The sequence below is a fragment of the Hyaena hyaena genome, unplaced genomic scaffold (assembly GCF_003009895.1).
Source record: "Hyaena hyaena isolate Hyena2069 unplaced genomic scaffold, ASM300989v1 scaffold_327, whole genome shotgun sequence".
Taxonomy (NCBI): domain Eukaryota; kingdom Metazoa; phylum Chordata; class Mammalia; order Carnivora; family Hyaenidae; genus Hyaena; species Hyaena hyaena.
In genome coordinates, this window is record NW_024080962.1 from 1 (window position 1) to 144,179 (window position 144,179).

At 38.2% G+C, this 144,179-nt stretch overlaps 1 long non-coding RNA gene across 1 annotated transcript; it reads left to right on the forward strand.

The window, feature by feature from the left end:
* The first annotated feature begins 1,729 nt into the window (after nt 1–1,729).
* On the forward strand, nt 1,730–98,979 carry LOC120243095. Its single transcript, XR_005531214.1, has 3 exons — nt 1,730–1,781; nt 51,779–51,870; nt 98,877–98,979. It is a non-coding gene; the product is annotated as an uncharacterized LOC120243095 (long non-coding RNA).
* Nucleotides 98,980–144,179: the final 45,200 nt, after the last annotated feature.

The following is a 144,179-nucleotide window of genomic DNA, read 5'->3' on the forward strand; positions in this document are numbered from 1 at the left end:
CTGCCGGGTGCTCTGAGCCCAAGCCCGCTGGAGTGAGGAAAACCGGGTCCCTCTATGGCTCCTCACCCGAAACACGAACTCACAGGCTAATTTCCCAGTTTTTAGTTCCTTGCCTTCCCTCTTGAGTCCCAGCCCGCCAGGGGCGCGGACGCCCGGTGTCTGCGCGGCTCTTTCAGGGGCCCCAGCCGCCCGGGAGCTACAATGGCGGCAGGCGCGCCACCACTCTGAAGTCTAGCCTCCAGGAGCAGCACAAAGAAGCAGTTTGTTTGCTCAGCCCCCTCCAGGACCAGTTGGCGCGAGGGGACCTGGTGTGCAGGTATTTGGCAAGTACGGTCTTTCTATGCAGCGAGGGGAGGTTTTTCTGTTTCGGACTCTCTCCTTTTCCCCTCTCACTCCCCGTAGAGGGTAGAGGGGGATCGCCTCCCACCCTGGAGACTCCGATCCCGGCCCGATTTTATCTTCCCCGGTTCGCACTCACGTTAGAAGGCTCTCTCACTGGGTTCTGCGTCTTTTTTCTCCCAATCTCTCAGGTTTTGTAAGGTTTCCAATGGCTTCAGATCTTTTCTGTGTGATGTATGGGCGCGAGTGCAAGTACGGAGCTCCTTCCTTCTCCGCCATCTTGCCCTCCCTCCTACATTATCAGATTTCAAGCCTACTATAAATATAAAGAAGAATATGTGGTACCAGCATAAGAATAAAGAATAGATCAATGAAACAGAGTTTCCAGAAAGAGAGCCGCACTTACACAGCTTGCCTGGTTTTCTACAACGAAATCTAATGAAGGAAAGGGCTTTCGAAACAGACTTTGTGAGCAATTGGATGTGCGTTCAGAAAATTATGAAATAGTTTTCATTGTAAATTAAAATACACTACAGAATTTGTAGGACGCAACTAAATGAGCACGTATAGGGAAAAAGTAACACAGTAAAGGTTATATTAGAAAAAAAAAAAATGAACTCACCGAATCAGTGATCTAAGCTTCCATCTGAACGCCCTCCTGCAAGCCCGGTGTGCCACCTGCTGCCAAGAAGTTGAGGGCGGCCCTCCCGCCAGGGCAGAGGGCAGCCTTCAAGGGGCCCAGGGGTGGCGGTGGTGCAGCCAGCACCTGCCCAGGTGGCCAGGGCGGCGCGGGGCTCGGGGACCGCCTGGCCCATCACCTGCGGCAGGCGCGCTAAGGCCGTGGGCGCCCAGCCTCTCCGTTCGGAGCGCGACAACAAAGCCACACCCACTTAACGTGCCTGTGATGCCAAATACAGGCAAGTGCGTTCACCTGCGACCCTGGGAGCCTCCCTTCTCCCCGGTTCTCACCTTCTCACCGGGAGAGGCAGGCGCATCTGGTGGGGGGCGCGTCCGGCTCGCCACAGGCGCGGGCGTCTCCACCGCGAGCGCTCCATCCTTCCCGCCGAGGGGGAAGTCCACGCACAGGCCGTCTCGGGCTGAAGCGTCAAGTTCGGCGGCGTCAACAACGCCCTCCTCCCGAGGCTGCCTCCCTGAAGCCGACCCCGAAGGTGTTCCGAGGGGGGCCGAGTGGGAGGAGCCTGGGATGGCCGCGCGGGCGTCGGCGGCCGGAAGTCACGTGGCAGTCACGTGCTCCGCAGGCCCTCCTCCAACATCGCGAGACTAGCTGCGCGAGGCCTCAGCCCGGCTGCAGGGCTCACAGGCGCACGCGCTGGACCTGACCGTCATTCTGGAAGGATCTGGAACAGGCAGGCTGCTTCTCCCTGGAGGCCCGGCCTTCAGGAAATGCACGGGCTGCCGCCCGAGGTCGCCGGGAACTCCAGGTGAGCCTGAGCGGCGCGGGGGCCCTTTCTGAGCCCACCTGCAAGCGTTTTGCTTGAGGAACGAGTAACTCACTCAACGGAAGCTTTCGGTTGTCCCAGACAAATAGCTGGTGAAAATATAATGATTTCCTTTTTCTAATAGAAACGACAATCACTTTCAGAAACTGTTTCAAAGGCAACACTGTTCATCATGGGTATATTTAGCTCATGTACCCTATTATTAATAGAAGAAATTATAACCTGTTAAAGCAGAATTCTGAAAAGTTGATTCTTTTTTCGTACATATTTTCTTTTCTTTTTTTTCTCTAAAATTTATTTCTGAGAGAGAGAGAGAGAGACAGCGTGAGCAGGGGTCAGAGAGAGAGGGAGTCACAGAATCTGAAGCAGTTCCAGGCTCTGAGCTGTCAGCACAGAGCCTGACGCGGGGCTCGAACCCACAAACCGTGAGATCACGACCTGAGCTGAAGTCGGACACTTAACCGACTGAGTCACCCAGGTGCCCCTTCGTACATATTTTCTACAAGCTGTATAGACGTTTGTACTGGTTTGGTACTAGAAAAATATGTAATGTCCTTTTGCTAGAATATTTTTTTCCAAACGGAATGCTGAAGGGTTTTGCCTATGAGTTAATATGGAACATCGCAAGTACTTTTCCACAATAATAATTTTGTCTTTGATATGTAAAGTCTGTAATTTCGCTTTAGAGTTTGACTATTTCCATCTTTAATAGTTGGAGATTTCATTTGGAGCTGGGATTTATTTCATAGTTTGGAAATTTTATTTTCTTTTTCTGAGTAAATTTCTGTTTATAACTCTTTTTCCCTGACTACTCAAGTCCTAACAAATATGGTAAATGATGAACGTGGTAAATTATCACAAGCCAATAAGAAGACTAATTTTTATTCACAACCTAATCAGCTCTCTTATCAAATTATCAATCTATATTTTTTTTTCTTAAATTTTTTTTAAGGTTTTTTTTTTAATTTATTTCTAGAGAGAGAGAGAGAGCGTGAGCAGGGGAGGGTCAGAGAGAGAGGGAGACACAGACTCTGAAATAGGCTCCAGGCTCTGAGCTGGCAGTCAGCACAGAGCCCAACGCGGGGCTCGAACCCACGAACCGCGAGATCATGACCTAAGCGAAAGTCGGATGCTTAACCGACTAAGCCACCCAGGCGCCCCACAATCTATATTTTTTATAAGGTGTTATTCTAGGCACTTTACACTTGTTACCTGTTATTTTCAAACAGTTGTTACAATTCACTCATCCTAACTTAAAATTTAGAAACCAGGGCTCAGTGGACTTATTATTATTATTTTTTTGAAAGAGAGGGAGACAGAGTGCAAGAGTGCAAGTGCAGGCAGGGGAGAGGGGCAGAAAGAGAAAGAGACCCAGAATCGGAAGGAGGCTCCAGGCTCTGAGCTGTCAGCACAGAGCCCAACACGGGGCTTGAACTCACTAACCCTGAGATCATGACCTGAGCAGAAGTTGGACACTCAACTGAGGAGCCGACGGAGCCACCCAGGCACCCCTCAGGAGACTTAAACAAACAACTCAGTTTCTAACAGTTAAGTAGTCTTTGAATTGGGATTCAACCCAGTTCTGTCTGTACCTGAAGTACGTTGAAGGAATGGCTCTGAAAAAGCCAGGAAAGCAGCTACAGTCAGCCTCCCAAGACAAGCCTGAATTGAATTTACCCACCTGAGTACAGGTGGAGAAGCTGTAGGCATAGTTGACCTGTTCTCTGAGAGGATCCCATTAAGGGAAAGAGATGTTTCTCTGGAAAAGTTATGGAAGTTTCCTCGATCTGGGACCAACTTTATAAGTGGAAGTAGGAATATGAGAAAAGCATAATAGTGGTTCCCCATAGCGTTTCCAAATTACTCTCAAAAACCCTCTTAATTTGGACAATCTCTGTCACATAAAATAGAGAAATCATGCTTTAAGGCACTATTCATTTTAGGATTCAGGAAGGGTTCAATATTCCTGAATAATTAACCCATTTCTTTACTTAAAATTTGATGAGTAGACAGTTTCGTAAAGAGGGCAATTACAAGTGGTGTTCTGTGTTGGCACTCCTTAAATGGATGTATGGATGTGTGTAGTAACAAAGGAAAATTATCCAATGTCTTTACTCTTCCAAAGAGCAAAATATCTTATTAAGCTGCTTCCTGATATAATTTCGTAACTTCAGGGAATCCAGTTAAATTCTCAGACCCTTAGGGATCATTTAAAGCAATGTAATAATACATATATATATATATTTATATATAGTTATCAAATGTTTTTTTTCCTATGAGTAAAATGTATATTTGGTGTAATCTAAGAGGAGTATTTCCTTTTTCAGCTCCTGTAAGGATAAACATTCTGGGAGCGAGAGTTATCTTCCTGGGTCCATAACGTTTTCACTTTCAGGGATAGACAAGGGTAATAGTTGCTGCCTCTAGGAATGCCAAGGAGAATGCTGGCATCTTGATAACTCTCCTAGGGTTTTGGGGGAGACCAGGTCAGCTGTTCTGTACATTCTGACTGTTGAAGGTATTAGTAGACAAAGGTAGAGTTCATTTACATAATTGTTTAAAAAAAAGAGTTAAATGAAATCACTAACTTGGTGATGGCAATAATATAATCCAGGTTGTGAAATAAGGTAGAAGACGCAGAAACAAGATAAAATTAAGAAGATACCTGGAATTGAAAGTAGGCGAAAATGAGAACAAAGAAATAGGCATAGGAAGAAAGAATTTGAATGTGAAGAAAATGTTATTTGACTATAATGAAGAAAGGATTGAGTATGGAATAAAAGGAAAAGTTATAAAATCCTATGAACAAGAAAGAAAAATGCATGTGGAAACAGTATTTCTAAATAGACATGGAAAAATAATTTCTTAATGAGAGAGAAATGCCAATTTTGAGCTATAGTTCCCTGCGTTAGAATAGAGTATAAATTACGACATATTCTCTAATTCCAGAGTTAAGTGACATTACAGATATGAGCCTGTGGGTCATTAGGACATGTGTTTGCTACCCAAGCTGGTTTTCTTCCATTTCTCTCTTTTTCACTCCTCTGCTAGTTTCTTTTCCCAGAAAACAAACCACGTACATACACACACATGCACACACAAACTGAGTGGCGTTTACTATGATTCTTAAAGGTAAACCTGTAGGAGCCCAACAGTGACCACAAGAAAGAACGGTTGGGCGGAGCATGCCTGCATACAGGATGTTCTGCCAGGGGGGCTGCACACAATATCCAAGGTTAACGGTCCGCTCGCAAACGAGGGAACGTGCCTTCCTTGAAAATAGGGAGGAGGCTGGAGTTCTGGGCAGGCTTCTTAGTAGATATGCTGTGGTCACTGTTTCCCTTTGCTCCCCCCATCCTTGGAATGTGTTTGGCTAGAAGAATGTGTTTCTTAGATTTTGGTATGTGTCCAGCTACCGGGGTATAGAATTAAACCTCAGGAAGGCTCGGGGAGATTTTTCTCCATCTGGCCGGAGTTGTGTCTCTCTGTCTTTGTGTGTCTTATCTTTTTGTCATTTCGTTCGCTACATAAACCACTCCTTGGAGTTTCTTCATTATTGAGGATAATCAGTATTGAGAAAGACAGTAAAGTATTTTCCTAATTTGGAGGCTGAAAGTGGAAAAGCCAAAACAGAGTGGATATCTGCACAAATAATTTAAAAGCTTGACCTTGATAACACAAGCCATTGTGAGGTCTTCCAATATATTTTCGTGTTTCGGATTCTTTATAGTGTTTTATAACACTTGGGTATCAAGAAGGTAGAAATGCTGGGAATCCTTTGTTCTTTTTAATTCTAATTATAAATGTAAGTAATTAGGCAACCTGATTCCTACGTCAGCATCTTATTCTTTTGTTTACTGTGAGTTCTCCTACTGTCTTGGAAATCTCAGGAGTACCAAGGAGATCCAGTTTCTGAACCAAAAGCTAAAATCTTCTGCAGCCTCGCCTTGCCTGTGCTACCAGCTGGCCCAGCTGATGCCTTCTCTGGCTTCTTACTCTGGCGACAGCAATAATCTCTCTGCTCACGCCTTTCAGACATCTGCGCCGATGTGTGCACACAAACCTGTAGTTTAGAACACTTTCGCTTCCGTTGTCTTTACCTTTGACCTTCACATCATTCTTATGATGGGGACACCAGTGGTACCAGTCCCTAACATGGTTATTCTCCTTTTTGGAAATGAATGTGACAAGAAGGTGCCTGGGGAAGAAATGAGGCACTGAAATAAAGACAGCAGACATTTATTGAACACTCAGGAACACATACTTCGTGTAGTGTTTCTAATTAACATAAAAGCCTCGCAAAGTGATTGTCATCTCTACCTAAACACTTGCAGCTAGAATGAAAGAAAATGTTAGATTCAGTTGGGACATGTATCTAGTGACAAAAAGATTTGTTTCAAATATGTTTTCAATAAATTTTCTATCGTGGTATCATTGTTACCTGGTTTATTCTGGCCGTCTGTACGGTATCTCCACATCATGAATTTATAACCTTTTCTTTGTATTTAAACAAAGCAATTAACAGCCATGCCGAGAAAGATTTGATAACTGAAAATTCACAAAATTATCTTGGAGAAACTAAATATATTAAGTTTGAAAATCATGATGTGATGATTTCAAGTTTTTATGTAAGGCTTTGAGAAGTTCCATGGAACACCAATAATTTTAATAACTTTGTTTTGCTGAAAATTTAAAATCTGAGTTGAATATTTTGCCCGTTATCTAATCTTTTTAAAACTTTTAAACAGTTTTATTGAGATATAATTGGCAAATAAAATTGTAAGGTATTCAGTGTGATAATTTGATATGTGAATACATCATAAAAAGTTCCCCTGTGAATTAACTATCACATTCATCACTTTTCATACTTACTTGTGTGAGAGCATGTAAGTTCTACCTTTTTAGAGTTAGCATTTCTACTCTCTCATCAGTTATATATTGTTATTAATTATAATCATCATCTTATACTTTCAGTCCTCAGACCTTATTCATCTTATATCTGAAAGTTTTTACTCTTTTAAAAGGTGCATGTGTTACCAGGAGATTCAATCAGTGGGCTAAAGCACATCTGGGGACTAGATTACAAGTTAACAGAATTTACAATGTAGTTTTTTATTAATAGTATTAGTGGAAATGTGAGATATTTGAGTTTTTTTGGGTGCCTGTGAGTATATTAACTTCAAAAAAGTTATTTTACTTACTGGATCCCTTCATTATGCAACAAAAACACACATGTATTATATTTATTGAACCATTAAATAGGAGCCAGTATGCTATAAAAATCCATTGGTCAGCGAGGAACAAGACAGATAAAGGAGTGGGAAACAAACAAACAGCCCTAAGGAGATGAACCATCAGCTTCTACATCTGTTTGTCAAAGTGAATGGAGAAGCAGCATATTTTTTTTCACAGTTGCTGTTCGGTTTTCATCCATTATAATTTATGTGTGGTTGTATTCTTTAAAGGATGCTGATTAGGATTAAATGAAAATTTCATAACCACCTTCTTCAACAATACCACTAATAAATTCTAGGACTTGAAGTATGAAAATTGATTTCCTGTTCAGCACCGTGGACTCCTGACTACACCACCAGAGGATACAGTGGGCTATGAACATCTTCACCCTGACGGCAAGTGCGCAGGCCCTGGTGTATCAGCCTGAAAGGCTAAGTGAACACACAGGATGGACACAGACCTTTTAAGTGGAGAATCCTATTTGCTGTTTCATAGAGGTCATGTTTAAGGACAGTGTAGGGTAAACAGCATTAGCAAATAAAGGACATCCCAGTAATGCAGGCTCAGTGTTTTTGTTTGTTTGTTTGTTTTGTTTTGGGTTTTGGTTTTGGTTTTTTTGCTCGGTGTTTTCTGAGGGACCAAAATGTCTGAAATACAACTCAGTATTCCACAGATAGAATGTAAATAAAATTGTTTACCTCACTGTGAGCTATTTGAATTTGAGACTCCTTTCCTTCCTTCCTTCTTTCCTCTCTCCCTTCCGCCCACAATTCTCAGTCCCTCCCCCCCCCCACTCTCTTTTCTCCTCTCTCCCTCCTTCCCATCCCCAGGTGTGTGTGTGTGTGTGTGTGTGTGTGTGTGTGTGTGTGTTTGGCTAGGAAAAAATTTCCTTCCTAATGTCGTTTTATTATTTAAATAATAGAGAATTTAGGGTTTCTAATTCCTGTATGCGTCATGGAAGTTTGTAAAGAAAGTGTTGGGGAGAAAAAATAACGTTCACTCTAATTCTTCTAGGTTCTTGGCTAAGACACCCTCCCACCTCTAATACCAGACAAATTAGCAGGAGAAAAGAAACAACTTTAATTATGCATATTTGTTTATATAGGAGTCCCATAAAGGCATAAGACTCCAAAGATATCTAGAGAATTGAGACTACTGATGATATGTACCATCCTGAGCTAAGAAAAAGGATGGGGTTTGGGGTTTCTGAGGTTGGGGTGGGGGCTTGTTCAGTTATGCAGATAACCGAACTTAGGTTCAGTTTTTAACTTAGGTTACAAAATTTTCTCTGGTAGTTGTTCTCTTCCTGAATTGGACCCACCTTCATTGTTATGAAAGAGCTTCTCCTACGTTTGTACTCTCTCCAAATAAACAGCTCAAAATATTTTTGTGCCCCAAAGCGGTATTTTGGGGTGACATGCTCTGCTTCTCTTCTACTCTTCAAAAGTGTGTCCAAAAACGAATGATTACAGGAAGTTGTAAATGACCAGCGGCTGTGCTCTCACTAACTAAAGTATGCCACAGAAGTTGAACAAAGCACTAAACAAAGTTCTTTGTGTATTCTAGAAAGCACACACATGAACATACTCACGTACCCACAGAACCAGACACACACACGCACACATGCACACACACGCACACATGACAGTTAATTATTTATGAGTATTATCAGTAATTATTTATTATTTACACCACAGGTTTATATAACTTTTTAAAGTGTTTAGAGACTTGGGAAAGGAAAGGAATAAAGAAAGGGAGGGAAAGAGGGAGAGATTGAAAGAAGGAAGAAAGGAAGGAAATGTAAATAGATACTACCTAGATAGATATATAACCTGTATATAGAGAGATATTATCTATACCTCTATGTACATGTTATATAGACAACAGTATAAAGTTCAGATATGTGTGTGTATAGAACTCCTATATATCAAGTGGATATATATATAGACATATCCTGCAGAGTCATGGGAGATATTCCCAGGCTCGCTCTTGATGTTCTGTGGACCCGTAGAAGTGAGGAGACTGGCATGTGCCCCTTCTGCCTGGCCATGTGTGGCCGCTGTTCCTGTTTGTCTGCTACTCCACCCTTCCACTGAGACTTCAGACTTCTATTTTTAGATAGCTCCTCTGCCTCTAAAATGCACCAACAGGCTCTTTTTTTCTCACATCCACTCATCAGGACTTTGCCCAGAGAAGAGGGAAAAAAAGAAATAAGTCTGACTCTTCTGAACCCAATTTATCCTTCCCTGATGTTTCATATTCTCTGTGAAAACACTTATTCTAGGTGCCCTTACCATTGTGGATTTCAGAAATGTTTCTCCCAATAAAAGCATAATTTTAAGCTATTAAAGTGGATTTCTTAAATATTAGCTGATATGGTTTTTAAGGCCCATTTTGTAGGTCTAAAACCAAATTTTTGTGTTTTATAGTTTCAAGCCCTCTTTGATATTAAGGCTCAATTTAAGATTTAATTTTACTTGTGGTAGGTTCATAAGAGGAGAGGAGCCATTCAAAAGAGCATTAAAAATCAGTTAAATTTCAGGGCGCTTGGGTGGCTCAGTCAGTTTTGTGTCCTACTTCAGCTCTGGTCATGATCTCATGGTTTGTGGGTTCGGGCCCCACATTGGGTTCTGTGCTTACAGCTCAGAGCCTGGAGCCTGCTTCGGATTCTTTGTCTCCCTCTCTCTCTGACCCTCCCCTGCTCATGCTGCCTCTCTCTCTCTCTCAGAAATAAATTTTAAAAAAATAAAACATTTAAAAATTAAAAAAATAAACAGTTAAATTTCGAAATGTTACCAGCTTAAATATATTTGGTTAGTTTTCTTGAATAATGGCATACTTGCTGTCTCTCTGCTTTTGGTGAAAATGTTGCTCTCAATGAAACTGATGTTTTTTAGCAGAGTAAGGAAAAAAAAATATCTCCTTGGGCCATTGTTAGAATTTACTTTATCATTTTAAGGGCTATACTCAGATTTGATCCCAAGAATATTGAAGGTGTCCTGATGCTCCCTCTGGGTGAGGTCACTGAGATGCTCCTGCCTGCCCTACCCAAACAGAGGGCTTATGTGCAGGTTCTCTGAGTTTCCCCTCCAGAATGCTCACTCTGTGGACCCTAAGTAAGGAGCCTGAGGAAGCCAGATGCTGGAGGGAGTTGTGTCTGAATGAAATTAGCCTGAATCTAATTTGGCTTCACTCTGTGTATTAAGAATAGAAGCATTGCTAGTTGAACATGGAATGTCATGTTAGTTAACATACATGCGCACATAATGTGCAGTAAACAGGCTCACAGACTGATTAAAAATGAGAAGTACATACAGTAGAAATATAAGCTAAACTTTCTGTGGCCTACGATTTGCCTAGTATAGGAAGATGGCAGACTGAAATTGTAAGTGGACAGAGTTAATAGTGTATATAGATCTAAGGAATGCTTCATATTGAAAGAGAGCCCCGTAACTTACATTTTAGTTATAGACTTCTAGTTTAAAACCTTTTAAGGGAGTAGTCTGTTAGTAATTAAAACTCAGATGGCATAGGGGCACCTGGGTGGCTCCGTCAGTTAAGTGTCCAGCTCTTGATTTCAGCTTAGGTCCTGATCTTACGGTTTGTGAGTTCGAGCTCTGCTTCAGGCTCTGTGCTGGCAGGGCGGAGCTGGCTTGGGATTCTCTTTCCCCTTCTCTCTCTCTGCCCCTCCTCCGCTCATGAGATCTCTCCTCTCTCAAAATAAATAAATAAACTTTAAAACAAAACAAAGAACTCAAATGGCATATATTTGAATGAAAATAATCATTTCACATACGTGTGTATATTTTTATGCATTTGTATACATATATAGTCACAGTTGTTCTTTTGTTCCTCGTTATTATATTACTAGCTACCACTAATTAAGAGTCCATTATATGTTAAAGCTTCAATAATGTGTCTTTAATATAATATGCCTGTGAAGCCAAGATTATTATCCAGATTTTACAATTAGAAAGCTGAAACTAAAAAGGCTGAAGGATAGACAGTGTTAGTCCAAAAAGTGTCTGCATGGACTTAAACCTAGATTTGTTTAAAACCAGATTTTCTATATTTTTTTTCTTAATTCAGATTATTTGATTTGGTTTTGGCTTTTAAATTAAAATATAATGTTTATTCAACTGTTCTAATTATTGGATCCTTCTCTGTTTTTAAACAAAAGTTTAAAAATTACAATAGGAATATTCCCATAGTTCTAACATTTTGCTACCAAACAGGATGTTTCTAAAGTTTTGTTGGTTTACTGCATTCATGAGATGTACATCTACCTTATGTGTCTTTTTGTGTAATTGAATTATGTTGCCCATATACTTCGGTTGCTGAGAAAAATCAGACTTGACAGTTCATTATTTTTATAAATCTCTTATGAAAAGCAACATCAGTCCTAAATCATAATATATTGCATTATATAATTTTATATTCTACATATTATCATATAATCAATAAGTCTTAAGTAGGTATCATGGCTATTATCTTGTTAATAATCCCATGATATTATTATTTAAATACAGCTTCAAATAAGTAATATTCAATTAATTATAGAGGGAAATTAAAGAAAATAAGCATTTTGCTGAGTTTTATTTTGTTCTCTTTCAGTCTGATTTATTTCTTACATCTGCTTAATTTAAAATCTAAATTTTTTCAGAGCTTAAAACTTTGTTAAATCTATAGTTTTAGCAAAAGTTTTTTATGAGGTATTAAAATCCGGATGTTACCATATATTCAAGTTTGTGAATTTTTGGAGAATGATATTTACATTTCCACTTTATGAATTTGATAATAGAACAATAGTTTTTATAAGGGCTTCATTAAAACAAAACAAACTCCCCTCTTAGTTTCACGTATTTTAGTATTAATAATGATATGCCTTAAGTTGTTCATAATTCAATGTCTGTAAAATTGATAGGTGTAACAAGATGTGAATATAAGTTATTTATGTACAAACAAAGCATTTGTGTTTTTACAAAAGCTAATCTTTGAGGAATCACAAATGTCCATGTGATAAGAACAACTGAGTAGCATACCTGTGAAAGGGGGGAATGACTGTAAGCTTGATTTTGAAAGTACCAAATGTTGCCGACTAGAGTGAGAACATAATTACTGTGGAGTCAGTTTTCAATATGAAATTTCATGGACATTTAAATAAATTGCCCAATGGGTCAAATTTAACAACCGAATGATTTGCAGGGGGTTGGAAAAGACAATTATTTCTACTCTATTCCACTAAACAAAAATATATTTTGCATTTGCTCTGACTCCAGCTCTGTGCTAGATACAGAGAATACAAAAATAAGAAAGATTCATTTTCTAATTACAAGACAATTACAGCTACAGGAAGTCCTGGACTCAGTATAAGCCATTTTAAAAAATATACTCACACATAAATAATGTTTCACCAATTTTGGTTTATATATTATAAATTAAAATAAAATTATTTATTAATATTTCTGTGAAGGTGATCCAGTCTGATTATGCATTCCTCCCCAAAAATCACACTGGGTCCTCAATTATTTGGATTATTTTTTCATTGACATTCAGATTACTATTTAGATTTGTGGTGTGCAAACAATAATGATCTTTCTGCTTAATGTGACTATAGCAAGATCACCCTGCCCAAAGTAGAATATATATAAATACTGTTAAACAAATGAAACAAACACAGGATTGATATTATAAAATATTCCTCCTGAGCTCTTGGTAGAGTGAGACAAAGTGATTTCATTATGTAAATGGAAGGCAAATTAAAATTATCTCAGATAAATGTAATTACTGAGAGCCCTGGCTGGTATGAATGGTCTGATTGAATCTGACCACTTCACGTTTTTGTGAACCATAATTTAGCAGATCGGCACATGAATAGAAGAGAAAAATTAAATCAATTTATTAAAAATGAAAAATTCTGAAAGGGTTCACAACTGAAGTGATTTCACTAGTCAAAAAACATGTCTTCTGCCATTTGTGAAAGGTTTAATATATTGCAGAAGAGTGTCATTTGATTCAGGGTTTGATTGGCACTGAGTCATTTTGTCATTCACCCAGTGAATGTCAAAATTACAATCAGTCCTGAATGTTGGATTATAGACATTAGCAGGAACCCTCGATTCATCACCAACTCTCTTTTTACCCAAATGATGATCTCACTGCTTATGCAAATGTGGTTTGGTTGCAGCCTTGATTACTTCAGGCTCCATCCTTTGATCACCAAGTAATATGATAGCGTTGCCTCCCGATGTAAAGCCCCTCCTCCGCCCTGCAGTCACTCCTGATAATGTCCACATTCTTAGCATCTGTGAGCGCCTTTCTGCACTCCAGCCTCAAGCCTGGGTCTTCTGTGCCTGTCTCCGCAACAGCCATGCTGCTCCTGCAGTAGCTCAGCTCCCTCTTAACCCTGAGCTCAGTGTTTCATAGTTTATTTATCCTGAAAGCTCTTTTCTTAACTCTCCACCTGGATAACTCGTTCCTGTTCTTTGAGCTTCATCTTATCCTCTACTTCTTTGACGAGAAAGTGACTATATGCCTAGGCTGGAGAGTAGATGCAGCGGTCACCGTGTTGAACCCATAGCATTAAGCAAACCCCTAGCCTTTGGATTTTGTTTGTTCTTTCAGTAATGCGCTCATTCTTCCACAAATACTTATTAATCAACTACTACATGCCAGGCATTGTTCTAGGCATGAGGAATGCAAGAGACTTTGTAAGACAAAGTTCCTTCCTCATGAGGCTTACACTTTTGTAATTAATATGGAACATTGAGACATAAAGACAGAAGATCATTTTAGAAAATGATAAATACTTAGAGGAAAATCAATCATGGGTCAGGGATAAGGCCTCTTAGAGAAGTTTTTGTTTGATCTTGATCCTAAAAAATTAAGAAGAAAAGCTATGTCAGACTCAAGAGAAAGAACATTCTAGTCAGAGGAAACGCAGGGTCTGAGCTCTGAGATGGGGATGAGCTTGGCATATAGAAAGTCAGGTGCCCAGAAAAAAGTGCAAAAGTATTTGGGGTAATAAGAGCTGAGCATAGATGGCGGCCGAGCACTGTGGCATGTTGCGGGTCTTCGTTTGCAGGTTGGGTCTGATTTTGTATCATAAGGGAAACCACAGGAGGAGACGTAGCAGTGGGTCCTGGTCTTCTACAGGCTTCAGAGAAGGTGTACTGCTAGCAGTGATGTGTAGGAGGGGCAAGAGTGGAGGCAGAAATGAGTGCTTGACCTAAAGTTTAGTGATGAATGTCAGGATTCAAGATGTAATTTGATAAATGGAGTCCTGAAGGCATGTGATAACCCAGAGGTAGAAGGTGGAAGAGACATCAGTAAGTACTTACTGAAGTTAATTCTCTTATTTTAATAGTAAAGCAAAGAGAACAGTCCTAGATTACATCATGCATTCACAACCTCAACACTAGTCACATTTCACTCTGGATAATTCTTTTTGGTGGGGTTTGTCCAGTGCTTTGTAGATGGTTAGTAGCATCCTTGGCCTCAACCCATTACGTGCCAACAGCAACCCTAGATTTTAAGTCAACCATGTCTCCCCATGTCACTAAATGTCCCCAGGGGATAAAATCTTCCCTGGGAGGGTCACTGGATTTGATATATAAAATGAGACTTCATTTGTAACAGTGTTGCAAATACTACGGTATGCTTATCAAGGGAACTAAAAATATTTTCTGTTCTTTTTTTTTTTAATGTTTTTTTTATTTATTTCTAGGAGAGAGAGAGAGAGAGAGAGAGAGCGCGTGAGCAGGGGAGGGTCAGAGAGAGAGGGAGTCACAGACCGAAACAGGCTCCAGGCTCTGAGCTGGCAGTCAGAACAGAGCCCGACGCGGGGCTCGAACCCACGAACCGCGAGATCATGACCTGAGCGAAAGTCGGACGCTTAACCGACTAAGCCACCCAGACGCCCCTAAATATTTTCTGTTCTTAAAACCTTTGGGCGCCTGGGTGGCTCAGTCAGGTGACTTCGGCTCGGGTCATGATCTCACAGTTCATGGGTTCAAGCTCCACGTCTGGCTCTGTGCTGACAGCTCAGAGCCTGTAGCCTGCTTCAAATTCTGTCTCCCTCTCTGCCCCTCCTATACTCATACTCTATCTCTCCCTCAAAAAAAATTTTTTAAGTGAAAAAAATGAAAACTTTTGAGTAGAAGATAATGAACATATTTTCTGGATGACTGTCTTGCAGCTATTTTGTGAGGAATCTTTCCAGATATATCATTCATCAGTTAAAATATATTTTGATATTTAGAACAAGGAATCTGCAGTAGATGGCCTGATGGCAAATTCTACCATGTCATTCGCTAGCTGGGGTTAGTGATGATAATATTAGAATCCTTCTCCTGAGGATTATTTTACATGTAAAACCTGCAAAGCACTTAGAGTAGCTCTTGGCACATAGTATAAACATTAGTTATTGTTGCTGTTGTTACTGTAATTATTTCCTCAGAAAACTGGTGATTTATGGATGATTCCATAAAGACATTTTTTTCCTCCTCACAAAGAACCACAAATGTACTTTCTACAAAAATAATAGTATTATATGTGGTGATTGAAGTTACTGTGATTTATCTCAGAGTCCTTGTCAGGACCACATGACTCCTTATCGGGTGCTTATCTAGAGACTGTTCTGGATTTGTCTAAACTGGTCCTGGGACATTTCTGCCCATCAGCATCCCGTCTCCCTTCTCAGCATCGAGACTGTTCTAGGGCTGAGAGGGTGGGAAAGCAGTGGGCGGCGCTTTGGAAGCGATGGAGAGTGAGGATGCTTCAGACGTTAGAGGTGTGAAGGAGCTGAGGAGGAGCAGTGCTTAGTCTTTTAACTCCTGATGTACTTTTTTTTTAAGTTCATTTATTCATTTTGAGAGAAAGTGAGGGAGCACACATGTATGAGTGCAGCAGCGGCAGAGAGAGGGAATGAGCGAGAACCCAGAGGGCAGGCTCAGCACTGCCAACCTGGAGCCTGACACGGGGCTCCAACTCACAAACCGCAGGATCACGACGTGAGCCGAAACCAGCAGTTGGACTTGCAACCAGCTGAGCCACCAGACGCCCCTAACTCGTGATACGCTTTTCTTTGGTAGCAGCTATCACAGCATAAACGTGACGCGCACTATAACTAGACTGATTATCCTGGGTCATGTGGTTCAGTCTCAGAGCAAAGAATACACAGACCAGTAAGTGTAAGCAACTATGAAATAACTCAACTATTCTTTATATTCTTCCCATATGGTGAGTAGTCTACATAGGCCATGGCCATACTTAGCTTTCTCTCTTTTCTTTTTCATTTAAATCCCTTATACCTCATGGCTTATATCCACCATTCCCGAGATTTTTCCCCCGTCCAAAGCTTCCCAGGTCTTGTCTTTTATGACTACCTTCTCCTTTCAGCCTGCAACATAAAATTCAAAAGGACCAATATGGTAGGTAAGGGAGAAAACTGAGCAGGGAAGGCCACCCCAGTCTTTGATGGACAAATGACAAAAAAAGTGTGGGATGATAATGCATTGATTCATTTTATCTGACCCCAGCAGTATATGATTTTGCCACACTGTTTTCTTCTCTCCTAAAGCTATTCATGTGGTTTAGATATACTTCTTCTTGGTCAAATCAAGAATCAAATGGTACATTTCTTCACAATGACCCCCATAGTTTCTCTTCTTGTTCCATTTTCCTGGATAGACTTTACTGTCCTTCACTAGCCTCGGGTAAATTTGCATATGTCCATTCATTTCAGGTCACATTTTCAAATCCTCTATGAGTTCTGGGCTATACAGTGTTAAAAGAGGTTAAATTGCTAATATAAATATGCCTTAATTATGTTAATGTTTAATATAGCTAAACACATTTAATTAAACTATTTCTCCAACTGCTCTAAATACCTATCTTGTTGCCTTGCCCATGTGCTCATTTCTACATTCTTGCCATTGTACTTAATATGATCTTCCATCGATAAACGCTCCATGCTGTCCTTTCTATCTAACAAAATTTTGCTCATCAGTAAAGCCTCATTTCGTGTTTCCAATGAAGCCTTCCTGTTCTTTTAACTCACAATAATTCCTCTGTTCTAACAAATGAAGCATTCATGATTTATACTATACAAGATGTCACTTGACTAGAAATTATTTTGTGCTAATCACTAATTATTTCTACTTTATAAGCCTCATTTCCTTAATAAGATTGTGAGATCTTTAATCAATGGAGCTTGCTAGAGTAAAGCTAAAGAAGATTTATCTTAATCACCACAAATGATAAATGGAATGTCATTTTGATGTCTTTCTCAGGGAAGATATATTTATTCTTATTCTGTCCCTTGGTGCCTAGGACTTGAGTGAGTACATACAAGATATCTCCTAAATACATACTGACTTGATATGGAAAGTATATAAATAAATAAATTCTATTACATATATTTTTTATAAAATAAAAGGGAGAATGATAACCCTCACTAAAGATTGCATTTGCCTATAATATATGAAATGTATATGTGAGTTTTTAGATGGAAGAGCTAAACATAACTTTTTTAAAACATAGTTTCACTGATGCTAAAGTTTCCCCCTCCCACCCCCACCCCCCAGTCTAGGAAATAAAGTTGTGAGTTGCTCAGTGTAGAATTTAAGCAGTGGTTTTGAAACTTGAGCATGAATCAGAATTTCCTGAATGGCTTTTTAAACAAATTGCTGAGCCCATCCCCAGAGTTTCTCATTCAGTAGGCCTAGAGTGGGACTCAGTAATTTACATTTCTAACAAGTTTTCTGGTGATACAGATGCAACTGTTCCTAGAAACGTGATTTAAGAAGCAGTGTGTAAAAGTGTTCTTTCCCCTAAGGAAAAAAAAATGAGGATTATCACTGGGAAAATGTGGGACCCTGAGGCTTGGAACAGGAATATCTGTGTAGACTGGTTGAAAAAGAGATTCTTAAAAGTCTGCTATAGAAGCTCTTTAGTTCTGTGATCATAATTTGGCCTAAGAATTTACAGAATTTAGTTTACAGATGATTGTTTTTGTAAGAATTCCAGTGCAGTCAGAAAAATCCATCCCATGTCACATGGATTGGAGTGGCTTATACCAGCTTAGCAGAAGATGATGTGTGTGTCTCTTCCCAGCTCCATGTTCAGTGACACCACATTCATAGCTTGATAGTGACCATGGTGGGGATATTTTCACCGAGATTGGCCATGACTACAGACAAGAGTTTTTTTCAGAATCAGTTGTTAGACAGTTACCAGCCTGACATTAATCCCAAGCCCCCTTTTTTTAGTCAACATTATTGATAAGTTTCAGTGCAGAAGCCTCATGGTCCCCAAGATACTTGCTTGAGAAGGCACCTCATTAAAATTATGCACAGATGATTATTCCTATTTTCTATGACTATCTAGTATCCCATTTTCCATTGGCAAGCAACATAAGATGTGTTCATGCATGAGCCATGCATGAGCAGGCCAATTCTCAAATCCCGTTTTTGAGGGACCATTTCCTAGGGCCAGTTCTGATGAAACTTCTATATCAGTCAGTGTCTACTTAGAAAACAGGAATTCCAGCAGTTATTTTAACAGAGAATTTAATGTAAAGAATTGTTAGCTTGGTATACAGAAGTGTAAACTAGATAACAATTTGAAAAAAATACATTAGGATATCATGGCATACATTTTCTACTAGATATATATAGGAAGTATGTATTATCACAGGGAAAGGGAAATCAGGGAGAAAGTTAGAACTGTTAAAATTTAGAAGCTTGGAAAGTGAGCCCCACCAAACTGAAACTCAGACCTCAGAGTAGGGAGTTAATTCTGTTTGTAGCTTTAGGTCCTGAGAAGGGGACCTATATTTTGGAGCTAATGACTCAGGGGAGGGTCATGCTGGGTTGGCACTGTCATCTATGTCAGTACGTCTAAGAGGACATATACACAGTCTAAATCAGGGAAAAGCAGATAATACAACAAAAGTATTACAAAAACATAAAGATATATGTCTGGGACTTGATTCCAGGGTATTGGACAAAAGAGAATACAGTTTAACAATGAATCAGGCCAAAACGATTGATGTTCAGTGTATTTACTAGGAATTAGTAAGTTAGCATTAGTGAATGCATTTCAAAGTGTATATGTTTATATAACTTAAAACTTGGACTCAGAGATGGTCTGCCTTTAGAAAGGTTGAGAGGCAAAGATTCAGCTAGCACAATAGAGAGGAAGGAATGGAAAGGAATGGGCAATAGGAATATTAGAAACAATAATGCTGTTTCTTGACGTGCTTGAAAAACTGAACACTGTAATCAAAGAACAGACTTTGTATATGAATAGAGTTTAATCTTTTTCTTTGCAGATCCAATTCTCAGTGAATGATTCTAAAAGTATCAGCAAGTCCCAGTGCAGAATCAATGCAGAATTGGGCCCAAAGCCAGGATTTCTATTACCTAAAAGAGTATTTTTCTGTAAAAGTATAATGTTAGCAGTCAAGTTCCAGGACTTTATTTTTGTCAAAATTTATATTTTATAGTATTATACTCTAACAATGGAAAGCAGCCAAAAGTATAGATTGACACCCTAGGAATATATTATTGCACTAAACAAAAGAGTCATGTACCAGGGTGGTGAGGATGAATTCTCATAAAAATCTTATACATTCTCTACTAATTTTCCAAAGAGTACACCTGCCTCTTTGTATTCTGGGAGAAATTCTTGGACAACGACTGAGAAAGTGATTTTATTGGTATTAGCTAGTTTTAGTAAATCTTATGAAGATGAATATACGAAGTGAAAGTATAACCAAAAATATATAACCTGAGGCTACATTTATTAATAAGCATTGATTGTGTTTTCTTGGAGTCTTTCTCTGATACAGTATATTGAAATAAACTTTTTAGTCACATTTTAATATTTTATCAATAACCAGTATGATGAAACTTTGGACTGAAAAATTGTATCTGTAAAAAACCCTTATATTTTCCACTTAAGACTGTTTGCCTTACATATCTCAATAAAGTAGGGAATATATCTGCCTGGTTGTTGAAAATGGGCTGTAAAATTTAGGACCTATTTAAATCTCTTGAAATACTTACTGTTTCTGATGATGTAATTACCCTAAATTGACTTCCAGAGATGTGTTTTTTTGGATTAATTAACGTAAATATTAATAAAGCATTGCAATTATCCTAATTTTCACATAAGCAGTAAATGATAACTCAAGAGAGGAAAAGCAAAACCTCATAAATTACAAAAAATAGTACTTGAGCAGCAACTGAGTGAATAAACTGAGAATAAGAATTGAGGGAATCATTTTTCAGATCAAATCAAGCTATCAAGTTATTATAAATAATTTCAAAAGATGGATTTTGATGTCAGGTAGATCTAGGTCCAAATTTGGGCTCTTAACATTTGCCCATTATGGGACCTAGGTGTTTACTTAAACTTCCAATCTTCAAGCTTCGAAGTAAAATGGAAACAATACCTGACGTTCAGTGTGCCGCATGCCATATTCTTTACTGGGAATGTCTCTCTGTCCCTCATCACCACTCACCTGACATCTTGTAGCTCACAGTTTTAATATCACTTCTTCAGCAAAGTCTTACCTTATAAGTTGATTTATTCTTTATGGTTTTGACCACAATGGAAATTGATTAATGGTGATTATTGTTTAGTGCCTCTCCCCTTCATCAGTCTGTTTATGAGAGCAGAAGTCATTTCTGTATTGTTAATGGCATCTCCTCAGTAGATATTCAATATGCACTGTAGGATGGATGAATGGATATCATATAAAGCATCTGACACAGTAGATAAGCAATAAATGATAGTTAATGTATATCTATCATTTATATTTTATATAATTGCTATAATTGTGTAGTCTTTAATAAAAATCTGCTATGGCATTATTTTGTGCAGTGACCTTTTTTGTCCTATAGAGATAAGATACTATAGCATACAATTCAAAGGACAAATTTTATCTCTTCATTAGATGACTATATTGGCTCTTATTTACCTGAAGAGTTTTATAGATGTAAGACTTTTTAGAGTAGAAAGTTATCCTTTTGTACCTACTAGAAAAAATGCTGATACTCTCTTTAATTTTTACTCAGAGTTAAATACCTCTTTTAAAGCAATTCACCTTTGATTATAGGTACGAGCATCAAAATAAACTAAAACGTGTCTTTATAGGCTACACTATTTACAGGCTAGCAAATTTACTCCGGAGTTAGAGGGCACAGCCCAAAGGAGCCAGCAGCCAACATTCTTTCCTCCAAACTGGGCCTTTTCTCCCAGCTCCCTGGCCCCAGGCAGGCTATTATTAATTTATTTGTACCTATGAAAAGCCATCTGGCATCCACCTAGCCAGGCTAATATTTGCAAAAGGAGAGATAACTCTTCGTAAAAGATGGACTCCCTCATAATCCTTTATTCCTGTTCCACAAAGAACTCCTACAGAGGAAGTTCCACTGAAAGATTCAGTTCCCTCCATGGCAAAGCCAGGGTCTTACCACTAATAAAGACTGAGGAATAAGTGGTGTGAGCCTTTTAAAACCATTTAGGATCCTGACATAAACAGTGTTACCAAAGAGAAAGGAAGCCCATGTCAATTTCCAAGTGTTAATAGTTTTCTTCACAAAGGTCATAAAAATTGATTGTACAAAAATTTTAAAAATAGAAGCATAATGACAGTACCTCTGATAATCGTTGTCAGTAGTAGTTTTGGCACAGACCTGCCCAGGCCCCTTTGAGATGTGTGTGTGTATGTGTGTGTGTGTGTGCGTGTGCATGTGTGTGTGTGCGCACTTAAATTTATGAACTAGACATATAGATAAACTTTTAACTCTTTTCTACTTCATGTTTCTACAATAAACATATGACTGTAGCATAAGATTTTATGAACATCCTTTATGTTATATATTATTCTACAGTATAATTTTATTGACTGTAATATTTTATGGAAGCAAAATAACCCTATTGTTGGAAAATTTAAATATGAACCTTATTGTTCGACAGTGTATAGTTTTATTTCTTTACACATATGAAGCTCTAATATTATTTCATATGCATTTGCATACATGACTGATGATTTTATCAGGATATATTTCTTTTTTTTTTAATATTTTTATTTATTTCTAGGAGAGAGAGAGACAGCGTGAGCAGCGGAGGGTCAGAGAGAGAGGGAGTCACAGACTGAAGCAGGCTCCAGGCTCTGAGCTGGCAGTCAGCACAGAGCCCAACGCGGGGCTCGAACCCACGAACCGCGAGATCATGACCTAAGCGAAAGTCGGACGCTTAAGCGACTAAGCCACCCAGGCGCCCCTATCAGGATATATTTCTAAAAGTGCAACTTCATGGTAAAGCATATGCAAATCTCCAAGGATGTTGACTCATACCTCCAAGCCATTACCCAAAATTTTTGTACCAGTTTAAATTCACGTATGTATGTGTGTATGAAGGGATCTGTTTCCTGGCCCCTCGCAGACACTAATTACTTACTTAAACATAAATGTGGTGTGCTGTGTTGGTGCCAGAAAAGAATCTGATGCCCCATGGCTTTGTTCTTTCGAAAAGTGGCCTATTTAGGTAACAGTGCTGCATCTGCTCTCAGGCTGAGTTAATTTTCTGCAGCAACTGAAAGAGTTCTCAGACAACCCTCCATGGGCATCTTTTCCTTTATCTGAATTTGCCCATGGATGTGCATTTCTTTACTGGATAGCTAATGCATACTGGATGCTTACAATGCACTTTATACATATTTAATTTAATGTTTCAGTTACTTCATAGCATAGCTACTGTTATCCCCAATTTCTAAATGGGAAAACTGAGGTTAAATAAATGATAAGTTGCATGTTCTACAACTAGTAAGTGATTAAGCTGAAATTTGAACAAAGCTGGTCCAACCCAGAACATCTACTCTTCAGCATTATGTAAAGTGACCACAGAAAAGGGTGCTGATGAGTAGAAATTTACATTTCCGATGTGTGTATTTGTGTAAATAAAAAATACATGAGTTTATTTGACTAGTCAAGGACATATGCCATGCCCTTACTATCCAGACAAAAACAATAACCCAAATAATAGACTTGCCAGTTGGACTGAGATTAGGGAATATTCAGTGAGGACTTAATAAAATGAAGTGAGCTTGAACTCAGTCTTAAGCAATGACTGTGCCTACCAGGTGGATATGATGTGATCCAGAAATTGACAAAGGCCTTCCACGTGACGGAGCTGTTGGGCAGAAGCACAGAGGTGTGAAGCCGCATGATAAATGCACCGTAACCGCCTGGGGCGGGACACTGGCTTTGTGAGGAGTAGCTCTCCAGCTGTTCACATCACTTTTCTTCTGGTTGGAAAACATACCTTCTGCTTCCTGTGCCGGGATTTTAAAGTGTGGGACAGAGGTTTCCTCCAACATGTGTTACTTTCTGTATCAAAATTTCCTAGGGAGAGGTAGACGTCTAGTGTCTGTTAAATGAATGAATGAAAGAAGGGTTGCATCTCAGTACAGGGGCTGCCAGATTAAGTAAGGAAAAAAGAAAATGGGCAGTTAAGAAGGCTCTCCTTGTTTTGGTTTAGCAAGAGCTAAAGGGACATTGCAACTTTCTTTAAATGTTCTTGGGGTTCCTTATTATAAAAATGTCTTCTAAACGTGCTGACATTTTATTCAGTCATTTAGAGTGTTCATTAGTAGTATCGTGAATAATATAAATTTATTACAAAGTCCACTCTTGCAGTTAAATGCTGCCTGTCTGGAATTCAAAATAAAAATATTAATAAGACATCTTTTTTCTATGGCAACCATATTTTTTATATGCCTGGAGCTCAGGCTGAACTGATATGTGTTGAATTTATTGAAACATAAAACCTACAGTAACCAGTATTCATTTTGAACTTCTGAATTGTGAAATGTGAATGGTAGGGAAACACTCTCAATTTCATGCATTTAAGCCTACGGATAGACCAAATATACCAAAGTGAAGCAAATGATATCCTATATTTGCTCTAACTCCAGTGTGTGTCCAGTTTGTTGCTATAGTAATTGATTTTAATTTCATCATACTCAAAACTAACAGACTTTACAAAAATATTCCAATTACCTGGGGGTGCCTGGATGGCTCAGTCAGGTAAGCATCCATCTCTTGATTTCAGCTGAGTTCGTGATCTCATGGTTCATGGGTTCAAGTCCCGCATCAGGCTCTGTGCTGACAGCTCAGAGCCTGGAGCTTGTTTGGGATTCTGTGTTTCCCTCTCTCTCTGTCCCTCCTTCACTTGTGCTCTCTCTCTCTCAAAAATAAACATTTAAAATAATGTTTTAAAAATTCTAATTACTTGGAAAAAAGTGAATTACTTTCTACTGTCTTTCTTAGCAATCAATGGTAATAAAGACTGTGAAAGTGCCTTAGAGAATGTGTAATTATCTTTTTGAGATCCTTTGAGAACAATTGATAGAGGTTTATAAAAAAGTAAAGTTAATTAACTTGAGCTAAGGACTATACCTATATAATGAAATATAAATAAAATATTGTTAACATAGGTTGTTTGATATATGATAGGTAATTTATGCAAAATGAAGAAATAGGCAATAAAAAGTTTTTATTTTTTATTTTTTATAAATTTTAATTCCAGTATAGTTAAGATACAGTGTTATATTATTTTCAATTGTACAATATAGTGATTCAACAATCCCATACATCACCCAGTGCTCCTCAGGACAAGTGCCCTGCTTAATCGTCATCAGCTCCTTCCCCCATCCCCCCGCCCCCTCCCTTCTGGTAACCATCAGCTTGTTCTCTATAGTTAAGAGTCTGTTTCTTGGTTTCTCTCTCTCTCTCTCTTTTTCCTATACTCATTTGTTTTGTTTCTTAAATTCCATATATAAATGAAATCATGGTATTTGTCTTTCTCTGACTTATTTCGCTTAACATCATACTCTCTAGCTCCATCCATGTTGTTGCAAATGGCAAGATTTAATTTTTTATGGCTGAGTAATATTGCATTGTGTGTGTGTGTGTGTGTGTGTGTGTGTGCGCGTGTGTGCGCACATCTTTATCCATTCATCAGTGGGCATGTGGATTGCTTCGAGAGTTTGGCTATTGTGAATAATGCTGCTATAAACATAGAGGTGTATATATCCCTCTAAATTAGTGTTTTGGCACTTTTTTGTAGTGTTTGATAATTTTTAGGTTAACACCTAGTTATGTGACTACTGAATTATAGAGTAGTTTTATTTTTAATTTTTAGAGAAACCTCCATACTGTTTTCCACAGTGGCTGTACCAGTTTGCATTCCTGCCAACAGTGCGAGAGGGTTCTTTTATCTCCACATCCTCACCAACACTTGTTATTTCTTATGATTTTGATTTTAGCCTTTCTGACAGATTTGAGGTGGTATTTCATTGTAGTTTTGATTTGTATTTCCCTGATAATGAATAATATTGGGCATATTTTCATGTGTCTGTTGGCCATCTGGATGTCTTTATACAAATGTCTGTCCATGTCTTCTGCACATATTTAAATGGATTATTTGGTTTTGAGGGGTTGAATTGTATACGTTCTGCATATATTTTGAATACTAACACTTTATTGGCTATGTCTTTTTTTAATTTTTTTAATGTTTATATATTTTTGAGAGAGACACACACAGAGTACGAGCAGGGGTTTAGCAATTTTATTGATCTTTTGAAAGAACTAGCTCCTGGTTTCATTAACCTGTTCTAAAGTTGTGTTTTTTTCTTTTTGTTTTTGTTTTTTGTTTTTTAGTTTCTATAGCATTTATTTCTGTTCTAATCTTTATTATTTCCTTCCTCATGCTGGTTTTGAGGTTTTGTTTGTTGTTCTTTTTGCAACTCCTTTAGGTGTAAGATAGGTTGTTTATTTGTGATTTTTCTTGCTTCTTGAGGTAGGCCTATATTGCTATTATCTTCCCTCTTAACACCATTTTTACTGCATCCCAAAGGTTCTGGACTGTTGTGTTTTGGTTTTCATTTGTTTTCATATACCAAAACATTTTATAACCAGACTGTTACTTTATCTAACATCATTCCCTTAAAAGGTATGTCCTCTAGTTTGATCATTTCTCTTTATCTTCTCCTTAAATTATTTCTTCTTAGAAGTTGGCCAGACCTCCAGAGTAATCCATGGGAAGGCACACCATAGATCTCTGACTTTTCAGAGATGCTCAGGGAAAACAGAATCATTATGAATGCTATTTGCAAGTCTGAAATCACCATAGACTACAGTATAACTGTCCCTCTAGACATTTTATTGAATATTTCAACTCAGTCTTATCTTAGAGGAAAAACTCATCCTACTCTTCTTTAATCATTTTGAGGTCCTTAAACAAGAAATTTGGGAGTATTTTTAAATTACCCATTGTTACAGAATTATTTAATGAAATACTATGTAAGAAGAAAATGTCTCCGTGATACTGATGTGAATCAAGGGTATGTTTCAATTACCTGAGAAAGACATAGTATATTAGCATGCTTTTCTATGCCTTATATTATACATTATATTTTGTCATGTTATCTCTGATATTTTCATGAAGAATAGCCTAAGTGAAGGGTATTTCACCTTAAAAATCACCACTTATTCTAGACCATGTGATTTGAATTTGGATTTTATATCACCAAGGAGTAGATTATGTCTTAACATGAGCATGCAGCAATGAATCCAAGAAATAATGAGTATCTGTGCCCTTTAATATTGTCATCTAGAAGATTACAATGCATTTTAGCCTTGCTCAGCACTGGTCTTCACAGTGTTTTTGTACTTGATCAAGGCTCAGTACTAACCACTACTCTATGCCCTAAGTCCCATCTGATGACTTTGTGCATGCTGAACTGAGAAGTTAAATCTCCCTCACTCTGAGACATGTGAGAGACCACTCACAACTCTTATAGCAGAATGGTATAACTCCAAGTGGAATAATGCTTACAATTTCATGGAACCTTTTATATTTGCAAGGGTTTAACATCTAGCTAGAAGGCAAAAAGACTCAGGAGACAGCTCTTTTGATTATAACAAGGAGAATGAGCCAGAAAAGCTGCAGTATCACAAGTAATCATGTTGGAGTAACCAGTATCTGATTTTGCCTCCTGGCATAAACAACTAGTAAAACAATTGGACAGAATCTGTGAAACAGGAGATTTACACATAAACAACAGCTACTGCAGGATTGTGATCCCTGAGAAAATTAAAATAAACCAAGAAGCTTATAAGTCATTCTGAGGTTTTTCATGGAAACGCCTTCAGAATCAGAGTATAAGAGCAGATCATGTAGATTTTGCTGAATGGAAGAGATAGAAGTTGCATTTTGATGAGGCCATAGTAGCTGAAATTTAAAGACATAGTGTTGAGGAGAAGAGAGGTATGCAGAAAAAGAGCACCAGAAATCTGCAGAGAGTGCCACTTGAGTTTGCTGCTGAACATCAGTTTGTTCATGTATAGGATGAATACCTTGAAGCCAGGCAAAGATACACTCTGAGTTATAAGATAAGCCATTCCCAGATATCACCCAGCACTGTAAGATGTTTGAGTCACAACCCACCAGAGTGGAGGTGCCTCTCTGAACAGTCAGGGTATTCAGTAGAGAAATCTGGAGAATTACATCTCAGCAATACAGCTGATTTACACCTATAGTGAACCTAGTGTAGACTCACCTTAAACAGCTTTAAAAATAAGCCTCAAAATGATCAAGCTGTTCCACAAATAATTTCCCTATCAAGACAATTTTTTAACACTCCAAAAAAAATGCAACAAATAAAATGGCTAATACCAATTAAAATTTACTAGAATATGAAAAACAAGAAAACATCTTAGCCACAACCAGAAGAAAAATTAAACTATAGAAAGAACCAAATCTGACAGATATGATGGAATGAGTAGAGAAGGACTCTAAAGCAGCAGTTATAAACATAATTAATATTTTAAAGAAAATGTAAACCTAAAAACAAAAGAGAAAATTCATAAAAATGAACCAAAGACTATATCTAGACCAGAAATATATAGTATGTGAGTTGAAAAGTTCTTTATAAGTGTAAAACGTAATAAGATACTTGTAACAACACTCAGTAAACTTGAAGACATAGTGAAAATTAGATGATAAGTTAGCACAGAGGGAAAAAACTAAAACTTTAAAAATGCCTCAATAACTTGTAGGAATATATAAAGCAGTTTAATATATGTTTTTTAAATAAGTTTATTTATTTTGACAGAGAGAGCAGAGAAGAGGCAGAGAGAAAGGGAGAGAGAACCCCAACCAGGCCAACATGGGGCTCGATCTCATGGCCTAAGCTGACATCAAGAGCTGGTCCTTTAACTGACTGAACCACCCAGGTGTTTGTAACATATGTTTAATTTGAGTTTCCAAAATGGAGAAAAGCCACAAAACATTTGAAGAAATAATTGCTACTCCTGCTATCAGAGCTAGGAATTTTATTTTGTTGATTCTCTGGGTTTTATATATAAAGAATCATGTCATCAGTGGGCAAAGATAGTTTTATTCCTTCTTTCCCTATCCCCCTGTCTGAATACTTTGTTTTCCTGTCTTGCCTTATTATAATTATTTGGAATTCCAGTAAAATGTTGAATAGAAGTGGTGAGAGAGAACATTCTTATTTTGCCTATGAGCACAAGGGGAACATGTTCATTTCCTCATCATTAAGTGTGATGTTAGGTATAGCTTTTTGAGATACTGTTAATCAAACTGAGGAAGTTGCCCTGAAATGCTAGGTTTCTGAGACCTTTTATCGTGAAAGGATGTTCAACTTTATCATCTGTTTTCTTTATTGAATGATACAGTCATGTGATTGTCTTCAGCCTGTTGATAGGGAGGTTCCATTTATGGATTTTCAAATGCTGAATCAATCTCATAGCTGGAATAAGTCCCAATTGGTTGTAACATGTAGTTATTTTCATACATTGGTGGATACAATTTGCTAATGTTTTGTTGAAGCTTTTTGCATCTGTATTCATGACAGATACTGGTTTGCAGTTTTTCTTTCTTGTAATGTCCTTGTTAGCATTAGAGTAATACTGGATAGAATAAATTAGGATGTGTTCACTTTGCTTCTATTTTGGGGTTGAGATTGTAGAGAGTTGGTATCAATTCTTCTTAAAATATTTGGTAGAATTCACTACTAAAACTATCTGGGTTTAGTGCTTTCTGTTTCTGAAGATTTTAAATTAATGCTTCAATTTTTTTAAATGATACAAATCTATTTAGATGATCCATTTCTCCTTGTGTAAGCTTTGGTAGTTTGTGTTTTCCAAGCAGTTGGCCCATTTCATCCGAGTTATCAAATTTGTGGACATAGACTTCTTTACAGTATATCTTTATTATTCTTCTAATGTCCATGGGATTCATAGTGATAAGCCCTTTATATTTTTAGTACTGGTTATTTATATGTCCTTTTTTTCCCTTGGTAATTTAGATAGAGGCTTAATAATTTTGTGTGTGTGTTTTCAAAGAGCCAGCTTTGAGGCTCACTGATACATTTCTGTTGTTTTCCTATTTTCATTTTCATTGATTTCTGCTCTAATTTTTAACATGTCTTTTCTTCTTCTTGCTTTAGGCAAAAATTAATCTTCTTTCTCCAGCTTCCTAAAGCACAAATATAAATTATTGATTTTAGCACCTTCTTCTTTTCTAATAAGTTCAGTCAGTGCTATAAATTTCCCTCAAAGAACTGCTTTCAGTGCATCACACAAACTTTGACAAGTTGTATTCTCATTTAGTTCAAAATATTTTTAAATTTCTCTTGATAATTCTTTGACTTGTGTCTTAGGTATGTTGTTTAATTTCTAAATATTTAAGGCTATTCTAGCTGTCTTTCTGTTATTAGTTCCTGGTTTAATTCCATTGTGGTCTGAAACATATTTTGCATGACTTCTGTTTTTTAATATATGTAAGGTATTTTTATGGTCTAGAGTGAGGTCTGTCTTGATAACTGTTCCATGCAAGCTTGAGAAAAATGTTTATTCTGCTGTTGTTCAAGGTAGTAGTGTATAAATGTCAGTTAGATATAGTTGACTGATAGTGTTGTTCAAGTCAATTATATCCTTAAGTATTTCCCGTCTGTCTTATCTTTCCTGTCTGTACTGAAGATGAGGCACTGAAATCTGCAGCTGGAATGGTGGGATTGTCTGTCCAGCTGCACTGCTATCATTTTTTGACTCCAGCATGTTGACAATCTGATGTTGGGTACATATACGTTTAAGATTATTAGGCCTTCCTGGAGAATTGACATCTTAACATTATGTAGTAACACTCTTTATCTCTGAAAATCATTTTATTTTTGAAGTCTTATTTGTCTGAAATAAGACTTCAAATAATCGTTCTTCATATTCATGTTATCCCCGTATATCTTTTTCCATTTAGTTTTGCTTTGAAACTAATATATTTAAAGTAAGGTCCTTGTAGTCAACATATAGTTAGGTCTTATTTTTTATTATCCAACTCATCTTTTAATTGGTGTAGTAGAGTATTCACATTTAAAGGATTTCTTAAGGGGCACCTTGGTGGCTCAGTTGATTGAGCAGCTGAGTGTCCAACTTTGGCTCATTTGGCTCAGATAATGATCTCACGGTTTGTGGGTTTAAGCCCCACCTCGGGATCTGTGCTGACGGCTCAGAGCCTGGAGCCTGCTTCTGATTCTCTCTCTCTCTCTCTCTCTCTGTCTCTCTGCCCTCCACTGCTCACACTCTATCTCTCTCTCAAAAATAAATAATGAACATTAAAAAATAAATCCACTAATTTAATTAAGCAAAGGGTTTTTTAAGTAATTTAATACTTATCATGTTTGTAGCAATCTGATTAGTGTATATGTCCTTTGCTTCTCTTTTGTTCTTCGTTACCTTCTCTGATTTTAACTGAGCATTTTACATGATTGATTTTATCTCGTCTCAGCACCTCAGTCATATTTCTGTTAAAATGTTTAGTGGTTTCTCTAGAATTTGCAATCTATATTTACACTAATCTTAATGCATCACAAACAATACGAGGCCACTTTACGTACAGTTCAGGTAATTTACAAGAGAGTGTTCCCTATTCCATCATCGTGTCCTTTATTACAGAGCTGTCTTTTGTGTCATTTAGCTTGTTGCGATAATCAGCCAATACTCTGTTGCTGGTATCACTGTAAACAAACATCTTTTAGATGAATTGAGGATTAGAAAAATAAAAGATTTTATTTTACTTCATTTATTCCTTCTCTGATGCTCTTCCTTTGTTATAAAATGCGTTTCTAACCTACATCATTTTTCTTCTTCTTGGATATCTTCTTTTTTTTTCACTTCTTGTAAAACAGGTCTATTGGTTATCTCATTAGGAAGCTCCAGAGAGGTTTTAAGTTTAAAAAGCATAATATCTTTCCATGTTCATCTGGTCAAAAGTCACCCAGCTGGCAATGAATATACTTGGATATATATCCAGGTCCCGCTCTTTTCCAAAATGTATTCTCTTCCATGAGAAAGGCTTACTTATGTGCACCATACAATTTAAAAACCTAGTAATAACAGAGGTGGTGCATTTTGGAAGACTATTAGGACAATCACCATGCAGCTCCAACTTCTCTGTTAATATTATTTTGACTGCATTCAGCCCTCTTCCTCAATTCAGAGAAGGAGCAAACTTTGCAGGGTTTGAGCATAAAATAAAAAGTCCAAAACACAAACACCAGTGCATGGCTAACAAACACATTTCCCTCAAAGGTCTTTTTATGCAGCATTCACCCTTAGGGAAAGAATATTCCAGACTGTGTCTCCCTCACATTCTGCCTGCCATGTCAAACTTGGCAGTCTCCGTACGGTTTCAGTGTAACTCAGAGACATTTACACTTGCTCTGTTCCACATGGATTCAAGTGTTGAATGTTCTGAACGTTTTCAGACAGATGTTATCAGACTTTTTCTTGACACAGTTTCCTAAGTATATTTGCATAGAACAACCATTGCCACTGAAAATGAGGTGCAATCAACAAAAAAAAAGAAGTTATGTTTGTTGTTGGGATCTGGCAATATACCTGTACTGAGGAAGGGTTTTCCCTTTCCTGAAAATACTTCTGTTCCAACACCATTTTTGCATTTAATCTGTGTGTGTGTGTGTGTGTGTGTGTGTGTGTGTGTTGACATGGGTGACATAGGTTTGAACTGTGCAGATCCACTTATAAGTGGATTTTTTCAGTAAATACAGTACAGTACTGTAAATGTATTTTCTTATGATTTTCTTAACATTTTATTTTCTCTGGCTTATTTTCTTGTAAGAATACAGCATGTAATACGCATAGCACACAAAATATGTGTTCATCAACTGTTTATGTTATTGGTAAGGTTTCCTATCAACAGTAGGCTGTTAGTAGTTAAGTTTGGGGCAGTCAAAAGTTATATGTGGATTTTTTACTGCATTGTTTAAGGGTCAGTGTATATGTATTTCAGTTTATCAGATTAAATATATACACACATACATTTTCCCCTCTGTTACCATTCCCAGTTTTTCTCTAAATGGCATATTATCTCTTTCTTTATTCCTAACAAGGGAAGTGAGGTTAAGCTTCTACTTTTCTTTAGTATTTAAAAAGTCACAAGAGGCTATAACTCTCACTATAATAATAAAAAAATTTGTGGTTAGTTTTAGAAGGTCATTTTTAAAAATCATTAAAATCTGAAGATGCAAAGAATTTTAAAAGAACCAAACTTGAAAAAAAAGGAATAGTTCCTATAAACAGAGAAACTACTGGTTACTTTTATGCTTTGGGTAGAGTGGACACAGGATAAAGTTTTCTACAGACAAGGGACAATCCATAGGTAAGAAAAAACCACCCAAATTTCCAAGGGAGTGTGCAGGATGACAAGATAGATTTGATTTCAAAAATCCCCAGAAGAGATAGTCCATAGATCAGAAGAAACCACCCAGATTTCTAAAGGAGCATGTGAGATGGCAAGATAGATTCTATTTAAAAAATCCCCAGAAGCAAAATGCATCTTCAGCTATCAACCATTCACTCCCATAAGGGCTCCAAATATATGGAAACCTACTTGATGCTGAAGCCAAAACAAGAAATCAGGTAACAGTCTCCTCAGATGCCTAATGCTGGCCTCTGGTGAGTTGGGGAACTCACCAGCAGCCCAAAGCATTCAGAGATATTGAGACTTCACAGTCCTTAGACCCCAAGTCCTTCTGAAAAGTAGAGTCTTGATCTTACCCTGAAAACATTTGAAGCCAGGAGTGGATTAAATGAACGAAAGTCCCAACCCATATCAGATCCAGTTTGACATGAACTTAGATCAGTTCTTGCAGAGGAAGGGGTATTCTCTGTTCTGAAATTAAATATCATTGATTTTCCTGCCTGCTGTATTTTGTTAATGCAGAATTTTCAAAATGCAATAAGACATTACATCACATGCAGAACAAAATAAAACACAAATTCAGAAAACTGTGACAAAAAATGAAAGAAAAAAATTGTTACAAAGGATAGAGCCACACAGAACCAAGGATTTGTTTTAACAGAAAAGAACATTAAAAATGACTAAAGTATATTAAAGGACTTAAGAAAAATATTGTACTAACAGTATAAAATTAGTGGGACTTTCAGCAGAGAACTTATAGGAGAGAAAAAGACAGGATTTGAAATAAAAAATTTATTCAGTGGCTTAAAAGAATGAAAACACACACCCACACCCACACACACACACAATCAGTACACTTGATGACAAATTATCCCAAGAAGTTATAAAAACAGAAACAAAAAACAAAGAAACAAAAAATTTAATGACTACAAAAAATTAAAAAATATATAGCAGAACAATAGAGATTTGTGATACAATATCATATGATCTATCACACTTGAGATTTAAGGCCCAAAGGAAGAAGATTTAGAAAAGAGGGCAGAATTATCTAAAAATATAGTGGCCAAAAATCTTACAATTATAAGGATGTTAATATACATATCAAAAAGCTCAGCAAATCTAAGCAAAATAAATGAAAATTGTGTCTTAACAAACCAGAGTCAAACCGTTGAAAGCCAAGGCTAATGAGAAACTTTTAAAGAATTCACAGAAGCAGAATTTCTGAATATCAGAATGAGGAACTTGAAAATTCTCTCCTCACCAGGCAATAATTAAATTGGAAAGTAATTAAAACAAAAAAAATACAGTCAAGTAGCTCAACAGCAGATATGAGCCAGCAGAAGGAAAAATAAACACTAAACTTGAACATAGATAACTAGAGACTATCCACTCTGAAGAAAAGGAAGAAAAAAATCACAAAATAAACAGAGCTTAGAGACCAGTTGGAAACCAATAAGCATGCTAGTGGGACACAATTTGTGTCCCAGGAAGAGAAGAAAGAGAACAGGGCAGAAGAACTGTCTAAGGAATAATAGCTGAAAAATCCTTCAGTTTGAAGAAAAAAACATTAAACATACAAGACGTACAATATCTTATACCATACTCAAAAATGAACTCAAAATGGATTAAAGTCTTGAACCTAAGTCCTTTAACCAAAAACTCTTAGAGGAAAACATAAGTGGTAAGTTCCTTGACATAAGTCTTGGTGATGATTTTTTTAATCTGATATCAAAAGTAAGGGCAATAAGAGCAAAATTAAACAACTGGGGCTACATCAGACCAAAAAAATTCTTCACAGAAAAGGAAACCATCAACAAAATGAGATGTCAACCTACTGAATGAGAGAATATTTTTGCAATTCATAGATAAAGGGCTCAAATCCAAAATAAAGAACTCCTACAACTCAATAGCATAAAAACTTCAAACATTTTAACTAAAAATGGGCAGAATATGTGAACAGACACTTTTGTAAGTAAGATCTATAAGTGCCAACAGATACATGAAAAGATGCTCAACATTAATCATCACCAGGGAAATGCGAATCAAAACCACAGTGAGGTATCACCTCACATCTGTTAGAATGATCATCATCAAAAAGACTAGAAATATCAAGTGTTGGTGAAGATGTGGAGAAAAGGGAACTCTCGTGTGCTGTTGGTAGGAATGTAAATTGGTGCAGCCACTATGGAAAACAGTACAGAGGTTTCTCAAAAAGTTAAAAATAGAAATACCAAATGATCCAGCAGTTACACTTCTGGGTATTTATTTATCAGACAGAAACAAAAACACTAATTTGAAAAGCTATATTCACCTCCTCTCTTCCATGTGGAATATTTAAAAAAATGTATATACAAATATAAATATGAATAACTAAGCATATACAGAGAATAGATTGGTGGTTGCCAGAGTGAAGGAATGGGGGTGGGAGAAATAGGTGAACTGTTTTTTTGTTTTGTTTTGTTTAAATAAATTGAATGCAGAAGAATGAAACTAGATCATTTTCTCACACCATGCACAAAAATAAACTCAAAATGGATAAAGGACCTGAACGTCAGACAGAAAACTATCAACACCCTAGAGGAGAAAGCAGGAAACAACCTCCTTGACCTCCACCGCAGCAACTTCTTACTTGACACATCCCCAAAAGCAAGGGAATCAAGAGCAAAAATAAACTGTTGGGACCTCATCAAGATTAAAAGCTTCTGCACAGCCAAGGAAACAACCCACAGAACTAATAGGCAACCGACGGAATGGGAAAAGATAGTTGCAAATGACATATCAGATAAAGGGTTAATATCCAGAATCTATAAGGAACTCACCAAACTCCACACCCGAAAAACAAACAACCCAGTGAAGAAATGGGCAGAAGATATGAACAGACACTTCTCCAAAGAGGACATCCAGATGGCCAACAGACACATGAAACGATGCTCAGCATCCCTCCTCATCAGGGAAATACAAATCAAAACCACACTGAGATACCACCTCACGCCAGTCAGAGTGGCTAAAATGAGCAAATCAGAGAACTCTAGATGCTGGCGAGGATGTGGAGAAACGGGCACCCTCCTACACTGTTGGTGGGAATGTAAACTGGTACAGCCCCTCTGGAAAACAGTGTGGAGGTTCCTCAGGAAACTAACAATAGAACTCCCCTATGACCCAGCAATAGCACTGCTAAGAATTTACCCAAGGGATACAGAAATGCTGAGGCATAGGAGCACATGTACCCCAATGTTCATAACAGCACTCTCAACAATAGCCAAAACATGGAAAGAGCCTAAGTGTCCATCAACAGACGAATGGATCAAGAAGATGTGGTTTATCTATATGATGGAATACTACATGGCAATGAGAAAGAATGAAATCTGGCCATGTGTAGCAACATGGATGGACCTTGAGGGTGTTATGCTGAGCGAAATAAGTCAGGCAGAGAAGGACAAATATCATATGTTTGCACGTATAGGAGGATTAGGAGGAACTTAACTGAGGAACCAGGGGGAGAAGAAGGGGGGAAATGGTGGGGGAAAGGGAGAGAGACAAACCATGAGAGAGTCTTGAATGCTGACAAAAAACTGAGGACTGATGGATGTGGGGGGGGAGGGGAATTGGGCATGGAGGAGGGCACTCGTGGGGATGAGCACTGGGTGTTATGTGGACACTAATTTGACAATAAACTATTTGTAAAAAAATAAGTAAATAAATAAATTGAACTAAAAAATCCATAAAGGGGAGAAGAAGGAAGCTTGGAATTGATAAGTTTGTGATTTGATTGTGATAGTGTAATGGGTGTATACCTATCTCCAAAGGTATCAAGTTGTATACATTAAATATGTTCAGTGTTTTGTATGTAAAGAAAACAAATGAGCAAACAGAAGTAAATTTTATTCCTACATACTAACTTTTAAAAATAAGATTTTACTTAAAATTTTTTACAGCCACTTTGGAAGATGCTTTAGCAATTTTTGAAAAAAAATTCAACATATAATTTACTATATAATCCACAAACATATTTCTAATTATTTACCCAAATGAATTGAAAATTTCAGTTCACACAAAAGCCTGTACCCCATTATTTATATAACACCTTTATTTGTAGTCGGTAAAAAATGGAAACAACCAGTGTCCTTCAACAGATGAATGGATAAACAAACAGCAATAGAAAAGGTAAACTGTTGATGTATGTAACAGTATTTATTAATCTCAAATGCCTTTTGCTGAGTGAAAAAAGTCAGACCCAAAGGCTACATGTTATATGATTCCTTTTATATGACATTCTGGAAAAGACAAGATTATGGATATAGGAAACAGAATTGTGGAGAGGAAGTTGTTGACTAAGACAGGCTAAAGAGCATGGGAAAGAAAATAACCTACTTAACTTTGGAAAATAGTATTTTGACGGGGTTCTATGAGACTAAAGTTAAAAAGAAAACCTGTACAGAAACACTGTATTTTAGTTAGTATATCTGTTTCTTGCAAGGCTCTGTTAGTTTTAGAAGCTTTATGTGTTTGCCTACAAGAAGCAAATAAGTGAATATATAAAGCAGATAATAAGAGCCAGATTTCTTACTACCAGAGTAGTCAGAAATAAGGAAAGAAAAGAATCTACGAGGTTTAGATTTTAAAAGATTTAAATCAGAGGTATCAATATTAACTCATGACCATACACACACGTATATACATACAAATACATACACATGCACGTATATATGTATGCATATGTATGTGAGTGTCTATATGTGTACATATACATATATACATACATACGTGTATATGTGCACATGAAAATTGCTGTATTGGCATGTATTTCCTTGATTTTTTCACTGAGAGGACCTATGAGCAATCCCTGTTGAATGAATATATTATTGTCTAATCTTGGTTTCTAAGTGCAATTTTCTAGTAAAAGGAACCTGGACTCGTTGGAGACCTGGTTGATACCAGGACTGGGGCAAGGAAAATACAAGATAGGCCTGGAACATCTTGTGACGCCAAAAAGTAAAGAAGTACTTGAAGCACAAGAACAGGTCAAGAGTACATAGAAGCCAACTAGAAGGGCCCAACATTGGCCAAAGTTTGAACAACTGGTCAACAAAATAAGTAATGATAGTAATGGATTATAACCCATAGAATCAAATAAATATCCCTAAGTCCAAAGATGAATGTGGATAGATGGATGGAGGGATGGATGGATGGAAGAATAAATAACAGAGAAGGGACAGTTATTCTTTCCTAAAGAATTATAATTTATAGATTTAGAAGAAATGAGCAAAATACAAAATTATAAACAACGAGGGAAACACTACAGTAATAATTTTTATAGGCAAGATCCACAAATGCTGAAATCCATGGGTAAAGTTTTTATAGAGAAATAGGATATTAGCATTATATCCAAGATATTTATTAGTTATAAAGGGAAAAACAGTCATTTTATAGTGGAGAAACCCAGCAGACACCTCTTTGTTCAAGTGGTTAATGGTAGACAACTAGTAATAAGTCCACCAACATCGTGTACCAGACAGGGCGGACATCATTTATGTGGTTTTCTTGCCAAAATATAAAACCCTCAGTCTAATTATGAGAAAACCTCAGACAAATCTAAACTTGATAGAAGTCTAAAATTATTTGAAAATATAAAAGATCTTTTGGCCCTACCACAAAAAGTTATATAATAAATGAAAAGATAATAAAATGAAGAAAGCAATTTCCATGATAGAATTTATAATAAAATTACCATTTACATATGTATATATACACATATATATGTATGTGTGTATATGTATGTATATAGCTATGGTACATCCAAACAATGGAATATTATTCAGCACTAAAAAAAAAAAAAAAAGCTATCAAACCATGAAAAGACACGAAGGAAACTTACATGTGAATTACTAAGGGAAAGATGCCGATCTGGAAAAACTACACATTGTATAATTCCAACTATATCACATTGTGGGAAGGAAAACTGTGGAAACAGTAAAAAATAATAATAATAATTGTTGGTTGTCAGGCTGGGAGGAAGGGAGTGTGGAACAGACAGATCATAGAGGATATTTTAGGTAATGAAACTACTCTGTATGACACTACTTTAATGGATAAATATCAGTATACGTTTGTCCAGATCCATAGAATGTACAACAGCAAAAGTGAACCCTAATGTAGAATATGGATTTTGGGTGATAACGGTGTGTCAGTGCAGGTTCATCAGTTGCAACAAGTATATCACTCTGGTGGCGGATATTGATGCTGGGAGAGCCTATGGATATATGTGAAGTCTCTACTTCCTGCTCAGTTTTGTGAACCTAAAACTCCTCTAAAAAATAAGGTCTGTTACTAAAAGAAAAACAAATATATATATATATATATATACACACACACACACACATATATATATATATATATCCATGTGCCTGTAGGCATTTCTTTACAGAGTATACATATATATCATGTTTATATTAGTATATGCATATAAAAATGAAGTAACACTTATATTTCTGGTTGAGAGAGAGGGGTAGATAAAGGGATTGTACACTTTCTACTTTATGTATTTCCTATTTCTGTCATATTTCAGTTTCCATAATGAGGATATATTCCCTTTGAACAAAACAATAAAAGCATTCAAATTTTTTAAGAAAAGATTGTTTGAAAAATAGGTGCATGAAAGCCAAGTTTAAAAATTAAATTTACTTTATCCATCATCCATTAAATACATGATTGATCTCCTGAACCAATGCCCCAGACTACTTGCTGTATTCCAGTTTATAACTGTATTTGACTGGAAACATGAACAAATAAGGAAGGCATAAAATATTTAAAGCCCATGGAGCACTTAAGACCGTCAAAATGATCTATTTTGCACATACAGTCTTATGCTATGGCTTTTAGGTCAGAATGGCCCATTTATGTTAGCTGTAGCTTACAGTGCTTCTTTCTTATATACATTTAGTTATATCATAAGAGTAACAATAAACCTTGATACATATTAAAGTTCCCTTTACTTTCCATCCTTCAGGTCATGTGCAAATGATTTGTAGTGGTAGATTATGTTCTCTGCAGGAGTAATTTTTAAGTATTAAGAACACCTAGAAAATACATTTATAGTTTAAGGAAAAAAAATTACTTCACATTACCCCCCACCTCTAAGCCCATTTAATTCTTGCTGATGTTGTGTCTTGCTGTGCTGTCAGAATGAACTAAACTTGTGTTTATCCAAATGTCTAATGAGCCATAATAAGACTATTCATTTTCTGAGTGGGCCAGGGGTACAGTTCTCATCACTGTCACTGCAGGCCTTCCCTGCTAGGACTGCCACAGTCAGTAATGCAGTCACAGGACTTAGACTGAGTGCATCTGAAAAAGGAAATGTATGGGTATCAGAGTCTCTTAAAACAGGATCTCTAGGACATAAAAATACCATAATTTTAATTGCAGTGTTTATTGCATTTGGATTTCTGGTGAGTATTATGCCTATGTGTTATTTGCATGTGGTAATTATAACCTGCTTTGGGCATCTATGGTTTTAGTCCTTTACTCAGTTATCTCTCTCTCTCCTTCCTCCAATACGATTCGGCAGCTCTTAAAGAACATTACAATCTTTCAAATCAAAAACTAAAGCTTTGAAATATTAGAATAACATAGTACTGTGTACTCTAAAAATTTCATTTAATCTGTGAAGTCACTTTCTCAGTGAATCAAATTATTCAAAGTAATAAGAGTATTGAGGTCCTCAGTTTAAAGAAAATTCTTCTGTTTGTTTTTGAGCCAGTGATGGTACTGGTGGTCATTGAAAGCTTTAGACCATTCTCCCTATTTATGAAAGAGTGATATATGGATTGGGAGGGGCATAAGGAGAATGATGTGATAAAGATAAGTTGCCTGGATACCTTCATTAAGTCACCAGAAAGTGTGATTTTAGTTAGGGACAAACTTAATCTGCATCCCACAGCACCATACTCCTTCCCATTACTATGACCTACTTTACAAATGTCTACTGACTCACATTTAAAGCACTTTTTGTTTTGGGAACTGCTTAAGGATTTGAGTACCTTCTTGAAGTACCTACATTCCAAACCAGAAGTATTTGAAGTTAAGGATGAGAATTTATGCATATTTTTACTTTCATTTTTGGGTTTTACTTCCTCTGTCTTAAAGACTAGCAAAATGTTTTTTTTTTTTGAAAAAGGCCAGAAAGAGTAAATACTTTAGGTTTTGTAGCACTATATAGTTTTTGTCTCCACCACTCATATCTGCCGTTTGTAGCACAAAAGCAGCCATAGACAATACCTAAACAGATGGTTATGGTTATATTCCAACAAAGCTTTATTGACAGTAACTGGAAGTGGGCTGGATTTAGCCCATAGATTATGAGTTTGTATATTAATCCATTCCTGCTAAAGTACAGCTAAATCAAAATTGTGCCATTCAGAGCAAAAGTTATATTTTTATGGACACTCATGGAAAAAAATGAAAACTGAAGAAATCTATTGACAGACTACACACACAAACACACACACACACGTATATACACACACACACATTTTAAAGTCTTTGAAGTCATATAAAATTCAAACTGACTGATAATATTACTAGAACAATTAAGGTATTCATAAGTTTGACATTAGAAGTGCACACGTTAGAAATGATCTGGTCTGACATATGCATATTACATATAAGTAATTAGGGCTCAGAGAGATGGTGTGACCTGCCCAGAGCTACTAGATGCCAAGCTAAAATTTAAGAATTCTGTCCTCTGCTCCTGGTTCTCTTTATATATCATCATATTACCATTTAAATATTAAACTAATAGCTTTAACATATTACAATATACTTTCTGGTCTATAGGAAAATGTAAGTTATATTGGAAAGTGTGCACAAATGAACTAACAAAACCCTTTTGTGACCTAAGTAATTCTGGCACTTTCCCTTTCACACATCTTTTCTCCAAGGACATGAAAAATACAACTCTTTGAAGATTAAATATAATTATTGAAGAGAACTGTCATTGAAGGTTAAGTATAATGCTTAAGGAGTACAAATGACAATCCCAGTGCAAGCAAAGAATCTTGCCTTTTAGGTAATGATTGTGTCCAAAGGCAAAGATACTATGAAGAAAATTTAATCCTGTTGAATAAAGTAAAACCAACTTCATGACTATAGATAGATAGATAGATAGATATTATGACATATATATGTGTATAATATATATAATATTTATATATTTATTTATATTTATATATATTATGTACACACACATACACATGTATATATATGTCATAGTACATATATATATCATAGTAATGTGTGATTATAAAATAAGGAAAGGCCTGCTAAGGTGATAGAGGAGTTAGCAACAGTATTGGCTACATTCAGTTTGATCTTGAAACATAGGAGTCTAATTTCAGCAGCTGCTGGAATGCGAGGAGAGCAAAGGCTAACACTTGTCAGTTTAGATGAAAACCTCTCCAATGTGTGTGGAGTGTGCACCATTCGCCCTGCCCACATAGGCACCCTGGACTGTAGAAGAGGAGTTCTATTTTTTCTCTTATTTTCTGCCTCTGTCAGTGAACTCCATGAATTCTAAAGGGGAAATCAGTGTTCCAGATACAGCAAATGCTTACTAAGTGTTCCTTGATTTTTATATAAAATTTCCTGGGGGACTAGACCTAAGATAAAATGCTTAGCCCGTTTCTTTGCAATTACTAATATTATGGCCACAACAAGCTTCCCCGTCTTCAAGCTCTTCCTACAATGTGCCATTAACATTTTTCTCACTAAGAGAGGGGTCCTAGGTTCCCTTCCTTAGGATCTGAGCGGGCCTCTGACTATGGCAGAAATTACACCAGTAACTCCCAGGCTAGGTCATAAAACAAGAAAAAACAAGAAAAAATACAACTCTCCCCTCCTCCTATCCAGGGTCTACATTACAAAAGTCAAATCTCTGTCTCACCAGGCTGGTGGGGCCCTTTTCCTCCCGTTTTCCGTCTTCCTATACTGGGGTCTACGCAGCACTACCAGGCAGAGAGCAGAGTCAAGGCAGTCCTACCTCCTGTTTCCTTCTGTGCGGATCACAGTTCTGTGCTGCCTGCTGTCCAGTGCTGACAATAGCTGCTTCATGTATTAAGCAGAGTTTGATAGTTGTTCGGGGCAGGAAGGTAGGTCTGGCCCCAGTTCCTCTGTCACCCAAAATGGAGGCTTGCTTCTCTATCGTATATACACAAGATATGTTTATGTTGTATGCTGGTTAAAAAGCAGAGCTCGGTGCGTTGTTGGTGAACTTAGTAAGCTGTGTACTTAAGTTTGCATTTTTCTAGGAACTGACCAATCTCTACCTCTAATTAATATACCATTGCTTATCTCTGTCAGGATTTCATGCATATCAGGCTGAACTGGAAAAAACAAACAAACACACACTTCTGCAGCTCAGTTCCTTCTCACTATTGAGTGTAAAAGAGAAGAAAAATGAGTTCGAACTGACTCCCTCAGTTAGATGATTTCAGGCCAGGCCGGGTTTTTCCCTTCCAGGCATTATCTCATTGATTCAACAAATATGTATTACTTGCCATGCACCAGGGATTTGGCAGCGAAAATCAGCTTACATTCTTTTAGAGGCACCCAGATATTAAATAAATATGTGTTTGATTAAATATGTAAGCTGTAAGGCGACCGTAAGTACTATGGAGGCAATCACTAAGAGACTAGATTCTAAGGCTGACCATTCCAAAAAACCAGGAAGCAGAAGTTGCCAGGATTTTTGGTCCATTTTCTTTTTTGGTCCAAGCAGTCACAGGCCTGACCAGATTCAAGAGGAAAGAGGAATAGATTCTACCTCTCGCAGGGGAGTGGCCAGCCCACAGGCAGAAGAGCAGATGGATTAGCCACCATTGGAACACATTTGACCACAGTTTACATGCCTAGATCTGCAAATCAACCCTTGCCACATGGTAGTAGATATAATTGTGAATTATCTATCATAAGATTATCAAACAGTGAAAACAAAATTTGAAGAACTATCAGACTGTCATCATATTTGGAATACATGAGGATGTTTTAACATACCGATTTCATCATGTAAAGAGAATTTTTGGCTTTTAAAACATCTCTTAAATTATATTGTACCCATTTGGAAGATATTTAAGCAGATACAATGCAGTAGATTCAGAGTTAAATGAGCCACTACTACTCTGCAGCTTTTATTTTTTTAAATAAGTTTTTATTTATTTATTTTGAGACAGAGACAGCGCAGGTGGTGAGGGGCCGAGAGAGAGAGAATGAGAGAGAGAGAGAGAGAGAGAGAGAATCCCAAGCAGGCCCTGCACTGCACTGCCGGTGCAGAGGCTGACGTGGGGGCTCAGACTCACAAACGGGGAGATTGTGACCTGAACCAAAATCAAGAGTCTGATGTTTAACTGACAGCCCACAGGTGCCCCCAGTATTAATTTTTGATAATATTTTAGTTGAAGTCAATAGCATTAATATTCCAAGTTTATAATGATTTACTAAATTGCCACTATCCTTCTGTTAAATGATCATATTTATTTCATAATTCTCTGTCACAATATATAATTACAATAATTTAAACTCTCTATAAAGATGTAATTTAATAAATTATCCTGGCTATTTAAATGCATGCTAATCAGCAGCAGATTACTTAAGTAAAACAAGAAAATTAATGCAAGGAATAGAAAATAAACTTCTGGAGAAGGATAATTTCAGGGACTAATTACATCTCCAACAATAAATCTTAAGTGCATACTAATGTAAAGACCTATTTATTTGTATTCAGATTTTAGAGGTGGCCAGAATTGGTCCAATATGCAATTTTAATCCTATCATATTAATATTTGTTTTCTTATTCAATTGTTTATTCATTAATCCATTCATTCTTTCATACATTTGATGATTATTTAGTCTTGGTCATAATCCTGTTATGAGTAGTGTATTAAGATTCTCTGGAGAAACAGAAAAAATAAATTTATAGTATATATTATAAATATTGTTATGTAATATCATATATATTATAATACATAATCTGTCATATATAATATTGCATAATACCTTATAATGTATTATTATATAATTATTAATTATGTTATAAGTGTAATATGTAATATATTTTATAATTTGTAACATTTAATTCATAAATGTATATAAATTAATGTATATTCTATATTTTGTAATATAACATACAGCATATGTTATATGTGATGGTATATATCACTATATGTGATACGTACATAATTATGTGTTACATAGTTATATATTATATATAAAATATATAAATTAATTAAAATGAATTGGCTCATGCAGTTATGGAAAATGAGAAATCCATATTCAGGAGATCCAATGGTGTGAGCTTCAGTCCTAGTTCAAGTCCAAAGGCAAGAGGAAGTCCGTGTCCCAGCTGAAAGAGAGAGAGAAGCCTTCCTTACTCATCCTTTTAGCCTATCCAGGCCACCTATGGATTGGATGACGTCCACTCACATTAGGGAGCAATCTGTTTCACTCAGTCCACAGAATCAAATGTTAATCTCAGCAGAAACACCCTCACAGGCACACCCAGAAATACTGTTTAGCCAAATTTCTGGGCCCTCTATGGCCCAGTCAACTTGACACTAAAATTAACCACTACAAGCAGTTATTAGTAGAAAAGTCAGAGATTAACTGAAATCCTTTCCTGATCTTGAGATGCTTATTGGCTAGTTTCCAAAGAAGTTATTTACCAAAATAACAATAATTCAAAGTGAAAAGTAATATGACCATTTTTAAAACGTAAGTCAGGGCTCCTGGGTGGCTCAGTTGGTTAAGTGTCCGAATCTTGGTTTCAGCTCAGGTCATGATCTCATGGTTTCATGAATTTGAGCCCTGCTTCAGGCTCTGTGCTTACAGTGTGGAGCGTGCTTGGGATTCTCTCTCTCTCAGTCTTTCTCTGCCCCTCCCCTGCTCATGCTGTCTCTGTCTCTGTCAAAAATAAATAAATAAAAATCTTAAAAATAAATAAAAGATAAGTCAGATCATGTCACTTCACTACTTAAAATTTAACTGTGGCTTTCCAGTAGATTTACGTTAAAATCTCAATTCCAAACCTTGGCATAGACAACCTTCCATAGCTTTCTGACTGCACCACCTTTCCTGTGTCCACTACAGCCAGGGCAAAAGTATTTATTCTAAAAAGGGCCAAACACCCTCTTCTTGGGGCCTTTGCCTGTGCTTTTTTCTTCCCTCTGCCTGAAGGGCTTGTTCTTGCTTCACTGTTCCCAAGCCCCACACTGGTCAGGGATTGAGGCAGTACATATATGTGTGTGTGTGTGTGTGTGTGTGTGTGTGTGTGTGTGTGTGTGTGTGTACTGTGTATATACTGTGTGTGTATATACATATATACACACACATCTATATATCACAAATATACATCACAAAAAAATCACATTTTCATAGATATTGTATAATTGAGGCAGTTATGACCAAGAATTTCAAAGCAAATAAATCAGTCATGACAAAAATGTTTTGAAAGTGAAGCTCTATCCACTATAAATGCCTGTAATCATTTTAATATATGCTGAAATGCTACAAAGTTGCAACTCCTTGTTGAAACAATGTCTAAATTAAGTACATGATATAAAAATACAGTTTTTCTCTATAATAAATTTGATCCAGATTCCAACAGGAAGCTAAAATCAGTCTTTAAATATTAATTACCTGTTTTCATTGCTTTAAGTTTACAACAGGTTGGCAGAAATGATTTGGAATGTTCAGATCTCTGTCAAAAGCTGCTGATCGTGGCTTGTACTTAGGTATTTATTTTCAGTATCTTTCTTGGCATCAGTAAAAGATAGTGAAGATTTTCAAATGTTGTGTTTCTCCCATTGAGATGTGTTTTTAAAAATCAAAACTAACCCAACATTTTCCTTTTTATACTTACATAATTGATTTATTCAAAATCACAAATACAGTTAGTTAGTATTTGACTAAAGTATTGATCTACTAGTACCTAGTTATGTGACTTCAGAAAATTCTTATATTTGTACATTATTATACACTGACATTTTTCTTACCGTTTGAGATAGCTTCTAATTATGAAACTAATTGAATAAATACAGAATAGAAATGAAGATCATTAAAAAAAAAAAAAAAAGGGTCATATCCTAACGGGAAGAGGTGAGGGAGTTGGCTCAGACTTAGGGAAAAAGAGGTTTTTGATTAAGACCTTGCTTTTCTTGTTTAAACAGAGGGGCTGATTTAGACGGCAAGTAGGTCCTCTCTCGTGTGCCAGACCTAACTGGTTGGAAGAGTCCACTGCACTGGGGTGCGATGGTCTTGAGGCCATCTGTGGGCTCATGTGGGCAGAATGCCCCGACCTCTGGGTGAGGTCTGCCCAAGCTGAGGTCCTGGGAAGTCACAGGAGGTATGCATGCCATGCGTGGTCCATTTCTGGACAAGATTATGGTTGTCAGTAACTCTTTTAAGTATCCTCGCTGTTTTTGCATAACCTCTCCCTGTGCAGCAACAAACTCTTCGCAAATAAAGAAAAATGATCTGTTATGCATATTCATTGACATCATCGGTTTGAATTTTTTTGGCAAATGGATTCACCTCAGTTCCTTTGTGTGACGTCTTGGAAATTCGGAGCGTGGTTCCTGACCATTCAGCTGAGTGTCTGGTAGGCGAGAAGAGCCCTAATCGTGTAATTATACAAATAACCTTTTAATTGCTGTTGTGAGGGGTCCTATCCAGGAAAGCGTGGTGCTCAGTGAGGCATGCCCGGCCTGTGCTGCAAGTCTGCCGATGGCTGCTGCGCCTCAGTCCCCACATCGGAGGACTTGCTTCCTTGTGTGTGTTTGTACAGAGTGTTTACTCATTAACAGATTCCAAACCCCCATTATCTCGTCACACCTCTGTCTGAAATCCTGTGCAGTCCTGTTTTATTGACGGCATACCTCCTGGCAGAAGCAGTCTGTACACATGCCTTATTCTCAACTCAGGTGAAGAGGAAGCAGGAGGTGTCTTTAGCTGCACAGAAAATCAGAAATGAGCCAGAGATAAGATGCAAAGAAAATCAGAGCAGATCTGGCAAGAAACACGTGGCCGTTCCTGAAGATGTGCTGTGGAGTGGAACACTGATTCAGTTCAGGTGGAGTTGGCTGACGTGGGTTTCAAATTTTGGGGGGACTCAGTTTTTTCACCTAGAATATATCCTTATGGAGATTAAATGAAATAATGCTTAAAGATTTAACGATCTTGGCACCATAACAAAAGTTAGGTTCCTCCTCAACCTTAGGATGAATAAAATTGGAGATGAGATGGACCCATAGAGAGATAATATGAAGCTCTGGCTCAGAATAGTTAATTTTAGCTAAATGTCAGCTTGGTCAGGCCACAATACCCAGGTCATACCCATGTTTCTGTAAAGGTATTTTTTAAGATGAGATTAGCATTTAAAGTAGTAGACTTTTGAGTATAGCAGATTACTCTCCATATTGTGGGTGGGCCTCATCCAATCAGTTGACTGCCTGAATAGAAAAAGATTGACTCCACTAGAAGAAGGAATTCTGCCTCCAGATGCCCTTCAGATTCAGGCTGCAACGTCAGCTCTTGCCTGGATCTCGGTCCTGCTGGTCTACACTGCAGATTTTAGACTTGCTAGGCTTTACAACTGCATGATCCAATTCCTTAAAAATAAGTCTCTCATCTTTGTCTTTTTCTGTGTTTCTGTGTGTGTGTGTGTGTGTGTGTGTCTGTCTGTGTGTGTCTCTCTCTCCCAGGATGGAAATGGATGTAGATAAAAATCTCTTTGTTAGTTCTGTTTCTCTGGAGTACTCTAATACAGAAGGGATTCGAGAAAAACTTAAAGTGAATCGCTTCTAAGACCAGGGTGGTGTGCACAACCACTAAGTGGTGTGAGTACTTGATAGATAATGGATCGGGAAGATAGCTCTCCTGTATTCAAAGATAATTGTTTGCAGGTGCGCTGGTATCGTCATTTGCTTCATTACACAGGTTTAGTGAAAGCCTGGCTGTACAGGCCCTCATGTCCTAAACCATTAATCCTCATTCACAGGGAGCTGCTGACTAGAAACACTGCGTTAGCTTTTCCAGCACAGCACTGGAGAGTGATGGCTTTCCTTGTTGGTATTTGCAATGTAAGTCTCTCTTCAGGTTAAAAAAAAATCCCAGAATAAATCTTCGGGCAATTCATTTTTGAAACTGAATAAGAACCATTTGGGCAGCACACTCCATCTGGTGATAAACCTGCTAACTGCTGCCCTCTAATTCTTCTGTTGTTCCAATTAAATACCTTGCAGCCATTCAGAAAAATGAATTGTGTTGCCACATCTTCCTGTGGCCACAGCCACTAATTAGTTCCGAGCAGGTCTGAATATCAGGGAATTACAGGGAGGACCTCAAATTACATCCTCAAGTGCAGCAGGTTGCTTCAATGTTTTTTGCTCAGCATTTACAATTTCCACGCCATTTAGATTTGGAGTTTATTGATAGAAAAGGGAAAACTTTATGTTCCACATTCCTGATGGTGGCATCGTCATCATTCTTTCAGCTGAAGCAAACAGCTTTACAGAATCTGAAGAGGGACTTCGGCAAGGAAGGTCTATGCACAAAGCATGCTCTTAGTGTTACCGATGTCTTCCAAGGGGTCAAATCTGAAGAATGTACTGGAAAAGCTTTCTTATTTCCCTTTGACAGTAAAAGAAAGTTTATTATTTTTATATTTATACTGGCATTCCAGAGTTTCAACACTATTTGAACTTTGCAGGTAGATTTCTCTGATCATTTCCCCCCCCCCCCCCCACCCCAGCCTTCCTATGTATATACTACCAGACATTTAAATAGGACACTTCGGATTTTTTTCCAAATTATTTTCATCCTTTACAGCTGGACTCAATTTTTCTTTCTTTTCTGAGCCCTTTCTGGACTTGCCACTATTGTTTGTGTTCCCAGTGCCTTTGAAACCCTGTGCTATATAGCCTCTGTACTCATCACGTCTCAGTTTCAAACAAGCTTAGAGTTAATTCCGCAGTCAGCCTTATCAGCCTATTGAGAATAGAAATCGTATCTTGTTGTCTTCTCTTTGGAATATGCTGTTTTATTTTTCATAGATAAGTTAAACAATCCTATTGTTCTATAATCCATCTTTTCCTCTGGTGTCAGAAAAGCTTTTCTAAAAGGCAGTGTCTTTAAGCCCTATTTTCCCCCAAGTCCTTTAATAATATTTCCTTGGATTCTGCATCTGTCCATGGGTAGTTCAACTCAGTTGTCCCTAGAAACAAAAAGATGACAAATTGGGATTTAAAATGAAATCCTATTTCATATCTTTGTATTATTTAAATCTTTCCGAGGTGCGTTGGATTGTTGAGATACTAGCTCCAGGGTTCAGCCACCTTCTAGAGAAATGAGATGAGGGTGTCGTGGTCAGAGGGAGATTAGTGTCCGGAAGGGATGGAGAGCCAGCTATAGGGGACAGAGAGAGTCAGCAGGAACCGTCTTGGTCGAGGAGGGTCTCCTGCAATAGATAGAAGGAGGGTAACGGGAAACAAGGGGCTCGGCCACATAAGCCCCTCGTCAGGGTACCACGCACGCCAGAATTCAAGCCATGGCCGCAAAGTAGTTAGTGAATAATCTAAAAGAACGCTGCCTCCTACAAGGGGACTAATCTGTGATGTGGACCGACCCCAAAGCATCAAGGCCCCAGGAAACCACGGAGCCCGCCCAGGCATACAGATACGAAGGCTGGTTGCCAGCTGAGCAGATGGGATAAGTGCGTACGGGAGAGCGAGGTTGAAAATGGAGCACATGAAGCTTCCTCGTGCTGGATAGACGCGGGGAGGTAACGCCAGAGGCGGCCGTCCCGCTGCGGCTTGCCCTCCCGCCCCCGCGCCTGCCCGCGAACGCAGCGCTCCCTGTACCTTCAGGGCGCTGCCCGGGTCCCCGGCAGCCTTCCTGCTGACACCGACTCCCGAACGTCCGCCCGCCTGACTGCAGTTGGAGAAGCAGGACACCAGTACTGCTCTGCTCATCACTTCTCTTTTTACCTGGTTACTAGACTTGAGAAGTGCGGAAGTATTACGATAGGCTGAGAGCAATCCCACAGAAGTGTCACGGCGCTGAAGCCCCATTGCTGCCCTTCTCTCCGAGGCACGCAGTTCACCGTGTGTTTACGCGTGTGGTGCCCCCTAGAGTTGTACGATTGCCTGCATAAACTCAGGCTGATTTAAATAGAAAATGTCATGCTGGGGCGCCTGGGGGCTCAGTGGGCTAAGCGTCAGACTTCAGCTCAGGTCATGATCTCACGGTTCATGAGTTCGAGCCCCGCATTGGGCTGGGCTCACTGTGGTCAGCACGGAGTCTGCTTTGGATCCTCTGTCCCTACCTGTCTCTCTGCCCTTCCGCTGCTCATGCTCTCTCAAAAATAAATAAAACAAAAAGAGAAAGACAGAAAGAGAGAAGGAAAATGTCATGCTACAGAGCAGTGTATCTTATTAAAGAGTTGCATCAAGGTGTGGTGGAGACTAATAGCTGTATGGTTTATGCAGTCAAGTCATGATTCTGCCTTGTGTCTTCCCGGGGAGCTTGGGCAGACCACTGTGCCTTAATTCACTCAACTCTTAACAGCACATGCTCACAAGGCTTAAATGAGATGGAAGTAAAAGAAAATAAGTAAAGTGCTCAGAAGTGTTCCTGGCAGGTGAAAAGCACTCCATAAACATTCGTTATCCTTAACAGTGTAGTTTATAGTTATAAAATTGCCAGTTAGACTTTCACTAGCACCAACCAAAAGCAATTCGCTGCACTGTTCCTGGATCAAATGAAAGGCTTAAAGTTTTAGAACCAGTACAGTGATACGTATTTCATGTGACTCTTGGGCCACTGAGAAATAGATTTATGAAAACACAGGCAAATATCAAGAGAGTAACTTTTTCTTTCAGGTGGGATTTAAAACCGAGAAGTCTGCACATTTGAAGACTTATGCGGTAGAAGAAGTGAATGACTCCTGTGTTTTCACTGTTTGGACGTTGCTGTGAGTGTACACATTTGTATAGTAGGTGTGTGTGTCTCTAGCTGCTCTAAAAAATGCATGAAATGTGCCCTTCACCCATTTTTCTTTTCTTTTTGGTAATTTATATCTTACTTTCCTCTCTTTGTCCCTGTCTCCTTTCATTCTTTCATAAATAATATATAGCTCTTCTCTGCCATTCTAAAGGGGTCATGGGGACTTTAAACTGAATTGATACAGCTATAAAGGGAGAGACAACGGAAGACAGTGTAACTTTAGGACAGACAGCCGCGTGGTTGGACTGCAGAGCCGCGTGGTTGGACTGCAGATGCCGAAGTAGCTTTGATCGGGGGTGAGGTAGGAAAGGTCTGAGAACAGTCAGAGCAAAGTCGTACAGGTCTCCCGGGCAAAGGTGGGGAGACATGTCCCTGCGTAAGGTTGGGTCCAGAAACAGCTAGTTAAAATGTTAAGAGCATCAATCTTGTGGGGAAATACACAGAAGCTGAGTCCTGTAAGAGCATAGACTCCTTGCCAGGGCTGGAATGAGGGCAGGGATGTGTGGAGAGCTACACGCTCACCCACAACTGTGCACATATGTGTTCACACACGTGCACAAGCACACACCTATCTTTTTTTAAACTTAAAAATTTTTTTTTCCTGTTGAGAAAGAGAGAGGAGAGACAGAATGTGAGTGAAGGGCAGAGAGAGAGGGAGACACAGCATCAGAAGCAGGCTCCAGGCTCTGAGCTGTCGGTCAGCACAGAGCCCGACGTGAGGCTCTGTTTGTGGAAGTCGTTTTTCGAACGGGGTTGGTGTGGCTTATCCACACTTAGGTTAATCTCTGTGTGACCGGTTGCAAGGAGTAGTGCTAGGCAGGACGTTCATCTGTGTCTGTTCTAACACAGACAGGTGACTTGGTTTACAGCTGAGCTCGGCAGAAATCCTGAGAATTTGAGACCGATGTGCACAAGCCCCGCCTCCTCAGTGTTCTCTTAGCTCCGGGTGGAGTTCTCTCCTGGCACTGGTTCTTCCCTTTTACCCTCTCCCTCGTCTGTGTTTTGAGCCTCTGGTTTTTGTGCTCTCGGTGCTTTAGTGTTTGGGGCTTAGAAGCAGCACTATGTGTGAATAAGGAGTTAGGCTTCACACGCAGCCCCGCAGAAGGGCTCCTTGGAGCTGTGTCCTACGGGGCCCAGGGGTCACCCCAGAGAAGCAGAGAAGAACAGGGGGATTCAAGATGAATGAATGGAACGGAGGAGCTTGATGGAGAAACGCGGAGAAGAGCTGTGACAGCTGATAGAACTATATAGAGGAAGGAAATCACAAAACAAATTGAAGGTAGTCCATAAATCGGGGACTAAGAGAAACGGAATGTGAGAATAAGGGAAGGTGGATACCTTTCTAGTAAATCAGAAACTCAGCAACTACCAAGAAAAGGTATTAGCTTTGTTTGCCTAACATGAATCCAGTCTGGGGGCATGAACTAGCATTCATGAGTAAAAAAAACATTATTTTTTAAAATTTTAATGGAAAGGTCTAAAGAGGAAAACTATAAACTATTCCGGCACCCCAGCCCACGGAAGGGATATGAACACTGACAGGAAGAGGTAATTTAAAGAGAGAGTCTGTGTTTCATTGTAGTTTATGTGTAATATAAAATAGGACAAAAGATGGAGAATAATCTGGATTTTGTGAACATTAGATATTATTTGAGATTTTCCCCAGACCTATAAGAGACATTGCCACACAAGCATCCAGATTGGGGAAGGAATATCTCACAAAATATGTATACATTCTGCGTGCCTTTTGGGGGGAAAAACTATGCAAAAATGAAATTATGTTAGAGGTAGTAAGTGAAAAGGCAGTTTAAGACCAGTAATAAATGACAATAATGGGTGGGGGGAAGACCACAGAATAGACTTTTCTCCAAGGAAGATATAAAAATGGCCAACAAGCATATGAAAAGATTATCAACATCATGAGTCTTCAGGAAATTAAAAGCCACAATGAGACACTACTTCATACCCACCTGAAGAGCAGAATCCAGTATTCACATAATAGCAAATGTTGGCAAGGCTGTGGAGGAGTTTGAACCCTTGTCCATTGCTGGTGGAAAAAGAAAGTGGTGCACCCATTTAAGAAAATAGTTTGGCCATTTCTCAAAAGATGAAACACACAGTTATAATCTAATCAAACAATTCTACGAAGTCTATACACAAGAGCAATTAAAACCTGTTCACACAAAACCTTTTATAGAATCATTTCTAGCAGTGTTACTCATTTGATCCAAAATATGGAAACAACCCAAATTCCATCAACAACACTGGATAAAAAACTGATATATCCAGATAGTGGAATCATATTTGGCCATAAAAAAGACTGAAGAACTAATACTATGCTACAGATGAAACTTAAAAACATGCCAAGTGAAAAAAGCCAGTTACAAAACCTACATGCTATATTTTTCCATGCAAATCAAAGTCCAGATAGGAAAACACAGAGATGGAAAGCAGATAGTGGGTGCTGAAAGCTGAGAGGGGAAGTGGGGAGTTAGGAGTGGGAGCTAAAGTGGGGCACCTGGGTGGCTTAGTCGGTTAAGCGTCCGACTTTTGCTTAGGTCATGATCTCGCGGTTCATGGGTTCGAGCCCCACGTCGAGCTCTGTGCTGACTGCCAGCTCAGAGCCTGGAGCCTGTTTCAGTCTGTGACTCCCTCTCTCTCTGACCCTCCCCTGCTCACGCTGTCTCTCTCTCTCTCTCCTAGAAATAAATAAAAATATTTAAATATATATATATATCTAAAATAAATAAAAATATAAATAAATAATTTTTTTATAAATAAAAAATATTTTTAAAAAAGGAGTGGGAGCTAAAGAGTATGGGGCATTTTTTGAGGGGATGAAAATGTTCTAAAGTTGACTGTCACACTGGCTGCATCTATATCTGAATGAACTAAAAACCATTGACTTGAACACGTTAAATGAGTAAATTGTATGATATATAAATAATATCTCAACCAAACTGAAAATAGAGAAGTAAATAAATAAAAAGAAAAATTAGAGAATACATTAAGATGTTTGCAAAAATAGGCTAATAAAATTGTCATGTTTCTTTTCAACCGAAAATCAAAGGTGTAGATATCTCAATGACAGTATTTGTTTATAGATTATCAGAACAGATGCGCTGAAAGGAAAATATAACACCTAAAAATATCCAGGCCAGAATGGTTGTACTAGATAACTTTTCCAAACATTTAAAAAAGAGTTAACACAATTTTTACAACCTTAAGTAAAGGGGTGGGGGGAAAACATTATCCAGTTCATTTATAAGACCAGCATTAACCTGATCTCAAACAAGACAAAGACAGTTAAAAAAAAAAATTAACTAGACAGCAATATCGTTTATAAGACACAGAAATTGTCACCCAAATATCAGTAAGCTGAATCCAACAAGGTATAGAAAGAACTATACACCATGACCAACTGAGACTTATTCCAGGTAGGGCAGGCTAGTCCAACATTTGAGAATCAATCATATGAACAGGATAAAGGGGAAGAAACATGCAATCATATCACTTGACACAGAAGAAGCATTTAACAAAATTTAACCCATTCATGATTAAAAAAAAACAAAAAACAAAATAAAACTCTCAGCAAACTAGAAATAGATTGGAATTCGTACATCTTGATGAAGCATGTATACCAGAAATCTACAACTAAGTTCATATGAATATTTCCCCCTGAGATACAGAACATGTCTCAGTCAGCTCATGTTGCCATGACGAAATGCCATAGACTGGGTGGCTCAAACAACAGAAATTTGTTTTCTCATAGTTCTGGACCTTGGAAGTCTGTGGTCAGAGTCCCAGCATAGCTGGATTCTAGCGAGAGCTCCCTTCTTGGTTTCAGATGGCCGCCTTCTCATGTGTTCTTACATGTCTTAGTGCAGTGGCTTGAACTTCCAGTACTATATGGGGTACGAATCATGAGAGTGGAGGTCCTTCCCTTGTTCCACGATGGACTGACTTCTGGACTTCCCCCAATTCATATGTTGAAACCCCTACCCTCAATGAGATTGTATCTGGAGATGGGGTCTAACCCCATGATAAAGAAATATTTATTTGAAATATATGCATATATATGTATACACACACACATACACACACACATATTATTTATTTATTTATTTGAAAACTACTGGTATTCAGAATACATAAGAACCTTCCAAACTTGATAATAGAAAATCCCATGCAATCCAGTTATGAAATAGGCAAATGACACAAACGGATATTTCACTGAAGAAGACATACACCTATACTGAGACTAAGTAAGCATACTGAAAGTTTCTCAGTATAATTAGCCATAAGGAAAAAGCAAATTAAAACCACAGTGAAGTATCTCTGTACACCTATCAGAATGGCTAAAATAAAAGGTAGCGAACACTTAATGCTTACAAGGATGCAGATAATCTGGATCAGTTATGCATTGCTGGTAGGGATGTAAAACAGTATAGCCACCTCAAAAATGCTTGGCCCTTTCTTATAAAATGAATATGTAATTGTCATAGGACCTAGAATATGCAATCTTGGGCACTTATTTCACAGGAATGAAGCGTAAAAAATGTCTATATGAAAACCTGTGCTATGTTCATAGCAGCTGGTTGTTAATAGACCAAAACAGGAAAGAACCCTGATGTCCTTCAAAGGGTGTTTAACTATTGTGAAAGAAGCAATAATACATTGTAGCCAAGGAATTCTACCCTGCAGTAAAAAGGAGCTGCCCTCCCTGCATGTAAGGCATGGGAGAATTCTCTGGCTAGGAGGCCCTCTTTCTCTTGCACTGTGCTGGGCGTTCCCCGTTGAAAAGGAGTTGAAAACTCCTCTCTCGCCCTTTCTGTGTTCCAGCAGGGTGATATCATCTCTCATGTGGATTTCAGAGCTCTGATAAAGCGGTTTTCACCCATGAGGGGTTGTTAAATTGGTAACACGGTGGTGGTGGTGGGGAGGGTGGTGAATGAAGGTTGGGACCTCTTCTTCGACCTTCTGCTGTCTTGCTGACATTACTTCTCAGAAATGTTTTAAATAATTTATAGAAAATAAGGAAAACTAGGACATTAAAAACAGACCTTTTTTGTTTAGCAAACTATTTCCCCCTTTGCTGTACCCCACTCCTTCCTTTAGAGATAGGGTTGCATGCAGCATCATTTCTCTTCAGCATAAAGATATTCTTTAAGCATTTCTTACATGGCAAGTCTGTGGGCTGCCAATTAGCTCAGCGTTTGTCAATCTGAAAATGTCTGTACTTCACCTGCAAGTCTGAAGGATACTTTCATTAAATAAACGATTCCAGGAGGAGGGGAGTAAAGCCATCGCTAGTTCTGGGTTGGATCCTTTGTCTATGGAGTGTGTGCAGCCTAGGCTCCTCCTTATTGCTCTTTGTCATCACAAAGTGTGGTGACAAAAGCCCCAAAGAGAGGTATTGGTGATGGCAGCAGTGAGAACTCAAGAATTCACTCCATGGTTAGGTTCTTGTCATTTGTTTTTATGCGGGAGAAATAAAGATTAGGTGTGTAAAAAAGGCTCAAATGTTTGAAGACTTTTCATATGGGTCATTATTCAGTGAAAGTGGGGAAGCAAAACTCAGAGGACAGACAAAATACTACCTTATATCGTAAAAGTTATCCTGCGTGGATTATTAGGATGTATAGGAAAGATAACAGATAGGGGTCGGGGAGATCGGTTTATACTTTAGCTCTTAGCTTTTAGCATAAACTCAGGGAGAAGAAACCAAAACATAAGCTAGTGCAGTGATCATTGAAGAGCAAGAGAGGAAATGAGTTCAAAATAATTTTGGAGGATGATCTGACAAGACACAGTAACTAATCAGTTTTTAAGTATATGAGGATGTTTCTAGGTTAAATGACCAGGTACTTGCAGTGCATTCATTAATTTATGAAATATAAGTGGTGGGGCAATGTTGAGGGGTGGCATTAACTCCATATTCTAGGCTATTTAGTGAAAGCATTTGACTGCATTCGGGACACTCGCTAAGAAGAGATGTCAGAAATGGAGGTCAGATTAGATTTGAGGAATTTTGTTTGGTGTGTAACTGAACCTATACTCAAGGAGCATGTCACACAAGTAGAGAACAGAATAGAAACTAGAAAGAAGAAAGAGCTGAGGACAAAGTCCTAGGGACAACAACATTTAAAAGGCAAGATGAAGCAAATGAGGAGGCAGGTGGACAGTAGGCGAGAGTGAATGGTACAGTGGAGGTTATGGGCGGAGTTTCAGGAGATGGAGACAGTCAACAGGTTCCAGAGGAAAGCAGGCTCCTCTAAGTTGGCACCGTGCTCAGTGAGGCAGTAATGTGAGGAGGGCAACTCATTGTACTCCTGGCTCAAGGTGACAGTGTTTCTTAAACTACACTTAAAAAAACTTTTGCAGGGGCGCCTGGGTGGCTTAGTCGGTTAGGCGTCCGACTTTCGCTTGGGTCATGATCTCGCGGTTCGTGGGTTCGAGCCCCGCGTCGGGCTCTGTGCTGACTGCCAGCTCAGAGCCTGGAGCCTGTTTCAGTCTGTGACTCCCTCTCTCTCTGACCCTCTCCTGCTCACGCTGTCTCTCTCTCTCCTAGAAATAAATAAAACATTAAAAAAAAAAAAAAACTTTTGCAGATACTTCCAAAACCATGGCGCCCAGACAGTGTATTACATATTAGGAACAGGGTAGCAAGGAAAGTTGAAATGTTGTTCAAGTGAAACTCAGAAGCAAGTTTCACCTCTTGCATTATTAACCAGAATGAGGCATTTTGATCACTTTCATTTGATTTTTGACATGGAATCCTTGAGCTAAACCAATGAGAAGAAGCAACGTCCTTAGTATAGCTTGACAAACACACATAGAGAAACCGTCCTGTGCCACGTGAATGGAAAGGTGAGGAAGACGTTAATCTCCCCAGTGGTGCTGCTGCTGTGCTGTTACGGCTTCACACTGCCTTACGCCTCAGCAAATGGTGACTGGCAACAAGTTCATCTCCCCATCCTTTCTCTGAGAAAAGCCTGTGAACTGGAAGAGGAAAAGAATGTGAGAGATCATTTAGAAATCTTTTTTTTTAATGTTTTATTTATTTCTGAGAGAGAGAGAGAGAGAGAGAGACAGCATGAGCAGGGGAGGGGCAGAGAGAGAGGGAGACACAGAGTCTGAAACAGGCTCCAGGCTCTGAGCTGTCAGCACAGAACCCGACGCATAGGGCTCAATGCGGGGCTCAAACCCACGAACCGTGAGATCACGACCTGATCATGACCAAATTCGGGCGCTTAACCGACTGAGCCACCCAGGCACCCCTATGAGAGATCATTTAAACCAGGGTTGATAACAATTCCCAAACTTCCTTTGCTGCTGTTTACATCTCTGATGGTGAAATGTCATGGTCTTCTAGATGAGGCAAAATCCAATCATCTCATACAGGTCCGGACTGAAACTCAGGAGCACTAGTGTCTTTCATTTTCTCTTTCCTTCTATTGAACCATTAACCAGAATATCCCCATTCCCTAGCCCTGCCAGATAAGAAAATTCTCTGTTATTAATTATAATCAGAGCTTAACCATTAAAAATATCTTAAAAGGTAATAATTATCCTCATAACATGGAGGAGTCACCTGCATTGCAGACAAGCACTTGGCAGTGGGTGCTGTAATTAGGGAAGGGCTGTAGCATTTGATGAGCTTGAGCTTAGAGAGTGGGACTTCTGACACACCCATCTCGTTTCCAGGGTGACATAGAGTGTGCTAAGGAATTGAAAGAGCCTGTGCTGCTTATTCTTTTTTTTTTTTTTTTAACAGCACAAATTCAGAACTGGGATGGGGGTGGAGTTCAGTCCAGGGGATGAAGGACAGCAGTGGGTCCCTTAGGGAAGGCAAGGTAGGAAGGTGCTTCATAAAGGGCCCCACATTGAGACAGCATACCTGATGTCCAGTGGTTCTCTTAGTTTCTTTAAGAAACAGTTCCATAAGGTAAATTGGTCTTTAAAAAAACAAAAACAAAAACAAAAACAGATGATATGTACTTTTAGAGGTAAAACAGCATTTTTTGTTGTAATTAAAAATAATGTTGCAAATATGAAGAATCATGGTAAAATTTCCATGTGGCTTTGGTGGCTATGTCATGACTTTAATGCTCTCCTGCTGGACTCATTCACTTTTTCCCAGGAAGATGGGATGTCTGCATTTTCAAATGTGATGACAAACAGCTAGGTATACAACTCACTAATTCACAACAAGCCAGGAAGGTACGGCATGTCCTAAAGTTATTGGTGTGTGTCACTCTCAAACTTCTTCCCATGTGTCTTGTAAGCCAGTCACATTCTCTTGATAAAAGTTGCACTTACCGCATGCAGAGTTCACTTAATGTGTACACAGTTCTTTTCCACCAGCCACAGACTACCCGTGGGACTAGAGTTGGGGAGTAAACCCGGAGAATGACAATAGTAATTAAAAAAAACACACACCAGTAACAGTAAATCTCTTGACAAGGTCTTAGTCATATTAATAAATGTGAGAAATTCACTCTTGTAACATAAGATTTCTAGGAAAACAACCAGATCACTGCAAGATGTATTGGTCCATTTCATTGAATGCGATGTTTTTTTGATAAGTTTTATTTTTATGACTAAGCATTACATCTTTAAATTGGAACTTTATAAAACGTAAAGCATTTTACCTGGAAGTGATACAATGATGTTATTCTTTGGCAATAACCTATCCGTGTGTAAGTCCACCCCCTCCAGAGCCCATAGACAGCATCTCTAATCCAGAGGCCTCATTGTGTACATTTTTCCCTTCTGTTTGTTAAAACACAGAGCGCATCTTCAGCATCTATGGTGCAGAGCACACACTTTGTTAAATGCTGTAAGAAGATATCATATATTGAACAGCTTCTACACAACAGACATTTATTTCTCATGGTTCTGGAGGCTGGAAGTCCGCCATGAGGGTGCCAGCCTCGTCAGAGGAGGGCCCCTTCGAGACACAGACTTCTCATTCTGCCCCCCTGTGGCAGAGGGAGTTAGAGAGCTCCATGGGCTCTTTTTCATAAGAGCATTTACCCCATACATGCGGGCTGCACCCTCACGATCCATCCCTTCCCAAAGGCCCCACCTTCCAACACTGTCACATTGGCTGTTAGAATTGCAACATATAAACTTGAGGAGTGGGAGACACAAACATACAGACTGTAGCAGGGGATGATTAATAACATAAACATCCTACAAAGTGCCTGTGCCTGGCACACGCTAAGGGCTAAATTGTAGCTATTATAGTTATCCCTTTCATGTATGATGTTACCCATTTCCGCTCTTTTGGGTTTTCAGACATGCTTATCTGAGGCTGAAATTAGTATGGCTATCTATGTGTAGACATTCATTTAAAAGTATATTTTAAAATATTTTGAATATTGGGGCACCTGGGTAGCTCAGTTGGTTAAGCATCCAACCTCGGCTCAGATCATGATCTCACGGTTTGTGGGTTCAAGCCCCACATTGAGCTCTGTGCTGACAGCTCAGAGCCTGGAGCTGCTTCCGATTCTGTGTCTCCCTCTCTCTCTGACCCTCCCCTGCTCACGCTGTCTCCCTCTCTCTCTCTCTCTCTCTCTCAAAAATAAATAGAAATCATTAAAAAACTTTTTAAAACTATTTTGAATATTGAAAGCCTTTAGATTTCAGAAACATGTCAACACCATCTCTTCTCTATTACATTGGGAGAGATTTGAGCAGGAGCAGTGAGCTAAACCAAAACTCTCATGGTCTATAATGGCTTTTGTAACTGTAGGCACACTTTGCCCTGTTTTCATTGTCTGGAAAATAGAGACTAAAAAATCGAAACCACACTGCAGATGGATTATAAGGAATGGCAAGTAGGAAAAATAATAACGAAGCAGTAAGTTTTCTTTACAGTGTTGCAAGGTGGTATCACATTTTAATAATGTTCTTTTCACAAAATAAATAGCAAAAAGCAATCAAGAAACTTAAGGGCATAATTCACCTAATTTAAAATTGGCCAGAAAGTATGGTCTGAGACAAACTGCAGATTGAAGCTTTAGCATTGCCGCTTTGTGCATATTGCCTGGTGCCTTTGTGGTAGGAGTCCCCTGCCTAAGAAATGTGGTGAGAAATCTCCCTCCCTCATTCCCTCCTTCCCTCACTCGTTCACTCCCTCTCCCCCTCAAGTCTTCCCTCCCTCCCTCCCTGTAAGGGAAGGCAGGCTGGCTGTGTGCACTTGCGTGACATTCCTCAGGACCCTGTAACATGAGACCACCCAATCAGAACGTGTGTCTGCATGTTACCATGGATGGGAGACAAAGAAGTCCCATTTATAAAAGGCTACACCTCACTGCAGTGGGGGCTCAGATTCTCTGGTATGGAACCCACCAAGCCTGGGCCTGCACAGATACAGCTGCTTCCTGGAGAAAGGCCTAGGTGTCCGGTCCCTCTATGCGAATCCTGCTACACCTTGAATGAATAGTTGTTGGGGTTATTACTGAGGATGATGAGATTACACACAAGGCGCAGCTAGCTGAAATGTAACGTGGGGATTTCTGCAGAGCTGCAGTTAAGCTTGGAAGGGGTGTGGGTCTCTTAGAATGCCAGAGGCCTGCCTCACCCCCCGACAGCCGGATGCCCTGGAACTGCCCCCCTAGGTGTCTCTGCAGTCCTTGGGGAACCCCATTCCCTATACATCGTATGCAAAGTTTAGCAAAACAGTAGGACACATAGACCCTTGCTGCGTGTCTCTGATTTGATTGCTCTCTTGTGACTGTTCACCTTTAAGTCCTGCGCCCTTGTTTTTACAGGCCTGAAATGCGGTGTGCCCTCCAGACACAGCAAGCCAGCTCAGATCTGTGACAGGCCTGCCACTGCAGTGAGAGGAAGAGTGAGGCACCCGGGTCTTTGCTATAAATCTATTGACCTGATCCCTGACCATGTTGACTTCATCATTATTTATCGCTTGTATCTTTCATTACTTTTCAGTTACCATCTACTATTAGTAAAGCATATTGTAAATAATAGAAGGAAGGGAACCTCACGTCCCCTTTTCTCACAAACAATCCACTTCAAATCTGAATGCTTTGCTTTTGTATCTTTTTAGCAGGGTACATTGTGGGCTTACTTTAACTGTGATATATTAATGACAGTATTACAAATGCCATTCAAAATCACACTCTAGGGGCACTGGGTGGCTTAGTCGGTTAAGCGTCCATCTCTTGGTTTGGGCCCAGGTTGTTACTTCCACCTGAGACTGAGCCCCACGTGGGACTTTGCTCTGGGCCTGGAGCCTGCTTAAGAAAGATTCTCTTGGGGCGCCTGGGTTGTTCAGTTGGTTAAGCTCGGACTTCAGCTCAGGTCATGATCTCAGTCTATGGGCTGAGCCCTGCATCAGGCTCTGTGCTGACATTTCAGAGCCTGGAGCCTGCTTTGCATTCTGTGTCTCCCTCTGTTTCTGCCCCTTCCCCACTAGCACTCTGTCTCTCTCTCTCAAAAAAGAATAAACATTTAAATATTTTATAATTTAAAAAAGTTCTCTGTCTCTGCCCCTCCCCAGCTCACCTGCATGTGTGCACATGCTCTCTCTGTCTCTCTGTCTCTCTCTCTCTCTTTGTCTCTCTCTCTCTCAAAGCAAACAAACAAAAGCACACCCTCTAACTTAGATGGTAGAATTTTACTCAATTTATATAACTTGTGAAAAATGAACTCATTTTCAAATTGCGATGTGTATGAGGATAATCATGTATGTTCAATCCGTGTAGAACCTAAGTAATTTTCGGGGCATACTATTTTCCATACCTAAAATCCTTCATAAAAATGTAGTTTTGATTTAATTCAAGTCTGATTTATAAAGACTAATGCAGTATGCTTAGCTTATATAAAGGCAAATGCTTGGGGGGAAAAACAAACTTTTGTCTTCATGTAGTAAACACTGGGTTTTGTGACTCTTAAGCATCTATACTCCTGTCTCGTGTTAAAGCATCCCTGTTGCCATATTCTTTTTGAGGAATTACTTTTTATAAAGACAAAGAAAATAATGCAACGTGGTGGTAACATCAATTGAAATGGCCTGCGTCTCTGAGCCTAGGCGTGAACATGTGCCCTAAAGCAAACCAATTGGATGTGGTCTCCTGTGATTTTGAGGCATGAATAAAATAATGCCAGTGTGGGGAGAGAAAGCAATTGGAGCCAATTTGTCTGTCAGAACACAGGGTAGGTAATTCTGTTGACTCCATTGTGTCGCTAAGGACCAGAATCTGTCTTTTATTTCCATGTTCACAGAGTATAGACTTATCTTGTTCATCTGCCTCCTGTGTGGTCTCAGGATGGCTGCTTGTCTCCCAGTTTCGTAGGACAAGGTGGTTTGGTGGCCGGCAGTTTGGTCAGAGGGACAGCTCGCCTCTGGAGCGGTAGAGCCCGCTGAGCATGGTCATGCGGCCAAACAAACAAATACGTGCCAACTATCATTAGATGGCTAGAGGTTTGCAGTTATTTTGATTGGTTATTTCATAAATCTGTGAAAATGTCTCAAATATAATAGTCTACTAATGGTGAAGTGGTATTTTAGCAACAGAGAATACTCTCAGTGACTTCATTGGTCGCAATTTTGGAGGGTAGAGAAAAACATCTTATTTCCATCACCCAGAAATCCCTTACTGTATCTTATTTTACATTTCTCTCCATACAGAATCCCCTCCAGCGATAACGGCTACAGCTACAATTGTTCACTTGATGCTGTACTGGGATTTTGCTTTGTCACTCTCAGTGCCCACTTATGTCTAAGATCAGGGTGTCTTCATTAAATGTTTGTTGAATTCATAATTAAAAATAGCATAAATGAGGAAAGGCAAATTGCTAGGGTACAAGCACTAGAGAAGGGTTATTATAAACAACAGCGATGACATGGACCTGATTCCTGCAAAAGAAAAGGAAATGTATAGTTGAGCTTTAGAAAAATGAGGGACAGCAGAATATGAGCTGCACATTAAAAGTCCACTGTCTTAAAAAAAAATACTACTGTCTTGAGATTCATAAGACTTGGCTCTGAGAGTTATGAGGATCACTCAGGCGCATATTCTTGACAGTGAACAATAAACATCTTTTGTTGTATTTTTTTTATATGTTATAAAGTTCATTCGGACAACACTATCCTTGGTAAGAGCACAAAAGTAGAAACTGTTTCTGCTCTTGGTGCAATCTCTGAGGACGTATATTAGATTTATAGACTTGTAAAACTAAAAGGACCAACATTTGTCTTTCATTCTAACTTGTTCATTTTAAATGAAAAGATGAAAGTGTGGAGAGGTTCAAGAAACCCATACTAGTTCAATAGTATCTAATAATCACTGATTTTGTGTTGTCTTAAATCATTTAGTTACACACATTATCTTATCAATGCTCTCAGCAGTTCTGAGAAAGAAGCCGCAACTTTCAGCTAACTAAAATTCAGCAAGGTCAAGTAACTTGTCCAAGGTCACACTGCTCTGTTTCTGTTGAGTCCCCTGGTGGGTTGTGCTGAGAGCTCAGAGCCTGGAGCCTGTTTCACATACTGTGTGTGTCCTCTATCTGTGCCTTCACCCCCTTGCACTCTGTCTCTCTCAAAAATAAACATTAACAAAATTTTAAAAAAATAAAAATTTATCATGTCTCATTAATTTAACAGCTTTTAATAGTATGCTTAGTGTTTACAAATGTCAAAATAAGTGGAAAGGGAGAAAATCATGAAACTGTAGCTGCTCAAGTAGCTATGTTAGGCTAGATCACTAATTGCATTCTAATCAGGGTGAAAAATAGCTGATGTTTCTGTAGCATAACCAGGCTGGTGGGGGGAAGGGAATGTCAGGATTAAGTACTCCTGTGATACCCTTTTCTGTTTCTATCTACATAATGTTGAGAGCACAGGGTATAAAAGTATGGCCTGGGTGTCCCTATGAGGTGATAAGAGACTGATAAGGTCCTACGAAACCAACCAGAACTGCATGGCAAAGGGTGTCATTCGCTGTCATCTTACCCACTGATTCTGGTTCATACATAAAATGTCTGCAGTGAGTTCAGCAGGAAGCCTCCCCATAGTTCTATGTTCAAAGCTAGGATTATTCATTAATTCATTTGTGCAGGCATTCATTCAATTTGTTACTATCCTTGAGCTCCCCTGTGATTGGTAGTTGCAGTTATGGGAAAGAAATATGGGAAATGTTCTGAAAGACTATCAGAGATGTGCTTTCAAAGAAACAGAGTTGAAATATGTTGGGTAATATAATTAGAGTACATTAGTCTAACTTTAGTTCCTCCTCTTTCTAGAGATAGAAGCTTCCTTTCTCTACAGTTTTATGTAATTACTTTCTTAGCCAGAAATGTTTTATTTTTGTTCAGTGGTCTCTAATTTGCCAGCCTCTTTCCCAGGACAGCATTTCCGACCACTCCAATAACTACATTGGAATGGCTGTGCTCTGCTTAATGGGCATGAGTTTTAAACAATAATGTCATTTCTGAACACTTAATGAGATTCACAATTAAGAAGGCATTGAAGTTCAATATCTTATTTTAAAAAAAGATTTTCATAATCATGATGTAGCCATCTAAGTTAGTAATGCAAGTAGTCTTTTTCTTCTAATTTAAGAATTAAAGACATGGATGTATTCCTATTTCTTCCTGACCTTGAAATAATTCCAAATGTGAAAAGTTGTTTGACCACCATCACAGAAAACTATTATGTATGTGTGTGTATTTATGCATCTGTAGATATCTATGTCAAATATTATAGTATAACAAACATGATACAGATGAACTATATACGTAGGTAGAGTAAAATATAATCTAAATCTAGATTAAACTATATCTTTATAGTGTATCAAACCAGGATATATGTATATTATAATAACATATACTGTGTACAAATATATATATTACTAATAAATATATGATTGTATATTATATGATAATATGTTATATATACTATATTTATTGTATAATAAATGTATTAGTGATAACTATATAATAATATGTATACTATATATACATATATAGTGGTTTGTGTGATAGTTCTCTAATAGCCATTTCACATATTGAATTATGTCAATCATAAGATATTATATCTGTATCAACTATATATAGTATTTATATCTATATTATATAGATATGTATGTACTATAGTACATATAGATATTAATGTATATCATTATTTTTTATTCTTAAGATACAATTTGAGAAGAAAAAATCACAATTTTTAAAGAATGAACCAACACATAGAACTTCTGTTTTCGGTGTAGATTAGATTAGTAACAGTGAAAGGCATGTTATATTTCTTTTCTGTTTGGGAAATAGAACTGAAACAATCTTTTCACATTTATTCTCACTGGAATGCGTGGTACTTGGGCAGTTACCACGAGTATACTGTGAATTTTCTTCTCAAGCAGCTCGCAGAGATTGCAGAGCTCTGTCTGCTGTCCTTCAAGAAGCCAGATTAGCATAGACTCTTTCTGTGGGGAAAAAAATCCTCTGTACTCATCCTAAATTTAATTCCTACCTACAAGACCCTGAGAAGATCCCGACTTGTTTTCAGTGGAGAATCCTGCCTCCAGGAATTGTCTTCCTATGATAAAAGACATATTCTAATTTGTAAAGGATCCTAAATATCTAGTCCAGGCCAAATACTATTCTTATCAAAATATCCGAGAGATAAATTCGAATTTGAGCTTAAGTCTGGCTGTCTTCAGTCAAGGACTCAGAAATTTACTCTGATGTTTTTGGACTTCTGTTTTCTTCAGATTCTCATCCAACTCAGGCTTATTATCTATGAAAGGCTTAGTATTAACCCCGGTAGCACTTTTGACAGGCACTGCTTAAAGTGTTTGATTGTATGATTAACATTATAAATGGCTAATACTTTTTACTTGGTACAGTCAATTCAAATTGTCCATTGTTGCTTGGTTTCTTTTATTTAGTTTTTGGAATCATGCCAGAAACTTACTGAGCTATTAAGAAATATGTATTGGTGATGATTGTAACTCCCATCACTATAAAGGAATAGGCCACCATTAGGCTTTTGGATCCAACTGAATGAGAGTAACATTAAGACCGGGTCATTTTTAGGATACTACTGCATGAAATGCATGTCATAATGTAGGATCGCTGGGTTTTGCCAAAGAAATATGGTGAGTTATAATCCTTTTTCTTGAGTATTGTAATGTTCCTTAAAAAGTATTTTACTTCTGCATCCTGTAGTTTCTGCCCTCATCTAATTCAACATCATTTTACTTATTTTTTAACATCATTTGAAACACAGTTTTCTCTTATTTCACTCTTGCCCCCACAGATTCCTCCAGTGAAATATAAACTTTACAGATTGTTATCCCCAATTGCTCTGCCATTGCTGCCTATTCCAAACTAACTCTGTTTCTCTCTCTCTCTCCCACACACACACACACACACACACACACAAAGCACAAGAACTTTTTTACTTCTCTATATTCCTTCTTCTAAATCTCTTATTTAGTTTTCATAGTCAATCTATTCTTCATCAATCATGTTCAGTTCCTTCTACATAAAAAAACAACCTCGAAACTTCAGTGGCTTACAACAATAAGCATTGGTTTCTGCCTCCTAAGTTAGTGAGTTGGCAGGAACTGAACTTCAGGCTCCAGTCACTGGAGTGGATCATTTCCACATGTCTCTCACCATGGCCCTGAGATTATCAGGCTAGCTAGCATCTTTTTCTCATAAAATGGCAAAATTACAAGAAACCCAGCCCCACTATATAAGGTCATTTCAAGCCTCTGCTTGTGTCACAACTGCAATCAACACATTGCCTGTTTAGGTTCCCTTGTCAAACCTTACTGATACCAAAAGACATCAAAACAAACAAAAAAGGCAACAGAATAAGAAACAAGGAACAATAGATCTACAAAGCAATCAGAAAATGATTAACGAAATGGCAACGGTAAGTCCTAACCTACCACTAATTATTTTAATGTAAACAGATTAAATTTCCCCAATTAAAAGACATTAGAATGGCAGAATGGATTTACAAAACAAAACAAATGAACAAAAAACCAAGTTCTAACAATATGCTGCCTATAAGAGACTCACTTTAGCCTTAGGGACACATGTAGACTGAGAGGGAAGGGATGGAAAATAAATAGTTCAAGCAAATGGTAAATGGTAGGGGAAAAAAACAGGGATAATTATACTTTTGTCAGACAAGATAGTCTTTAAACTAAAAATGGTAAAAATAAAGAAGGTCGTTATATAATGATAAAGGAGTTAATACTCAAGAAGATATAACAATTACAAATATTTGTGCACTCAATATCAGAGCACCTAAATGAATAAACAAAAACTAATAGAGCTAAAAAGAGAAATAAACTATAATACAATAATAGCTGGGGACTTTAATACCACAACTTCCAGCAATAAATAGATCATCCTGACAGAATCAGTAAAGAAACAATGGATTCAAACAATACTGAGACAAAATGGACCCTAACAGGCATATACAGAATGTTTTATCCATCAAAAGAATACACATTCTTCTCAAGCACGCTTCTAACATTTTCTATAAGAGAGCAAATGTTAGACTCTGAAAGAAGTCTTAGCAAATTGAAGAAGATTGAAATCATACCAAGAATATACTCTGCCTACAATGGCAAGAAACTAGAAATCAATAATGAGAGAAAAAAATGGAAAATTCACAAACACCTAAAAGTTAAACAGTACTCTTCCAAACAACCAATGGTCCAAGAAGAAATTAAAGAACAAAGAACAATTTCTTGAGACGAATGAAAATGAACTTCCAGAACTAATGTGATGCAGCAAAAGCAGTTCTTTTTTTTTTTTTTTAATGTTTTACTTATTTCTGAGAGAGAGTGAGAGACAGTGTGAGCAGGGGAGGGTCAGAGAGAGAGGGAGACAACAGACTCCGAAACAGGCTCTAGGCTCTGAGCTGGCAGTCAGCACAGAGCCCAATCCAGGGCTCAAACCCACAACCCGGGAGATCATGACCTGAGCCGAAGTCGGACGCTCAACTGATTGAGTCACCCAGGCACCCCGCAAAAGCAGTTCTTAAGGGGGAGGTTCGTAGCAATAAACACCTATATTAAGAATCAAGAAAGACCTGAAATAAACAACCTAACACTACACCTTTAGTAACTAGAAAAAAAGATTATGCCTAAAGTTAGCAGAAGAAAGGAAATAATAAAGATTAGAGCAGAAATAACGACATAGAGACCAGGAAAATAATAGAAAAGATTAGCCAAACTAAGACTTGTCTTTGAAAAGACAAAATTGACAAACTATTAGCTAGACTAAACAAAGGGAAGAGAGAAAGCACTCATATCAACAAATTATAAATGTAAAAAGAAACATTACAAATAACAGATATTCAAAGGATCATAAGAGGCTACTATAAATATCTATATTACTTAACCCAGAAAAATGGGGAAATTCTTAGAAATATACAGTGTACCAAGACTGATCAACAAGCAATAGGAAATCTAGGGGCACCAGGGTGGCTCAGTTGGTTAAGCATCCAACTTCAGCTCAGGTGATGATCCCATGGTTCTTGGGTTTGAGTGCGGCATTAGGCTCTGTGCTGACAGCTAAGAGCCTGGAGCGTGCTTTGGATTCTTTGTCTCCTCTCTCTCTCTCTACCCTTCCCCTGTTGACACTCTGTTTTTCTCAAATACTTTTTTTTAAAGAAGAAGATAGGAAATCTGGAGAAACCAATTACTAGTAAGGAGGTTGAATCAGTATAAAAAATCCTCCGATGAAGAAAAGCCCAGGATCAGATGACTTCACTAGTGAGTTTTATCAAATATTTAAAGAATTAACACCACAAAACGCTTAGCAAGATGGCAGAGAAGTAGGGAGCTTCGTACCTGCACTCGCGCCCAGGCATCACACGGAAAATATCTGAAGCCATAGGAAACCTTACAAAACCTGAGAGATTGGGAGAAAAAGGACGCAGATTCCACTGAGAAAGCCTTCTAACGGCTACCTCAAGAAACAAGCCAGAGCACACAAGGTGGAGAGTCCCAAATATCACTACGAATAGGAAAATAAAATAACCAAAGTCCCAACAAGAGAGACCAAGAGATACCATTCAAAAAACACTCTCTGAAAGGATAGGCCCTGGACAGTCAAAGAGTCTTCTTGGATACTGCAGCGCTCATAGGTGCAGAGAGCATAACAGGTCTTTAAAACCAACAAGAGCCGGAAAGCTAACTAATATGATGAAACGAAAGAGCTCTCCTCCAAAGAAACTCCAAGAAGAAATGACAGCTAGTGAACTGCTCAAAACAGATATCAGCAGCATCACTGAAAAAGATTTTAGAATAATAATGGTAAAATTAATAGCTGGGCTTGAAAAAAACATAGGGGACATCAAAGAAACTATGGCTACAGACAGAATGGAAAATAAAAATAGGCATGAAGAACTTAAAAATGCAATAAATGAGATGCATAATAAATTAGAGGCCTCTAATGCACGGATTGAAGAGGCAGAAAGGAGAATAAGTGATTTAGAAGACACCATTACAGAAAAACAAGAAGCTGACAAAAAAAGAGACAAACTGATCCAGGAACAGGAAAGAAGAATTCGAGAGCTCAGCGATACGGTCAAACGCAACAATATCCGTATCATAGGAATCCCAGAAGAGGAAGAGAGAGGGAAAGGTGCTGAAGGAGTCCTGGAACAAATTAGAGCAGAGAACTTCCCCAGAAGTAAATATTGAAATACAAGAGGCTCAGAGGACCCCCCTCAGACGTAACTTGAATCGATCTTCTGCACGGCATATCATAATAAAAATGGCAAAATATAAGGACAAAGAGAAAATTTTGAAAGCAGCTAGGGAGAAAACGGCCCTAACATACAAAGGGAAACCTATCAGAGTGGTGACAGACCTATCTACTGAAACTTGGCAGGCCAGAAAGGAATGGCAGGAGATCTTCAATGTGATGAACAGTAAAAATATGCAGCCAAGAATCCTCTATCCAGCAAGCCTGTCATTCAAAATAGAAGGAGAGATAAAAACCTTTCCAAATAAACAGAAATTGAAAGAATTTGTCACCACGAAGCCAGCCCTACAAGAAATCCTGAGGGGGATGCTCTGAAGGAAAGGTTGCAAGGAACAAAGATACCAGAGACACCACCACAAACATGAACCCTACAAAAGATACAAAGACTCTAAACCCACATATTTCAATAATAACACTGAATGTAAATGGGCTGAATGCTCCAATCAAAAGACATAGGGTAGCAGAATGGATTAAAAAACAAAATCCATCAATATGCTGTCTACAAGAAACTCATTTTAGACGGGAAGATACCTTCAGATTAAAAGTAAGGGGATGGAGAAATATATATCATGCTACAGGAAATCAAAAGAAAGCCGGAGTAGCGATACTTATATCAGACAAACTGGACTTTAAATTAAAGACAATCACAAGAGATGAAGAAGGGCACTACATAATAATTACAGGGTCCATCCATCAGGAAGAACTAACAATCATAAATGTCTACGCACCGAATATGGGAGCACCTAAATATCTAAAACAATTAATCACAAACAGAAACAAGCTTATAGATAAGAATGTGCTAATAGCAGGGGACTTTAATACTCCGCTTACAGCAATGGATAGGTCAACCAGACAGAAAATCACTAAAGAAATAATGGACTTGAAAGACACATTGGACCAGATGGATCTGACGGATATATTTAGAACTTTACATCCTGAGGCCAGGGAATTTACTTTCTTCTCAAGTGCGCATGGCACATTCTCCAAGATAGATCACATACTGGGACATAAAGCAGCCCTCAATAAATATAAAAGAATAGAGATCATACCATGCACACTGTCAGATCACAATGCTTTGAAACTTGAAATCAATTACAGGAAGAAGTCTGGAAAACCGCCAAAAACATGGAGGTTAAAGAACACCCTTCTAAAGAATGAATGGGCCAATCAGGCAATTAGAGAGGAAATTAAAAAATATATGGAAACAAATGAAAATGAAAACACAACAATTCAAAATCTATGGGATGCGGCCAAGGCAGTCCTAAGAGGAAAGTACATTGCTCTCCAGGCCTATTTCAAGAGATTAGAAAAAGCACAAGTCCAAAATCTAACAGCTCACCTAAAGGAGCTAGAGGCAGAGCAACAAGAACGCCCTAAACCCAGTAGAAGAAGAGAAATAGTAAAAATTAGAGCAGAAATAAACAACATAGAGACCAAAGAAACAATTGAACAGATCAATGAAACCAAGAGTTGGTTTTTTGAAAAAGTAAACAAAATTGACAAACCTCTAGCCAGGCTTATCAAAAAGAAAAGAGAGAGCACCCAAATAGACAAAATTATGAATGAAAATGGACTTATTACAACCAACCCCTCAGAAATACAAGCAATTATCAGGGAATACTATGAAAAATTATATGCCAACAAATTGGACAACTTAGAAGAAATGGACAAATTCCTAAACACACACTCACTACCAAAATTCACACGGGAAGAAATAGAAAACCTGAACAGACCCATAACGAGTGAAGAAATCGAATCAGTGATCAAAAATCTCCCAACAAATAAGAGCCCTGGACCTGATGGTTTCCCTGGGGAATTCTACCAGACATTTAAAACAGAATTAATCCCAATTCTTCTCAAGCTATTCCAAAAAATAGAAGTCGAAGGAAAACTCCCGGACTCATTTTATGAAGCCAGCATCACTCTGATTCCCAAGCCAGACAGAGATCCAACAAAAAAAGAGAACTATAGGCCAATATCCTTGATGAATACGGATGCAAAAATTCTCAACAAGATCCTTGCAAATCGAATCCAGCAGCATATCAAAAGAATCATCCACCAAGATCAAGTGGGATTCATTCCTGGGTTACAGGGCTGGTTCAACATTCGCAAATCAATCAATGTGATCCATCATATCAATAAAAGAAAAGATAAAAACCATATGATCCTGTCAATAGATGCAGAAAAAGCATTTGACAAAATACAGCATCCCTTCTTAATAAAGACTCTCGAGAAAGTTGGGATAGAAGGAACCTACTTAAACATCATCAAAGCCATCTATGAGAAGCCTTCAGCTAACATCATCCTCAACGGGGAAAAACTGAGAGCTTTCCCCCTGAGATCAGGAACACGACAGGGATGTCCACTCTCACCACTGTTGTTTAACATAGTGCTGGAAGTCCTAGCATCAGCCATCAGACAACAAAAGGAAATCAAAGGCATCAGAATTGGCAAAGAGGAAGTCAAACTTTCACTCTTCGCAGATGACATGATACTCTACATAGAAAACCCGACAGACTCCACCAGAAGCCTACTAGAACTGATCCAAGAATTCAGCCAAGTTGCAGGGTACAAAATCAACGTACAGAAATCGGTTGCATTTTTATACACCAATAATGAAGCAACAGAAAGAGAAATCAAGAAACTGATCCCATTCACAATTGCACAAAAAACCATAAAATACCTCGGAATAAACCTAACCAAGGATACAAGAGATCTGTATGATGAAAACTATAGAAAACTTATGAAGGAAATTGAAGAAGACACAAAGAAATGGAAAAACATTCCATGCTCATGGATAGGAAGAATAAATATAGTTAAGATGTCATTACTACCTAAAGCACTCTACACATTCAATGCAATTCCAATCAAAATTGCACCAGCATACTTCTCAAAACTAGAACAAACTATCCAAAAATTTGTATGGAACCACAAAAGACCCCGAATAGCCAAAGTAATACTGAAAAATAAAACCAAAACGGGAGGTATCACCATCCCAGACTTCAGCCTCTACTACAAAGCTGTCATCCTCAAGACAGTATGGTATTGGCACAAAAACAGACACATAGACCAATGGAACAGAATTGAGAACTCAGAAGTGGACCCAAAAGTATACAGCCAACTGATCTTTGACAAAGCAGGAAAGAATATCCAATGGAAAAAAGACAGCCTTTTTAACAGATGGTGTTGGGAGAACTGGACAGCAACATGCAGAAGAATGAAACTAGATCATTTTCTCACACCATGCACAAAAATCAACTCAAAATGGATAAAGGACCTGAACGTGAGACAGGAAACTATCAACACCCTAGAGGAGAAAGCAGGAAACAACCTCCTTGACCTCCACCGCAGCAACTTCTTACTTGACACATCCCCAAAAGCAAGGGAATCAAGAGCAAAAATAAACTGTTGGGACCTCATCAAGATTAAAAGCTTCTGCACAGCCAAGGAAACAACCCAGAAAATTAATAGGCAACCAACGGAATGGGAAAAGATAGTTGCAAATGACATATCAGATAAAGGGTTAATATCCAGAATCTATAAGGAACTCACCAAACTCCACGCCCGAAAAACAAACAACCCAGTGAAGAAATGGGCAGAAGACATGAACAGACACTTCTCCAAAGAGGACATCCAGATGGCCAACAGACACATGAAACGATGCTCAGCATCCCTCCTCATCAGGGAAATACAAATCAAAACCACACTGAGATACCACCTCACGCCAGTCAGAGTGGCTAAAATGAGCAAATCAGAGAACTCTAGATGCTGGCGAGGATGTGGAGAAACGGGCACCCTCCTACACTGTTGGTGGGAATGTAAACTGGTACAGCCCCTCTGGAAAACAGTGTGGAGGTTCCTCAGGAAACTAACAATAGAACTCCCTTATGACCCAGCAATAGCACTGCTAGGAATTTACCCAAGGGATACAGAAATGCTGAGGCATAGGAGCACATGTACCCCAATGTTCATAGCAGCACTCTCCACAATAGCTAAAACATGGAAAGAGCCTAAGTGTCCATCAACAGATGAATGGATCAAGAAGATGTGGTTTATCTATACCATGGAATACTACATGGCAATGAGAAAGAATGAAATCTGGCCATGTGTAGCAACATGGATGGACCTTGAGGGGGTTATGCTGAGCGAAATAAGTCAGGCAGAGAAGGACAAATATCATATGTTTGCACGTATAGGAGGATTAGGAGGAACTTAATGGAGGAACAAGGGGGAGAAGAAGGGGGGAAATGGTGGGGGAAAGGGAGAGAGGCAAACCATGAGAGACTCTTGAATGCTGACAAAAACTGAGAACTGATGGATGTAGGGGGGAGGGGGGATAGGCATGGAGGAGGGCACTCGTGGGGATGAGCACTGGGTGTTATGTGGAAACTAATTTGACAATAAACTATTTGTAAAAAAAAAAAATAAAGAAAGAATTAACACCACTCCTTTTCAAACACTTTCAAAAAAAGGAGGGCACTTATTTTATGACACTAGTATTATCTTGATACCAAAATCAGAAAAGAATATTATTAGAAAACTATAGGCCATTATCCCTGATGAATCTAGATGCAGAAGTTCAACAATGCATTAAAAATATCATTCGACATGATCCCACCAAGTGGGATTTATATTTGGGATACAAGGATGGTTCAACATGTGCAAATCAATCAATGTGATTTACATTAAGAAAATGAAAACAAGAATCATTTGACCATCTCAATAGATGCAGAAACAGCACTTGACAAAAGTTAATATACATTCATAATGAAAACTCTTAGTACATTAGGCAAAGAAGGAACATATCTCAACATAATAAATGCCATATAAAGCAAGCCCACAGCTGCATCATACTCCATGGTGAAAGCTTTTGCTCTCAGATCAGGAACAAGAAGAGGCTGCCCACTGTTACCACTCCTATTCAGCATGGTACTGAATGTCGTAGCTAGTGAAATCAGGCAAGAAAAAGAAGTAAAAGGTGTCAAAATTAGAGAGGAGAAAGTAAAATTAATTCTATTTGCAGACATGATTTTATATATAGAAAATCCTAAAGATTCAACCGGAAAACTCTTATATCTTATTGCTGGATTCAGTAAACCTTCAGGATACAAAATGATGGCAGAAATTTTGAAAAAAAAATTCTATTTAGAATAGCATCCAAACGATAAAATATTTAGTAATAAAGTGAAAGATCTCTGTGCTGAAAACTACAAAACACTGATTAAAGAAATCATAGAAGATACAAATAAATGGGAATGGATCCTGTGTTCATGGACTGGAATAATGGCTAGTGTTAATATGTCGGTTACCAAAGGCCATCTATGAGTCAATGCAATCTCTATCAAAATTCCAATGGAATTTTTTTACAGAAGTAAAAAACAAACAAACAAACAAACAAAAAAAAAGAACAAAGAAAGCACTCCTAATATTTAGCTGAAACGTTGAAAGACCCTGAGTACCCAAAGAAATACTTAGAGGGAAAAGAAGAACAAAGCAGAAGGTACCCCACTTTCTGGTTTCAAGCTATACCATAAAGCTATAATCCTCAGAATAGAATGGTGCTGGCGTAACAGTACACGAACAGAACAATGGAACATAAGCAAGAGCCCAGGAAAAAATCCAAACAAGGTTTGGGAGAAAGGAACCAACAATACCCAGCAGAGAAAAGACAATCTCTTCAATAAATGGTGCTGAGATCATCGGATATTCACATGTAAAAGAATGAAGGTGGACCCATATTTTATACCACTCACACAAACTCAGAATGAATTAAAGACCTAAATGTAAGAGCTGAAATCATAAAACTCCCAGAAGAGAACAGAAACAAATTTTCTTGACATGGGTCTTGATAATGACTTTTTGGATATGACACATATGTACATAAATTACAAACAAAATAAAAATGAACAAGCGGGACTGTATGGAACTAAAACTCTAAACAGCAAAAGAGACCATCAACAACGTGGGAAGACAACTTACAGAATCGGCATTTGCAAACCACATATGTGCTAAGGGGTTAATATCTACCACCTATAAAGAACCCTTACAACTCTTTCTTTTTACTGTAGAACACCAAATAACCCTGCTAAAAAATGGACAAAGGACATGACTAGACATTTCTCCAAAGAAGATATTAAAAATGCCAACGGGTAAAAAAAAAAATTTAAAAAAAAAAAGGGGGGCGCCTGGGTGGCTTAGTCGGCTAAGCATCCGACTTTCGCTTAGGTCATGATCTCGCGGTTCGTGGGTTCGAGCCCCGCGTCGGGCTCTGTGCTGACTGCCAGCTCAGAGCCTGGAGCCTATTTCAGAGTCTGTGACTCCCTCTCTCTCTGACCCTCCCCTGCTCACTCTGTCTCTCTCTCTCTCTCTCCTAAAAATAAATTAAAAAAAAAATTTAAAAAAAAATGCCAACGGGCCAAATGAAAGGTGCTGAATTTCATATTAGGGAAATGCAATTGAAACTACAATGAGGTATCACCTCAGGCCTCTTAAATGTCCATCATCAAAAAGCAAAAGATAACAAGTGTTGACGAGGATGTGGAGAAAAGGGAATGCTTGTGCACTTCTGGTGGCATGTAGATTGGCACAGCCATTATGAAAAAACAGTAAGAAGGATTCTCAAAAAAATTAAAACTAGAACTACCAAATGATCCAGCAATTCCACTGCTGGAAATATATCCAAAGGTAACAGAAAACATCAAGTAGAAGATACATCTGCACCCCCATGTTCATAGCAGCATTATTTACAATAGTCAAGCCATGGAAACAACCTAAGTGTCCATTGCTGGATGAATGGGTAGAGAAGTTGTGAGGTAGGTATATATATGTGTAGTACATCTATATACACACACAAACATATATATACAGGTGTGTGTGTGTATAATGAAATACTATTCAGCAATGAAGTAAACAAGGAAATCCTACTGTTTGTGACAACATGCTCAGGCCTTGAAGGCGTTATGCTAAGTGAAATAAGACAGAAAGACAAATCCCAAATACTGCATGATCTCATTTAGACGTGGACTCTAAAAACAACTCATAGAAAAAGAGATCAGACATGTGGTTACCAGAGGTGGAGGGTGGGGGCAGGGGGAATTGGGGAAAGGCCGTAAATACTAGAGATGCAACGTACAGCATGATGAATATAGCAAACAGTGCCATTTGGTATATAGGAAAGCTGTTAGGAGAGTAAATCCTAAGAGTTCTTATCACAAGGGGAATTATTTTTCCTTTTTTTTAATTGTATCTAACATAAACATCTTGCGTTAATAATTTCACAATAGATGTAAGTCAAGCCATAATACCATATGCCTACAACTTATACAGTGTGTATGCCAAATCTCGAGCTGAAAAAAAAATGTTGAATACACTTAACACATACTAGAGTGGCTAAACTTTGTAAATCCTAAATATACCAAGTCTGGTGAGGGTTCAGAGTAAATGGAGGTCTCTTCTACTGCTGGTGGGATCACACAGTTCAGTCACTTTGGGGAACAGTTTGCATTTTCTTGTGAAGTGAAACACATACCATAAGAAACAGCGTTCCCATTCCTAAGAATCCTTTGCTTTTATCTAGGATGCAAAAGCAGTTTTGTTCCTTTGGGACTTCCCTTTGGGGATGCCATGTTTATTTTGCTATCTTTTATTTGTTTTTCAATCCCTCCCCCAGTTACTAACTTTCTGTTCACTCGTGTCTTTTTCTGTTCTCATTTCTCATGGTTTCAAAGCTGCTTTTTGCAAAGTTTTGCATTGTAGCTCTTCTTTCAGAGTGAAACTATCTTCTACTCTTCGTATGTCTGCTCATCATGCAAACATGCATGTAAATGCTCCAGTGCTCTGGTGTGCCCTGCCTGCCATCAACTAAACCAAAACCCTGTGATCCTTACAGATACTCTTCTTATGTCATGGTCCTTAATTGTTTTTTGATCACTTTATTTATTTATTTATTTATTTCATATTTATAATTTATATTATATACATTTATGATCACTTATTTGAAAGGTGGAATATCAAGATTTCTCTGGCAAATGTAAGCTGCTGGTTTCTACTTCTGGAGGTCTAAATAAGCTCTGTGAAGTGTGTGCATAATACAGTCAGCTGTTTGAGGAAACGTCTGTAATATTTTCTCATGGTATAGATATGCTAAACGGTGAGTCATGTCTGAGATACCTTGCTTTTCACAGCAGATGCATTTTATATGCTAGAAAAAATTATTAGATATGATGTTTAAGTTAAAGAGGGTTAATGTTCCTGTTTGAGGAATTCGTTGTTTAGTTACCACGTAGCTCAGCCTGCAGCCTGCCACGTGAAGGGTCGTTTAGTTAGTGCACAGGGTAATGTAGCTTCCCTCACTTCCTCTTTTCTTTCTGTCTCTCCGTTTTTATTTTATGTCTTTTTCACCACTGCCTTCGTACACTTCAGTAAGTCTTCATCATAGTGACTAAAAAAGGAAAACAAAAACCAAATAATCCACAATGAAAAAGCTCCATGATGTACTTCTTTTCCATCTCAGCCTTCTCTATGACTTCTCTTTCTTCACCTGCCTTTTAGGTGTAACTTTCTCAAGGTTACATCCTCATCTTCTCTCACATACTCTCCCTAGTGAAACTCTGGCCATCGCCATCTCAACATTCACCTCCCTTCAGAGAACTACAACTCAGTATTTCCAGTCTGCTTCTCTTACACAACACGCCTACATTTGGAACCCCTTGCGGGACAGGGATGTTATAATTAGCCCTAAATTCAACGTGTTCAAAATGAAAGTGGACAATGTGTAAGAGTATACAGAACACAGCCTTCGGACTCAGACAAATCTGGCCTAAAATTTTGCCTTGACTGCTTATTCTCTTGTGTGCCTATGGAGAAGACACTTAAATGGTAAATACAGCTATAATTTTGGGAAAGCACTCTACGGACTTACTATGAGGATTAAATATCTAATTCACTGCCTGAGATATGGTGGCACTCAATATCTCGGAGATATTCTGTGTTATTGTCCTCTGTTTAGTGTCTCTCTCTTTTACTGGAACTCTATATCCATTAGTAACATTATTGCAACCCTACTGCAATTACTTCTTGCTCTATCTTCATATCCCATCATTGGTCAAGTCATATGGACCACATTTTGTTTTCATTTTTTCCTACATCTGTACTTACCTTTCTCTGCATTGGTTATTATCCACAACTCACATTACTGCCAAATTTTCCAATGGCTTCTTCTGCTTTCAGTCTTTTTTGCTCCAAATCATCCTTTATACTTTTATTTACATTATTTTCCTAAGGAACAGCAATAATGCCTTTATATTTCCCTCAGATTGCTTCAGTGGATCATAATTGCCTGAAGTATAATGACCGAACATCTTAAATTAGCGTTCATAGTCCTCAGTCTGATTTTTAGTTATCTGTTTTGTTTCATTTCCTACTACTCTTTATGAACTCTCTGCTCTAGCCAGATTGGATAAGTAACTGACCTCCAGAAAAAGCTCAATAAAGCATGCTCAGTGCATTTCCACCCCCATGAAAGGTCTCTCTTCCCTTAATAAATTCCAGTTAGATGCAACTGCTTCTTCCTCAGGGTTCATGTAACATGTTGCTTGTATCTCTGTTAAATGTTTTATTTTACCTTTCTCTCTTATACCGTTGTTAGGCATGTGAGTACCTTTCTTCAGTTTAAGCTGAGTTCATTGGAAGCAAAAATGACAATACAGTAAAGCCAGTAAAATAGAAATGAAAGTAGAAATCATGACTGAGAAAAAGAACTACATGAACACATTACCCGATATGATTGCTGTGATTATTGCCAAACATTGTTCTGAACTACATTTTTTAAATTGAAGTGTAATTAGCATACAATATTATATTAACTTCAGGTATACAACATATTGATTCACCAATTCTGTATATTACCCAGTGTTTGCCACAATAAATATTATCACCATATAATATTATTACAATATCATTAACAATATTTTCTATGCTAGAAACCATAAAAATCCTAGAAGAAAACATAGGCAGTAATCTCTTTGACATGGACCTTAGCAACATTTTTCTAGATAAGTCTTCTCAACCAAGGGAAACTAAATAAACAAACAAAAATAAACTCTTGGGACTACATCCAAATAAAAAGCTCTGAACTTCTAGCTGAATAAAATTCAGTCATTCATTTTACAAATATATTTTGATATTTTGAATGCCTTCCCCAAGTCTTGCATTGTGCTAGATCCTTGAGATACAAATGCACCATGGCAAGTTATAGATCTCACATTTTCTAAGAGAAAGAAACACCATTCTTTATAAAAAAGCAAAATATACTAATATTTGAGAGAGAATTCTCATTTGGGACCTTATGAAGGGGTCATGGAAGAAAAAATAACAGGAGCCTCAGTAATACTCTTTACAAAAATATGGAAGCAGCAATCCATATGACTGTTCAAAAAGCTATTTGTGAGGCACCTGGGTGGCTCAGTCGGTTAAGTGTCTGACTTCAGCTCAGGTCATGGTCTTATGGTTCGTGGGTTCGAGCCCTGCATTGGGCTCTGTGCTGACGGCTCAGAGCCTGGAGCCTGCTTCGAATTCTGTGTCTCCATCTCTCTCTCACCCTCCCCTGCTAGCGTGCTCTCTCTCTCTCAATCTCTCTCTCAAAAATAAACATTAAAAAAATTTTTTAAAGCAATTTGTATCACTATATTAAGTGCAATATTCAGAAGCATCCATGTCTAGTTCCATACTATTTTTATTAAATGTAGCCAAATTATTGGCAAGAGCATCCCTGACACATTAGTCAAATTGAGTCTATGCACTTAGTTGACATTTTGTACTAAGTAATCCTTAACTGACAACCCTTATTCCAAGGCATTCTCCAGTGTATTGTGTGGATTAGTGGCAATAACTACTAATTAACTATTCAAATACCCAAACCCTATGAAAAGTCTGCACCCACACCTCTTGAAACAAATATGTCTTTAATTCATAAGTAATTGTCAGTGTATCTTTAATTTAGAACATGTGCATTTTTCTCTGACTTTTAATGTTGGTCTTTGGAATCAGAACAGAGTAAGCTGGTATTTTCTGACAGGTTTCTCCCCTGAATGTCTGCCCAGATTCTGTTTCCTCTTCAGGGATTATCTTCAGTACCTTGTCCCCTTTCTCTCCCTAGTTTTCTGCATTTCCTCACCTAATGTATAACAGAAAATGGGTTGAAACTATCTATTCTATTTCTACTGCCAACAGTGGTTAGCTCTTGAACAACTGATATTCATTCTTATGCTAAGATGTGTTTAGTTTTGAATAGGCTACTTATGTAATCTGCTGTTAATTTTGCACTCTGTGAATGATTTTCCATTGTTTGCCAAAGCATATGAGTGATTAGGAGATAACTACTAGTGAGTCTACTGGCTTCACTTGACAAAATTTTAACAATCTTGGATAATGTAGATAAATATCCAGACACATGAAGATTTTTGATTTGAATCTTGAATGTGAACAAAGCATAACATGCTTCTTCTAGACAATGTGCTACTTGCTGGGACATATTTCAAATCCACATGGGCACTGCCTCAGCAACTGTTCAGTTCTGTGCACACAGCAAGAATTCAGTAAATGCCGAATATGTAAATAATAGAAGTATTTTCCACTCTTCCATAGTCACCTTTGTGTTCTTGCCAAGTCACATGGAACCTGAAATCAGGTAGAAATAACTGACCTGATGGTTAGATAACGTTCATCACTGCAGTCATACATGCCACCTTTGGAGCTAATGCACATACTAAGACATTCTTTATTGTTCTAAAGAATACAACAAACCAGAACTTTTTTCTGAATGCTGTATCAGGGTTGGCACCCTTGTTAGGAATATTAGAATTATACTCCTCCAGGTGAGAACAGTAAGCCTTCCAATGGATTTCTTTTTTGTTTGCTTTTTGGTAGAAGAGGGGTTGTCCACTAATTAGATAAAGGGCACAATATTAATGAAATTTTTCTTCCCTTAGCTACCTCTTGTTTACAGTTATGTCTACAGTTAAAACAAATAGTCTACAGATTAAAAGCTTGCTGGAATTTTCAAAAGGCGTGATGCCTGTATTAGGCTGCCCATTGCAAGTGTCAGAAAGGCTATAACTTGCAAGACCACGAAAGAGATGGGAGGTAGGGTGGTGGTAAGAGTAAAGAGATCCTTCTGTCTCATGTATTGTGGCCAGAAAATGCCAACGCCCAGCTCCGTGGCACAAAAAGCACTAAAAAGACATCTTGACATAGACAAGACTAGCTAAGTTGAGAAAAAATAGCTCAGTTACTGATTTGTTAATCAGGCTGACTAAAGGAAAGTGACAAGTCATTACTTCCAGGGAATGATTGCTCACATGTCCTACTCCCTAAGAAGCTTCTCTTCAAAGAAGTCCTATGGTATTAAAGAACGTACAGTTGAGTCAGGAGCCCTAAATTCCGATTCTGACTCTACCAATTATGGGGTGATTTTAGGCAAGTCATTTTATTTCATTTTTTGACAAAATAGGAATCCTCTCTGCCCTTCCAACTCAACTCTGTTTTTGTTCTTTTTGTTGTTGTTGTTGTTGTTTTTAAATTTCCTATTTTAAAGAGTAAGGGAGCAAGGTGTGGAGAGGGATGAAAAGAGGAAGAGAGAGAGAGACAGAGAGAGAGAGAGGAAGAGAGAGAGAGGGAGAGGAGAGAGAGAATCCCAAACAGACTCCACGCTGGTCATGGAGCCTGACTTGGGGCCCAGTCCCATTGCCCTGGGATCATGACTTGAGCTGCAATCAGAATTACTTGCTCAACTGACTGAGCCACCCAGGTACCCCCAACTGAACTCTTAATAGCTTTTTTTTCTGCCCTTGGTTTTCTCTGCCAACATCTCATAAAAGAAATCCACCCTTTGCCTCAGTCTTTCCAGGTCAGGTTTTCAGCATCATGTTTATTCAATTTAGCTTCTTCCCTAATGCCAGCTTGCTTTGGGCACCATTTTCTATCTTTCCCACCTCTTACCTCTATCCCTGAAGAGGTTCCTTTTGCTCTACATGTTCAAATTCCAACAACTCCTAAAGGGGCCGTGACACCTGAAGTACCAGCCAATGATGTTCCCCACGTGCCTTGTTTGGGACATGGCCAGTTAGAGATGCCTGTTAACTGGAGAAGCCCAGTTAGATGTATTTGGAGGACCCATTGAGGATATTTTGGGATGTGCTTATTAAATTCTGTAGCATTATACAAAACTGAGCTTCTGACCCTGATTCAGGGATGCACACTAATGTGGCTCCTTTACTCTCTTCTCATTCAGGCCTTTAATAGCTTATATATACATATGATACATAGATATCATATATACCAAAATACATATGTCATATATCACATATCATATCATATATATAATTGATATATAATGCATATAAAATTAATATATTTTAATATACAATATGTAATATTTGCATTGCATATTTTCTATCCTTTTACTTTCAACTTACCTAGCCTGTAGAATTTGAAGTGAGTTTCTTGTAAGCAGTGCAGATAGGTTGTGGTTTTGTTTTGTTTTGTTTTGTTTTATTTACTCTGTCTAAGTCTCTTTATGGGTGTATATGTATCATTGTTATTTAAGGTAATTATTGATATGTTCAAACTTAAGTCTGCCATTTCATTATATGTTCTGTTATGTTCCTCTACTTCTTATTCCTCGGTTTCCTTTTTCTAATCTTCCTATAGATTACTTGAAAATTTTTAGAATTCCATCTTCGTTTGTTTATTTATTTATTTTTAATGTTTGTTTATTTTTGAGAGAGAAAGACAGAGAGCAAGTGGGGGAGGGGCAGAGAGAGGGAGTCACAGAATCTGAAGCAAATTCCAGTCTCTGAACTGTCAGCACAGAGCCTGATGCAGGGCTAGAACTCACAAACTACGAGATCATAACCTGAGCCGAAGTCGGACACTTAACCTACTGAGCCATGGTCTTGGTTTATTTATAATATTTTGAGTATACTTTTGCATAGCTTTTATATTGGTTGAACTGAATATTGTGATATGTATATGTAACTTATCATATTCTACTAATATCACTATTTTACCACTTGTACTGGAATGTGGAAACCTTACTTCCACTTAGGTCCCTTTACCATCCTCACACTTAAATATCTTTGAGAAGAGGTGGCAGGAAATTTATTTGAACAAATAATAGCTGAAAGCTTCTCTAACCTGGGGAAGGAAACAGATATCTAGATACAAGAGTCACAAAAGTCCCCAAACAAAATCAACCAAAAAAAGTCCATACCTGAGGGTGCCTGGGTGGCTCAGTTGTTGAACGACTGACTTCGACTCAGGTCATGATCTCACACTTCATGAGTTTGAGCCCACATCAGTCTCTCTGCCATCGGTGCAGAGCCCACTTCAGATCCTCTGTTTCTATCACTCTCCACCCCTTCTCTGTTCATTCTCTCTCTCTTTCAAAAAAAAAAATTAAAAAAGAGGTCCACACCATGACACATAGTAATGAAAAATGACAAAAAGTAGTGATAAAGAAAAATTTGAAAAGAAGCCAAGAAAAGAAGACAGATACATAAAAGGTAAACTCCATAAGGCTATCAGCTGATTTTTCCATGAAAAACTTTGCAAGCCAGAAGGGAGAGGCATGATATATTCAAAGTACTGAAAGGGAAAAATCTACAGCCAAGAATATTCTATCTACCAAGGCTATCATTAAGAATAGCAGAGATAAAGAGTTGCTCTGACAAACCAAAAATTAAGGACTTTGTGACCACTAAAGTAGCCCTACAAGAAATATTAAAGAGGACTCTTTGAGTGGAATGGAAAGACCATAAGTGAGATTATGAAAAGTAGGAAACACAAAAGCAGTAAAAATAAGTATTCTTGAAAAAATCAAGGAATTCATAAAATGAAAGGCGTAAAATATGACACGATATACTTAAAAAGTGGGGGGATAGGAGTAGAGAATGGACTTAAGTGAACTTAATTTAATGAACTTAAGTGACCATCAATTTAATATAGACCGGTGTATGCATAAGATGTTATATACAAACCTCTTGGTCACCACAAATCAAAACCCAGTAACAGATAATGCAGATAACAAAGGAAGAGGAATCCCAGTATATCACTAAAGAAAACCAAACCATGAAAGAAAGAAAAAAGCCAGAGAAAAACTACAAAGTAAACAACCACAAAACAAGTAACAAGGTTGCAACAAATACATATCTACAAATAAGTACTTTGAATGTAAAGGAATTAAATGCTCCAGTTAAAGACCTAGAGTGACAAAGTGGACAGAAAGACAAGACCCATCTACATCCTGCTACAGGCAACTCACTTCAGATCTGCAGTTTGAAAGTAAGGAAAAGGAGAAACGCTTATCATGCAGATGAATATAAAAAGAAACCTGGAGTAGTACCACTTATATCAGAACAAATAGACTTTAAAACAGACATTGTAGAAAGAGACAAAGAAGGGCACTATGTAACAATAATAAAGGAGACAATCCAACAAGAAGATAAAATGTTTGTAGATATTTATGGGCCCAACATGAAAGTACTCAAATACATAAAACAGTTAATAACAAACATAAAAGAACCAATTGATAGTAATACAGTAATAATAGAGGACTTTAACACCTCACTTACATCAATGGACAGATCATCCAAAGAGAAAATCAATGAAGAAACTGACTTAATGACACACTGGACCAGATGGACTTAACAATTATGTTCAGAACATTGCATCCTAATGCAGTAGAATACACATTCTTTTCAAGTGCACATGGAACATTCTGCAGAATAAATCACATATTAGCCCACGAAACAAGCCTCAACAAATTCAAGATCAAAGTCATATCATGCATAGTTTCTGACCACAGTGGTTTGAAACTAGAAATACATCACAAGAAAAAAATATGAAAAGACCACAAATACAAGGAGGTTAAATAACATGCTACTAAACAATGAATGGGTCAGTGGTTTGAAACTAGAAATCCATCACAAGACAAAAATATGAAAAGACCACAAATACAAGGAAGTTAAATAACATGCTACTAACAATGAATGGGTCAAGCAGGAAATCACAGAAGAAATGTAAAAAGTACATGGAAACAAAAATGTAAACACAGTGGTCCAAAACCTTTGAGATGAAGCAAAAGCTGGTCTGGAGTGAACTTTATAGCAATATGAGCCTACCTTAAGAAGCAAGAAAAATCTCAAACCTAACCTTACACCTAAAAGATCTAGGCAAAGAACAACAAACAAAACCTAAAGCCAGCAGAAAGAAAGTAATAATAAAGATTAGATGAGAAATAAATGATACAGAATCTACAAAAACAAACAAACAAACAAACAAACAAAGCCGATAGAACAGATCAGTGAAACCAGGAACTGGTTCTTTCAGAAGATCAACAAAATTGATATACCTCTAGCCAAGCTCATAAAAAGATGAAAGAATCAAATAAACAAAATCACATTTCAAAGAGGGAAAATAATAACCAACTACACAGAAATACAAACAATTGTAAGAGAATATTATGAGAATCTGTATGTCAGTAAATTAGACAACTTAGAATAAATAGATTCCCAGAAACCTATAGCATACCAGAACTGAAGGAAAGAGGAATAGAAAAATTAGAACAGACAGATTACCAGCAAGGAGATTGAATCAGTAATAATAAAAAACAAACAAACAAACAAACAAACAAAGTCCAGGACCAGATGACTTCACGGTCACAGAATTCACCAAATCTTTAAAGAAGCCTTAACACCCATTCTTCTCAAACTATTCCAAAAAATAGACGAAAACTTCCAAATTTACTGTATGAAATTAGCATCATCTTGATACCAAAAACAGATATAAAGACACTAAAAGGGAGAAAGAGAGAGAAGTACAGGCCAATATCTCTGAAAAACATAGATGCAAAAATCCTCAACAAAAAACTAGCAAATAAAATCTAATAATACATTGAAAAAAATCTCTCACTGCAGCCAAGTGGGATTTAGTTCCAAGATGCAAGCATGGTTCAGTATTCACAAATCAATGTGATGCATCACATCAATAAGAGAAAGGATAAGAACTATATGATCATTTCAGTAGATACGGAAAAAGCATTTGACAAAGGACAACATCCATTCATGAAAAAAGCCCTCAATAGAATAGGTTTAGAGGGGCTATACCTCAACTTAATAAAAGCCACATATGAAAAACCCACAGTGAACGTCATTCTCACTGAGGAAAAACTGAGAGCTTTCCCTCTATTGTCAGGAACAAGACAAAGATGTCCACTGTTACCCCTTATATTCAACATAGTACTGGAAGACCTAGCCACAGCAATCAGACAACAAAAAGAAATAAAAGCCATCCAAATTGGTAAGGAAGAAGTAAAACCGTCACCTTTTGAAGATGATATTATACTATATAGAGAAAACCCAAAAGACTCCACCAAAAACCTGTTAGAACTATATAAATAAGTTCAGTACAGCTGTAGGATACAAAGTCAATGTGCAGAAATCTGTTGTGTTTCTATACATTAATAAAGAAGCAACAGAAATGGAAATTAAGAAAACAGTTCCATGATAGCTGCACCAAAAATAATTACGGTACCAAGGAATAACCCCCCAAAAAGGTGAAAGAATAGTAAACTGAAAACTATAAAACATTGATAAAAGAAATTGAAGATGACACAAAAACACCTTTCATGCCCATGGATTGGAAGAAAAATACTGTTAAAATGGCCATACTACCCAAAGCAATCTACAGATTTAATGCCATACCTACCAAAGTACCAAGAAAATTTTTCAAAGCACTAGTATATGGAGCCACAAAAGACCTTGAATAGAGAAAGCAGTTTTGAAAAACAAATACAAAGCTGGAGGTATCATAGTTCCAGACTTCAAGTTGTCATACAAAGTTATAGTAATTCAAAACAATATGGTAATGGCACAAAAGTAAACAGATCGATGGAATAGAATAGAAAACCCAGAAATAAACCCACAAGTGTGTGATTATTTTAATGTCAACAAAGCAGGAAAGAATATCTAATGGGAAAAAGACAGTCTCTTCAATAAATGGTATTAGGAAAACTACTGGACCACTTTTTTACACCATACACAAAAATAAACTCAAAATGGATTAAACACCTGAAACCATAAAAATCCTAAAAGAGGACACAAGCAGTAGTGTGTTTGGCATCAGCCATAGCAACATTTTTCTAGATATGTTTCCTGAGGCAAGGGAAATAAAACCAAAAATAAACTATTGGGACTATATCACAATAAAAAGCTTCTTTACAGAGAAGGAAACATTCAACAAAACTTAAAGACAGCTATGGAAAGGGAGAAGATATTTGCAAACGATGTACCTGATAAAGGGTTAGTATCCAAATTATTTAAAGAACTTATATAATTCAACCCCCTAAAAACAAATAGTCCAATTAAAAATGTGCAGTAGACATGAACAGTCATTTCTCCAAAGAAGATATCCAGATGTCCAAAACACGTTCAACATCGCTCATCATCAGGCAAATACAAATCAAACTACAATGAGATATCACCTCATACCTGCCAGAATGGCTAAAATAAAAACCACTAGAAAAGACAAGTGATGGTGAGGATGTGGAGAAAAAGGGACCCTCTTGCACTGTAGGTGGGGATGCAAATTGGCTAAGCCACTCTGGGAAACAGTCTGAAGTTTCCTCAGAAAGTTAAAAATAGATCAACCTTACAATCTAGTAATCATAAACTGGGTACTTATCCAAAAAACACAAAAACACAAATTCAGAAGGATCCATGCACCCCTGTGTTTATAGCAGCATCATTTATAATAGCCAAACTATGGAAGCAGCCCAAGTTTCCATTGATAGATGCATGGATAAAGAAGATGTGGTGTGTGTATATGTATGTATATTCATACAATCAGTAGAATATTATTCAGGCATAAAGAATAGAATCTTGCCATTTGCAACAATGTGGATGGAGTTATATGGTATAATGCTAAGTGAAATAAGCCAGAGAAAGACAAATACCATATGATTTCACTCATGGAATTTAAGAAACAAAACAAATGAGTAAAGGAAAAAAAGAGAGAGGGGCAATCCAAGAAACAAACTCTTAACTATAGAGAACAAACTGATAGTTACCAGAGAGGAGGTGGTGGGGAGAATGGGTGAAATAGATGATGGGAATCAGAAAGTACACTTGTCCTGAGGAGCACTGGGTGATGTATGGATTGTTGAATCGCTATGCTGTACACCGGAAACTAATATAAGTCTGTACACTGGAATCAAAATTTTAACAACATAAAAAATAGATAGTTGAAAGAGGCTATTTATTGTTTAATTGTACCTTTTAATCTTCTCAGTCTCATCCATCATTCTGAAATTCCACCATTACAGGTGTTAAGATGTTGTGTCTGAAAACCACAGGAAAAAAAAAGACACTTTTTAGTAATACTATGGACTTAGATACTAAATTGCACGAGTATGCCAGAGTTGTTTCCACTGCAAAATCTGCTTCACTTTGCAGTGAACAGCCAGTCTTCATTATTGTTATATTATTAGTTCAGTCCTAATTTTTACATTTGAGCTGCTGTTTCCGTTTTAAATGTGGCTCCCGTCTCGAGTCGGTTTCGGTAATGTCATGTTTAAGTTCAGGTGAATTCTTGTTTGTAACCTTATCCTAACTCTTTTTCTCATCAGAAAAAAACTACTATCATGTTCATTTTCACTTTCTCTGAACACAGAGTATATTACAATTTTTCAGATATGAGTAAATGTTTAAAAACTTGTGCCAGCAAGGTGTGGAAGGCATCACTATGGAAACGATTAACGCAGTGCTGGCTCCAACTGACATCAAGAAAGCCATTATGGAAACATACAAACTGTTAAATGAAACTGATTTGGATAGCATATCCTCCTTCCAAGGCAATTAATGGGGGAAATAACTTTTCTTATCAAAGCATTGGTGCACATGGACGAAAGTATCGCTGTTTAGCCTTGTAGAACTAGTATAATGCATTATGATAAATAGAAGCATAATACCTCCCTAAGAGAAAAAGTCTAATTTATTGCAACCAATTGTAATGCAGATTTCTTAAACACTTCTGCAAAATTACATTCTGTCGCATCAGCTAATATAGCATCAAACTTACCAGAGGGAGGAAACAAGGATATTTACGAAAATGGATTCTCTTTAGTGCACTTGTGGCTAGAAGACATAGTGTACTTTCCTTTGAATTTCTCTATTTTGTGTTTTTAAGACACTGTCTTTTCTCTATTAGAATGTAATGTAACCAAGGGGCACTTGGGTAGCTTAGCAGTTTAAGCATTGGAATTCGGCTCAGGTCTTCAGCTCACAGTTTGTGAGTTTGAGCCCCACATCGGGCTCTGTGCTGACAGCTCAGAGCCTGGAGCCGGCTTCAGAGTCTGTGTCTCCCCCTCTCTCTGCCCCTCCCATGATCATGTTCTGCCTCTCTCTGTCTCTCAATGATAAATAAATGTTAAAAAATTCTTTTTATAAATAAATAAATAAGTAAATAAAAGAAACCATCAAAAACCCTAGTAGAGAAAACAAGCAACAACCTGTTTGACCTCAGCCAGAGCAAGTTTTTGCTGGACGGGTCTCTGAAGGCAAGGGTAATAAAACCAAAAATGAACTACTGAGACCTCATTAAGATAAAAAGCTTCTGCACAGCAAAGGAAACAGCCAACAAAACTAAAAGGCAATCTATGGAATGGGAGAAGATATTTGCAAGTGACATATCAGATAAAGGGTTAGTATCCAGAATCTGTAAAGAACTTACCAAGCTCAACACCTGAAAAACGAATAATCCATTGAAGAAATGGGCAGAAGACATGAATAGACACTTTTCTAAAGAGGACATCCAGATGGCCAACAGACACATGAATAGATGCTCAACATCACTTATCAACAGGGACATACAAATCAAAACCACATTGAGATACCACCTCACACTTGTCAGAGTGGCTCTGGAAACTACAGATGTTGGCGAGGATGTGGAGAAACAGGAACCCGCTTGCACTGTTGGGGGTTTGCAGACTGGTGCAGCCACTCTGGGAAACACTGTGGAGGTTCCTCAAAAAATTAGAAAGAACTATACTATGACCCAGTAATAACACTACTGGAATTTATTCAAAGGTTACAGGAGTGCTGATGCATAGGGGCACATGTACCCCAATGTTTATAGTAGTGCTTTCAACAATAGCCAAATTATGGAAAGAGCCCAAATGCCCATCAACTGATGAATAGACAAAGAAGTTGTGGTTTATACATACAAAGAAGTACTACTTGGAAATGAGAAAGAGTGAAGTCTTATCATTTGCTACAACGTGGATGGAACTGGAGGGTATTATTTATTATGTTAAGTGAAATAAGTCAGTCAGAGAAAGACAAATATGTTTTCACTCATATGTGGAACTTGAGAAACTTAACGGAAGACCATGGGGGAAGGGAAAGGGAAACATAGTTTCAAGCAGAGAGGGAGGCAAACATAGGAGACTCTTAAATCAGAGAACAAACTGAAGGTTGATGGGGGGAAGAGGGGTAGCAAGAATATGGGTGATGGGCATTGAGGAGGGTACTTGTTGAGATGAGCACTGGGTGTTGTATGTAAGCAGTAAATCACAGAAATCTACCCCAAAAACCAGGAGCACACTGTATACACTGTATGTTAGCTAACTTGACAATAAGTTATATTAAAAATAAATAAATAAATAAAATTTATAAATAAATAAAAGAATGTAGCTAAAGGTGCACATATTTGGCTCCAAAGATTTCTCAAACAATTTATTTGTACAGTGAGGGTAGAGCCAGTCTTTTCAATTAAGCAAATAACTTCCATTCCATTTTGTTTCATAGATCTACCTGTATTCACAGATTAAATTGTTTTAAGTAGTATGTGTATTAAAATGCGAGCTCTTGGAGAGCGAATATCTGTGTATCTTACATGCCTCGGCACCAAGTAGAGACTTAATAAATTTTTGATTAATTAAAGTGCTTAGTATTGATTAACTGGTCATTTTAATCCATTTTGAAAATAACTTAAGGATGATTTTTATTTGTGCATAAATAATTTTATTGAGTAAGGGAAGGTAAAATAGAAATAGGAGATTTGGTAGCATTAGTGATTATCGTTTGTACTTCTCTTACTCTAGCATATTAATTAATTGTATTTTTTGCTGCTCTCTGCTAATTTCTTATGACCAATGCTACCAACCCTTCTTCTCTGAGATCTTCTTCTTTGGTGTGAAATATCGAACACTTCTGAGCCCTGTGGCCCCAGAAAGTGAAAATTGTTAAGAGATCTCTCTACCCCTTTATGTTCTTGGAAAGAACCACCCTTTTTTATTCAGAGATAAAACCCATCTGCACCCCACAGTGTGATTCCCATAATTGCCCATCCTTCTGCACAATGGCCTTGTTTACTTGCTTTCATAGACCTCATCGTTTCTCCTTCTTTGAGACATTCTGCGTTAATGAATATTTTTCCTACTGCAACAGCCTGAATAAAATCATCCCTTAATTATGCAGTCCATCTTTCACATTAGAGATGCCTTGGAATTGAAATACATGATTAAGATAAAATAAACAAGATAAGTCAAACAAAAACAATAAATACCTCATTAAGCAATAGAATTCTATTTTAAACTGTACACACACATATGATGAAAGTATTTAACAGCAGATCCTAGAGACAGTAGTAAAATTCAACAAGTTACTGGGTTAAAATAGTCTCAATAATAGATTATTTAATTTCAGGTGTTTTAGAGAGTTCATTATAAAACTGTGGACAAATATGAGTTTATAGTCATTTCAATAATAATCAACTGTTTAAATACAGAGAAATAGCAGTCCAACTGTACTTTAAAGTACTTCGGGTACTGTATTCGTTTCCTATTGCTGCTATAACAAATTATCATGAAATTAATAGCTGAAATGCACAAATCTGTCTAATAGTTCTGGACATTTGGAGTCCATGCGGTGCCTGAGTGGCTTAGTCACTTAAGTGTCCAACTCTTGGTTTCAGCTTACATCTGATCTGGCAGATTGTGAAATTGAGCGCCACATAGGGCTCCATGCTGACAGCATGAAGCCTGCTTGGGATTCTCTGTCTCTTCCTCTCTGCCTTTTTTAAAGAGTCCAAAAGTGTCTCATTGCACTAAACAAGAAGTCAGTAGGGGTGCGTTCCTTCTGGAGGCCCTAAGTGTAATCTGTTCTCTTGCATTTTCCATCTCCAGAGGACACCCACGTCCCTTGACTGATGGCCTCCTTCCACCATTTTCAAAGCTGGCAATAGTGAGTTGAGTCCTCATCACATCACATCACTCTGACCTCTTCCATTTTCCTCCTCCATTTCAGAGGAGTCTTGTAATTACCCTGGACCCAACTGTGTAATCAAACATAATACCCCCATCTTAAGACCAGCTGATTACCAATCTTATTTCCTCTTTGTCATATAACATATTCATAGGTTATGGGAATCAGCACTGGAACATCTTCAGGCAGCCGTTAATCTGCCTACCACAGATAATATATTCATCTTTACCCTAAGTGGAAGTACCTTGAGTTTTCCTGGCACAAACAGTTCTAGGAAAATACTACTGTAGATGCGGTTTCTCTACTCTTGTCTGAGACCTTTTTCCTTCCTTTACCCAGACTTGTTCCTGCTCCACCTAGGCCTTGGACCTAATTTGCCCCATTATCCTTCTGCACAAACCTGTTCTCGGAAAGGATCTGTGCATTCAGCCCTAGTACGGGTGTGTGCAGCAGTGGCCTAATGCACGACAGATCTTCTCTCCCTGGATTTTTATAGTTCAACAGATGGTAACATGTCTACTTTTAGAGATAAATGTGTGGATGTGGGAAGTATTATGCTGGTGGAGGTACTTTAAAGAGCTTTGGACTCTTTAGACTAAAGCTTACTAGCTTTAGACTGTGCTATGTACAAAGCCAGCCGTGTAGATGAGATCGCTAGGGCTGTGCTCTTGTTAAACTTCTACCAGAAAAGAGAGTTTTCAGTTTGGGACCTTAGAGCATAAGTAAATGACTGCTCTAATCCCTTACCTTAACCTAGTCCCAGAATCTCCACGTGGCAGAGAAAATGAAACAAAACAAAAATCCTTTAAACATGCATTGCCCATGAAGTCATTACTTCTCATATAGGTCTTCTTTATTTTTTTGCATCTTAAATCAACCCATATTTATTACTTCACAGTTTATTTTATTTTATTTATAGTGTAGTTAACATATTTATTAGTTTCAGATGTACAGTATAGTAATTCAACAATCCCATGTATTACTCAGTGCTCATCAAGGTAAATGTACTTACTTTTAATCCCCTTTATATATTTCACCCATTTCGCCACCCACTTCTCCTTAGGTCATCTAGAAAGAAGATAAAATTATTAATGCTAGTAATAAAAGAGAGGATGTTACTGCAGATCATAATATCCAAAGAAGAAAGAAATCTTACAAACCAAATTTTATTCTACTAAATTGAACAACGTAAGTGAAATAAACATATTTTAGAATGATACAAAATATCAAAGTTCACTGATAAGGAAATAGAAAAACATGAAAAATTAAATATCTTCTAAATAATTAATTCATAATTATAAATCTCCTCATAAATGTTTATAAACCAGAGAGATTTCTTGGTGAATATTCCCAAGAAAGAAGAAGCAATACTAATTACATTAAAACCTTTCCAAAAGTTAGAAAAGCTCTCTCCTACTCATTTTAGGATGGCAACATTACCCTGATACCAAAGCATTGAGATCGTACAAGAAAACTATAGATTGTATTTTTCAATAACATAAATGCAAAATTCCACGAATTTAATGACTTAAAATGAAATATTAGCCAATCATGTCTATTATTATAGATGATAATTATTCATAGACTTTTGCAACAAATGGTGCTAGGATAAGTGAATATACACACAAAATAATAAAATTGAAACTTTATCTCATAACACATACAAAAAATAACTTAAAATGAGTTAAATGCCTAAATAAAATAGATAAAACTATAACATTCTGAGGAGAAAGCACAGGGCTAAATCTGAATAACCTCAGATTTGGTAACAGAGCCTTAGCAATGACATGAAAGAAAGAACAACTAAAAGAAAAAACATAGATAAATTAGACTTCATCATAATTTAAAATTTTATGCTTCAAAGGATACTATCAAGAAACTGAAAAGCCAATGAACAGTATAGTAGAAAATACCTCAGATCACATATCTGATGAGGTATTTGTATCCTGAATATATAAAGGACTCTTACTGCTAATGAAAATTTAAATTACAGTGAGATATGACATCACGACCATTAGAATAGCTATAATTTTTTTTAAAAGACAAATTTTGTCGATAATGTAGAGAAATTAGAATCGTCATAAATTGTTGGCAGTATATAAAATGGTGCAACCACCTGGAAAAACAGTTCAACAGTTTTTCAAATTTCAAAAATAGACTTAAATATGACCCAGCAATTCCATTCCTGGTAATGTACTCAGGAGCAATGAAAATATCTGCCCCTACAAACCTGTAGGCATAAATATTTATGGCTACATCATTCACTATATGGCCAAAAGTTGGGACAATCCAAATACCCACCAAGTGATTAACAGATAAACAAAATATGGTGTATTCATACAGTGGAGCATTATCTGATTACATGGATGAATCCTGAAGTCATGATGCCTGGTAAAAGAAGCTGGTCACAACACATGTTTTGCGATTAATTTCTATGAACTATTCAGATTAGGCAGATATACATAGAAAGACTGGTGGTTGGCTTAGGTGTGGGGAGGATTTGAGGAGGGGGTGGGTAATAGCTAAAGGGTATAAGGTTTCTTTCTGAAGTGTTAAAAATGTGGTAAAATTGTGGCAATGGTTATAAAACTCTGAATATACTAAAAAATCATTGGACTATATACTAAATAGATGAATTGTATGATACATGAATTATATTTCAATAAAGTTGGTGACTGCATACTTTCCCAGTGTGAGGGTGCAGCTCATAATCAGCTTGCATTATAGAGCTGCCTAGGGTCCTGCGTGGAGCCCAGAAGAGCCGGTGGGTACCTTCCGCCCCCTCTCCCTCTGGCTCACTCCAACAAGAAGGTCAAGTGTCCAGATTCTCCCTGGAAGGAACTTGTCCACACATCTAGCATTCCAATCCCCTGAGCCATCTGAGCAACTGCCACCTAAATCATCTAGCTCTGGGCACATGTGTCCCACAGTATACGAAACAAAGAGGCAATTATATTTGGGTGCAAAAGCACTCCCAGCAATTATACCCTTTGGCTCAGCCCAGAGTAAGTATGCAAAAATACCAAGCTCTAGATTTATCCCTGGTAGGGATAGACTGTAGATTTAACGTCCTGACAATCCCAGCGGCCGCCTGAGGAGTGGGCTTCCAGTTAGCCTGCATTGGGCAGCCAGAGGGACAGAAAACTAGTAATCCTTCAGAAGCCCAACAGGAGAGCATGCTGAAACCAGAATACACCTCCCAAATATTTTGTTGTAAGAAAAATCCAGACATAGAATTCACACTATGTGATTCCATTTATGTGAAACTCAAGAACAGGCAAAACTAATTAACTTAAGGCAGAGAAATCATTGTTCATGGGGAATGGGGATTAATGGGAAGCCAATATAGAAGTGAAACTGATTAGGAGAAATAATTTGGAAGGCACATCATGGTCCCAAGGAGTTACGATAGTAGCATTAGGCCTTGTCATATGCATATATGAAAGAAGTATTTATTTAAATATTGGTAGGAGATAAGGCAACTGCTACTCCTTGAGCCAATTTTTTTTTTTTTTGCTTACACAACACAGTGCCTTATGATCTCATCGTTCATACTAGCTCCTTTTTTTTAAGTTTATTTATTGATTTACTTAGAGAGAGAGTGAGAGAGCATGAGCAGGGGAGGGGCAGAGAGAGGTGGAGAGAGAGAATCTCAAGCAGGCCCTGCGCTGCCAACACAGGGCTCGAACTTATGAGCCCAGAGATCATGACCTGAGCCAAGATCAAGAGTCAGATGCTTAACTGACCATGCCACCCACCTACCCCCACAGTACTTACTGCTTTAACTAACTCTGTAAAACTTGGTAAAGTGGTTCAGTGGGAAAGGAATAGCTAACTCGCTAATACAGAATAGCTAAATAACTCACTACTATCCACTGTTCTCCAACAGAGATCTGCATGGGGAAAGACTTGTTTGTGCAGAGAAAAAGAATAGCAGTGCCCACGCCATAGGAGTGCCCCAAGTGGAACACACTGGAGTCCCCAAGACACCGCAGAAGAGATCCTACACTTTCTACAGGTAATAAAGTGTCCAATTCCTTATTGTTATGTTTGACTGCTAACTGCTTTTATACCTCACTCTTCTCCTTTTCTCTTGCACACTACATCTGGGAAAGTTGATAAGAAAGTTCAAGTATTCCTTCCTTAAGCACCTATGGGGCAATCATACTACATAAGTCCCTGCCTACCCATAGGGAAAAATATTCACACCAGCTCCATCCACTGACCAAAATAAAAACTCCTGCTCTCTCAAGCCATTTTTGGACCAGCTTGGGAAGCCTGCCTTGCTCTCCTCCTTATATAAGCAGTCAGGCTTTTCATGCCTTCGTGTGTGTGTGTGTGTGTGTGTGTGTGTGTGTGAGAGAGAGAGAGAGAGAGAGAGAGACTGACAGATAGACATCATTAGTTTTGACATCCAAACCAAATCTAGGGAGGTGATACATCCTAATTCTGCAGAGCACCACAGCATTATGTACTCTCAAGGACATTGGGGCTCTAAACATTGGAAGAGGAGAAGGAATTAAGTATCAATAAGAAGTCTTCCTGTTTGACACTTTGCGTAAGTTTAGCTGTATTTACGGAGGTGGAGTGGAATGAAACCAGATGTAGAGATCTTCAACTGGATACCAGTAGCACTAAATGAAAGGCTGAGACTATATCAGACGCTTTAGATGGGAAGATTAAGTAGAAATCTGTCCAGCTTATTTTATGGTACATGAAGTATTACAGTAACTTCAGGGAATTTTTCATGTGTAGCTTTGATAATCAAGAATGATGATAGAGTTAAAGGTCTATTTCAGTCTTTTAAGTTCATGGATTTTTTGTGTGTGTGAACTTGGTATAACCTACCCAGATAAAGACCAGGCATTTACACTAGCAATACTGAAAACTCACTAAGCTTTATCAGTGTCTTTGCATATATATGCAAAATAGAAATACTTGGGGCAAAAAGTAGAATTACCAGACTGCATTCATCCGAATAAAATTCAAGTCCGTTTACCACTGAATGATTTAGGGTGATTAAGAATTGATATTATATTAAAAAAAAGAATTGATGTTATATTAAGGATATATTTGTTTTAAAAAGACAAACATGGTATTTTCTTGATTTACAAATATTCCCCACTGACATCTCCATGGTTTTTCATTATGATTTATGCTGCCACTTGGTCTAATTATGAATTAATGATTAGATTCATTTAAAGATTAATTTGATAAAGTGAACATTCGTTCATGAAGAGAAATTGTCAGTGATAACTAACTCTGTACTGATGATCAGAAAACAGGAATGTAAGTAAAATAACGCTTGCCTACAGTTGACCATTAACTTTATCCCACTGATATTAACAACTTTTTTTTTTAATTTTTTTAATGTTTTATTTATTTCTAGGAGAGAGAGAGACAGCGTGAGCAGGGGAGGGTCAGAGAGAGAGGGAGTCACAGACTGAAACAGGCTCCAGGCTCTGAGCTGGCAGTCAGCACAGAGCCCGACGCGGGGCTCGAACCCACAAACCGCGAGATCATGACCTAAGCGAAAGTCGGACGCTTAACTGACTAAGCCACCCAGGCGCCCCTGATATTAACAACTTTTAATAGCATTCTTTAATTAACCACGGTCCTATACTTACGTAGTTATCCAAAACTTTTCTTTCAAGTTTGTTTTCTTTGCAAAGGTTTTAATCAGAACAACTGTGATCTTAAACCCCTTTACATTCAAACTCTTCATTTTTAAGAGCACTCTGTCCAATTCATTTGAAGTGTAGTCTGCTTACAACTGAGTGCATCTTGACATTTGAGAATTAATATAGGCCTCAAGAGAAAGTGCAATTTACTCATTTTCATGGCTGTTCTTATTTACTGACGTATATGGTCATATTAAAGATGTATTAATTGCACTTCAATATTAACCCTGACGGAAGAGTCTATGAATAAGAGCTGATACCACCCTTTTACAGTGTTGGTGGGAATGTAAACTGGTACAGCTCCTCTGGAAAACAGTATGGAGGTTCCTCAAAAAATTAACAATAGAACTCCCCTAGGACCCAGCAATAGCACTGCTAGGAATTTGCCCAAGGGATACAGGAGTGCTGATGCCTAGGGGCACATGGACCCCAATGTTCATAGCAGCACTCTCAACAATAGCTAAAACATGGAAAGAGCCTAAGTGTCCATCAACGGACAAATGGATCAAGAAGATGTGGTTTATCTATACAATGGAATACTCCATGGCAATGAGAAACAATGAAATCTGGCCATGTGTAGCAATGTGGATGGAACTCAAGGGTGTTATGCTGAGTGAAATAAGTCAGGCAGAGAAAGATACCATATGTTTTCACTCATGTGAAATAGGAGGAACTTAACCTAAGTTCTCCCTCTCCCTCCTAAGGAGAGGAAGAGAGGCAAACCATAAGAGACTTAAATCCTGAGAACAAACAGGATTGATGGGGGCTGGGGGAGAGGGGTGAATGGGGGATGGGCATGGAGGAGGGCACTTGTTGGGATGAGCACTGGGTGTTATATGGAAACCACCTTGACAATAAACTATATTTTAAAAAAGAAAAAAAGAAAAAGTAAAGAAAAAGAGCCCACACACAATTATGTACCTATTTGTCCCCTTATCCTTTTTAAAGGTTCCTTTTGGAAGGTTGGAAGAGAAATCATCCAATAAAGGATAAATAAACCCAAATGCACTTTTTAAAGTTTTATTAATTAATTAATTCTGAGAGAGAGAGAAAGAACATGAGCAGGGGGAGGGCAGAGAGAGGGGGAGGCAGAGAATCCCAAGCAGGCTCCGTACTGTGAGCTCAGAACCCAACACAGGGCTCCATCTCAGGAACCATAAGATCATGACCTAAACAGAAATCAAGAGTGGATGCTTAACCTACTGAGCCACCCAGGCACACCCAAATGCATTTTTTAAATTCACCAATGTGGTGCTCCTGGGTGGCTCAGTCTGTTAAGCATCCAACCTTGGCTCACGTCATGATCCCAGTTCGTGGGTTTCAGCCCCGCGTTAGGCTCTATGCTGACAGCTCAGAGCCTGGGGTCTGCTTCTGTGTCTCTCTCTCTCTCTGCCCTACCCAGCTCACACTGTCTCTTTCAAAAATAAACAAACATCTAAAAAATAAATAAAACCACCAACAACTTTATCATTCCTGCCAGGAACCATCAGCTGTACTCAGATGAGCTTTAATGGAGATTTGTGTACCAGAATCCTGCCCCAGAACCTCCTAACTAGAGCTCATTACACTTTTTTTTTTCAAATGCTTACTCAGAGAAGCATACTTAATAGTGAACTTAACCTTTCAAAAACTGAAATTACAAAGCAATTGAATAGGAGGGGGTAGAAAAGGGTGCAGAAGAGAGGCAGTTTCATCACTGGAGGAAAAGGCATCATCAGAAGGAGCCCTGTCTCTGGTAACCCTGTGAAGGCGTCCCGCTGGCGAGCATCTGTCTCGTTTTGGACACTGGTTCCTGGTCTCCTTGAGGCTGCGAGAGACTCCGGAATTAGTCTCCGTTATTTACGTCAGAAGTTGTTAAAAGTTCTCCCATAGCTGTTTGGCATATAATTCATTGCAAAAGTTTATTGTCTCATTTATTTGTTCAGCCCATAATCTTCTCTATTAATAATTTAACCTTGTTTATCATTCAGCTTAACCTGAATGAATAGCCAGTTTCATGATCCTTCAGGTAAATCGATCTTTTGTAAGGTCGGTCCCCTACATTTACTCTGTACCATCGTACGTGGCAGATGACTTGTGTATGCAGCACAACACTCCTGTCAGAATACCAGAGCAGTTAACCCCTCGCCTGCCAGCTGCAGTTCCACACCATCCGCTTTGCAACTGGAAAGAAGAGTGCCTGGAAACAAACTGGTAGTGATGTTATGTATCATAGATACAATCTTGAATTTGGAGATTCAAGCTTTCACGATAAAAGCCTTAATAATAGAAGTAAAATACATCTTAAAGCTGATGAGTATGTCACAATTAATAGATCAGCGTATGAGATTAAAAATTATAGAGCAGTCAGGGGCGCCTGAGTGGCTCAGTTGGTTGGGCATCTGACTTCAGCTCAGGCCAAGATCTCACAGCTCATGGGTTCGAGCACAGCGTCGGGCTCTGAGCTGACAGCCCAGAGTCTGGAGCCTGCTTCTGATTCTGTGTACCCCTCTCTCTCTGCCCCTCCCCCACTTATGCCCTGTCTCTCAAAAAGGAATTTTTTTTTTATCTTAAATAAATAAATAATAAAGATTATAGAGCCATCAAATGAGTACCATTTGTGCTACATGGGAACGGAAAACTTTAACTTCAAAGAGCATTGTTGATGACCCACAAGTTACTACATAATGATTTCTGATTGAAGGAGTTCTCTACATTTCAAAGAGTCAGATGATAACTGCCAATCATCTGTGTCTCCTTTCTACATAGAAATCTGGCCCATTGTCCTGAAAGAATATGATTCTTTACAATCTTCTTACCTGATTGCAGTGTTTCTTATATTCGCCAGGGCTGCAGACATAGACTCACCAAGTCACATGGGAGAGTCTGACACACGTTACTTCACTTTCATGACACTGACACATAAAAAGATGATGGATAATTATTTTGTAGATGCTCCCTCAATTGAGGTTTTGCTGATTTGTTTTTTCTGATTACTTACTTTTAGTTTATTCTTTAACAGGAATATCTCAAAAATGCTATGAAATATTTTGTATTCTATCAGGTGTCACACATTTTCTCTGTGCACCCTTACTGGTGATGTTCACCTTGATTACTTTGTTGAGGTGCTTGCTGTCTGTCAGAATTTAGTGTAAAGTTACTTCCTTTATTTGTATTTAATAAGTCTTTTGTAGCGAGAAAGTTTTATGTGTTGGTTTGGCTAGGCTGTAATACCTAGTTATCTAATCAAATGTATTTAATCAAGGTATTTTGTAGAAGTAGTTAACGTCTGTAATCAGTTGACTTTAGTGAAAGGAGATTGCCCGAGATAAGGAGGGTGGAACTCATTCAGTCAGTAGAAAGGCCTTAAGGGCAAAAGCTGAGAAAGAGTGTTTGCCTCAAACCTGCAGGCTCCTGCCTGAGTGCTCAGCCTGGTGGCCTGCCCTGTATGATTTGGACTTGCGAGCCCCCAAAATTGCATGAGCCAATTCTTTGAAATAAATTTTTTAATATAGCACAGTAATTATTATTACTTAATTATTAAGTGAAATATATATTTTGTCAGTCTGTATGATCTATATATAATCCTTTTGCTTCTGTTTCTCTGAGAAACCTTGACTGATCTGACTGATAGGGATTTGGGGACTGGGAGTCGTTTAGGAGGAACAGGATCTTAAGGGTGAGATTTCTGAGTTGATTCTGTGGATGTCCTTTGAGATTATGAAATGTCCTATTCCTTATCTAAATGCCAATTCATCCGTTTCTTTAGTATGGGCTCATGATTTCCTGATTTATTCAGTGGTTTACAGTCTATGCTTTCTAGTAACTTTATTGAAATTTAATTCTCAGAGTATAAAATCTACACATTTAAAGTATAGAATTCAATGATTTTTAGTATATTCAGAAGGTGGGGCAATCATCACCACAGTTAATTTTTTAATACTTTCCCCACCCAAAAACGAAGACAACACACTTCATCTTTTATCCCCCAAACTGCTCATCTCATCCAGGCTTGGCAACCATTGATCTAGTCTCTATAGCCTATTCTAGACATTCCATATAAATGGAAAACTACAATATGTAGTCTTTTGTGAATGGCTTATTTCACTTAGCATAATATTTTCAAGATTCCTCATGTTGTGCTATGTATCAGTACATCATTCCTCTGTATAGTCAAATAACATGCCATTGTGTAGAAAACCACGTTTTGCTTTTCCATTCATCATCGATGGAAATTTAGATTGTTTTCATCTTTTGGCTGCTACTATAGAAGACCACTAAAATCATTTGTATACAAGTTTCTTTGTGGATATGCTTTTGATTCTCTTAGATATATACCTATGAGTAGAATTCGTGGGTGAAATAGTAACTGTGTGCTTAGCTTTTTGAGGAACTACCAGACTGTTTTCCAAAGTGGCTCCATCATTGTACATTCCATCAGCAATGTGTGGGGGGTTCACTTTCTTCACATGCCTGCCAACATTTGCTTTTTTTCTTTTCTTGCTTGATGATAGTCATCCTAGTGGAAGTGACATGGTGTCTCATCGTGGTTTTGATTTGCGTTTCCCTAATGACTAATAATGTTGAGCATCTTTTATGTGCTTGTTGGCCCTTTATGTATTTTCTTTGGAGAACTATTTATTCACATTCCTTGTTTATTTAATTAGTTGTTATTTGTCTTTTTTATTGCTAAGTTTGAAGAGTTCTTTATGAACTCTACATACAAGTCCCTCATCAGATACATGACTTGCAAATATCTTCTCCCATTATGTGGGTTGTCTTTCTTTTTTGTAATGGTATCCATGTAAACACAAATGTGTTTCATTTTATGAAGTCACATGTATCTGCTTTCCTTTTGTTGCTTGTGCTTTTCATGTCATATCTAAGAATCCATTGCCCAATCCAAGGTCACAAAGATTTACTCCTATGCTTTCCTCTTCGAAGATTTTGTGGATTACTGATTTTAGCTATTGCATTGGGTCTTTGTTTATATATGGGATGAGATAAGGGTTCAACTTCATGCTTGCTCATGTAGAACACCAGTTTTCACAGTACCATTTATGGGAAAGTCTATTCTACATCCACTGAATTGAACTGTGATGTCATGGAAAACTGAAAATGTTGGAGGCTAAATAATCACTACCTCAAATAAACCAATCCCTAAGCTAGCAAAACTGATATAATCAACTTTTTTGGAATCCTGCAATGTAAACAAAAGCTCACAGCAATGAAGCGAGTGCGGAATGAAGGAAAAAATACTGTAAATTTCATTATGAGAACATCATAGGTATTTGCTTACCTCCCTGTGGCCCTTCGCTCTCCAGCTCAGTAGTGGCCGTCTGGACGGTGGCCCATGTTACTGAGAAGACTTTCTGGGGCCAAGGGGACAATATAAACGGTGTTTTCAAAAACCTGGTTGTAAATTTTGGCATGTCTGATAGTTCCCTGATGGACTGGCCCAGAGGCTCAACTTTCTTTTGACCGCTGTAGGGCTGGAGCACCTTTCTGGCAGTGGTAATCTTTGTCAAAAACAGGTAAAGATGTGTGCTGTCTGCCTCTAGCTGGAGCAAACAATGCTAAATGGGGGCAAGTACTGACAGATTCAAAAGCTTGAGACGGAGGCTTAGGAGGAAAATTCTTGGGGAAATAAGGGCTATAAAGAGTTACTATGTATGTCAGTGAAGCCAGAGTGCAGTTCTCAGGGCCAGAGGCATGCTTAGAACGTGCCCGAGAGGTTGACAGGCCTGTACCTTTGCCCATCTGTGGGCTCCTTGGTTGGCGTTCTGCATTAGTCTGAAAGGCAATGCCACCTGTTCTCTGATCAGATCATTGAAGGTGTGGCCCTGTGGGGAAGCATGGGAATGCCACCAGGCCAGCGCAACTGGGAATGCTGGCCTCCGGCCTGGGTGTGGGCTGGCCCACCGTGACGAGGTGCGGAAATGGAGGGCGACTATTTAGAAACTCTTACAGCAAATCCACAGAGTAATTCTATGTCTGTGGAATGTAATAAAATATTTGGTAGTATTTCAGTACTGTTCATTTCATTTTTCTGGTAAATTCTTTTTATTGTCTTTTACAAAAGCACTGATCCACAGCAAATTGGAGAAAAAAATTTTAAAAACCACAGATGGTTTGAGGCATTGTTTCAGGCAACTTCATCAGATCTCCTGGGTCAGGTTTGTTTATTTGGGAGTTAAAGTGATTTGCTAAAATGCCAAAGACATCTATATTTCAGTGTGAAAACAAACTGACAAACCATAAGCAAAAGTGGCAAAGTAAAAAGAAAACTCAAAGTTTAAAGTCAAGAATAAGAAAGGGAAAACTCCTAGCATTCTAGCAGTCCCTTATTTTTCAAAGAACTGCTTTTGGTTTTGTTCAATTTTCTATTCTTATTAGGTTTATTTATGCTCTAATCTTTATTATTTCCTTCCATCTGCATCTTTTTTATTTAGTTTGCTCTTTTTCTAGTTTCTTAAGGTGGAAGTTTACGTTATTACATAAAAGCTTTCTTCTCTTTTAATATAGGCTTTAATAGCTATTAATTTTTAATAACATCCCAATTGTTTTTTCTGTCTTCATGCATTATCTAATTGTCTAAAAGTGACAGGGACAGTTCCAAGCTGTTTGTAAACAGCTAATTGTGGAACAGAAGTAGGTAGAACACCTATACCCACTGCATGATCACTGAATTTAAATTTCTCTATTTTGCACACTTTCCTTATAAGTAGCATATACATAAAATAGTGGAGAGGACCTCCTTCATGGATCTTGACTCCATGATCACTCAGTAATTTCTCCGTTGTGTCAAGAATTGATAAAACGGACAGGTAAGCACTGAGTGAAATCCACAAAAATTTACATGTGGTGTCTCTACCTTTTATGTTTCATTAATTTAAGTTTTCTAGTCTAAAGATTAAAGTTGATGGGAACTATTTTTTAGAATTAAAAAAAAAAAACACTGGGACACATGGGTAGCTCAGTTGGTTAAGCATCCAACTCTTGGTTTCGGCTCAGGTCATGATCTCACATTCATGGGATCGAGTCCCCATATCATACTAAGTGCTGGCAGAGTGGAGCCTGCTTGGGATTCTCTCTCTGTGCCTTTCCTCTCTTGCTTGCATACTCTCTCTTTCTCTCAAAAAGATAAATAAACTTTAAAAAAATGATCTAAATAAAAACATTAATTTGAAAAGATGTATGTACCCCTATGATCTAGGCAGTAGAATTAGTAATGGCATAATATGAAAGCAACCTAAGTGTCCATGGATGGATGAATGGATAAAGATGTGGTGTTATACACACAATAGAATAGTATTCAGCCATAAAAAGAATAAAATCTGTCCATTTGTGATGACATGGATGGATCTGAGGGTATTAAGCTAAATGAAATAATTCAGATTTGAAAAAGACAAATACCATATGATTTTACTTCTATGCAGAATCTAAGAAACAAAACAAACAAAACAAAACAGAAAAGGACATAGATACAAAGAACAGCCTGGTGTTTGCGCAAGAATGGGAGGTAGAGTAAAATAGGGGAAGGGAGTTAAAAGGTACAGACTTCCAGCTATAAAATAAGACGCAGCATAGGGAATACAGCCAATAATATGTAACAACTGTATAAGCTGACAGATGGTAGCTAGATTTATCATTGGGATCACTTCATAATGGATATAAATGTTGAACCACTATGTTGTATACCTAATATTACATAATACTAATATAATGTTATGTCAAGTACACTTCAATATAAAAAGAAAACCCACTGGCCTTAAGTAATTTTGCAGTAATTTCTGAAGGTAGGACTCATTTAAATTAAAATTTGATTTTGTTACCTTTGAAAATTATGCCTGGCAAGCTCTTATAATGATAGACCATTAGGGGCAGAAGACATGAACAGACACTTCTCCAAAGAGGACATCCAGATGGCCAACAGACACATGAAACGATGCTCAGCATCCCTCCTCATCAGGGAAATACAAATCACAACCACACTGAGATACCACCTCACGCCAGTCAGAGTGGCTAAAATGAGCAAATCAGAGAACTCGAGATGCTGGCGAGGATGTGGAGAAACGGGCACCCTCCTACACTGTTGGTGGGAATGTAAACAGGTACAGCCCCTCTGGAAAACAGTGTGGAGGTTCCTCAGGAAACTAACAATAGAACTCCCCTAGGACCCAGCAATAGCACTGCTAGGAATTTACCCAAGGGATACAGAAATGCTGAGGCATAGGAGCACATGTACCCCAATGTTCATAGCAGCACTCTCAACAATAGCCAAAACATGGAAAGAGCCTAAGTGTCCATCAACAGATGAATGGATCAAGAAGATGTGGTTTATCTATACCATGGAATACTACACGGCAATGAGAAACAATGAAATCTGGCCATGTGTAGCACCATGGATGGACCTTGAGGGTGTTATGCTGAGCGAAATAAGTCAGGCAGAGAAGGACAAATATCATATGTTTGCACGTATAGGAGGATTAGGAGGAACTTGACGGAGGCACAAGGGGGAAAAGAAGGGCGGAAATGGTGGGGGAAAGGGAGAGAGGCAAACCATGAGAGACTCTTGAATGCTGACAAAAACTGAGGACTGATGGATGTGGGGGGGAGGGGGGATGGGCATGGAGGAGGACACTTGTGGGGATGAGCACTGAGTGTTATGTGGAAACTAATTTGACAATAAACTATTTGTAAAAAAAAAAAAAAATGATAGACCATTAGCCCAAGTAAAAAGTATAACACACCCTCAATGCTTTCCCTCTTGTTTTTGGAAAAATATATCAGTGGTATGACATCCAGTAACATTTATTAAATACTGTGTACAAGGTACCTCCTAGGCACTGACTTAAAATTGATGTTTATATATAATCCCTTATCTCATGCATCTATCTCCATATTGCTGGGGATCTATAACCCAGTAAAAGAGAACTTATAATATTATTCACTTTGGCCAAATTTTTTGGATATAGGAATAGCAAAATAGTAAGAGACATTTCCCGGGATTTTTTCCCTAGTGCTCTGGCTTCTAAGGAGCTGTAGACACAGACCTAAGAAAGGCTGGGATAACCCATATCCAGGAAAGGCTTCTGTAGCTGTAAAGGTCTCTCCAGCAGAGACCAGACTCTCTCAATGCATTTTTCACTTCTTTTTGTCACCTGAGCTATAATCACTCAGCGCAGGAGATGGGTAGATTCGGCCAGGCATCTTGCTCAGCTTCACTTTGAGCTGATGTTAGCTGTGGTGGCACCAGACTTCAGTCCTTAGTCTTTATTCCCAAGCATGAAACCCGAAATCCTCTCAGCCTAACTCCTAGTACCTCCCATGCTCTTGTACTGCAGTGAATGTGGTCTCTTCTTTCTACTCAGCATCTCCAAGAACCTCTTCCCTTCTGCTACAGTCAGAGGGAAAGAACCAAAAGACAGGCATATAATTACTGACAGGCGTGGCACTGTTATTTAGTGTTGGGTTTTTATGGTAAGTACAACAGAAATTCAGAAGGGAGAAAGGCTTCTACCCTTCCCTTTTCTTTAGAATGAATTCTGGGTAAGGGCACATTTCCTGTGATGTAAAAATACTAATACATCTTAGTAGGAAGGTGTATTTTACAGCTTTGTAATTTAGCTGTCATTTAAGCAGGGCCCCCTTTAGAATTTCTGTATGGGTGAGGCTTAGAAAGAAGAATATGTTTGGAAGGAAATGCTGAGTGACTTCTTAAATAAATGTACTGTTTTTACTCAGGATATATTAGCAAAGTTTTCTAAAGATAATTTACTTATACCTTATATAATTTTATTTATATTTAAATATATATTTATATGCAATATAAATTTCTAATTATATGAAATAGTGTAAATATATACAATATAAATATATATATTTACATATATATTACATTTTTTCTCTGTGTGAGGCGGCTGAGATTATTTATGGAGAGCACTGGGCTGCAAAGGATTCCTCCAAGCCACTCTTCATTATCACTATTATGAATAAGAGGGTACAAATTGAGCCTGACGATTTTGTCCAAAACTTGTGACATGCCACAGATGAAAGAATGAATCCAATCAGAAACAAATTCTTCTTCAGTCTTCTCAGAAAGATTATTATTTTAACTTCTTTATTCCCCACAACTTCCACCTAATTGAATCTCTTTATGTTTATTAATGCCCTAATTGCTTTATACATTTTTATATTTATATCTTTCCTGTAAGAGCCCTCAGTTAGTAATTCCTTTGAACTTTGTGTGCACTTCCACAAAGGCTGTTATGGATTCTTTGGGAACCTCAGAAAATAAGTTCTAATGGAAAAGATATAAGAGCTTCCTCAAGTACAAATGTGGAACCACTGACTTTTAAAATTGACTTAGGTTTTCTGAGCCACTTTGATCAGATTGCTTGATTAAAAATACTCTGCTCGGCAGTGGACTTCTCAGAGCCTGAGGCAGGGAGGTGTATGTTCTTCTCCTCTTGGCACAGCCTCAGAGAGGCTGAGTTCAAGGGCAGATCTGTGTCCTCTCTGTGCCATGCTTCGCGGTAATGGCCGCTGTGATTCCAGCCCAGCCTCCCCAGAGCAGAGTCTCTGCCAGGGGCTGCTTCCCCGACAGAAAGCTGGTGGTGTCTGAGCACTGAGAAGAAGGGAATGAAATCAGCTTCAAGGAGCTTCAGAAAACAATAGTTCTGATTGACCTGTAAACACATTCTTTGCAATAATTGTCCTTGCCATGGGATAGGTTATATAATTTTCTCTTCCCCTTATTATTTTCTCCAAAATAGATAGAGAATGAATGTTCCACAAAGAAGCAGTTTCAGAATGAACAGTATGGCCATAAAATTCACATTAACTTCAGCTATAAAAGTGATTCTTGTTGATTTCTGCCTTATGGTGTGATGAGTAGGTTTCTCTACTACAGACTAATTTCAAATAATTTATAGCACTGAACGCAATGTCAGACTGGGCATTCATTTAAAGTTAGTGATGATTTCGCTATCCTGTGTCATTAATATTCTGCTGTACAAACTCTGTTATCTAATGAAATTCTAAGTTTTCCATTTTTTAGAATTTATTCCAAGAGTAAAAAAGGAAAAGAAGCAGCAGGAGAGAAAGAAGGAGAAGGAAAAGAACTTACTCAAATGCATTTAAGAGGTCAATGAAATATAAGATAGCATCTCTTCCTCCTCTGTTATACTTCATTCCATCTGAGGTATTACACACTTACTATAACCTCCATTAAGATGGGGATTTTTATCCCCCTTCCGTAGCATCTAAAGTAGTGCCATGGATGGGGGAGGCATTGAATAGGTATTCTAGTCCTCCTGGTTTTAAAATCTGGAATACTCTACACACTAATTCCACTGTCTTTGACATCAACTCTGTGTAGCTTTCTCACAGTGGTTTTGAGCTATCCTAACTCATTGTTGATTCCTTTTGTGTAGAAAGAAAACTTAGCAACACCACACAGCAAAATGACATCATGAGGATTAATTACTTATTGGAATAATTGAACCATCATGGAGATTTACAGGAACTATAAAACATATTATTATATATAATTATATTCTTTGAATCAAAGAATGGAAGTTAAAATTTTAGCATTGAAATAGATACACCTTCAACATCTGAAAGGTCACACCACACACTGGCAGAAACAAGGGTAGTGATTTATCTCAGGTCCTCTGCAATATGGATTTGGTCATCTGTCCTAGACTTTTGCTAAAAATCAGCAAGAGCCGAAATACGTGCTGCATAGAGGATGAACACCTGGAAGAGTGACCTATCACGTGAAGGTGTCTGGGCAAGCCAGTTCTCTAGAGGATCCGTTCCGGCCTGCGCTGTTGAGTCAGGCAGCCACAGGCAGATGAAGACAATCAGAGATCTGTGAACTACTTCATTTCTGTCTACAAATATTAAAGGATATTAAAGGAGCAAGAATATTGCTTCTCATAAGGAGCAATAATATACTCCAGGAATTTATTGTATTTATTGATTCCTAAAAACTTTATCCAAAAAGTACATTTATGTATCTTAGAAATTAGTCACTTTACCAGTGTGAATGACAAATCGCAGTTCCTTGCCCACATTTACTAATTCTCAGTCCCCAGAAGAAGCAATTATGAAATTACTGATAATTACCATTTTTTACCTACGAACTGGCAATTTCATGTTTCCACATCATACTTTTAGTGTGTGGGTATGCCCAAGCCACATAACATATCTGCTTGTTGTTTAAACATGGAACTATTTAATCAGCATTATTTTCATAATAATCTATATGTATAATTTTAATTCATATTATTCTTCTGAATAATCCCCCATGTATTCATCCATTTTACTCCTGATAGCATTTCATTTGCATTCATTTTTCTCTATACAAATAGCATCCATTCATGTCTTCAGGTGTGTCTATTTTACATTTCTTTGGGGTTATACACTTAGGGATGGAATTTCTGGATCCTAAAGCATATGCATCTTCACCCTTACTGGGTGTTGACTAATTATTTTGCAAAGTATTGATGTATCCTCCCTTTAGCAATGTATCAATGTTCCTTTGCCTCTTTGCTTCAACTCCTTTGACAGTGCTTGGTATTGTCAGAAGTTCTCCAGTATTCTTTACATCCGTCCTGGTGCCGCACCACAGCCCGCATGGCCCCGCAAAGGTTCCTGACAGCTCTGTGTCCTAAGGTTCCGCAGTGCAAATCAGGTTACTGGCGTTTCTCCACTCACTACTTGCATCAGTTTTCTTGGATATGTTGTATAACTTTCTGCTTCTCCGTCAGCTTTCCAGCTTACAAAATTTGGTGGCTGTCACCTTCATTTAGATTTTCTTTGTTTTTGGTAGTCTTATACCTTTATTAATCCTAAAAGTATTTTTAATTACGTTTTAAGCAGGAATTCAGATATATCAATGTATTCAATCACTACGTTTAACTAAAGTTTAAACTTTTCGTGGAGTTTTACCTGCAGACACATCACAATATGTTGTAAGTACTCAACTCTGCATTGCAACTCAGAGCAGCTCGAATGCTATATAAATGAATGGGTGTAGCTGTGCTCAAAGAAACCAATATTGGTAAAAATAGCCAGTGAATTGGATTTGGCCCAGGAGCTGTATTTATGAGCCCCTAGTATAAACTCACTGCCGAGCTGTCTGACATTGTGAACAGCATATAAAAGAATACATTCCCCCATAAGCACTGCTTGCCTCCAGGACATGTCTTGGCCAATCCCCTGTCTCTAATACATTCATTGTGAGACTTGATAACTCAGAAATAAAAATTCAAGAGTTTGGGTTTTGTTCTTGTTGTTGTTTTTTGTATTTTCAATCTACTCCAACCCCAGGTTCTTTCTTCCCATCACTGTCTGGACAGGTGGGCTGGACAGAGCTGACACAGAACAGTGGCTGCCTCCAAAAACCAAAGTCAGTGTTACAGCCCAACTCACACCTGAACTCAGGAGTGGCAGCCGAAGCATCGTTGGGCTGGGCTCTCTATCAGTTACTTTTGTGGTTGGGTTGTTTCTGAGCAGCAAGCCCATGTGGCCACCAATTGTGTTTTTCATCTGTTTGCATCATTCCCAGTCGGTCATCACCGAGGCCGGAATTCACAGCCAGAGTTGTGAGTTGAAGTATTTGTACATTTTAAATATGTTGGGAAGGAGTGAGAGGAAAATACTCATTTAAGTGTAAATTTTAAGTCTATTGGGAGGGAGGGAGAGGAAAATGCTATTTCAGATGTTTAGAGCTTGCCAGACGCTGTGTCCCCTCCCCAGGAATCAGACAGAGCACTATCACGGGGGCTGGCACGGCTGTAAATATTGAATGATGGGATCTGTGCCAGGGCAGCATATGGTTTTGTGTGAACAATGAATATTGCATTATCTGGTGTGTGGTGCCAGGGAGGAAAGTGGATTTGGAGAGGCGTGGGGCAGCTGAGCCTACGTCAACAGGCTGCCCTTTTGTCGTCCCTGGGATAGAAGGTCTAATGACGGATTGAAGGGCTCCCTGGAGGAAGGCTGACGAGGAGGGTTGTTTGTCGGTTGCAGCTGTGCCCAAAATGGCACTGGCAGTTGCTACAAGCAAATACATTTTGAATGACCTGCTAGTGTCCCTTGTGATCTGCACTTTATCTGAGCCGCCTGGATGTCTGGATTTTCAAACATTAGTAGCATGGTTTTCCTTCTTGTCCCTAGAGGGTCTCTGCTTTAAGAGCTTCATTTCTACCTTCTGACGAGTTATGAGCGGATTCAGCGATCCCCGTCCTTCTAGCACATAACGTATGTTAAATAGATGCATTTTATATGTGTGTATACGTAAATATTCACACACACATTTCTTCTTCGTGAGTTTCCTAAAAGCCAGTTCCCATTAAATTAAAAGATTCTTTGCTCAAATGAGAATATCATCCACATGTAGTGCAAATGAAGTCGTTTCCGCCTGTGATGGCCTCGGTGCCTGTTAGGCCCTTCTTCCCTTGCCTGGTTCCTTCCTCGTCACGTCTGTGGACCACTCGTGGTCAAGAGGGACTGGAGGCTGCGTCCGATCCGAAGAAAAACTACAGATCTCTGTCCCTTGAACTTACCGGACTAGAAGTGTTCAGTGTTTGATTTGGTTTTAAAATAGTTGAAGAATTCTCATGAGCGATCCTTAAAATGGCCCCTGAGCACAAGCTCCATGATGATTTAAAACAAATACAATTGCTACTCCAATTACCAGCCACCGGAATCGTGATGTGGCATCAGCCTTGCAGGGCTTCAGGCTGCGGAGCAAGTCATGAGTCGCTTCATTAATTGGCATGCAGTGTGTCATGAAATGGAAATGGAGGGGTGCTTTTTCCGTTTTAGTATCTATACACATATCCCCTGGCACCCTGTTAAACATGCAGATCCTCACTCAGTAGGGCTGCGGGGGAGCCCTAACTCCCACGGTTCTCACAGGCCCCCAGGCGGCGCTGACGTTGCCAGGGCTGCAGCCCGCAACTAGAGCAAAGTTGCTTGGAACCAGTGCGTCAGAGGAATAATGCTGTCCCCTTCCTGGTCAACTACTGAGACATCTCCCCCTGGATCCGGTCAAGCCGAGGATCACTTCTGGGTGTAAAAGATAAACCTTTTAGCAGAAAAGCAGGATAGATTAGTCAGCCTAGGCATTTGGTCCGGCTGCCATCTAGCTTTTGTGTATATATCGATGTGTTTGGCATGTATGTCTAGCCGAAGCAGGTCTTACAGACATACAGGTGATTGCACCACTGTCCCAGAAAGATCATGATAGATTTTAGATGCTGTAGAGCCTGGACTGGGGGTGGGGGCGGCATGGAAATGTGAGAGTCTAGGTTAAACTGCCAGGTCTTAGGTACTCTGTAACTTTGTGCTTTGTGTTCCAATTTCATAATTTTGTAATGTGTCTTTTATTTTTTTTATTTACATCCCATGTAATTCTTTTTTTTTTTTTAAGTTTATTTATTTAATTATTTTGAGAGACGGAGGGCAAGGCAGAGAGAGAGGGAGAGAGCACAACCAGGGAAGAAGCGGGGGGCGGTGGGGGGGGAAATCCCAAGCAGGCCTCACGCTGTCAGTGCACAGCCCAGCACGGAACTTGATCCCACGAACTGTGAGTTCATGACCTGAGCTGAACCCAAGAGTCAGACACTTAGCCTACTGAGCCACCCAGGCGCCCCAGCACCCCATAAAATTATTTAAAAATATTGAAACAGTTATCTTTTGCCTGCACATATATTTTTGAAGTTAAATTTATTAAAACTAAGACGATTTTTGTGGAGTATGTATCTGAATCTATACTAAGTTAACAAAATACAATATGAAAACATATTATCCTTATCACTTTCATAATCTATCGTTTGTTCTCACAAATATTTACAAATCACTTACTACATGGCCCAAGCTCCACAGTAGGAACTATACGGATGTAAGTGGGAATACAAGGATTAGTAAAATAGGTAAAATTCCTCTTCTTACCAACCATAGACAGACCGTTTAACCGCTTAGTAAAAGTAGCGCATTGTAAAAAGTACCATCCAGGGAAGTACAGAGCTGTGGCAACGTGCAGTTGGAGGGCTGGTGTGGCTGTTTCTAGTATCAACATCCCTGTCAAGTTCCTAATCTCATAAACTAGCTCCATTAGGTCTTTCAACATATAACATCCCTTTGGATGATCACATCTCATGTACTTCTGAGTCTGATTCTTTTCATTGCTCTACCTCCTTGAAACAGGTTTACTTTTTTGTATGTTTTCTAATTTTTATTGAAATATAGGCATTATGAATAAAAAATATTAGAGAATTAGGCAAATCATGCTTACACCTGAAACTAGGCATTCATCTTCTGTGCCGTTAGCGTGAGGAGGTGAGTCAGTCTAGTCAGAAGCTGAGCTGTGTTTCAGCTCTGTGGTGGCTGTGGTGTTCTTCAGTGCACCACAAGCTTTATGTCCTTCCAGTGCTGGCTGATTATCTCAGGCTTCGTGTTGGGCCTGGAGTGTTTGAAGGTCTTATTGTTCATACTCTTCCCTCAGTTTCCAGGAGGCCCTGAGTAGCTGTGCTACACCGAGGGCTCCCCTGTGCTCTTGCTGCTTCTCTGGAAGGACTCAGGCAGGCCCTGTGAACGTGCGACTTTGGGATGTGGCTTTCAAAGCATCCCTTCCCTTCCTTCACCAATGTGGCTAAGTTTCTGATGGATCCTCATGCTTCCTGCCCCTCCTTCAGCAGCATCAGACCTCTGCTTCGTAGTTGTGCAGGAACCTGGGTACTGGAACATTCCTTGTGCCTCCCCAGAGAGGACGACTTTTGCTTCTGTACCTCCCAGCCTGCTCCTTAGTGCCCTTCTCACCTATCGCTTCTTATTAGGCAAGCGTACAGGAAGTAGCTAATTCCAGTCACAACTTGCATGCTAAACAGTCACAACTTGCATGCCACACCCTCAGGTCTTTTGCGCAGCCCTCGATATTTCCCATGAGCACTCAGCAGAGACCTATGGAAAAGAGATTTTAAGTCAATACAAATTTCCTTTGTGTCTGTAACTTCAATTATTAAAAATTGCTATGCTACCCCATTCTTGGTCTTTGAGAATTCGTTAAAATTTTAACTGATCTCTTACTATTCATTTTTCTTTTTTTTCTTTCTTTCTTTCTTTTTTTTTCTGAAGTGCCATCCTTTTGCTGTGTTCAGCCAAAGGTGAAACAGTTTGTTTTTTGCCTCTCCTTGGACTGATTGTCTCTATTTGGAATTCATTTCACTTGACAACATTGCTACCTCAGCTCTCTGATGAACTCAAGAAAATTTATGATTTTGTAAATTACAGTTTTTTCCTAGTTGTCAGAGTGGAAGTGATGTTCTGTTGTGGCTTTGCACACATTAAGCATAAGATGCCCCAAATTATTTAGTTTTAAGGAAAGAATCAGTAAGGTTTGCCATAAATATTATATTTTATTTGAGGCCAGAGAATAATATAACAATGGGACAGAGGAAAGAAGAACAGTCAAAGAGGAGGGACACTATGTGTGAGTGCCCAGGAATAAGAGAGTTCAGTGTGGTCTGCAAGTCCCATTAAGGATTTTAAATTTTACACTAAAGCAAGTTTTTGGCCTTAAAGAATTTTAAGTGAAAAGTGATGTAGTGAAGTAATACGTTAAAGATATTTCTTAATTTCCTTTGTGGAGAATGTAAGCAAAGTCAGGGGTGGGGGTGAGCTGTCAGAAAACCACTTGGAAAGCTTTGCAACATTCCAGATGTGAAATGCTAGTGATTCTTTCAAGACTGTGGCTATAGAGATGGAAAGAAGTGGGTGGATTCAAGAGAAGCTTGAGGAATGGAATCAATAGGACTTGGTGAATAAACTAGAACATACTTTAAATATGAAGAAGCCCAATGAATAGGAATTTATATACAATTTTTGGTAGGAATTGAGTAATCATTCAGTGAGAAGAATTGGTTACTAGAAAATAGAATGAAAAATTAAACGTAGGATTATTTCTTATACATTCACATTTTTAAAAAAGAGAAAGTAAATTCATTAGACATTCATTTTTACAGAATTGCTAACTATGTACAAAATATTGGTAGGACTCCACATAAGCAGTGTATTTTAAATATATTTTCAAAGACTTAACTTGTTTAAATATGTAAGAAAAAACTATTTGTTTTCAAGACTTGCAGTGTTCCCTAGAGGAGAAATAGTCCGTGTCCTACAAACTCTTGGCTTCTTAGCAGAGAAGTAAGATTCTCGAACCTGGATCAAGTGGAGTGAAATTCAGTTTCTGCACAAACCAAGAGGTTACTAACATGTTTTCCTGGCTTATCATTTTACTGATCAAGATCTCACAGAGGAAACAAGTAGTTTAAATTGAGCTTTAATGTGCAATCTGGAAGTTGTACTCAGTATTTTCATATTGACAGCCTATTTTATATTTTGCTGGAATTTAAATATTTGGTAACACTTATTAGGAACAAGATTGCTTTAAGACATTAGCAATTATTTGTTTTATAATTTCATTAAGCAAGCTTTGGGTACTCGACATCATGGATATTTACTAAACTATTTTGACTGTAAGTACGTCACTGACAGAGGATGGACTCTCTTAGACTTGAGATTCCTTTCTCAGATTCTAGAAGCGTTATCTCCTAATGTCTGTCTCTCTCTCTCTCACCTGTCTTATATAATCTGTACCTATAAGAAAGTATGCTAGAATTTATTTTTATTCAGATATTTGAGAAATTAGGTATACATCGAAAATACATGTATTTGCACATCTATGTTGTGTCATTTTCCATTAATTTTAGAGGTAATTTCTGAGAGCAAAGGGCAAATCTCCTTTTGCTCATCTCTGTATCTCTAATACCTTGAATAACAATGGACACTAAAGGTACTCAGAAATTATTTACTGAACAGATGAGTGAAATAATAAATGAATGCAGTAAGTATTTTAAAATCTTACAATAATCTGTGATGTCCTTGTTGATGGCCCCTTGGCTAATGTCTTCATCCTCTAGTTCTTCGCTGGGTACATACTTCTCTGTCTCCTCTGTTTCACTGTTTTTTATCAGAACTTGGTCTTTTAAAGGCGATCTTATATTTTCTCTCAGCTTCCCTCTTTTCATTTGAAAAACGTAAACAAAAATGAATAAATTTTAATTTCAACTTCTTCTTTGGTCCATGAAAACACTTAGTTTACAGTATTCTAATGTCTTTTGTTGCTTTAAATTTATCAGTTATTAAAAGACTTTACTCTTCACCACTATGAAATTTCCAAGCCCCCTTTAGTCAATAATGATGTTTCTCCATTTTTAAATCTCTGGAAGTGACTAGATTAGTCCCTAGAACATTATTGAAGATGGAGTTTTCTCTAGTTACAGGGAGATAATGAGTCTCTAAAATATTTAAATTTACTTTAAGATATTTCATCAGACAGAGAGTAAAAATTATTTTCATTACATTAAGTTTCTCAGGGAAAGGATCATATTTATCAAAACTTTGGAGACAATAAAAGAATATTGTATATTTATACAGATAAACATACATGGTGTATTGGATCAGCTTTTATAAATTTAGATGTGTAAACACCCTAATATATTTTAGAGAATCTTAGAGCAAGATCTGCTTTGTAGAGAAGATGGAGAAAAGAGAAAATGTGCATAAGAAGCAGGTTAAAAATGTTTTAATAGGCACAAAGAAAACAATGTACCTTTCTTTCATATTGTTAAATGTAGTCAATATAACTGTGTTTCAGGGCCATTTAGTACTGAAAAATCACCCACAAAAATGTAAAAAGTGTCTCATTAAATAGCCTGCTAGAAGGACACTTGTTTACTATATGTGCATGCTGGGTAACACGTTTTTTGCCGTTCTGCACACGTCATTATAGGACTATAAAATCACCATATGGATTTTGGAGTTATAAATAAAAATTAGCAAGTAGGCAAACTCAGAGACACAGAATCGTAAAATAATAAAGATCAACGACATTATCTGCCCTGCAGATTTGAAAATGTTTAGTTTGAAATAACCAATGCAATAGAATTGTTTTGTACATATAATGATCTGTGCCATAGTGATTATTACTAAAAAGAAAAATAAGGATGTCTTAAACATTTTTGAAAATCAGTAAAAGGATTTTGATTGAAAATTAGTTACTGGAATAGGTAGACTGTTACTTGTAAAGTTTTGATCAAGTCCATATATTTCAGATAGGATTAAAAGTTGTTTTCTTTGAAGACTTGTTTTTAACCTTTGTGAAATGTGTTTATAGCTTGGTTCACAGGAAACAGGGTTCTATCATCACAAAAAACAATGAATACAACCAGCCACTACTTTGCTAGTAGTTTTAGGAAAACACTTTGGGTTCTAAAGTCAGACAGGAAAAAAGGTTGTCCCCTAAAGTTGGGCAAAACTTCTTGATATCAGAGATCTCACCAAATACATTTTTATTGTTTTGCTTATTGAGTTTCATACAACTCTCTCTGAAAATACTTAATTATCGCTTTGATTTAATTAGGTAGAAAAAATAATTTTTAGGTCAAATTTCCCTAGAGCTACATATTCTGAAAATCCTTATTAGGTGCCAATAAGTAATGTTGGTGATATAAACGTAGTTGAGGACTTTTTTTTCTTTACACTGTGTTTGTTATGTTTTGATTAGAATACTAATGGATCTATATAAGATGCAGTTTTAGCATATACACATTATAAATATCAGACTGCAATATGCATTTAGTTGTTTGGAAAACACAGTGCAAGGATCTTATTAGTGTAAGATGATATTAACTTGGGCAACATTTACAAATGAAACTCAGTTGTGATGTTTCATGTTTTCTACTTCCTATTTCTAATTTATTTATGTGAATGTTTATTTTAATTATCTTAGTCACAGTTAAAAATAACACAAGAATGCATCAGCAAAAATGGTTGAGTAAGGAAGTCCTAAACCCTTCCCTTGATAAAAACCATGAAAAGGGGTACCTCGGTGGCAGTTGGTTAAGCCAACTTTTGGTTTCAGCTTAGGTCATGATCTCACAGCTTGTGAGTTTGAGCCCCACCTCAGGCTCTGCACTAACAGTGTGGATCCTGCTTGGTATTTCTCTCCCCCTCCTTTTCTGCCCTTTGAATTGTGCGCTCTCTCTCTCTCTCTCTCTCACACACACACACACACACACACACAATAAATAAATAAATGAATGAATAAATAAATTAATTAAAATAAACCAAGGGTTTTTTTTGTGTTTGTTTTTTTTTTTTTTTTTTCAAAATACCATGTAAAGGGGCACTTGAGTGGTTCAGGCAATTAAGTGCCCAGCTCTTGGTTTCGGCTCAGGTCATGATCTCACAGTCATAAAATTGAGCCCCATGTTGGGCTCTGTGCTTGCCGTGGGGTCTCTTGAGATTCTCTCTTCTCCTTCTGCTCCTTTCTTACTTAGGGGCATGCATGTGCACACACACTTTCTGATTTAGGAAGGAAGGAAAGGAGGGAGGGAGGAAAAAGAAAAGAGTGGAGGGGAGGGGAAGGGAGAGGGAAAAGGAAGAGAAAAGAAAAGAAAAGAGAAGAAAAAGGGAAAGAAAAAGAAGAAGAAAAAGAAAAAGAAAAAACTGGCAAGAACTACCAGAATCAACTTATTCAGAACCCTGAAGAATAATGACAAGCCTGCAGCAAAGGAATTAGGCCCGGAGCAAAGCCTGGTAGGAATAGTAAAAAAGCTTTAAGTTACTGTAAACTCATCTCGCACCCCCAGCTCAACAGAAGCCTGGAAATTAATAACCTGAACTCATGGTACTCGTACCGTAAGAAACAGAACAAATCTGGCTTGCAAACTATTGTTAATCCATCTGTCTAGGGGCTCCCTGTAAGACCCAGTAAAAAGGCTTGTCTTTAGCTCCCCTAACTGGAACTGTCCTTTGCTGTGCTGCCACCCAGGGGCATTTCTTGCAAACATTTACAGGGAAATGCTTTGTTGCTGCCGTCTGAGACCATGGGTACCTGTTGGGCAAACCACGACCAACCAAAATCCCGAGTGGGAAGCTGAGACATGAGATACTGTGGAACTAAGTGCCTTGAACAGCCCTGATCTGATTCCGGGGACATAAATCCACATGCATTCCCAAAGTGCCACGTATGATCAGCAAAGATCTGAGCGAGAAGTCCCTAGCTTTCACTTCTAGCTGACCTTGGAACACTGGTCAAGCAGGAGTGAAGGGAAAGAGAGTTGAAAACTTCTTGACTGAGTGTTAGTGGCAAGCCCCAGCAAAACGGAGCCCATCAGCAAAGACTAGGAATTCCTCGTGGTTCCAGGCATTTAAGAGAATCTCTGTCCTATCCCTGGTGTTCCACTGAAGTAATGGAGCAAAGACATCTGTGTCCACAAATAGCAAAAACAGCAGATTTTATGGAATGAATTCAGGAAGGTCACAAATAATTACCACAACAAGCAACAACAAACCTCGAGGAGCAAGGGCAGTGGAGATTTCTTATTTCCAGAGTTGCTATATAACAATGTAAAAACTTCCGTATTTCTGCAATAACTTACAAACACACAAAGAAGCTAGAAATTACAGTCTATGCATTGGAAAAATCATGAGCAATAGAAATTGTTTCTGAGGAAGCACAGATACTGGATTTACTCAACAAAGGCCCTGATCAGTTCTTTTAAATAAGATTTTCTTTAATTTTTTAATGTTTATTTTTTGGGGTAGGGGTGGGGAGAGATATAGCATGAACAAAGGAGGGGCAGAGAGAGAGGGAAACACAGAACCAGAAGCAGGCTCCAGGCTCCGAGCTGTCAGCACAGAGGCCAACACAGGTCTCAGACTCACAAACTGTAAGATCATGACCTGAGCTGAAGTCGGAGGCTTAACTGACTGAGCCACCCAGGCACGCCAGTTCTTTTAAATATGTTTAAAGAATAAAAGCAGACCATTTTAAGTTTAAAGGACTAAAGCAAAACAAGAAAACAATGTTTCAGCAAATAGAGGATATTAACAAAGAGCTAGAAATTATTAAAGTTAATCATGTAGAAATTCTGAAGTTAAAATACAGTAACTGAGTGGTGTCTGAGTGGCTCAGTCTGTTAAGCATCCAGTTTTGGCTCAGGTCATGATCTCAAGTTTTGTGACTTCAAGCCCGCATTGGGTGCTGTGCTGACACCTCAGAGCAGCCCGCTTCAGATTCTGTCTCCCTCTCTCACTGCCCCTCCCCATCTCTCATTCTGTCTCTCTCTTTCTCTCCCTCACAAAAATAAATAAACATGAATTTTTCAAAAAATTTTGTTGTTGTTGTTTCAAGAGGGAGAGTGTGAGCGAGGGAGGGACAGAGGATCCGAAGCGGGCTTTGCATTGATACCAGTGAGCCAGACATGGGACTTGAACTCTCAAACTGCGGGATCATGACCTGAGCCAACGTTAGCCGCTCACCCGACTGAGACACCTAGGTGCCCCTAAAAAAATTTTTTCAAAGTACAGTAACAAATGAAAAATTCACAGGAGAGCTCAACAACAGCTTTTATCTGGCAAAAGAAAGAAATTAGTGGACTTGAAAATAGGCCAATTGAAATTATTCAACTTGAAGAGCTTAAAAAAACAAAATGAAAAATTAACAAAGTCTAAGCAGCCTATGGGCCAGCATAAGCATAACAGGCATCCCTGAAGGAGAAGACAGAGAAAAGATCTAAGGACAATTTGAGGAAATAATGGCTAAAACCTTAACAACTTTGATGGAAAAAAATTTATAAATATCTAAAAAAGCTCAGTGAACTCCAAGCAAGATAAACTCAAAGAGAAAGAGACCAAGATAATTATAATCAGCTATCAAAAACCAAGAACAAGAGAGAAGGTTGAAATCAACAAAAGAGAATGAACTCCTCACATGCAAAGGATGCTCAATAAGATTAACAGTTGGTTTTTCATGAGGGATCATGGAAGCCAGCGATAGTGGGATGATATATTCAAATTGCTGGAAAAAGAAAAAAAATATCTTCCTCTTCTGTTTTTTTGGTATAGTTTGAGAAGAATGGTTGTTAATTGTTCTTTAAAGGTTTAATAGAATTTACCTATAAAGCCATCTGGTCCTGGAATTTTGTTTCTTGGGAGTTGTTTGATTATTGGTTTAATTTCATTCCTGGCAATGGTCTGTTTAAATTTTCCATAACTTTTTGGCTCAGTTTTGGAATGTGATATGTTTCTAGGAATTCATTCATTTGTTCTAGGTTGTTCTAGGTTGTCCAATTTACTGGTATATAATTTTTCATATTATCTTATAATTATTTGTATTTCTGTGTTGTTGGTTGTTATTTCTCCTCCTTCATTTCTTATTTACTTGAGTCCTCTCTCCCTCTCTTTCCCCCTTTCTCTCTCTCTCTCTCTCTCTCTGGATCAGTCTGGCTAAAGTTTTATCAATTTTGTGGATCTTTTAAAAGAACAGCTCTCAGGTTTATTGGGGTTTTTAGTCTTCATTTCATTTATTTTTGCTCTGATCTTTAGTATTTTTCTCCTCCTACTGGTTTTTGGCTTTGTTTATTCTTCATTTTCTAGCTTCTTTACAAGTAAGGTTGTGTTGTTATTTGAGGTTTTTCTTGCTTTTTGAGGTAGGCCTATGTTGCTATAATCTTCCCTCTTAGAACACCTTTTACTGCATTCCAAAGATTTTGAACCATTTTGTTTCATTTTCATTTGTCTCCATTTTTTTTATTTCCTCTTTAATTTTTTGGGTAACCTATTCATTGTTTAGTAGCATGTTATTTAGCCCCCATATATTTGTGTTCTTTGAGATTTTTTTTCCCTTTGAATGATATCTAGTTTCATACTATTGTTATTGGAAAACATGTGTGATACACTTTCAGTGTTTTTGAGTTTGCTGAGACTTGTTGTATAGCCTAGCATGTAAGCTATACTAGAGACTGTTCCATATACACTTGAGAATAATGCATATTCCACTGTTTTGGGATGGAGTGTTCTGAATACAGGTCCATTTGTTCCAATGTGTCATTCAAAGCCACTGTTTTCTTGTTGATTTTGTCTGGATGTTATATCCTTTGATGTAAGGATGGTGTTAAATTCTCCTACCATCAATTTCTTGCTATTAATAGTTGTTTTATGTACTTGGGTATTCCCATATTGAGTGCATAAATATTAACAATTACTATATTTTACTGATGGACTGTTCCCTTTATCATTACGTAGTGTCCTTTTTTTTTCTTGTTACAGCCTTTGTTTTCAAATCTGCTTTGTCCAATATAAGTCCTGCCACCCTAGCCTCTTTTCGCTTCCCTTTACCTGGTAAATGTTTTTCCATCCCTTTACTTTCAATCTGCATGTGTCTTTAGGTGTGAAGTGAGTTTTTTGTAGGAAGCAAAAAGATGGGTCTTGCTTTGTACCCATTCAGTCACCCTGGGTCCTTTGATTGGAGCAGCTAGTCCATTTACTTTCAAAAACACCACATGTTTTATGATTCCATTTATATGTAATGTCAAGAATAGGTGAATCCAAAAGACAGGAAGCAGATTTGTGATTTCAGGGGTAGGCTAACAGGGAATGAGAAGTAACTACTCAATGGGTATGGGTTTCCATTTGGGATGATAAAGTAAATTCTAGAACTAGGTGGTGATGATTGCACAACATTCCAAATGTACTTCATGCCATTGAATTGAAGTTTAACCACTGTAAAATGGTTAAAAAGGTAAATTACATGTTTTATCTATTTTACTACAATTTTTTAAAAATAATTCTCAAGAAGAAATTTAAAAAAACATTAAAAATGGGCAAAGAATTTGACTAGACATTTCTCCAAAGAAGATACACAAAGGGCTGAAAAGCACATGAAGGATTCCCAACATCGTTAGTGATTAGGGAGCTCCAAATCAAAGCCACAGTGAGAAACCACTTTACATCCACTAGAACGGCTCTAATGAAAATGGGGGAAAGATGGATAACAGGTGTTGGCGAGGATGGGGGATTGAGCCCTTGTGTGCTAACCGCCGTGCACAGTGGTAGCGTCTGTGGCAGAGTGTGGCTGCTCCTCCGGCAGTTTGAGTTACCACATGGCCCAGCATTTCCACCACTATATATGTAATCAAGAGAACTGAAATCATAGGTCCACACAAAAAGTTATACAAGAATGTTCCTGGTAGCATTATTTGTAACAGCCAAAAAGTGCAAACAAACCCAACTGTTCTCAACTGATGGATGAATAAATAAAATATGGTATATCCACACAATGGAATGTCATTTGGCTCTAAAAAGAAATGCATTACGGGGCGCCTGGGTGGCTCAGTTAGTTAAGTGTCCAACTCTTGGTTTCAGCTCAGGTCGTAATCTCACAGTTTCATGGGTTTGAGCCCCACAGCAGGTTCAGCACTGACAGCACAGAGCCAGCCTGAGATTCTCTCCCTCTCTCCCTCTTCCACTCACACCCTGTTTCTCTCCCTCTCCCAGGAAGGAAGGAAGGAAGGAAGGGAGGGAGGGAGGGAGGGAGGAAAGAAGGAAGGAAGGAAGGAAGGAAGGAAGGAAGGAAGGAAGGAAGGAAGGAAGGAAGGAAGGGACTGTTTCCCGCTATATAACATGGATGAACCTTGAAAACATGCTAAGTGAAAGAAGCTAGATGCATAGGCTACATATTCTGTGATTTTGTTTATATGAATTATCCAGAAAGCCAATTGATGGTTGCCAGGGGCTGGGGAGAGGGAAGAATGGGGAGTAATTAATGGGTATGAGGTTTCCTTTTGAGGTGATGAAAAAGTTTCAGAACTAGATAGTGGTGATGATTGCTTGACATTGAGAATATACTAAAAACCACTGAATTGTACACTTTAAAAAAGGTTAAGATGATGAGTTTTTATGTTATGTGAAGTTTATCTCAATTTAAAATTATTATTATAGTACTTGTATATCTAGATTGTCATTGTAAAAGAACTAGTCATAATCTTTTCAACCGTTGACAATGCAGATATATCTTTCTGAACAGCTTAAAACTTTCTGTTTCCTGGATATCTGCCATAATGTGAAACTTCTAAATTCATCTTACTGTTTGGAATTCCTCTTATCTGAACTCTACAGTCGAAAGTAAGTCTAGGTTCAGTATGAAATTCATACCCATTTTGTTGTGGTGGTTACCATTCCATGCCTAACTAGTGAGTCCATTCTCATCACACTATATCACGCCAACTCATGCCGGCTCCCCATCTTCTCTTACATAGTGTTGCTCTGCTGAGTCTCAGGTATCAATGTTTACACTATGTGCACTTTTAGTTGCTAGCTAGATTTTGACTCCTGACCAAAACAACAAAACAACAAAACTGATGCAATAGACTGGCCCTGCGATTGCTTTCGGGATGATGGTATTTTCCCCTTACAATCCCACCTCTGCCTTCTGTGTGCTGTGCTTGAAAATGCAGTAACAGGACTGCTGAAAGGTGGCTCTGAAAGCAAAGAAAGAAACATGCATTCCTGGCTAACAGATGGAGGTGCGGTAAAAATTGACACACAGTTGCATCTGTGCTTCTTGGTCAATGAGCATCTCTATGTTGTAAGTAAAATACCAGTGGTGGTGTGAATGAGTAAAGATGAAGGATGGATGGTGTCTTTCGGTGTAAATATTGTAGAGAATTCAAGAAAAAATACGGAAAAGTAGCATACATACTTATGAAGCTTAGATTATTAATCGTATAACTGTAGAAACAAATAGAAGTGTCTTATCATTGTGTCGAGGGACATCTTCAAGCAAGTAACAGTTTCTTTTGGAACATTTCTTGTGAGATTCTTGCCTGGCATATCGGTATGTTGGAAGAAATGCCAATATCCATCCCTTAGGCAAATATGTTTCGTATCTGTATTAATAATTTTAATTCTACACATTCTTTAGAAAACTAACATTAAAACCTTCCTTTTACAAAGTAGCTCTTAGTAAAATGCATTACTTTCTTGAATGTGACTTAAAGTAAGAATAGTGCTCAAAGGAATTATTCTAAGTGTTTACTTACCTAGGGAAACCTGTTTCCTAAATTAAATCACTGGAGTTTACACCTCAGGGAGCCACAACACCAGAGGACAACTGGTTTAAAAGATCTTGCACTATGAATAATCCAAAATCCTAAATCCTAAATCCTAACTCTACACATTCAGTTTCCTGATAGGGTATTTCATGTCCATTTGCAAATATTTAAATCTTTACATTTGACTTAGTAAAAGACCGAAATGCATTCAACTTGTTGACGTGCATATTGAAAACAAGAGAGGAGTGAGACCAGTACTGAGCAGGATGAGGAAGCTCAAAACTCCTAGCTTGGAGGCCTTACCGAAGTTGATGATTCACACACGGACCATCTACCTGAGGCATCAGGTGTCCTTAAACAAAGGACAGAGAATGTCCTTCAGTGGCCACTCTCACATGGATGGTTTCACCAGTTGCCACCATCTTCCTATTTCCAGTGCAAAATGCCTTCCATCAAAACAAAACAAAACCAAAACTCTTCAAAACTGCTGTTAAGAATGATTTTTTTCCCCTGAAGAACCATTCTGATCATGACACTACCTTATTTAAAGGTCTTTCTTCCCTGGATCTTTAACTTCTAAACTCTCTACTTAGTCCACAATACTCATGAGTGTTGGCCACTAAGCCATTGTTTTAGAATGATGTGCAGTAACAATTGCTTTTCATACTGCAAGTCATGAGCCAGCAGTTCCTAAAACTCAAACTAAATAGGCTGTGAGGGGGCAGGAGAGACAATATCTTGACAGTTACATTTATATTCCTAACTCATCAGTAATAAGGCTGAAAAGTGTGTGGAAAGATATCCATCACTATTATGCATAGTAGCAGAAAAGAAAGGAAAACTACTTAGATGTTGAAGAGAAAATGGCAGAGTAAATTTTGGTGCATTCGTACAGCCTTAATGTATATGAGAATGAAGAATCATTTTTGAAGTTTTTAAAAAATATTCATGCCTGTTAGTGAAAAATGAGGACAAGGTAGATATTCATTCTGATCACATTTACAAAGACTATGCACACTATGAAAATAAATCTACGAGCGCTAAATGTGTGATACATACACGTTTAGAAATGAGAAGAAACTACTAACATTAATGTCTATTTATGTATAATGATATTGGCAGTCATTTATGCGATTTTATTTTCTTCTTGACACTTCTTTGTATTCTCACATGTTTGGCAGAAAAAAACCATGTGTTACTTTTACAAATAGTAAAGTTTACAACTGATCTAATTTTCACTGACTTCCTAAAATGGACTTTTATTATGTGATTTGTGTGAAACACATGCCTCTACGATTCATATTCTGTAATCTAGAATGACAACATTCATTCCTTGGATTTTCTTGTGAGTTAAATGACAGCCTCTTGAATTTGTGTAATGCCAGTAAAGTGGTTTGAAGATGAAAACTGCTACGTAAGTGCTAAGTATTGTTACTGATCATTAAAAATCACTTGCCATAACACAAGTGATTCTCTTCATTACTGGCACGAAAGCGATTTTCTCTAGGCAAAGGGTAAGGACTTATAATATTGACATTTTAAAAAGGGTAGTACTAGGAGACATAATGTGCTGGAAATACTTAACTTTCCTTCATTTAAGTCCAGGTGGTACAATGTTTTATTTTGTGGAGTCCTAAATTTATGTATGGCAAATGCTAATACCAATACATTGTAAATTTTTGCAGAAAATTTGCTGAATCAATGACATTTTCAGGAAATAATGTTTCTGATTAGTAAGAATGACTGAGGTGCAGGTGGGCTTGCTGAGGAGGTACTGGTCTGCTCAGTACTTGACGGAGGGCAGTTGCAGCTGGAAAAGATAATAATGTTAATTCAGACATTGGTTTTTGGGGTTGAGAGAGGAATGAGGGGGCACACGTTTTGCAAAGGCTGGTGTGTGCTTACTGAAGGAAAGACGGTTTCTGAGTTTTGCCCTTCAGATCACGGTCATTTGACGCATGTGATCATCTGCTAGTTCACCAGTACCATCCAAGAGGGATCTTTGGATTGAGCAGGCAGCAAATAACATCTTTCTTTCTCTTTCTTTTCCTTTTCTTTTTTATAAATAACATCTTTCATTTATTGACTGGAATCTAAGTGTCTAAGTGTTTTACAGGCATTTGGGTGCTGATAACTACCCACAAAGCCTGGATTCAGTTTACAAATACTTGACAAAGAAACTCACACTCAAAGGTTGTGACTTGGCCACACTTACACAGATAACAAGTGTTTTTAAGTGCCATATCACTCCTCTGAAGGATGGGGAGATTTGGAATGCCCCAAATGGACATTATAGGACTATAGGTTAAGACTGAGAAGGAAAGAAGGGAAGAATAGGAAAAACTCTATCTTACACCCTATGTTATTTCCACCTTTGGTGATAAAGCTTATTTTGGAATTCACTCTCATCAAGCAAAGAGCTTTTTGCTGCCTGACTTCAGGGTGGTATGAGAGAAATGAAACAGGATTAGAAAATGAAATTCATATTCTTAGCTCTGTTGCTAATTGGCTGATTGTTTTTGTTCTCATGTATCCAATAGAAATAACCATATTTTTATTAGCATCATTTGAGATTAACAGATGTGAAAACATTTACGTGGTAAGTGATTTCTTACCCATAGGATTGCTATTTCAGCCATTAGAGCATTCTTGAATATTTTGGCTTACTCTGTGACACACTGAGAAGTCGGTGAAGTAGTGGTTACCCGTTTCCTGTGATTTCATTGTCACTCTGCCAGTTGAAGGCGGTGTCAGTTCATAGCACACAGTGACCACATTTCTGAGGGTGTCTGTAGCACATAAATGCCGCTCAGATGCCCTCCTTCAGCTATTCAGCATCCGTAAAGCTGTCCATTCACAATGAAGCTTATAATATCATGGGAAAGTTACTTTAATATATCATTTCTGCTCATTTCTGCTCCCTAGTTCCAGAGAGAGAAACTCTGCAACACTTTATATAACTTTTCTCCAGGTCTTTATATAACTTTTCTCCAGGTTGTTACCATTATCTGGTTTCCAAGAACAGGTTATGCTCCTTCAACTTCCTTAACGTATATGGATTTAAATTGTAGGGAGAATTTACCGGAACCTCTCTCAAATATTCTAACATAATTACTTATCCAGTAATACTGCTTTGAAGAATAATTTGTACAATTCTATTTGGTATTTAAAAAAAATTACCTTATCCGTATATTCATAGTCTCATCTCAGTCCCAAGCACTACATAGGTACTAATTAAAGGTCATTTAGGCCACTGGAACTGTCCTGAAAGAATACGAAAGCTAAGTAATATTTTAAATGATTTTGTCCTTTATCTTCTTACTTGGTTTCACCAAATACTGGGTTCCTGTTTAAGTGACATGACTTTTGTCACTAAAGCAAAGCATAAAAAGATAAAATCATAGAAATTGTGAAAAGCTTAATACTGTCACTACCTTTATTGTATGAAAAAAAAATTCTAAATAGCCCAGAATATCTCTATACCTAAAGAAATCCATGTAGACATAGAATGTTCTCCAGAGTTGGACCCACCTCATCATCTCCCAAGGAAGTAATCTCCAAGTCACCAGCACCATTAGTAGCAAATCTTTACGAAGGGAGTCTGTGATATGAATGTCATTGTATCTATTAATTCTCAGATCATAATCAATATTCAGAGAAGCATAACTTGAATATAAGATCATAGGTTGTTCCAGACCACGACTATACAGAGAAGTTAGAAACCATCAACTCCAGACATAAAAAGTCTTTGGGGAAATGGTTAGGAATTATGAAATTTTAGAGCATAAAAAAAAGAGCAAGCAGTGGTGGTGGTAGTAGTGGTGGATCTGTGTTATATTAATAACCCAGTTGTGCTGTATTTGAAATTATCTGGGAATTTATCAGTTTAATTAATGTGGATTTCAATTAGAACTTTTAAATTCCATTTTAAAGAAAAAATATATGTTTCCTAATACAGTGATTATAAAATAATTTTGTACATGATTTTCTAAACTATTAATTAGAAATTATTAAGAAGATAGCATGAGTTTACACAGTGTGCTTAAATTTCACTGTGATTCATAACGCCAGTACAGCTGTGAGTGGGCCAGTATGGGTCATCAGGTTACAGTCATTTTATTCTTTCTGCTTCTAGTCAACAGGAAGGGTAGGAATAAAGGCAATTCACTTTATTTATAATAAAGTTTAATTTCCAGAGGTAGAGTACACAGTTCCCAGTTTGGTTTGGGACAAAGCTCCTTCTGTAGATTCAACATAGGTAAATGTCCAGGAACATGCTCTGTGACCTGGAGTTTTTCTAAATATCCATGTAAATAAAAATGAATTTAGCAGATATTTATCATACAGATGAGTGCCAAGTATATTAGACATTGTAGGCAATACAGAGACCAATAAAAAGACTACTTTTAGGAGTGTGTGTGTGTGTGTGTGTGTGTGTGTGTGTAACAGGCATAACATAGCAACGTATGTCCATCTCTGGAGTTATTACAAATGGATAGAGAGGTACTTTGAAGAAAGATGGCTGAGAAGAAGGATCCTAGGCTCACCTCATTCCATAGTTACACCAAGATAACACGCATGCCCGTGCAAATCATGCAGCAGATGACCCCGTCACGGGCAGAGCAAACCCTCCACAGCTAAATGTAGAGGCCACTTCCAAGAGGGTAGAAAGGGCAGACACCATTGCCCAACCTTTGGTTGGGAGCCAGACTGATCTGTAGTGTATGCATGGGAGGGAGGGATGCTGTGAGTGTGGAGAGAAGAGAGGAGCAGACCCCACTCTAGGCACCCTAGGCACGGGGAGTCTGCGCTAGGAAGACAAATCCCTGTAACACTGGGCTTTGAAAAACAGAGGGGTTTAACTTCTTGGGTTCTTAAAACCAGTGAGGATTAACACCTGAAACTTTTTAAAAACTCAGTCCCTAGGCTCTGAGAGAGCCAGAGGGAGATAGGAAACTGAGTCCCTGCCCTTAATGAGCATGACAGGGGCACCTGGGTGTCTTAGTCAGTTAAGTGTCTGACTTTGACTCAGGTCATGATCTCACAGTTCATGAGTTCGAGCCCTGAGTCAGGCTCTGTGCTGACAGCTCAGAGTCTGGAGCCTGCTTTGGATTCTGTGTCTCCCTCTCTCTCTGCCCTCCCCCTGCTCATACATACATGCACTATCTGTCTCTCTGTCTCAAAAATCAACAAAAATTTTTTTAAATAAAAAAATATATTTATTTGTTGCTATGAAATTTATAGAAAGGGAAATCTGTATTTATTCATTAATACTGTGCAATTGAGAAGCTTGTGAATTTTAACAGTAAGTTAAGCTTACTTATTACCCACACTTTTTATTATTAACCAGTTGATAAAAATATTTCCAATAAACAATTCAACCTTTTTGTTAGCTAACAGATCAATAGGGGTGTGTGTGTGTGTGTGTGTGTGTGTGTACGTCTACACATGCCAATGTAACAAAATGGTATCTTTAGACAAATTTTGAAATGTAGACGTACCTTTGCTGGAAAATTACTTGACTAAATGGTCTAAAGGATTTAAAAAGTTGTTTGCTTGCTTGGTTTTTGTTAGTGGTAGCTGACTTCTTAAGGCGTGACACCCAGATCTACTTTTAATAGATTCGATGACATGTATTATTATCGGTTTTCTTTCTTCAGCAAAGCTGCTTCTTGATACGATTTGCTTCTTTCATTTCCTATTGTTTTATCTCTTACTGTGCATGAATTATTTTAGGTGATCTTTTATTTGTGTCTTTATTTCAAGCCACTTCAAATGTATTTTTGAGCTATTCGTGGAATAGATTGATAGATGGTAGAATGATAGAAAGATAGATGATAGGTAATAGTGTCCTTCAGTAAATACAGGTCCCCAAATAGGTGTCGTTATTTAGTCTCTTTCATTATATCCTTTTTGTCTAGTATCATAAAATGGAATGCTACCCATGCATTTTCTGACAGAATAGGAAACTGTGTTTTTATCCATTTGAAAATTTTACCTTGAATGTTTTGTCCTACATGACAGCTTTAAAATAATGCTGCTTTTCAGACTGTATTGCCTGCAGCTGCTCTTCGGGGATCCTTTTTTTTTTTCCCTCTGAGCACAGAGCTCATTTTTGCACCTTCATTGTACACATGGATCGAGAAGCAACTGGCTGCTTTTTCAGTAGACTCTTCTTAGGAACTAATTAGAGTCACAAGCAGAGACAAACAGAAAATCAAAAGGCTGCCCTTTTATTTACATTCCTCTGATCATTTGCACTTTGGTCATTTCATACATCTCTCAACATGTGGATACAGGGGATGGTGACAAGTCACTTAACAATCAGGAAATGAATGTGGCTCTGGTGTGTTGTCTGCAGGCATTTGCTCCTTTCTCTTCTCCACAGCCTGCTGCAGGTGAATCTTAAGCAAGATGAATTCAGCTTACTGGATGAAGGACATTTCTTTTTGTCAAAGGAGATCAGAGCTGTTCAATCCAAATGCCTGCTTTGCATACAGAGCAATATACTTTGGGTGCCATTTTCACTCCAGTTGCTTCCAGTGCTGTCAGCATAGCTAATCATGGGTTCCTTTTTTTGAAATTATTATATTATCAGTGTACATCTAGGAAGGAAATCCCTGAAATATGTCAGATGGTATACTAATACAGTAGGTGGAATTGTAAAAATTACAAATATAGAATGTAAAACTGATTCATATTCATATATAATTATGGTCTTGTTGATAATTATTGAACTTGAAATTTAGTCACATCATCATAATTTATATGAATTAGCATATTTTAGGATATTTCATACTTGCTTAGCAATATTACATAAATAATGAAAATGGACTAATACTGACATACCAGAAAACTCTCATGGGTCTGTAATTTTAGTTTGATAATTCCCAAAGAGTTTTATTCAAGAGGAATTTTCATGTAAGTTCTCAACAAAATGTGCTTCAAAAGGATTGCTTTCCTCCGATTTGCTCTAGGACTTGAGGACATAGTAAGTAATAAGCAAGCTTTGTTCTTATTTTTTTAATGTTTTTATTTATTTCTGAGAGAGAGACAGCGTGAGCAGGGGAGGGTCAGAGAGAGAGGGAGATACAGAATCTGAAGCAGGCTCCGGGCTGTGAGCTCTGAGCTAGCTGTCAGCGCAGAGCCTGACTCAGGGCTCGAACCCACGAACCACAAGATCATGACCTGAGCCGAAGTCGGACGCTCAACCGACTGAGCCACCCAGGAGCCCCAAGCAAGCTTTGTTTTTAATAAGTAGTTAGTTCTCATCAAAATTGCCATTCTTTGGAGAAAAAAAGAAAAAGAAAGTATGTATTTGACACAGGAAGACACTAATGTAAAATACTTTCCTCCACATAGCATTATCTCTGTTAGTGTAAGCCTGAAGTTATTGTTCAGAAATAAGCCGATTGTTTCATCAATTGTAGTAGTAAATGTAAGTCATAAGTCTCTGTCTAGATTTTGCTAATATGGACAATAACTTAAGCATATATTTCTCCATATAGCTTCAACATCTATTTTATACTTGAAATCATAATTTTCACAACACCCTTGGCAAATTCTGAAAAAAAGTTGCATAAAATATTGTATGAAATTTGTAATACACATCTATTATTATGATGCCATAATATGAAACATAACATGCAGATCTCACTAGCTTTTTCCATTTACTGTGATTGTGGGAGTTAGTCTCTTAAGCAACCATGCATTACGCTCACAGTTTCAGTTGTAAGGCATTCAGTCAGGGCCATGGGGATGGCTTGCCTCTGCTCTGTGATGTCTGAAGCCTCGGCCAGAAGTCTCAGAAGCTGGGAGACAGGGCAGCTGAGCTGTGGGCTCACTCACACACACACCTGGCAGTGAGTGCAGCCTGCTGGCTGGGACCTCAGCCAGTGCTGTCAGTCAGAATTCCTACAGGAAGCCTCACTGAGTGGCCCAGACTTGTTCACGGCACTGTGGGTTGGTCCAGGGGAGAACATCTAAAGATTGGGGGAGTCAGATGAAGGTCATGGAACTTACTATGACCTAGCCTCAGAGTTTCCAATTCTGTCCTATTCTCTTTGTCAAGGCCACCGTAGCCTGCCTGATTTCAAAGGTGGGGGCTGGGGAGGGAGGTAGACTGATAGGTAAGTAGCAAAGCTCTGGGAGACCTTAGTGGATAGCTTCGATTTCCCTGACTTTTTATTTATTTATTTGTGTTTGCCACTGGGTTTCCATTATTGGCAGTTTTCTACATTATAGCAGTTACTAGATGGATTTGTTTAGAACCAGTCAGTATAATTCTTAACACATAGTGGTTGGAAGTGTCTTATTTTTTATCATGTCTTTTTATTGAACACTACCAAACTGTTACAAGAGAATGGGTGAAAGAATTTGTCATGTGCCTTGACGTGTTACCAGAGAATTCTTACTCTAGAACGCAAATATTAAATTATGTTAAGAAAGGATTGTCTGCAAGGAAGATAACAAGGGCCTTCCCCTATTGAATACTGTGCAGTGAGAACGAAACCGCAGGGCACCAAGCATAAATGGGCACATTTTGTCTTACAACATATCCAAAGTCACAGTTTGCCTAGGGAATTTAAGATGGAGTCTGACCAGAGTCGGAGGATGGATTTTGGCCATACAGCAAGGAAGCGAGCACAGCAAGGAAGGTGATCATAATGTAAATAATAAATGCAAAAATACTGAAAACCCACTTAAAATCATTCCTGTTTGAAGATGGAAAACAACAATGTAATTCAAATGATAATTGATTTAGTAAATTATAAATACATATGCTGAACTTATTTCTGACGCAACCGCAATAAGTATCCTATATATTATAGAACATCTCTCCAAATAATTAAGTTAATTTGGGAGGAATAAAAAAAACCTCACAAAACTCCATATTCCTTCAAACATGAAGATACATACTCTACTCTAGGCCAATATAAAGAGTATATAATATGAACCACAATCTAATCAAGTATTCATTATACTTAATTTCATTTTCTTTAACGATCATATTTAAGATTACTTGCACAAGAACAAAGACATATTGTGCAAAATAGCAGGTGCTATAGTTAAAATGAATGAAATTCTCAATGTAACGTTTTAAAGCTCTAATATTCAGAATTACTGAATGTTTTACTCTCCAGGTTGTGGTTTTGTAAAATATTTTTTTCTTCCTCAAGCCTGCCAGTGTTTAGTGCTGATTTAAATTTATCCTTATCTTTCTAAAGAAATAAAGCTATAAATAATTCTCCAGAAACAACAATTTTCATCTCTAAAATTTCATTCCATCAAGTCACATCGGTGAAGATAACTAAGACCACAGAATCCTCTCTGTACATAAAACGCCTGCCATGGGACACACCGGGGACTTCGCTATCGGCTGGTTTGTCTCTTGGGTTTAGCAAGTTCTACACTATTTTTAATTCAGCAAAAGCTCTCCTTGGCCATCTTCTGCACAATCTCTTGAAGACGTGTGCCTTGGGGTTGGGGTTGCCAGCGTGATAATGCCTTTTAGAATGTCAAACTGTTACTGAATTCTGCCTCATAGTTTGTTACCAGGAACACAGAGTGCTTTACTTAACAGTGACTTTTTTATTTGATGCTGCTGGTATCCTGCTCAGCCTGTCAAGGCCAGGTGCTTCTACCGGCACGGAGTGCACGTGGTAGTGCTGTGTCCAAGCCCTGCGGCTTTAACCTTCTCAACACCAGCCCCTCACAACTTTTATACGACCACTGCTTTGATTTTTGCTCCTATCATTTCTTTTTAATGTTTATTTTTGGAGAGAGAGAGAGAGAACGTGGGCAGGGGAGGAGCAGAGAGAGAGGAAGACACAGATCCGAAGCAGGCTCCAGGCTCTGAGCTGTCAGCACAGAGCCCGACGCGGAGCTTGAATCCACGAACTGTGAGATCATGACCTGAGCCGAAGTTGGATGCTTAACTGACTGAGCCACCCAGGCGCCCCTCTATCATTTCTTTCATTGGCTGTGATTTGCTATTTGTGTTCAGCTTTTACCTCTCCTCCCCCACAATCTATCTTTTGCATTATTTCCTACATTATATTGCTACTTCGTGAAATTAATTATTGGCCCCATATCGTGGTCAGAGAAGATAGTTGGTATGATTTGTCAGCAGGATGAAGTAAAAAAGATAGCCCAGTCTTCTTTCCTGGCCCACCTACATGACCAAACTCTTCTCACAGTGTTCTCCAATGCTCTTCCCTCTCTCCTTCCTCCTCCTTACCTCCCTCCCTTCCCTACCTCTGTCTCTTCCTTCCTTTTATTTACTCATTCCAGAAATATGTATTGAGATCTCGCTATGTGCTAGGCACCTTCCAAGGCTCTGGAATACACTCAGGGGTAAAAAAAGACCAACTTTCTGTTAGGCATCTAGAATAGTGAAGAGAGATATCCTGCCATCAAATAACAGTTCCCATGTATGTAAAATTGCGGCCATGACAGGTGTTACAAAGCAGCACAGTGTGCAAAAAGGGTATACACTCGGAGGTCTTCACCTGGGAAAAAGGGATCTGGGCAGGAAGATTCTACAGGCTTTATTCTGCCACATGGCATGAAGTAAGAAGTCTATAACTGGTGGTTTTCATTTATTCAATTAGGGACCTACCATACTATGCTAGTGCTGGGAAAATAAAAAAGATTATAAAATACAGAGACTCTACTCTCCCTCTGGGGTGGTTAATTACCCAAGTTAGGGAGTCAGGACCTGGGTCGAGGGCTCTCTTGGAGGAGGCAGCAGTGTCAGATAAGGTGGATTTTGAAAGCCTAACAAGGGTGACAGGAAAACAGCAGATAATTTGTGTCCTCTCTCTTTTTTCTTTTCACACCTGACAAGAGATTGATCCATTGTATAGATCTTGCCAAAGTACGAGCTTTTGGTTTCATTGACTTTTCTGTATTGTTTCCTTATTTTCTATTTCATTGATTCACACTGCACTGTTAAAATTCTTATTTCCTTTATTCTGCTTGCTTGAACTTTTGTTTGCTCTTCTTTCTCTAGCCTCCTAAGGTAGGGAAGATTAGATTAATGTTCTTAGATCTTTCCTCTTCCCACACGTACATTCAGTGCTATACATTTTCCTTCAAATCACAGCCTTTGCTGTATCCCACAAATTTTTATGTTTTATTTTTAATCTGTTCAAAATGTCTTTTAATTTTTCTTGACACTTCTTGACCTGTGTGTTTCTTAGAATTGTGTCAGGTTAAATTAATGCAACAGGGAGGCCATAGACTGAGGTGGCTCTAATGCCTTGGTAACCTACCCAAGGAAATTGAAACCTAAGCCAGACTCAATGCATTGGTATCTGAGAAAAATGGAACTTAAGAACAACCAACCACAAACAGCCAACTGGGCTTTCCCAAGTAAGGCAGTTACTTAAGCTACAGCCAATGAGATAACTTCCTTGCTCTGCTCCCTTGTCTTCTCTACAAAAGTCTCTTCCCTAGTGCTTGTCAGTGAATCACTCCTAACCACTTCCATTGTCACTGCCTGATTTGAATCAATGAATACTCAACTAAACTGTTGAAAATTTTAACGTGCCTCAGTTTAGCTTTTAAGTTTACTTATTTTTGAGAGAATGAGCAAGGGAGGGGCAGAGAGAAGGAGACACAGAATCCGAAGCAGGCTGGACGCTCTAAGCTGTCAGCACAGAGCCTGATGCGGGGCTCGAACCCACAGACTGCGAGATCATGACCTGACCCGAAGTCAGACGCTTAACCGACTGAGCCACCTAGGTGTCCCCAGTTTAGCCTTTAAAAGTTCTGGACAGGGGCACCTGGGTAGCTCAGTCGGTTAAGCGTCTGACTTCGGCTCAGGTCATGATCTCATGGTTTGTGGGTTGAGCCCTCATCAGGCTCTGTGCTGACAGCTTAGAGCGTCCAGCCTGCTTCGGATTCTGAGTCTCCTTCTCTCTGCCCCTCCCCTGCTTACGCTCGCTCGCTCGCTCTCTCACTCTCTCTCTCGCTCTCTCTCTCAGAAATAAATAAAACATTAAAAAAATTTTAAATAAAAGTCTGGACAAAATCCTTTCCCAACCATGTTGAGAGGAATCATGTAAATTCTATAATAGGAATGGCTTAAAGAAGAATTATATCATTGAACTTGACAGGATGTATAGGGGAAATATAAAGGTGAAACATCTCATGGAAAAGAAAACTGTCATGGGTAATGGCATCAAGTAAAAAAAAGAAGATAAGTTTTTATTGTTGCCACTTTGAAAGATTAAGTTTCTTAAAGAATCAAAATATTAACGAACCAGGCCACTATATTAAAAAAATCGCAACTTGTTGGGACAAGCACTGGGTGTTAAATGTAAACCAACTTGACAATAAACTATTTAAGGAGAAAAAAAGAAATCAATAAAATCCTCCATGATCATAAAAGAAAGATCACAAACATTGTACATAACAACAACAACAACAACAAAAAACAAGTACCCAGTCAGAAACCTATATTTGCTAAAACATACCATTTTTGGACTAAATCTGTGTAGATGACCATGTGGTATGTGAGGTACAAATCAGATTGTTGAGATTTGCAGGTAAAACCCATCTTCCCCATTTACTATATGTGTCTTCTTGGCATCTTACTTAGATTCTTTGAGCTGAAGCTCCTCAGAGAATAAAGAATACAATATTTATCTCAAAGGATTGCTGTGGGAGTAAAATACAAAATATTAATGTAAAATAGTGTGTACAGAGTACGCGATCAGTACTCTGATCTATCTATGATAGATCTATCTATGATAACATGAGCTATCTCCAGTCGTTACCTTTAGAAGGCTTCTGATCAAAGTTCATGATTAATATAAGATAAATCTAAAGAATTTCTTCACACACATCTATTTCCCTGTATAACTTTTTAATTTATAACTGTGCACTTTTAAGAATGCTTTAAGAATCTGACACACTGAAAACTCTCTAGAATCACTGAAGTAAAAGTTCCACAGCTCTGAAGAAAAATAAATAATAGGAAAATTAGCCTGTAATCTTAGTAATCTTCAAGATGGCACTACAGTGTCAGGCCAATTCCTTTGGAAAATATAAATTTTCAGCATATTTCCTTGTATCTTAAATGTGCCAGATGAAATGTGATTTTATATTTACATGCTGTAGCTGTTACTTAGAAGGAAAATGGTCTATGTCACATAATTTCCAAGGAAGCAGCAATAATGTAATTGTGCTCCTCTTGATTATAAAGTGTAGCATGAAAAACAGCCTTGGAGACTTCCAAAGGTACCCAAAGTACGTCTAAAGAGAGCAGTAGAGACACCAGGAGAATCCAGCTGCGAACGTATTCCACAAAAGCTATTTACATGTTAAGGGACAGGGTTTAATTACTAGTGTTACAGCTGTGAGGTTAATGTGCAGATCTGAGATTCTATCACAAAGGACCATTATATGTACTTAACATGCCACTTAGTCCTATAATTTCCCCTTTTATAGTAATGCATAGTAATGCACGTACATCTGGAAGTACTAGATGAGTGTTGTGATGGCTGTTAGTAATAACAGTAATGATGAACGTGATGATAACCACCATTTATTAAATAATCAAAATATGCTGGGTCCTTTCTTTACTAAGCACTTTCTACACATCACCTCCTTTGATTCCCTCAACAACCCAATTAAATTGATGCTATTATTATCTCTATCTTGAAGAAAGGAACTTAAGGCTTTAGTAGATAATTTGCTGGGGAGGGTATTTTTGGTTAAATACCCAATCATCACTCCTTGTTATGCCCATCAACTGATTCCTTGCCAAAGAACGTCATTTTTTTTTTCAAGCATGAAAACAGCTGGTGATGCCCAGTCCTTCTCCAGCTCCAGGGACTAAACACTGAGTGCTGTCATTCCAGCATATTCCTTCCATCTCCCTTGGGGTTGACTGAGACTTGAGCTTGAACACCTATCTCCAAAAGAACTATAAGGTCTACTTTTGCTGCGTGACTTGTAGGAAAAGTCACTCACTTTTTAAAAGAAACAATCAAACAGAAACCAGTGTTGTGTCTTCTGGGCTTTGAGTGTCTTGAGGATGTAAGACCTAGAGCTGCTATCAGCACCTTGATACTACAAGATGAATGAGCGTGAAGGCCAGGTCCTCAAGCCATCTCCCATCCAACACCCCAATACCAATTCTTCCTCCCCTGCTCTATTTTTCCCCTGGAATGCACCATTTTGTAGCATACTGTATAACTCCCTCTTATTATATCCTATGTTTATATGTGTTACACATTATTATATTCCTTGTTTATACATGTTATCATATATCATTATATATGTATAATGATGTATATATATTGTACTCATTTTCATATTACAGCTTCACTCCCTGGCAACAGAGAGCAGAGGTTTTGTGTGTGTCTCACTAATCTACCCTGAGTCCCCGGAGCAGTGCCCTCCGCAGGGACGTGCCCACCTCTCTCCCTGTCACGGGAAACACTAGAAAGAACCTGGATCGCTGAGGTAGTGAGCTAACCAGTCATCTTACTGCTAGACTTCCTATATTGTGAGTAATATGGTCCCCTGAAATCAGAATTAAATGGGCTTGGGCACTGGTGTATTCAGAGTCAAAAATATCAAAAAGTAATACACATATCAACTTTTTCTGCTGGAAAAGATGATACATGAGATTCAAGTGTACGTCTGCCTGACACTCGAGACCATATTTCTTACCACATGCTAAACTGCACCATGGACATATTAGTGGGAGATGCTGTGAGATCCCCTTGAAGTGGGAGAAGGAGGTAGAGTGAAGTAATCATTCCATAAACCACAGACCTACTTGTGCCTTAGGCTTTGGAATGGACACCAGGTGCAAGGGTACACTGAACTTGCTCTTCGTCCTAAGACTATACAGGGGGTATATGGTGCACGTGGGGGAAACATGAAGAAGTAATCTACTTCTCTCAGTTAGGATGCTTTTCATAGCGAAAAACAGAAAATCCCAGTTGAATTCATCTACTCAAACATATGTGGGATTTATCGTTTCATATAATAAGGAGTCTGGAGGTTGGTGGACTCAGGGTTCAATTCAGAGATACAATAAATGCTATTAAGGACACAGATTCTTTCTGTCTTCCCACTCTGTCACCCTTAACTGACTGTTTAACTCATTATTTCAAAGTGGCTCAGTAATTCCAGCCATCACATCCTCCCCCACATCAATGTCAAGTAGCAGGAAAAAATAATTAACTTTCTATTTTGTCAGCTTTCTTGAAATAATATTGACAAACAAACTTGTAAGACATTTAAATTGCACATAATGATTTCATGGAAGTATATATATATATACCTGGTGAAAGGATTCCATCACCTCACATGTTTGCTTTTTTTGGGGAGGGGGGGTGAGAACATTTATCTTAGTAAATTTCAGTTATACAGTATGCATTATCAACTATAGTCACCATGTTATACATTAGATCCTCAGACCTTACTCATCTTATAACTGAAAGTTCGCTTTTTTTAGACCAGCCTCTCCCTATTCCCCCCACACCTAGCCATGGCAGCTACCCCTCCTACGCCGCCACTGCTCTCGTGACTTCA